This window comes from Chlorocebus sabaeus, chromosome 29 (genome assembly GCF_047675955.1).
Source record: "Chlorocebus sabaeus isolate Y175 chromosome 29, mChlSab1.0.hap1, whole genome shotgun sequence".
Lineage (NCBI taxonomy): Eukaryota > Metazoa > Chordata > Mammalia > Primates > Cercopithecidae > Chlorocebus > Chlorocebus sabaeus.
Window position 1 is genome coordinate 16129012 of NC_132932.1, and position 136629 is coordinate 16265640.

Here is a 136629-nt window from a genome sequence, read left to right on the forward strand (position 1 = left end):
TTTTTTTAGTAGAGACGGGGTTTCACCGTGTTAGCCAGGATGGTCTCGATCTCTTGACCTCGTGATCTGCCCGTCTCAGCCTCCCAAAGTGCTGGGATTACAGGCTTGAGCCACCGCGCCCGGCCGGAAAGATTTCTTGAGGCCAAGAGTTTGACAGCAACCTGGGCAACATAGCAAGACCCTGTCTCTACAAAAAACTAAAAAAATTAGCCAGGTGTGATGGTGCACACCTGTCATCCCAGCTACTCAGAGGGCTGAAGTGGGAGGGTGGCTTGAGCCCAGTAGTTCCGGTCTACAGTGAGCTGTGATTGCACCACTACACCCAGCCTTACAGAAAAAAAAAAAAAAAAAAAAGGACATGTACGTGGGAAATTGTGACGACACTGTGTTTTTACATCAGATGATGTCAGTGAAGAGCATTCAACTGTGTTGGGGACTAGAGGAAAGCTCAAGGTGGCCGGGAAAGTGGAGGGGGGCATTCGGGTGGAGCAGGGCTAAATGGAAAGAAGGGATGAAGAAATAAAAATAAGTGGTGAACAAAGGGGAATAAACGGAGAGGCTGAGAACAGAAATGGCAGCTCAGTGCTGGAGGCACATGCACTATCACCTTGCTAACATTTGATATCAAAGAAAGACAAAGTCCAAATATAAAGTCGGGAGTGTGTAACTGTCACACACACTCCTTTTTACCACCACTGGGGCTTGATCAAGAACGGGGAGAGGTAGCAGATACATTCATGAAGTCTGACTCAGTAGAATTTTTCTAGGCTTTCTCCCCTTTAAAGAGACCATTATCAGCTCCCCTTTAAAAAGATCATTATTAGTTCTTTCTTTATCCTTCTTCTTAGGCTGAGATAGGTGAGAAGGCAGCCATGAAAATAAATGTCCAAATGACCATGATGGGCAGCGCTCTGGAAAGGGACTCATCAGGTAAAAAGTGAATACATCCAGGCTGGGCGCGGTGGCACACGCCTGTAATCCCAGCACTTTGGGAGGCCGAGGCAGGCGAAATCACATGAGGTCAGGAGTTCAAGACCAGCCTGGCCAACACAGTGAAACCCCTTCTCTTTTAAAAATACAAAAAAATTAGCCGGGTATGGTGGCAGGAGCCTGTAGTCCCAGCTACTCGGGAGGCTGAGCCAGGAGAATCACTTGAACCCTGGAGGTGGAGGTTGCAATGAGCCAAGATCGTGCCAGTGCACCCCAGCCCAGGTGACAGAGCGAGACTCTGTCTCAAAAAAAAAAAAAAGAAAGAAAGAAAAGAAATACATCCAGGCTAGGTGCAAGGGCTCACTCCTGTTATCTCAGCACTTTGGGAGGCTGAGGTGAGAGGATTGCTTCAGCCCAAGAGTTCAAGACCAGCCTGGGCAACATCGTGAAACCCTATGTAAAAAAAATACAAAATCACCTAATTGTTAAAAAAAGTTCGCCAGGTGTGTGGTGGTGCATGCCTGTAGTCTCAGCTACTTAAGAGGCTGAGGTGGGAGGATCACTTCCGCCCCAGAGGTCGAGGCTCCAGTGAGCCGGGATCATACCACTGCACTCTAGCCTGGGTGACAGAGTGAAACCCTATCTCAAAAGAAAAGAAGAAAAGAACATAAATACATCCAGAAGTATTATTGCTCTTCCTGGGACATCAGGGCCACCAGTGCTGCCTGTACCTCTTCTGCCTGGGATGGGGGCAGCCGACAGTCCTGAATGAGGGCCACAGCTGCTGCCTCTGTCAGGTTGCTAAAGTCCTGGGATGTTTTGACAGGGAGGTGCCCAGCCAGCTCACAGAGGGCAACGTTGAAAGCCTCACCATCCTTTATCCCAAAGCAGGACTTCCGGGCCCACAGAATTACTCGGACCCCTGTGAGGGCTGAGGAAAGTGATGTCTTTCCTGGTGGAGCTCCCCGGGTCACAAACAAGTTATGTGCAATCTCACGGTCAGCCAGGTAATCAGTGGCCCGACATACCCTGCATATCAAGGACTCCAAGTCCAGCCCTGGCCCACGAGTGTAAAAGAGGAAGCCTGGAGCTGGGAGGCCCTGGAGCAGATGCAAATGGCCTCCAGGGTCCAGGGGCTCGCTTGGCGCCTGCTCCACGGGCAGTCTGTGGGCCAGGTAATAGCCATGTAGGTGGAGGTGGTTCACCGAGGCCAAGCCTCCCAGGCTGTTGAAGCCCACACGGAAGCCTGGATGTAAGCTCAGCAGTACAGCCTCAATCCCCGCCCTCAGTGCACCCGGCAGCAGGCGCTGGGGGAGCCCGCGGGCAGGCTCAGGCACCAGCAGCACGTGGCCCCACTCCAAGGGGCTGACGTTGATCACCACAAGGATGTCCTCTTGCAGGAGAGTCCCAGGGAGATCAGGCTCCCGGTGCAAACGGAAGAGGACTTCTCCGGGCTGGATCTTGTTGAAGTTGAACTGTTCAGGGTCAAATGCCTGCCTCACGCTCTTGATGGTCTGTGGGCGCCTCCTCTGCACACCACGCTCCACATTCAGCTGAGCCACGAAACCCACCGCACCAGGGAGGATTTGTGTCTGTAGCTCCCGTAGGCGGTAGCGAAACAGCCCCAGCTCCACCCGCTGCTTCCAGGCAGAGCAGAGTGCAGCATCAAACGGAGACTGTGGCAGAGCTTCCAGGATGCCAGGTGCATTCCTTGGCCACTGAATCCCTTCTGCCATGAGATCCTTCTGCCCATAAACAAAGTCAGGAATGGCTTGCCGGTCCCAGTCCTCATGGTTTGGAGGTAGCAAATAGGAAGTTTCGTTTGAATCATGTGGAAGAGCCATAGAGCTGACCTAAAATAATCATAAAAGGTGAAAAACACATGATGGTAACCCACTTCTAGACATTTTAATTTTATTTATTTATTTATTTATTTATTTATTTATTTATTTATTTTGAGATGGAATCTCACTCTGTCACCCAGGCTGGAGTGCAGTGGCAGTGATCTCGGTTCACTGTAACCTCCGCTTCCCGGGTTCAAGCGGTTCTCCTGCCTCAGCCTCCTGGGCAGCTGGGGTTACAGGCAGGCACCACCATACCTGGGTAATTTTTGTATTTTTAGTAGAGATGGTGTTTCACCATGTTGGCCATGCTGGTCTTGAACTTCTGACCTCGAGTGATCCCTTCGCCTTGGCCTCCCGAAGTGCTGGGATTATAGGCATGAGCCACCATGCCCAGATATTTGTTTTTTATTTTTTTGAGACAGTGTCTCACTCTGTCCAGGCTAGAGGGCAGTGGCGCGATCTTGGCTCATTGTAACCTCCACCTCCCGGGTTCAAGTGATTCTCGTGCCTCAGCCTCCCGAGGAGCTGGAATTACAGGTACCCGCCACCAGGCCCAGCTAATTTTTGTATTTTTAGTAGAGGCAGGGTTTCACTACACTGGCCAGGCTGGTCTTGAAATCCTGACCTCAGATGACCCTCCCCTCTCGGCCTCCCAAAGTGCTGGCATTACAGGCCTGAGCCACCGCGCCTGGCCTATTTATTTACTTATCACTCTGTCACCCAGGCTGGAGTGCAATGGCGCTATCTTGGCTCACTGCAAACTCTACCTCCCAGGTTCAAGCGATTCTCCAGCCTCAGCCTCCCAAGTAGCTGGGATTACAGGAATCTGCCACCATGGCCAGCTAATTTTGTATTTTTGATAGAAACAGGGTTTCACCATGTTGGTCTGGCTGGTCTTGAACTCCTGACCTCAGGTGATCCACCAGCCTCGGCCTCCCAAAGTGTTGGGATTACAGGCGTAAGCCACCGTGCCCAGCCACGGCCTATTTTATTTTGAAACAGGTTCTCACTCTGTCACCCAGGCAGGAGTGCAGTGGTGCAAACACGTCTCCCTGAAGCCTTGACCTCCCAGCCTCAAGGGATTCTTTTACCTCAGCATTCCAAGTATGTGGAACTACAGGCATGTGCCACCGGGCACTGCCGAGATTGTGCCATTGCACTCCAGCCTGGACGGTAAGAGTAAAACTCTGTCTCAAAAAAAAATATATATATATATAGACAGATAGATAAATATGGTTTGGCTGTGTCTCCACCCAAATCTCACCTTGTGGTTCCTATAATCCCCACTTGTTGTGGGAGGGGCCCAGTGGAAAGTAATTGAATCATGGGGGCGGTCACCTCCATGCTGTTCTCATGATAGTGAGTTCTCATGAGATCTGATGGTTTTACAAGGGGCTTTACCTCCCTCTTTGCTCTGCACGTCTCCTTGCCGCTGCCATGTGAAGAAGGATGCGTTTGCTTCCCCTTCTGTCATGACTGTAAGTTTCCTGAGGCCTGTCCACCCTTGCAGAACTGTGAGTCAATAAAACCTCTTTCCTTTATAAATTACCTAGTCTCGGGTATTTCTTCATAGCAGCGTGAGAACAGACTAATACACACACACACACACAGACACACACACATTTTATGTCTCATATATATAAACTATTTTTTTCTTTCTAAAAATTACATATATTGAGTAAATTTTTAATGGAGAAAAAATAAAGATAAACCATAACCCTTTGTTACAATACCTAAGGAAAAATCATAATTTTTGTTTAGCTTCATTTTCATACATAGACGGATCTTGACTTTTAAACCAATCTTCAACTGTTGTTTATATAGGTTGTAGCTAGTTTCATTCTATTATACACAATGTGGCAATGAACATCCTATACACTCACACACTCATCATTGAACATGTCACGTTTTTATTTTCCTTTAAAATAAAATCCTGATATACCACTGGGTCAGAGTAGGTCCATGGCTCAGGTTTTGGTTTTGTTTTGTTTTATTTTTGGTAGAGACAGGGACTTGCTATGCTGTTCAGGCGGTCTCAAACTCCCATGGCTCAGGTTTTTAATACACACCATCAAACTGCCCTCCAGAAAATCATAGCTGAGTTCCAATGCATGAGAGTGCTCAGGGTTTCAAAGATGACAACTTCTTTTTTTTTTTTTTTTTTTTTTTTGAGGCGGAGTCTCGCTCTGTGGCCCAGGCTGGAGTGCAGTGGCCAGATCTCAGCTCACTGCAAGCTCCGCCTCCCGGATTTATGCCATTCTCCTGCCTCAGCCTCCCGAGTAGCTGGGACTACAGGCGCCCGCCACCTCGCCCAGCTAGTTTTTTGTATTTTTTAGTAGAGACGGGGTTTCACTGTGTTAGCCAGGATGGTCTCGATCTCCTGACCTCGTGATCCGCCCGAAGATGACAACTTCTTTTGTGGGAAAAGCTTTTCCATGTTCCATAGTGATTCCAACTGGTCATGCATAGAAACATTTGGGTGAGGATGGCACCAATGTGTGTGTAAGTACCCAGGGCCAACCCTTCAAGGGGGAAATTAGTGCCTGTCTTCATCTTCCCCTGGCTGCCTGGAGCCCTGGACCCAGCATTGTCAGGGAGAGGGGTCTGCCACTGGCCCAGGTAGGATGTCAAAAGGAGGCATTACCTTAGCAAGGTCACTTCAGTCCAAGTTTGGGTTCCTTCAGCTCTGCTGGTCCAGAAACTTCATGTTAATAAAACAGAAAGGAAACAGAAAACACATAAAAAATTACATATCAAAAGTCAAGCTAAGTTTAATGGGTACTGAGGCTTAGTTTGCAAGATGAAAACATTCTGGAGATTTGCTGCACAACATCGTGAATGTGCTTAATGCTACTATACACTTAGAAATGGTTAAGATGGTAAATTTTTTTTTTTTTTTTTTTAAAGACAGAATCTCACTCTGTCAGCCAGGCTGTAGTGCAGTGGCATGATCTTGGCTCACTGCAACCTCCACCACCTGGGTTCAAGTGATTTTCATGCCTTGGCCTCCTGAGTAGCTGGGACTACAGGTGTGTGCCACCACGCCCAGCTAATTTTTGTATTTTTAGGAAAGACTAGGTTTCACCAGGCTGGTCTCAAACTCCTGACCTCAGGTGATCCACCCACCTCGGCCTCCCAGAGTGCTGGGATTATAGGTGTGAGCCACCGCGCCTGGCCAAAAATGTTTAAAAGTGAAGCTAATCCTTTCAGCTGGAGCTGCAAAGTAAAAGACAAAAAAAAAAAAAAAAAAAAAAAAAAGTGAAGCTAAGCATAATTTTGATGATAAAATGTAGTATCTTATTCTCACCTTACTGCAATGTCTGCCTCCCAGGCTCAAGCAATCTATCCACCTTAGCCTCCCAAGCAGCTGGGACCACAGGCATGACTAATATAGTATCTATTAAAGGAGAATCTTATCTAACAGGTGAAAAAATTTAAAATGAGATAATAAAAATAAAACAAAACCAAAACAAGGAGAAAAAAAAAAGATAATCTTAGACATTTTTTCAAATAAGATATAAAGATGACCAACAAGCACATTTGGGATGTTTAACATCATTAATAAGGAAAGGCAAATCAAAATCACAATGAGGGGCTGGGTGCGGTGGCTTACACCTGTAATCCCTAGACCAGCACTTTGGGAGGCTGACGTGGGTGAATCACGAGGTCAAGATATCGAGACCATCCTGGCCAACATGGTGAAACCCTGTCTCTACTAAAAATACAAAAATCAGCTGGGCGTGATGGGTGCACACCTGTAGTCCCAGCTACTTGGCAGGCTGAGGCAGGAGAATCACTTGAACCTGGGAGGTAGAGGTTGTGGTGAACTGAGATTGTGCCACTGCATTCCAGCCTGGTGACAGAGTGAGACTCCATCTCAAAAAAAACAAAAAAGGAAAAAAAGAAAATTACAATGAAGTCCGGGCACGGTGGCTCACGCCTGTAATCCCAGCACTTTGGGAGGCCAAGGTGGGGGATCACGAGGTCAGGAGTTCAAGACCAGCCTGGCCAATGTGGTGAAACCTCGTCTCTACTAAAAATACAAAAAAATTAACCAGGTGTGGTAGTGGGCGCCTGTAATCTCAGCTACTCATGAGGCTGAGGCAGGAGAATCGCTTGAACCCAAGAGGCGGAAGTTGCAGTGAGCTGAGATCGCACCACTGCACTCCAGCCTAGTGACACAGTGAGACTCTGTCTCAAAAAAATAAATAAAATAAAAAATAGAAGTATATCAGCAGTTCGGTTTTATCACTGTACCAAGAGTTGATCAGGTACAGGACGGACAATATGCTAACCAGATTCACCAAGGACTACCAGATGATTCAGACTGTGCATTTAATAATTTACCATGAGAGGCCGGGCGCAGTGGCTCATGCCTGTAATCCCAGCACTTTGGGAGGCTGAGGGAGGCGGATCGCGAGATCAGGAGATCGAGACCATCCTGGCCAACATGGTGAAACCCCAGCTCTATTAAAAAAAATACAAAAATTAGCTGGGTGGTGCACTTCTGTAATCCCAGCTACTCGGGGGGCTGAGGCAGGAGAATTGCTTGAACCCGGGAGGCGGAGGTTGCAGTGAGCCGAGATCATACCACTGCACTCCAGCCTGGTGAGAGTGAGACTCTATCTGAAAAATAATAATAATTTACAATGAGAAATGTGCCAAATGGCACAAAAGGTTCTTGCTGGCTGGTCAGTGTACAAAATGAATCAGGAAGCAAAATGAAAACCAGAAGGTTGTTCCATGAAGGATTCAGAGTCAAGTGAAGTGGCTGAGAGATCTAGATCATAGCTAGTCACCAGGCACAAAACTGACTCTCATGTCTTCACTATAAAGAGATACTTATGGCCGGGCACAGTGGCTCACGCCTGTAATCCCAGCACTCTGGGAGGCCAAGACAGGCGGATCACCTGAGGTTGGGAGTTTGAGACCAGCCTGACGAACATGGAGAAACCCCATCTCTACTAAAAATACAAAAGTAGCCAGGTGTGGTGGCGCATGCCTGTAATCCCAGCTATTCAGAAGGCTGAGGCAGGAGAATTTCTTGAACCTGGGAGGCAGAGGTTGCGGTGAGCCAAGATCATGCCATTGCACTCCAGCCTGGGCAACAAGAGTGAAACTCTGTCTCAAAAAAAGAGAGAGAGAGAGAGAGAGAGAGAGAGAGAGAGAGATACTTACTACCATGCAGTCCAGGTATTCGCCTTGGCTTGTAAGAGGCAAACAAGGTCTATTTAGTACAGGAGACGTAATGACAGCTTCCTGCTTTTTGCCTAAGCTTTTACTAACAGAAGACTAACTCTTTCTTGGACAGAAAGAGTCTGCTATTAAGAGAAAAATGATCAGCTTGGGATGAGTCTATACCCTAGGTTTTTTTTTTTTTTTTGAGTCTCACCCTGTTGCCCAGGCTGGACTGCAGTGGCACAATCTCTACTCACTGCAGCCTCCAGCTCCCAGGTTCAACCACGCCTGGTTAATTTTTGTATTTTTAGTAGAGACGGGGTATTGCCATGTTGGCCATGCTGGTCTTGAACTCCTGGCCTCAAGTGATCAGCCTGTTTCAGCCTCCCAAAGTGCTGAGATTACAGGCATGAGCCACCACGCCTGGCCTTGAATATTTCTACAGTGACGGAATGTACATATTAATACAGTGGGTCTTATTAAACACATGCTGCCAAGGAGAAGCAATGGGTATTCTTCAAGTGTAAAGTAGATTCCTAGGCAGTCTAGGGAGTCAGGAAAGGCTTCCCTGAGGATAAGATGGAAGAGGGACTGAGGGCCCAACGTGGCTGAAACACAGAGAGCCAATAGGAGCAAGTCCAGTTACAGAGGGCCAGGATTTGGGTTTTTAACCATTTAATGATTATAAACTGAGATTAACATGCTCAGATTTAGACTTTACAAAGATCAGCAAGTATAATGGACTGGAAGGATCAAGAATTAATCCCAGCCTGACCAACAACCTCCACTTCCTCCTCCCAGCAGTTTGGAATCCTTACCTTTTGCAGTAGTATACGTTCATTCATTTATTATGCATTCGATAATATTTACTGAAAGCCTACTATGTGCCAAACTTGTTCTAGAGGTTAAGAGGGGACAAGAGCAAACGGGTCAGCAGCCTAGGGGTGAGATGGGGTCAAAAGGACAGCAGGTCAGCTGGAATGAAGACAAGAGCAGTGGAGCGCCTTTAAAGGTGCCTTGGACTGGACCGATCACCTTCTAAATGCCTGAGCCCGGAAAAATCACTAAAACCCTTTGGACTTACGTATTTCCTCCATCTTTGTAAAATGGGAACCTACCTTGCAAGGGATGTTGCAACAATGGAAGAAAACTATGCACAGTGCTTCACATCCAGTGTGTCCTCAGTAAATAGCCTAAGAATGAAGCAAGGTTATGGTTACTTCTGGAAGAGGTGGCTTGGGGGCTGCGACAGGTGCAGCGATTGCCTGATGATAACATCTAGAAAAGCCCTTGCTGGGCAGAGGGGCAGCCGACGACCTCGGCCACTCAGCGAGTCTCCAGGTTTCCCGGAAACGCTAGCTCCAGTGACTTCTCAGACGCTCCTACGGGACCGCACCCAGGGCTGCCGCCGCCACCACCTACTGCAGCCGAAGCGGATGGACCTCGCGACTTTCCCTGCAGCCGGTGCCGGGGCCACAGCGAGGTCACGACTCCCGTGACGCATACGCAGCCAGCACGCACGCGCGCGGCGTGGCCCGCCCCCGCCCACCCCGGAGGCGGGGCCGTGAGTCCTGGGCTCCGCCCCGGAGCGTCGGGCCCCTCCCCGGGCCCCGCCTCCCGCTCGCCAGGGACCTGTCGGAACCGGCGGCTCGCCTGCCAAACCCGGCTGGGAACGCCTGGGCGCTTTTAGGACGGGGCGGGCCCGGGGGTGGTGGCCCCAGGAGCGGTTGCCGCGGGGACCGGGCAGTGACGCGGCCCAAGGGCGGAAGTGAGAAAGTTGTCTGCGTCTCGAGGCGAGTTGGCGGAGCTGTGCGCGCGGCGGGGAGATGGGGGGCTCGGGCAGTCGCCTGTCCAAGGAGCTGCTGGCCGAGTACCAGGTGCGCGGGACGCCTGGCCCTAGGGAGCTCGTGTGCGGGCCTGTTCCCCGGAGCCGGGTCCGGAGCGGGCTGCGGGGCGGCCGCGGCCTCCCAGCGGTCCGCTAATGCCAGCTCTCGCTTTGCCTTCCAGGACTTGACGTTCCTGACGAAGCAGGAGATCCTCCTGTAAGTGCTGCCTTGAACCCCGCCTCCGACCCCGGGATCCTCTAGAGACAGCTTCGGGGGCGCCGTCCCGAGGGAGGGGCGGGGGCTTGGCCTGAGGTCTGCAGAGGACCGGGAACTGGAGGCCAGGAGACCCAGCCCGGGCTGCGCCCTTCTCCCGGCACGCCCTCCCCGCCCTCGCCTGAGGCCCCAGCGTGGCACCGCGGAGCCACCTCACAGCCTCCAGGAAAAGTTAGGCTCTCTGACCCTGAGCTCCACTAGCTTCAGCACTGCCGAACTTCCTGCCCCAGTCCGGCAGGGGCCGATCTTGCCCGGTGGCTAAACCACAGAAGCCTTGGGGAGCCTGGCTCTTTCTCCCAACTTTACCTGAATAATACAGTAACCATTATCGCTTTCTGAGCACTCACCATGTGCCAGGGACTGTGCTACATTGTTGCCTGCATTACCTAATTTAATCTTTAGGAGAGAGGTATTGGACAATGAAACAGGTTCAGAAAGGTTTGATAACTGCTTAAGACAACACTCTGAGTAAATGGATTTGAACTTGGGCTGGAAGCCCTTTTGCCAGATTTTATGCAGGCCAGGGCACTTTGAGTGAGGAGGTGCCTGGGCTTCCTGCGGCAAAGATAATCTCATGGGAAGGAGGCAGAGGCCGAGGAGGAGGACAGTTCAGGGTGGCTGCTAAAAAGGAGGCTTTGAGGGCAAGAGATCCCTGGAGTGATGGTGAGAATGAGATTTTTGGTTTTGCTCTTTTCTCCGTTTTTGTTTTTTTTTTCTCTCTCTCTTTTTTGAGACAGAGTCTCGCTCTGTCATCCAGGCTGGAGTGCTGGGGCACGATCTCGGCTCACTGCAGCCTCTGCCTCTTTGTTCAAGTGATTCTCCTGCCTCAGCCTCCTGAGTAGCTGGGATTACAGGCAACGGCCACCATGCCCAGCTAATTTTTGTATTTTTAGTAGAGAAGGGGTTTCACCATGTTGCTCAGACTGGTCTCAGACTCCTGACCTCAAATGCTCCACCCGCCTTGGACTCCCAAAGTGCTGGGGTTACAGGTGTGAGCCACCGTGCCTGGCCAGTTCTTTAGGGCCAACTTCTGGCCTTTTCCCCAACTCTTCATCCCTCAGGGATCTCTAGAATCAGTGCCCAGCACATAGTAGATGCTCAGTAAATACTCATCGCAAGAAAAGACTCCTAGGCTGTACTGCCTTGTGACATGTCCTTTTGCTTACTGTTGCCTGATGACTCGGAAGTTCTGCGCATGTGGTTTTAGCTGCTCACCTGGTTGATAATGAGCAGCAGGCAAGGAGTGGGAATGAACACACAGGGAAACCAATCGCTGAGAACACCGACAGTTCCCCTCTCTCTACCAGAGCCCACAGGCGGTTTTGTGAGCTGCTTCCCCAGGAGCAGCGGAGCGTGGAGGAGTCACTTCTGGCACAAGTGCCCTTCGAGCAGATTCTCAGCCTTCCAGAGCTCAAGGTGCAAGCGCTTCCCCCTTTGACACCTCTCCCACCACTCCCTCCCTGCTAGACCCCCCTGACTCCATCTGCCACTAGCTTTGAGATCATGGGGTCACTGGACCCCATTCTGGTCATTTTTCTGCTTAGTTCTAATTTTCTGGGGACAAGGACTTGACCAAAATCACCTGGCAGAATTATCTAGAATGGTGCTTTTCAAATGGGGATTCTAGAACATAATCTTGGAAGTTCAGAGAAGTTTTATCCCTTAAAAGGAGTTGAGTTACCTCATTAAAGTTTGAGGAACCCTGTTCTAGAGGCTGATTGCCACTCCGTGGGGCTGCTGCAAAATATCTGTGCAAAGGGCCTGGCCCAGTGCCTGTAACACAATAGTTGTTCAATTAAATATTTGTGTTTTAAAATAACCAGCCCATCTCGTTCCCTTTGTTTAGGATGACTTCTTCCCTCTCTGCCCACACTTATGTTGTATGTGACCTGCCTTTGGGTTAAACACTTGACTCCCAGGAAGCCATATCAGTCCTTTCCCTAACTGGGTCAGTTTGCTTTCCTGTGCCCCCACTGCCCTTCATGTTGGCCCCAAAGCACTGATCGTTCATGCCCATGAGCCTGAGCTCACTGGTGCCGGTCCTGTGACCTGCTCTCTCAAGTTTCTGGTAGGGTTTAATGAGTGTGTGACCTGGGCCACATCCTGTGGCATTTGTTCTCCTAGGCCAACCCCTTCAAGGAGCGAATCTGCAGGGTCTTCTCCACCTCCCCAACCAGAGACAGCCTTAGCTTTGAGGACTTCCTGGACCTCCTCAGTGTGTTCAGTGACACAGCCACGCCGGACATCAAGTCCCATTATGCCTTCCGCATCTTCGGTGAGAACCAGGAGCAGCCCGGCAGGACACCACCCCTTCCCACATGGGCTTTGTGGTGGCCCTGCTTGGGAAATGGCGTGCTTGTGGAACCTCAGAGCCCCTCCCAACCGTGTCTTTTGGCTTCCTGTGTCTGTTCTCTAGACTTTGATGATGATGGAACCTTGAACAGAGAAGACCTGAGCCGGCTGGTGAACTGCCTCACAGGAGAGGGCGAGGACACACGGCTTAGTGCATCTGAGATGAAGCAGCTCATCGACAACGTGAGCAGCTGAACAGGCCCTGCCCCAGCTGGGCCTGGGAGTGGGAGGGAGGGGTTGGGGCTCTGGCCTGAAACTCTCCCTTTCCCAGATCCTGGAGGAGTCTGACATTGACAGGGATGGAACCATCAACCTCTCTGAGTTCCAGCACGTCATCTCCCGTTCTCCAGACTTTGCCAGGTATGACAGTGGTGCCCCTGCATTCTGGGTACCTGCAGGTCCCAATTTGCTGCCTCTGGGCCTAGGACATTGCTACAGGAGGTGGTGCCAGGGTGAGAGAAAGCCCCAGTCCACACACACAGGGCCGGCTAAGCTGGCAGTCTCTCCCCGGGCAGGGGCAGCCCTCCTTGTCAAGGCCTCTCCCCTTCCCACTGCCATTGTCATTGCTCTGTTTGTACTAATTAGTAATAAAGGTTTAGAAGCTCTGACCCTTTGTGGGGGTTCGGAAAGCTCCCTCTGGATGTCTCAGGGAGTTCTTCCAGAGTGGGCTGACACACGGGACACAGTTCGTTCCAAAGAAGGGTCTAAAGGGAGAAGGGGGGTCAAGTTTGGGTTTAGTCCCTACCCTCCTCTTCCAGCAGAAAACCCACCCCTTTTCCCTTGTTCAGCTCCTTTAAGATTGTCCTGTGACAGCAGCCCCAGCGTGTGTCCTGGCACCCTGTCCAAGAACCTTTCTACTGCTGAGCTGTGGCCAAGATCAAGCCTGTGTTGCCAGCGTAGACCACGCTGGCCCAGCCTGGAGCTGGCACTGTGCAGCCTCACCCCAGGCAGGGGTAGCCCTCCTTGTCAGGGCCTCTCCTCACTACCATTGTCATTGCTCCGTTTGTGTTTGTACTAATCAGTAATAAAGGTTTAGAAGTTTGACCCTGTGTGTGATATGAGATACATGGTGTGAGGAAGGACTGGACTTCTCTTCTAGGAGCCTTCGATCATCCTAGGAATAAGCAGCATATCGAGCAGGGGCCAGTGGGAAGTCAAGCCACACCCGTGCTGGCTGTCCCCGTGGGAGGGTGTGAGGATGAAGGGGCAGCAGGAGGGGTGGTGCTCTCCTGTATCCTGATTGGGGTGGTGGTTAGATGAGTCTCTGCAGGTGTCAAGATGTAAAGAACCGTACATCAATAAAGTCTATTTTACTACACGATTTGAAAAATTAAAAACTTTAACAAAGGGCCCCCATCCCATCCCATCCCAACCCTTGTGTCCCTACCCTTGCTAAACTGAATTGGGGATGCAGAATAAAGGGGTTGAGGTAAATGCAATGAACCCCCTGCCTCTGCCTATCAGTGGCTTAAGTTCCCCACCTCAGAGCCGCCCCACAGGGAGATGTTGCTGGCCAGGTTAGGCTGACTCTGGCTCACTAGACCCTGCACAGAGAAGGTTCAGAACCCCTCAGAACTCAGAGAACTAGACCAACCTCCAAAAGCAACTATCCTTGAAGAGGAAGAGCCAGGATTAAACAATAATTCTTCAGACGTTATTAAAAAATGACATAAAGTGCATCTTATTAAAAAACATATAAAAACCACATAAATTCAGGGCCCCTGTGCTGGGCAGTGTTGATATCCCTTAAGAGTGGAGGAAGGTGAGGGATGGAGGGTGAATTGGGGACTGGGGAGAGGACCAGGGCACAGTTAGTTCCTTGTGTTTGAGTTCAAAAATGGAGAGGGTGGATGTGGTGGGAAGGGACACACGGGTTCTCACGCTAAGATGGAGGAAGGCAGGCAACAGTCTCTTCCTTGAATTCTGAGGGAAAGGCGTACATTGTCACTAAGCCTCTCCTGAGCTCACGCTGTCCTCTCATGTGGCCACAGCCTGATACAGGCTGGAAAGGTCCAGGAGTTGGGTCTGAGCCCAGGACCTGGTGAGGGCCGCAGTGCCAACCTAGCCCTCTGGTCCCTGAGGTGGTAGGATGATGGCAGCAACAACTACATCCTCGGCCGGCTGGCGAGGCAGAACGCACGGAGCCCAAGCTGGTTCTGAATCTGCAGTGAGACAGGGCAGCCAGTGGCAGCAGGATAAGGCGGAAGGTGAAGAGGCCAGTTGGTGAGGGTTTCCAACTCTGTCTCAACCACTTTGGACGCATCCCCAGCACCCCTGGGAACTGGAGCGGCCATGTGCGCATGCTGTCTCTTTCCTCTCTAGTTTCACATTTTGAATTGTTTTTTAAACAAAGGGCTCAGTTTACATAAGGAGCACTGTTTCACCAACCTAGGCAGGCCCCCATATTTGACCAGGACCTCTGGGGCCATGGCTGTTTGGGTGTCTGGGTAGTAGGAGCCTCGCTACTTGACTGGAGAGCAGCAGGCCCGCTGGCTCCAAGGCTCCCAAGGGCTGGGCACCACGGTTGTGTTCCGCGAACAGCAGAGTGGAGGAGAGGTCCAGTTGACCCTCTCCGAGCATTCACAGCCCCTGAAGCCAGGGCAGCGTCCTCTAGAAGTCGGCTCTCACACCACAGAGTCACGGATCTCTGAGCCAAGGCGGACTCGGGGCCGGGGGCACACCGGGGATACCTCCACGAAGCTGTCTTGGATGCTGAGTGGCCTCTTCTCTGACTCGGTGAAGACTCGGGCCCCCGGGGGGCTGTCTGACAGGGCCTGGTACCCTCGGTGATCAAGTGGGGTGCTAGGGGGGCCTAGGCCGTTGAGTGGGCGGGTCTCAGGGGGCAGCACCACAGGGCAGGTCTTAGGGTGCACGCTGGCACATTCCCCTTGCTTCAGGAAGACTTTCATGCTGTTCCGGTGCCGGTAGAGCAAGAATAAAACTGGGAACAGCACGGCTAGCACAAAGAGTGTGCACATCACCAGGAACTCCTTCCAGTAGGACTTGTCTGCACCCCAGCTGGCCTGGCCACCAGCTGGTGCACTCACACGCGATGTGCTGATGATGACGGGTACACTGCCACCCTGATCTGTTTGGTCTGCCACCCCGTCCTCTACCACCTCTGGGCAGTAGCTGGCTACCAGCTGCTGGAAGCCCTCCTCTAGCGACCAGCACTGGAACTCCCCCAGCTGTTGGGTGCCCACCAGCAGCAGGTCCCCAGTGGGTAGCACATGGCAGGAAGCCGAGGCATTGATAGGGGCTCCGTTGTGCAGCCAGAGTCGAGTCGCCAGGTTGGAGAGGAGTGGGCAGGCCAAAGTGTTCACTGTGTTGGGCTGGAATTGGACTTGCTCACATGGCTTCTCACCTGCAGGCAGAAAAGGCATGGGGTAGGGAGGTGCCAGTGTCCACAGTAGCTCCAAGCTCCCCTGCCTCCCTCTGGGCTATGCCCCTGGTGCCATGATGGGCAACTCTGGGGACCCCAGGACTAAGTCTTCCTGGGGACCTGCTTACAGGGGTAGAGGGCAAGGATGTGAGGAAAGGCATTTACAACATCTGTGCCTGGGGGAGCCTTCCAAGAAGACTTGTCCCCACCTCTCTCCTCTACCTTTTGAGGGGACACCTCACCTGTTGGTTCAAAAGACAGGGACACAACCGAAGAGACGCTGCAAAGGTCCTTGGCATTGGCTCCCTCGATGTCCTGGATCCATGGCCTGAGGACCAGAGAGAATTCTGGGATTGGCCAGGAAGTCTGCTAAGCCCGCATTCCCTCACCCCTCACTGCAGACTTGGGCCTGGGTAAGGGCCTTTCCTGAGCTGATTCCCCACCCACAGGAGTCAGCATCTCCTCTGTCTACACATTATTTCAAGTCAAAGCTAAGATAACACTTCCCTTAATTACATAAACAGTATGTAGGCCGGGCGCGGTGGCTCACGCCTGTAATCCCAGCACTTTGGGAGGCCGAGGCGGGCGGATCACAAGGTCAGGAGATCGAGACCATGGTGAAACCCCGTCTCTACTAAAAAATAGAAAAAAATTAGCCAGGCGCAGTGGCGGGCGCCTGTAGTCCCAGCTACTCGGGAGGCTGAGGTAGGAGAATGGCGTGAACTCGGGAGGCGGAGCTTGCAGTGAGCCGAGATTGCGCCACTGCACTCCAGCCTGGGCGACAGAGCGAGACTCCGTCTCAAAAATAAATAAATAAAATAAAAACAGTATGTAACCTCAGTGGCTGGGAACGGTGGCTCACACCTGTAATCCCAGCACCTTGGGAGGCCAAGACTGGTAGATCGTTTGAGCCCAGGAATTCAAGACAACCTGGGCAACATGGCGAGACCCCATCTCTACAAAAAACAGAAAAATTAGCCAGGCATGGTGACGCACGCCTGTGGTTCCACCTACTTGGGAGGCTGAGGTTGGAGGATCGCTTGAGCCCAGGAAGTCAAGGCTGCAGTGAGCTGTAATCATACCACTACACTCCAGCCTGGGCAACACAGAGAGACCCTGTCTCAAAAAATAATAATAAAAAATAGTATGTACCCTCAGAAAAATATTGGAAGGACAGCTGGGATCTGTATGTATAAATCTCTCTCTTTTTTTCTTTTTTTTAATTAAAAATTTTTTTGATGTGTTCTCATCTTTTTTTAAAAACAATGCACATGCATTTATCTGTGTAATAAAAAATAAAGGACAGTAATTCTGGATACACTCAGGAGACAGATAACTCAACCAGGCATGAAAGATGAAAACACTACAAAAATCACAGCATCTACCAGCCAGTGATCATGACAATTAACATTCTGGGGTGTCCCTCCTGGCATACGCACCAAAACTCACTTGGTTTTTGTAAAAACTGACACCAGGTGTATCCATATGTGAAGCAAGAACACTACAAACAGGAGAGTTCCCAATGTTATATAAAATATATGAATGTTTGGCCAGACACGGTGGCTCATGGCTGTAATCCTGGCACTTTGGGAGCCCAAGGTGGGTGGATCATTTGAGGTCAGGAGCTCGAGACCAGCCTGGCCAACATGATGAAACCCTGCCTCCACTAAAAACACAAAAATTAGCCAGGTGTAGTGGCAGGCGCCTGTAATCCCAGCTACTTGGGAGGCTGAGGCTGGAGAATCACTTGAACCCAGCGGCAGAGGATGCAGTGAACTGAGATTGCGACACTGCACTCCAGTTTGGGCAACAGAGCAAGACTCTGTCTCAAAAAAAAAAAAAAGAAATGAAATGAAGTAAAATAAAATAAAATAAAACAAAATAAAAGGATTTTTGTTTTCTATACACACATGTAGTAAAATCTGAGAGGATAATATATCAAAATCTCCCTGTGATTCTCTCTAGGTGGTGGGATAAGAGGTAGTTTTTGTTTGTGTTCATCCCTATTTTCTAAATGAACATTTTATAACCCAAATAGGTTATTCTGAAACCAATTTTTACTGGGTTTGTTAACGGACTGTTTCATAGCCCTACTATTACTAAAGCACGTTCACATGCTAATCCACATTTTTTTCCGCAAGGCTTTTCAAAGTTGTGGTACTTCATACATAACCAAATCATGTCCTCATTTCACAGGTAGCCAAGACAAACACATAACTTCTTGTCTGAATTGCACTTGAGAGGAAGCAGGAGAGCTAATTAATAATTATGCTGAGACAGTGGACATAAATAAGGCCATGTGGCAGTCCCGAGGAGGGCCCAGGATGGTGCTCTGAAGCCACCTGTGCAGTGCTGGACAGATGGGAAGGGGCCTTTGGGAATGCTCACCTGGTGGCCAGCTCAGGCTGGTAGAGACTGACGTGCTTGCAGCTGGAGCCGCTCCAAGCACAGTAGGGGTCCCGGGCGAGGAGGCAGTCCCCACAGCTCCGGTACAGGCTGCAGTTGGCCATAGGCACCTGGACTACGCCCGAGTGCGAGGCCGCATACAGCAGCCCCTGCACAGCCAGACACGGGGATGAGAAGCGGGCACGGGCAGCCAGGGCCATTGCTCATGGCCACCCAGCTTGTATGCCTCCCAGAGCCACCCCCAAGAGGCCTGCTATGTAACCGGCGACCCCACTTTCTAATAGCTCATGACTGGATCCTGTATCTTTCCATCCTGCTGAGGCAAAGGAGGAGAAGCTGGGTGGGGACTGCTTGGTGCTCATGGAGGGCACCCCCCCAAGCACCCTGCCAGGATTCCTCCTTGGCCTGCTCACCCTGTGGGTGTCCAGGAGCAGATTCTGCACAGGCTGTCCCGATGAGAAGATCTGCAGCTCCTCAATGATGTGCACCCGGGGGCCCACGCTTACCGCCTTGTGTAGCCGGCCGTCACCTGGGGTGTGGACAGGACTCAGGCCCAGGGTGGACCCCACCGCCCATGACCCACCGGTCACGTGCACCCCTTCCCCTGAGCCTGCTGGGCTGCAGACACTTACCAGTGCCCAGGAAGAGGACATCGTAGGCGTGGTGCAGGCCAGGGACGCGGTGTACAGCCACGCGCTGGTAGCGAGCCTGGGGCTGCAGCAGCAGCATGTGGCTTCGGACCTGCCCGTCCATCAGGAAGTGGTCCTTGAGGAAGTTCAGCACACGGTCTGGGAGCTGCAGGGATGAGTTGATCTTCCTTTCCCGGGCACTGTTGGTGATGCACTAAAGGAGAAAGCAGCAGCATGAGGCCAGCCACACCTGGGGGCAGCAGGCAGGATGGGGGCCCTGGTTCCCAGTGGACAGTAGCAGTGTCTGTCCCCCGGCCCGGAGCCAGGGTACATCCCTGGCAGTGCTCTACAGAGCCGGCGTGCACGTCTGAGGGAGCAAGGACAAAGCCCAGGGTACGGGGAAACCGAGTGCTTGGAGGACTTCCTTGCTGTGCCTCCTCCCCACCTACCTCACATGCCCAGGGGCCTCAAGAACCAGGACCACACTCCCTGCTCCTCCGCACCCTTCACCAGTGCTCTCAGGAAGCCCTGGCTGGGCAGAGCACCCCAGCACAGTCGGCAGTTCCTTCCTGCCCCACCTGGGGCTTCCTGAAATTCTGAGAGGTGCTCCACACCATCTGTCAGGGGCTCCAGCAGGACCCAGCTCCAGCTGCCCACAGTAACAACGGCTCGCTGACACATCCTCTTTTGGTTTCCCTCCCTCCTCCTCTCAACCTTCTTATTCCTTCATGCTGCTTCCTGGCATCACTTCCCTAATAAACTATTTGGCACATCTATCCTTGTCTCAAGGTCTGCTTTCAGGGTAGCCCATTAGGCTAGAAGGGAGGAAGAAAGCACTATTTCCCCACAGCTTGCCCATTCAGTCACTTGATAATTAAATAAGCAGCTTGCAGCTGAGTAAGGGAGAGGACCAAGTGAAGAGATGATTGTAGCAGCCCGCAGCAAGCGCCCTGATGGGGACACACTTGTATCCTGAAACAGAACTGAAGACATTCTAACATTCATAGTTACCTCTAACCCAGTAGACAAAGCAGGCCTGGGCCTATGTCCCATATTAAACATGAGAAAAGAGATTCAGAGAAGCCAAGTGATCTGCCCGAGGCTAGGCAGCCTTGGTTCCAGCATGGTGTGGGGACCCACATCTTCCTAGCACCCCTTCTGGGTACAGGGAGCCAGTACCCACCGCTCCAGGCCGGGGTGTGGGCACCGGGTGGGTCACGGTGTACCACTGCTGCGTCTCACGGTTCACCTCCTTGTAGAGGCCACTGAAGACCCTCTGCACGTCCTTCATGGTGAAGACACAAACGGCAGAGCCTTCTGTAGTTCCCCTGTGCCTGCAGAGGAAATAATCAGATTAACCCAGGAGCCCTGGGGGCCCCAGCCCCAGCCACCCTTCACCCTTCCATCTCCAGCGTCTGGGGACCCTACCACTGGGAAGTGAAGACTCCATAGAAAAGGGTGTCACGCCAGTCCTGGGGACTGGGGCTCAGGGTGAAGACGTCCTGCAGCACATTGAACGGGAAGCCATCGTCGGGCCGTGAGCACAGCAGTTGGGCCTTGAGGAAGGAGGTCCAGCGCTGCTGCAGCACCCGCTCTCCACCCTCATCACCCTGGAGGGAGAGGCGGAAGGGCTGGGCTTAGGCACACGCTGAGCCATGACAGGGATGCATGGCACAGGACTGCTTTGATGGACCCACCCCAGACACCAGGACTAAAGGGCAGGAGAAGGCCAGGACCAACTTCCATCTAAAGTCAGAAGACCTGGAGGCAGTGTACATGTCCATCAGGAAGATGGTCCTTAACGTGACCAAGCAGAGCCTTCCTAAATATGGAAAGGAGGCTGCGATTCACTGCTGAGCAAACAAGGAAGCCAAAGGACCCCAATACAGCCTAATGCCATGTTCATGAGTGAGTTAATAATATAAGCACAAGGTCGGGACTATACTTATATTATTAATGCCTGTAATCCCAGCACTTTGGGAGGCCAAGGTGGGTGGATCACTTGAGCTCAGGAGTTTGAGACCCTGTCTCTGCTAAAAAATACAAAAAAATTAGCTGAGCATGGTGGTGCATGCTGGTAGTCCCAGCTACATGAGGCACTGAGGTGAGAGGATTGCTTGAGACTGGGCAGCGGAGGTTGCAGTGAAATCTCACCACTGCATGCCAGACTGGGTGACAAAGTGAGACCCTGTCTCAAAAAGGAAAAAATAAATAAAAATAAATGAATAAATACACAGTTACACATATGCCAAAAAAAAAAAGAAAAAAAGATGAGGAGAGGGCATTCTAAAATGTTAACAGTGACTCCTTCTTGTGCTGGGGTGGTAGGGTGACAACACTAATAGTTCACATTTAGTCACTGCCCGCCACATTTCTAAGAGCTTTACGTGGATTAATTAAATTAATTCACATAACAACTCTGAGGTCAGTGTTATTATTCCTGTTTAACAGGCAAGGAAACTGTTCACCGAGGGGGTGAGGACTTGCCCAAGATCCTAGGCCACCAGGGTTTGAACCTGGGCAGCTGGCTTCTGGGGTCTGTGCCCTCCAGCTGATGCTACAGTGCCTCTTCATCTTGTAAGCAACTTTTGTGTGTGCAGTTCTCTATTTTCACTTTTTTTTTTTTTTTTTTTTGGAGACAGTCTTGCTTTGTCACCCAGGCTGGAGTGCAATGGCACAATCTCGGCTCACTGCAACCTCCACCTCCCGGGTTCAAGGGATTCTCTTGCCACAGCCTCCCGAGTAGCTGGGATTACAGACATGTGCCACCACACCCAGTTAACTTTTGTATTATTAGTAGAGATGGAGTTTAACCATGTTGGCCAGGCTGGTCTCAAACTCCTGACCTCAGGTGATCCACCCACATCGGCCTCCCAAAGTGCTGGGATTACAGGTGTGAGCCACCACGCCCAGCTATTTTCACATTTTTTAAGTAAAAAAAAAAAAAATAGCTGGGTGCAGTGGCTCATGCCTATAATCCCAGCACTTTGGGAAGCCGAAGTGGGTGGATCATTTGAGCCCAGGAGTTTGAGATCAGCCTGGGCAACATGGTAAAATCCCATCTCTACAAAAAATACAAAAATTAGCTGGGTGTGTGGGCGCACACCTGTAGTCTCAGCTACTCGGGAGGCTGAGGTAGCAGAATTGCTTGAGCCCAGGAGGTCGAGGCTGCAGTGAACCGTGATTGTGCCACTGCAAAGGTCCTGTCTAAAAAGAAAAAAAAAAAAAAAAGTAGTAAGATATTTTAATTTAAAAGGTGAGAGAGAAAAGCTGCTAGCCAAGCTGTACCCCCTGGGGGACGGGAAAGGCCATGCATGGATGTGGGTGATCTTGCAGCTGTGGAGCCTTTGAGGTCCCTAGGGTGGCCACCCTGTCGCCTCATTCCCCTCACCTTGCAGATGCGGGCAATGCGGGACACGATGGTGTTCTCAAAGAACTCAAATTCCTGGCCAGTCTCGCTGAAGAAAAAGTAGATCTTGTCATCATCGCCTTGCAAGCTGCCCAGGCTCTCAGGAATGTAGGCTGAGGCCACAAAAGCTGGGTCTGTAGGGACCGGGTCAGGAGCTCAGAGTCAGCCCAGAAATCCTGGAGACAGGCCCTGCTGGGGGAAAGGGCCCCCTTCTAGGGCCCAGTGAACAGGATCCCTGCCCTCTGCGTGGTGGCAAGAGGACTTCACCTTGCAGCCAGTTGAGGGAGCTCTCAGTCTTGGTGGGGCGAAGGCTTTGGCTCCGGGAGATGGCCGGGTCATTCCCTTGGAAGCTGCTGACTGTTCCAGTGTAGAGCTCGCCATCTGCCAAGAAAACATTCCCATGGGAACGGGCTCTTCAGCACGGCCCCTTCTCCCTGCTCAGGACCCAGAGTGACCCCAGCACTGCCCGTTTTGCCTGTGGTGGGCAGAGAAGGAAGCTGGAACTTGGAAAAACCAAACCCAAGGCAAGCCCGTGGCCATTCTGTGCCCTTGGAAATAAGCATAGCGTGAACCCAGCCTGTCCAGAGCTAGCCCTCTGGCCCTGCGTGCCCCCACATGGAACTTCAATGAACCCATCCTGCCCCCAACACTCACCAACCACCAGGGCCGTGGACTTGAAATTCGGGTCGAAGGGACAACGGCCCTTGCCATCTTCCAGGAGGACATTCCCCTTCTCGTCCCTTGCCAGGGTGAAGTTCTCCACGTTCTGCAGGAGGGTGGACACATGGGCTCAGGGGCACTCCAGGGAATGAGCAGCGGGCTTGGTGAGAAAGCGAGAGGTGTGCAGGAGAAAGCAACTCTACAGGCAGGTGAGGTGTGCGGGACAGAAGGGGTCAGGTGTCAGGGAGGCTGTCCTGCTCCCCCAGGACACGGGGCCGAAGGGTTTGAACCCGGATAGTCGGCTTCCAGAGAGGCCTCACCAGACACAGTCACAGTGCCGCACTGTCTCACAGTGACCCGATGTGGACACGTTATCAGACCCACCTGGCGGAGGAGGTGAGGCTTAGAAAATGATGTGAGCCTGGCAGGGCATGGTGGCTCACGCCTGTAATCCCAGCACTTTGGGAGGCCCAGGCAGGCAGATCACGAGGTCAGCAGATCAAGACCATCCTGGCTAACATTGTGAAACCCCATCTCTACTAAAAAACAGAAAAAAGTAGCCAGGCATGGTGGCGGGCACCTGTAGTCCCAGCTACTCAGGAGGCTGAGGCAGGAGAATGGCGTGAACCCAGGAGGCGGAGCTTGCAGGGAGCCGAGATCGCGCCACTGCACTCCAGCCTGGACGACGGAGCAAGACTCCATCTCAAAAAAAAAAAAAAAAGAAAAAGAAAATGATGTGAGCCTGGAAGGGGCAGCAATGTGATTCAAACCCAGGCATGTCTGACCCCAAAGCTGGGCTGCAACCCACAGCATCAAATGCCACCCTCTGCTAGGGGTGTGTGCTGAGGAGGGGGTGTACAAGATAAGACAAGAGAATCAAGCAAAGGAGAGGGAGAGATGCTGGAAGAAGCAGGAGAGGGCAGCAAGGCCTGGGTGGGACAGGATCTTCATGGGTGAGTGACTGCACGCCTCCCTGCACAGGGAGACATGGCTGTCAGGGCTGAGCTTTGTGCCAGGGTGTGGGGCCTCAGGGCTCTTGGAGACCAGCGGTACCCAGAAACCTCCCTCTGGGCCCTGCCTTTCACCAGGGGTCCATGCTAAAGAACAGGATCCCTGAGGCAGAAAGAGGGGCAGTTCCCAGGCCAGCCTCAGGGCTAAGGACAGGGCACTCACGATGTAGGTGCACATGGGGCTGAAGGCTGCTGTGCCACAGGTGAACAGGTGACTGCTGCTGAGTGGCAGGAGGATCTTGATGTAGTTTTGACAGTCGCGCTGGGGGAAGGAGCGAGGGGATATCAGTCCCATGCCCAAGCATGCCACCAGGTGGCACCACTGAGCCCTCCCTACCACACGCAGGCCCGGCCTCTGCTCCCAGCACTGGGGATGGGGCACTCAAGTCCAGGAACAAAGAACCCACGGGTTTTCTGGGGCACAGTGGAGCATGCAGAGTGTGTGCTGCAGGGAGTCCCGCGGCTCAGCTAGTTTTGTGACTGGCAAACTTTCCTTCGGCCTAGGGCTGAGGGCACAGAATCCTACCCCCTTGAATTGTACTGGCCCCCAGGAACGTCCTCTTCAGAAGCCATAGGCTTCTGAAAGCCTTGAAAACTACAGGCCCCTCCCAACCAGGCGGGAAGCTGACGAAGCCACAGCCCAGAACAGGAGGAATGCTCAGCCCTGAATCCTGAACCCCAGATTCATGCATCACCTTCAATGGGGTGTCTAACTGGCACCTGCAACCAAGCTTCTGGCCCTCCCTAAAACACATGCTTCCCCCTGAGATCTTGCCACTTTCATTAATTCTGTCTTTTCAGTCACTGAGGCCCTAACCCCAATCAGCCTTGACACTTCTTGTTGGTCATACCCCATAATTTCCCACCCAGAAATCCTGGTGGCTCCATCTTCAAAATGCATCTGGAATCTGAGCATTTCTCACTGGTCTGAGTCACCACCATCACTCGCTCCTCACTGCTCTCCCTCCTCCTGTCCTTCCCCATGGAGGCTACTCTACCACAGTAGCCAGAATGACCCTCTTAGTACACAGGTGAGACCAGTCACATCTCTGCTCAGCCCTCCCCTGGCCTCCCAATTACCTCCCTCAGAGTGAAATCAAAAGTCCTGCCCCTCCTCCAGATATGCCACAGTCAGCTCCTTACCCTCTCCTGATCTTGGCTCAAATGTCACTTTTTTAACGAAATGTAACCTGACCACCTTATTCCATCCTACCCACCGCCAATAACATTTGTAAACTGACTACTTTTTCTTTTTCTTTCTTTTTTCTTTTTTTGAAACACAGTCTCACTCTGTCACCCAGGCTGGAGTGCAGTGGTGTGATCTCGGCTCACTGCAACCTCTGCCTCCCAGGTTCAAGCAATTCTCCTGCTTCAGCCTCCCAGGTAGCTGGGGCTACAGGTGCCCGCCACCATGCCTGGCTAATGTTTTTTGTATTTTTAGTAGAGATAGGGTTTCACTATGTTGGCCAGGCTGGTCTCGAACTCCTGAGACCACTCAGGAGACCATGAGGTGGAGACGTTGTGATCCACCTGCCTCGGCCTCCCAAAGTGCTGGGATTACAGGTGTGAGCCACTGCACCAAGCCTGCTTTTTCACAATTAAATCTCCAGTACCTACAAGTACATGGACACAGAGTGGGTGCTTAATCAATGTTAGCTGAATAACAGAATGGCAGCCAGGATTTGAACCTGTGTCTTGATCCCAAGTCCAGCACTCTTTTGCCCTCACCTTACCCAGCACCTGCTGCACTTAGGAGCAGGAGCAGGAGGCCTCTAGGGATGATGATGAGTCCTCCAGGAGAACCTGGGTTGAACCAGATTTCATCCTGTGCTTTGGCCAAAACCACATCAGAATCTGTCAGATGTGCTACATCAGGAATCATTTGCAGAGGGACACAACTCTCAACCTACCCAATCCCTGTTCATGCTGGAAGCTGACTTGTTAGTCCTTGTGTCTATGAGCCAGGTGCCTTACACCTATTAGCTTCCTGAATCCTCACTGTAAGCCCAGTGAGACCGGATCATTATCCCCATTTTACAGGTGGGCCCATTAAGACTCAGAGAGGTGAATCTACTTGTCAAAGGTTGTAGAGATGTTTAAGTGTAGTGCTGGGATTCAAACCCAGGCCTGGCCATCTCAGAAGCTTAAGCCCTTTCCACCCTACCTGGCTGTATCTGCTCCCACCTCCCGCCTCTGGCCTGGATGGAAGACTACCACCCTCCATCCCTCCTGCAGCTCAGCTCCCTTCCAGGTGCGGGCTCACCTGTGGGTCCTTGCCCTTGAAGCTGCACTGCTGTTTCTTCTCTGCGTCTGCACTCCAGAGCAGCTAGGGAATGAGAAAGGGGAAGGTAGTGGACAAAATGGAGGGTTTGCTGAGCCTCCCTCCTCTCCCATCGGCATCATCCTCAGACCCAGAAGGTCAAGCTTCCAGTCCATCTTCCCTCCGCGGTCCTCTGCCCAGCCTAGCCAGCTCCAGGCAACATCTCTCACCTCCTGGTACTCCCCGCCTGGCAGGAAGCTGAGGTTGCTATTGAGTGCAAAGAGGGCCTCTCGAGCACCCACGTACAGGGTCCTGCCATCCCTGCTCAGCAGAAGGGCCGTGTAGTTGGAGATGTTTTCGGCTTCGAATCTAAGGAATGGCCGCTCTTCAGAGCCTGGGGAGAGGAAGATGGATATTATCTGGGGCCACCCCTCCCACGGGAAGCCTCTTAACACCAACCTCTAGATGGACTGGTTTAAAGGAAGGTAATCAGCAAGACAAAGGGTAGCAAGGGGCTGCGGGCAGGGGGATCAGGTTTGATGGGCGAGCACCATTCCTGGACTCTCAAACATTGCATGAGAAACAATGCAGAGATGTATGTATGAGAATACTTACTACGGCACCCTTCACATTAATAAAAAACTGGAGACCTGAGTCAGTCCAACCAGAGGGGACTTTGCCAAAATCAATTATGATGCCCCAATCCAACTGAATACTACACAGTTGGGGGGGAAAAAAAAGGATGTATTAGAAGCTCCAGAAAAACAAGCAAGAAAGGCATGGTCAAAATATCAAGCAAACTAAAATATAAAGTGATGAGTTTTGAGCACATAATAGAATATTAAGAAAGGAAAATACATTTAACACTTTCCTTTGAGTAACATTAGACCCAAAGAGAAGAAAATGTAAGTGGGTCTTGCAGCGAATGTGATTTGCATTGACAGAGTAATGCAAATGTTGAGCACTGGTTTTTTTTTTGAGATGAAGTCTCCCTCTGTCACCCAGGCCGGAGCGCAGTGGTATGATCTTGGCTCACTGCAACCTCCACCTCCCAGGTTCAAGCGATTCTCCCACCTCAGCCTCCCCAGTAGCTGGGATTACAGGCATGCACCATCACACTCAGCTAATTTTTGTATTTTTAGTAGACATGGGGTTTCAGCATGTTGGTCAGGCAGGTCTCGAACTCCTGAACTCAAGTGATCTGCCCACGTCAGCCTCCCAAAAAAGCAGTGGTCTTTAACTTTGAGACTGATGGTTATTACACAGAATGGGAGTGTTTTCAATTTTGACCTCAGAAACCAGAACTGACGACAGACAGACATCATAATATGGCAGCAGGGTTGTCACAAGCTGCTGCCAATGGCTAATGGAATAATAAATACAGGCCAAGAGTACTGTATTATATTGCAAAGGTAACCAAATAAAGGAAGTGAATACAGCACGGTGACAGAATATGTTGCAGGGAGGAAGGGAAGGGAGATGTGAGGGAAAGTCAGGAAGTCAAATAAACCAAGAAATAGTGGTATAAGTATTTTACTTAAAAATGTGGAGGAAAAGGGCCGGGCGCGGTGGCTCACGCTTATAATCCCAGCACTTTGGGACACTGAGGCAGGTGGATCACCTGAGGTCGGGAGTTTGAGACGAGCCTGACCAACATGGAGCCCGTCTCTACTAAAAATATAAAATTAGCAAGGCGTGGTAGTACATGCCTGTAGTCCCAGCTACTCAGGAGGCTGAGGCAGGAGAATCGCTTGAACCTGGGATGCAGAAGTTGGGGTGAGCCGAGATTGCGCCATTGCACTCCAGCCTAGACAACAAGAGTGAAACTCCATCTCAAAAAGAAAAAAAAAAAAAATGGAGGAAATAATGGTAGAACAAGAACCCTAAGAACCCTAAATGATTAAAAGTCCCTTTTAAATTGGCCTGGGGCGGGGGAGGACACATGTTTTTGCTTATTATAATAAGCCTTTCTATACTATATATATATATTAAAAATATATATATATACGTGCATGTATCCTTGATGTATCCTTGATAAAAAATTTTATTTAGTTTTTGAGACTGAGTCTCACTCTGTTACCCAGGCTGGAGTGCAGTGGCATGATCTCAGCTCACTGCAAACTCTGCCTTCCAGGTTCAAGCAATTCTCCTGCCCCAGCCTCCCAAGTAGCTGGGATTGCAGCCATGTGCCACTACGCCTGGCTAATTTTGTATTTTTAGTAGAGACAGGGTTTTGCCATGTTGGCCAGGCTGGTCTTGAACTCCCGGCTTCAAGCAATCCGCCCACCTTAGCCTCCCAAAATGCTGGGATTACAGGTGTGGGCCACTGCGCCCAGATCTTGGTACACATTTTAAATATCTTTTGTTTTTGCAGAATAACAACAAGGAAAGAGACAAATTATCTACCACTAAGTGAAAATTAAGGTTATATTTATAGTATATATGGTCAAATTCTATTTTTTGTGGGAAAAATATAAGCATAGGAAAAAAATCCAGAAGGATGTATCACAAAATACTAAACCATGGGCTCCCTGGGAGAACTATAGGTAGCATTCTTTTCCTTTTTATCATTTTTAGATTCTATAATAAGCAGGTTATCCTTATATGATGTGAAATATGTAAATCAGAGAAGAACAAAAAAAAAAAGAAACACACATACTTATCCACCAGGGTACTGTTTATGCTTTGGGTAACTAATGGGTTTGGAGAGAAATTATTTTTAAAATTCTAAGCAGCTGATGAGAACAGAAAAACAAGTAAAGAGCAGCACCCTGACCAACCTCAGGCACGTTGTAGCTGACCAGTGGGTTATGACCACACAAACAGAAGCTGAGGAAGCAAAAAGTGCAACATGCCCAACCAAGCAGCTGTGAAGATGACTTCATGTGTGTTTACCTGTGGAGTGTTTTTACATACCCCCAGCCTGGTTCCACAAAGGGTGAGGAGACATGAAGAAAAGAAAGTAGTGAAATATAAACATTAAAATCAGGAGCAGAGAAAACCCAAATCTGAAGAAAAACATCTCAACCAGCAAGGAAGTAAAATTTCACATAAGTAGGTCATTGAGTCTGCACACAGCTGGTAGAGAAGGGCTGCGCCTTTAGTGCTGGGCCTCCTGGTGGCCAAAGAAAAATGGGAAATGAAGCTACTCCATCCTCAATGTCCATAAGGGGGCACACATAGCAGATGTTTGCGGGAAGCTCAGCCTTTTTTGTTTTTTTTGATTCGGAGTTTTGCTGTTGTTGCCCAGGCTGGAGTGCAGTGGCACGATCTTGACTCACCGCAACCTCCGCCTCCCAGGTTCAAGTGATTCTCCTGCCTCAGCCTCCCAAGTAGCTGGGATTACAGGCATGCGTCACCATGCCCGGCAAATTTTGTATTTTTAGTAGAGACGGGGTTTCTCCATGTTGGTCAGGCTAGTCTCGAACTCCTGACCTCAGGTGATCCGCCTGCCTCGGCCTCCCAAATTGCTGGAATTACAGGCATGAGCCACCATGCCCAGCAGCTCAGCCTCTTTTTTTTTTTGAGATGGAGTTTCGTTCTTGTTGCCCAGGCTGGAGTGCAATGGTGTAACCTGCACCTCTCAGGTTCAAGCGATTCTTCTGCCTCAGGCTCCCAAGGAGCTGGGATTACAGGTGCCCACCACCATGCCTGGCTAATTTTTAGTAAAGACAGGGTTTCACCATGTTGGCCAGGCTGGTCTCATGATTTCAGGTGATCTGCCCGCCTTAGCCTCCCAAAATGCTAGGATTATGGGTGTGAGCCACTGCGCCCAGCTGAAGCTCAGCTTTACACCTGGCAGCAAATGAGGAAGGAAGCCCTCGGGTGGGGGTGACACTAGTCAACAGGAAGACGGGGGTCAGGTGGCTGAGCCACCGCACCCGGCCCTCAAGTAGGCGCTTCTGTCAGGCAGCAGAGACATCATCTCACTGAGCTGTACATTCTCATACATGTCACAGGAGGAATGAGACATATAAAGATCACAGGAGTCTCATGAGGAGTGAGACCAGGACAAACAGACACTGTGGCCCCTCCTCATCTTTTGGATTTTTCCAGTTACCTGGAAACGAGGGCTGGTTCAGATAAGCTGGTTGCCCATGCTTATCTACCTGCAGAAGAGCCACCTGGGCGGGCCCTGTAAGTCTGGGCAGCAGACCGCCCTTGGAATCTGTCCAGACACAGAAATGCCAAGGATCAGAGATAAGCCTCAGTCCCAGGTGGCAGCTCAACCCATTTACAACTGGGAGAAGGGGTGGAAACCTGCCTCGGGCACTATAGACAGAGTGCAGCCCTACAGACCAGCCAGCCCCTGGTTCAGCCCAGGCCTCCAGCCCTCCAGCCATGCAGGGAGTAGAGTGAATGGAATGACAAAGGGACAGAAAGTGGAATGTGCCTTGGAGAGGCGGGTGAAGGGCCCCTTAACCAGGCTTTCTCCTTCTGGGGCTTCCCTTCCATACTTGCCCTCCTCTCTCTGCCCTGAGACTCAGACTGAAAGCCATGGTGTGCAGAGTAGAGTTAGAGACCTGGGTTCAAAGTCATCCTCCACCACTTACTAGCTGTGTGCCACCAGGACACGCCACTTAACCTCTCAAAGCCCCATTTTCCTTATCTGTAAAATGGGGAAAATAATAACACTTTGCCTCATGGGGTTGTTATTAGAAAAAATTAGATTACGTATGTAAATAATAATATACGTAATAACCCACATTTACTGAGACAGCTTTGCTCAAAACAACGTTGCATATGGTTCGCAGCGTGGCATGGTGTCTGGCACACGACCAACACTCAATGAGTAACTCAAAAACAAAATCCAAAAACCCCGCAGGAAAATCCAGCCTGGTGAGAGCTGCCAGAGGGGCAGGGCTCCTTGGGGGAGCTGGGCCTCCCTCATCCAGCGGGTTCACGAACTTAGCCTGGGAGATTCTAACTTAGGCACACACCTGGTCATATGAGGGTCTCAAGGCCAAAGCCAGAGAGCATCAGCTCAGAAACAGAGACCTGTGTGGCACAGGCTCATGTTGTGGGTGCGAGCTGGTATGTGCTCAGTGAGTGGTGTTACTGTCTAAGGGCCCAGGTGCTTGGGTCACCTCCAGAGTGACTGCAGACATCTGTGCAGGGCCCTGCCTAAGCTTGCCTGTGGGGTGTGTGTGTGTGTGTGTACACGGTACCGCAGGGCTTGTCCACGCTTGCGCACTCACTCCTAGGTGCTCTTTGTGCAGGGGTGATGAGAAGGGGGTGTTTCTGCACTTTACTTCCTGCGAGGGACTGGTGCACCTTGGGGTCAGTCTTAGCTTTTATGCTCTCCGTTGTGCCAAAGAGCGTCTCGCTCGCAGTCCTGGGCTGCCTATGCTGCTTGGACATCCTCCAAATCCATCTATCCAGTGGGTTAGTCCAGTATGAAGAAAGCAGGACATGCCAAGGCTGCAGCCAGTTTTCCCGCTCAAGATGAACCCTCTCCCTCCACCCCGACAGGCTTCAGCCAGGGGCTTCTCCAGGGTCAATGCATCCCACTAGGCAGATCATCCTTCAAGAAGGCAGAATGGGGCTGGTCTGGGGCTGCCGTGTCCCTCCCTGGAGGGAGACAGCATATGGAGTGGGCACATAAGACCTGCAGGGTCCCCACTCCCCACCCCAGGAAGTGGGGCTCTGAGTAGGAAGTGATGTGGGAATACTCAGCCCCTAGCCCCATGTAAGGGTCGTCCTTCCCTGTGACTCAGCCGGAAGCCTGGAGCTCTCTGGGGTTAGACAGGAATAGGGCTCAGCACCATCCCCACCCTGGGCAGTCCCCACCCCAGGCCAGCCAGCGAGTTGTAGCAGCGCTGTGACTCAGAGCCCCACCCCACCTTTCTCTCTACTGTGGCTCCGGGCACGGCAGCAAGACGCTGACCTGGCCCTAACATCCCACCCGCTACAGGCCCCAGCATGATCAGGCCAGAAAACACCAGTTTCCCTGTGGAGTCGCTGGGGAAGGGGCCTCCAATGCAAGGAGGCAGCCAGTGGCCTCCCCCACTCTCAGAGAGGGGTCTGGGTGGGACAAGTCCCCAGAGAGCCTCCTGAAAGACTGTTATAGCCCTTCGTCCCCAGGGATGTCACAACTTAAGTCACCAGAACCTTGGACCCACTTATCCCAGCAGCAGCCCCACCTCCAGGGCAGGAGTGCTGACGGGGCGCAGTCAGCAGGAAACTGGGACACACAGCCAACCTGGGTGCACTTCCTTCCTCCACACGGCCCGGCCGGTGCTGGGCAGGGCAGCCACCTCTTCCTCATGGAGCGTGGAGGAGGGGGCCACATTCTGCTGACACCAGCCCAGTGCCAGAGTCAAGTCCCTCGTTGGGGATGTTGTGTGCCAAGGGTCCTCCCATGGACTGAGGTCACCAGGAAAGTGGCAACGAGGGCAAGGCAACCCGGCCTCACAGCATCTGTGCTCCTGGGGCATGTCCTGGAAAGCCACTGCTACAGCTCCAAGTGGGCAGACCAAGAGCCTCTGCCGGAACCTCCAGGCAGTCCCAGCCCCGACCTAGGGCCTGTGCCACGGCTGCACACACCACTGCTGTCACCTTAGGAGCCTGCCTGCTGCCTGCCTGCTCACAGGCCTACCCAGGGCCAGCTCGATCTCTGCTCAGGGGCTGGCTCCCCACTAACAACTCCGCTCCTAGGGCCTCTGCCCTGGGTCTGCCTTCCTGCCTTTATAGATGTCTCCACTTCTTCTAAGGAAATCGGGGTCATCAGGCATAAACAACCTCAACTTCCCGCCCCCATCTCCTCAGAGACCAAATCCTATGTGACCAACTCTACCTCTCAGAAAGCAGTTTTGTTCCAATGTCCATTCTAGAAACTTTTGTGCCTCCCTCCACCTGCCTTAGACAAGCTCCCAAAGAGAACAGCCATCCCATGCCATCTCTGCCTCTCACTTTCCACTCACGCCTCCACAGAAGTTGGGCCTCAGCCAGCCCCACGCTCAGCAGGGACAGCCCTGCCAAGAGCCCAGGGATCGCCTTGCTGCCAGACCCCAGACACGGGTGATGCCGCCCCATCCTCTAGGTGTCTGTGCCCCCAGTCCCAAGCATCACCCCATGTCTCCCTCACACACCTTCTGGGTCTCCAGCCCTCAAAGAGCTAAAGTATGTAAGCACCTCCTCAGCCCTTTAAATGGATTAAGTCGTGCCATCCTCACAAGGCTGCTGTGGTTTATTACCTCCGTTTCAGGTGTGAGTCAGCCCTGGGAGGAGTGGTGGGGATGCCATTTGACCCTGGGCCACCTGGCTGCAGAGTCTGTGTCGCTGACCACCCTCCCACCTCAGGCTTTGCTCCTGAATGTTCTTACTCTCTGGGTCCGTCCGCTCTTGGCCCTGCTCCTTTTACTCCGTTCAAGCTCCTGGGTCCATGCTCATCACGTCGATGATGCGGATGCTGGTGATCCCCAAATCTCTTCATCCAAGTGCAGATCCTTCTCTAATACACCAGACCCCACAGCGCAGGAGGGCCTCTGTGGGTGCTTCCCACCACCTCACTGCCCCGTTCCAGTCCCACTCCCTGGCTTGGGATTTTGTGTCTGTGTGTGGCACCACTCACCTGGGTGTCTAACCATCCTTCTCCCTCTCCCTCCTAAGTCCAGTCTATAATCAAATCCTGCCAATTTTCTCTCAATATTTTCCAAGTCCATTCCCCTTACCATCCCCACTACCACAGTCCTGAGCCGGGCACCATCCTCTCTCACCCAGGCCACCACCACAGCAGCCTCCCAACCAGCCTCCCACCTCCAGGCCAGCTGCTATCCTGCAGCCAGAGGGCTCTCTGGGAGCCATCACTGTTCTGCCTAAAAATTTCAATAGCGCCCCGTCGTCTGAGCTCCTAACTTGCCAGCCTTTGCCACCCACCCACCTCCTGGTTCAACCAAGTCACATGGAACTGCAAGTCAAGGGCCCATTTCTCATCTCCAGTCTGTTCAGGAAGTCCCCTCCGCCCAGAAGGCTTTCCTTTTGACTAACTCACACTCATCCTTTGAGACTCAGCTCAGTTCCACCTCCTCTAGGAGGCCTTCCTGAATCCCCAGCTAGGCAAGGGCCCTTCTCCGTATGCCCATCATTTCCTGTTCACATGTCTTGCAGGCCACTGGTGACACTGTCTGATGATGGCAATGTTTGATGTTTGATGATGATGATGATGATGGTCTGATGGTCTATCTGTGCTCTTTCTTTCTTCTTTCTTAAGACAGTCTTGCTCTGTCGCCCAGGCTGGATTGCAATGGCATGATCTTGGCTCAGTGCAACCTCTGCCTCCTGGGTTCAAGCAATTCTTCCGCCTCAGACTCAGCCTCAGCCTCCCGAATAGCCGGAATTACAGGCACCCACCATCATGCCTGGCTAATTTTTGTTTGTTTTTTATTTTATTTTATTTTTTTTAGTAGAGATGTAATCCCAAAGTGTTGGGATTACAGGCATGAGCCACCATGCCCGGCCTTTGCGCTCTCTCTTCCACCAAGTTGAGAGCACCTTCAAGATCAAGACCATGTCTTATTCATGTTTGCATCAACTGGTCAGGCGGGCTCCCAGCAGTTGTTCCATAAACATTTGTTGACTGAACAAATGAATGACACAGTCCCAGTCAGAATGCTCCAGCCCAGAGAGGGGCCCCAGATAAAAACGGGGGAATGTGGAGGTCCTGAAGCTTCATACTCACAAAATTGTGTCTGAGAAGCACTGCTTCCACTCTGACCCCTCCCAAAAGCACTGAACACATAGAAGTATAACAGCTGACAGGAGTTCGACTTAGGAGTTTCCTAAGTTTTAAATATTAGCAACTAATTAAAATTTTTCTCTCTTTTTTTTTTTTGAGACGGAGTTTTGCTCTTGTAGCCCAGGCTGGAGTAAAATGGCACAATCTCGGCTCACTGCAACCTCTGTCTCCCAGGTTCAAGCAATTCTCCTCCCTTAGCCTCCTGAGTAGCTGGGATTACAGGTGCCTGCCACTATGCCCAGCTAATTTTTCTATTTTTAGTAGAGATGGGGTTTCACCATGTTGGCCAGGCTGGTCTCGAACTCCTGACCTCAGGTGATCCACCCGCCTCAGCCTCCCAAAGTGCTGGGATTACAGGCGTGAGTTACCGTTACCGCACCTGGCCTAATTAAAATTTTTCTAAAGAGCTTGGAAGTCAAACAAAATATATCCCCAGGCTGGCTGTGGCCCACTACCCCTCAGTCTGCAAACTTCTGTCTGAGACGTGTGCCCCAGTCTCCTGTGTGCCACATTCCTGACCAAGTCTGCCAGCTCTGCCTATTTCCAACCATGGCCATGCCATGCCATGCCACCAGGGTTCTCGGCTGGATCCCTTGCCCCGTCTAGACTAACCTCAACAGATTTCTTTACCAGATGGAAATATATAACCTGCAATTATTCAAGGGCTGAGGTGGGTCATCTCGCTGCTTTTGTACGATTCACAGTGAAGCAGGAGGCAGCTGTTCTAATGGAAAGAATGTGGTTGCTGAATCGAGAACTGTGGCCCAAGGCTTGGTCCCAAACTCTTCTATAGCTGCATGACCTTGGTAATGAGTTAGCTTCACTGAGCTTTGGTTTCCTCATCTGCATGAGATAAAGCAATACACTTCCATATCCAACAGCAGTGCCTGGCACACAGTGTGTGCACCGCAATGGCTGCTTTTCTTCGCTCTTCCTGTTGGCCCCCTTCCTAGAGGATGGGCCAAAAGGTGCCAAAAAAAGAGGACACAAAGGCTAATTTGGCTTCTCTTTAGGAGTATGATAAAATGACGGCTTCTGTCTCCTACCTACCATCCCACTGAAACTCCCTCACCACAGGCCCCCCACCTCTCTGAAGCCTGTTAGACTACAGGATGGGCTTCCAGATGGATCCAGGAGTGCAGAATAGAGCTTCCATGCACAACAGGTCAGATCACAGGCCTGAGCGGCAGAACTCTAGCAGTTGGACAAAACACTCCACCTCTGTGTATCACTCTGTAGTCACTCTACTCTTCTGTGACTATCTCTGCCACAGAGCAGGAGCCAGCCCCTAGTGTTCCAGTGTTCAGTGCCCAGAAGAGGGTCGATGGTGAGCTAACAAGTATAGACCCAGTGTGGGCACCAGGCTTTTTTTTTTTTTTTTTTTGTAAGTCAAAGATGTTTTCTTCATTTCTTCCATTTGAAGTGCTCTCCGATGACATCCATGGCCTGAGACTCCTTGCCACAGTCCTTAACTACTATACAACTGCAACCAACCACTTTATGGGGTTTCCCCTCTCTGTCAATTTGACAGAGGCCTACCCATTCCCCCCTTTTTTTGTTGTCATCAACCTTAATTAGGTTGATTTGGTGCTCAGTACAAAGGGCCTCCGCCAACTTGACATACACAGTCTCATCACAGTTGGATGCAAGCACACAAAGATGGGCTTCGCGGTTGTCTAAGGCTTTGGCAGCTTCGCAAATTCCATGTGCTAGGCCATTGTGGATGAGGCTGTCTTTAGCACCTTTTGTAAAGCAGTATTAATGTCCATTACACCTCCAGCAGCACTGCCTTCCTCGGCCATGGCAGTGGGTTACGGGTGAAGCAGAATCGTGAATGCACCCGAGCCTGAGCCTCCGTCTCTGCACAACTTGGTGGCAGCAGGGAAAGAGCCACCAGGCTTTTAATTATCTTATCTTACAGACAGGATAGCTGTCCTGCTCCCAGCACACGGAGGACAGAATGTAAAGAGGAGGGGCAGGGAGACCAGCTGGGGAAAAACATAGAGAATTCAGTCCAAGGGAGCAGATTTCCCAAAAAGCTAATCTGAGGGAAGGCGGGCCTCGACCACAGGAGTCTCACGTTGTGTTGTTCCTCTTCCCCCTGATCCCCAGGGAGGGCCACATCATAGGCCCCCTGAGTCCTGTGCCAGCCTGAGCACCCATGGGGGTGGAGTGAGAGGCAACAGGCTCTAAGAAGATAAAGGAAGGAGTGATTGATGACATGACCCAAGTCTAGCCTTTTCTCCAGGCCTTGTGCCACCCTCTGTCTCTTGCCTAGAGGATGAACATGCTGGTATATCCAGATGTGCCCCAAAAGTTGTGCAAGTTTACAGCTTTCCTGGGTTGGCAAATAGGTATTTCAACACCAGCTGGATGTGGGTTGTGCAGAAGGCAGAGCAGAACCAGTGAGGGGCAGGTAGGGAGAGGCATGGTCCAGCCCCATGCAGAAGAGGTTCTTCAGGCAAAGGAGGACTTTGAAAAGGCTGAATCAGGAGCACTTAATAACTGGGCTATAATTAAGCAGGACCCCTGATAATGACCTCCAGTCAGTCCTTGGGGGCCTTGCTGTGTCTTTTCTACCAGGGCAGGCGCTAAGCCCGACAGGCTTGGCACCTAGCAGAGGGACTGCATACCACCAGTGTGCACCAAAATGGATGCAAATAACCTCACCAAGCAAGGCTGGCAGGGGATTTCTAGCACAACAGAGCAGAAGCTACCTTTTTACCATGGAAGCAGCACGTGCCAGGCACCACGCCAAACACTTTACATACATTATTTCATGTAATCCTCTCAGAACACTGTGAAGATGGCCATTACTCCTATCTTGCTAATGTGAAAATGGGCCTGGAGAAGGCTGGGAGCTTGCCCCAGGTTGTGCAGTTAGTAAGGGTGGCAAGCTACTTTATAAAGCCAGGCTCTGAGCATCCACAGTTAGAGTGCCTTCCACTTGCCTCTGCAGAACCAGAGAGATGCCGGCCCATAGGACAGAGCTGGAGACAAAGGTTCATGTCCAGTTGAGACCATGTCAAGGAGGGAAGCCAGTAAGCGGGGTGAGGGCTCAACAAGCGACCAGCATCAAGGCTTCCCAGGGCAGCCTTGACCCTGGCTGCCTCCTCGAGGGCCAGAGGGCAAGCAGCTGATTTGTGCCAAATGCCCCATTCTCTCTGCTCAATGGGGTTTTGTTGACTGCAGTTTGCAGGCCTACAGATTTCTGTCCAATCTGCTTCAGAAATACTGCATTCAGAGCTTTCCCGCCTGGCACTTCTGGGGCAGGAGGGAATTAATAACTCCCTTTAAGGCTGGGCATGGTGGCTCATGCCTGTAATCCCAACACTTTGGGAGGCCAAGATGGTCGGATCACCTAAGGTCAGGAGTTCGAGACCAGCCTGGCAACATGGTGAAATTCCATAGCTACAAAAATACAAAAATTAGCTAGGCATGGTGGCAGGCACCTGTAGTCTCAGTTGCTCAAGAAGCTGAGGCAGGAGAATCACTTGAACCTTGGAGGTAGAGGCTGCAGTGAGCCAAGATGGCGCCACTGCACTCCAGCTTGGGAGACAGAGTGAAACTCCATTTCAAAATAATAATAATAATAATAATTCCCTTTAAGTGTCCAAATAAGGTGGCCCAATAAGACTTTGGAGGACCATGGGAGCGGGTGTGTTTTGTTTCTCCCCACATGGCCAGGCTGGGAAGCATGGGTGCCATTGCTTCTACTCAGCACCACTCCTGCTCCTGACCGAGGCTTTGGTCATGGAGCTCTACATGGTAGTTCCAACACAAGAGAACCCAAATTCCACACACTTCTTTGAAGCATTCCTTTCAGAGACTTCCAGCTGACTGTGGGGCCCGTAGTGGCTGTCTCCCCATCCTCCTCCCACTACTGGCCACTGGGCGAGGCCACAAATTGGCCCCCTGCATCTTAAGCACCCCAGGAATGTGCGGTTCATCAACAATAATTAGGGTTCCCTATGAAGGACCCCAGATGCAGGGCAAGCTGGACGCTCCACTTCAAGGGGTTTTGTTTTAAACCACAGACATAGCCCCACTGTCCCTAGGCATCTGGGTCCTTATGGGGTGTGGGTGGGAATTCAGTAGAGGAGTGAGTGGCAGGAGGAAAGGGAGGTGTGTAATCTCCAGTTCCATGACCCTTTTTCCTAAGATGCATGTGAGGGAGGGCACTAGGGCCCTGGACCCGGCGTCCGATGGTCACCACGAGCCTGCCCAGGATGGGCACACTGCCAGGAACATCTAATGAGCCCCCTGGGATGAGGCAGGAAACCGCCTTAGGCCACACTCAAGGGTGAGCCTGTTCAGTTACCAGGGCATTCCCCTCCCGGACCCCCAGCCAGTCCTAGGACCTGCACATAGGTAAGAGTGGGAGGTGGGTATGAGGGCCAGGAGGAAGCCCAGAGAGGGGGCACTCCAGGGTATAGTGGCAACTCAGTCGAGTCTAGATACGTGCTCCCAAGTTCAGGTAGCTGGGTGCCGCTACACTATTTCAGGGCTTTGGTGGGACTGGAAAAATGGGCCACTCTGGGCAGACCTACCCCCAAGAACATAGCAGAAGGGGTCTTTTGCTCCAGGATTCCCAGGTAGGAGAGCTGGTGGACTGCATTTCAGGTCCTCTCAGCCCTCAGCTGGGCACCTTGGTACAATGCACAAAATGCAAGCCCGCCTACAGCAGCCCTGACAGGTGAATGCTGGCGTGTGACAGAAGTCTGAGAACAGTCACAGGCTTGTAGAAGTGGGCCAGGTCCTGCAGCTGCATGGGTAATAATAACCAAGTATTCTAGCTGCTCCTCAGGAAGCAGGTCCCCTCAATTCCCCTACTGCTCTCCAGTTTTGCCTTCTAGCTACCCTGTCACTGTACCATCCAGTTCCAGAGTTGGACATGAAACCTACTGTCTTTTGACATGGTCCCATGAGCTAGCCCAGCTTTCCCAAGGACATAAGTGGAGTCCATTGGAGCATCTGCCCCCATCTCACCTTGCCTTCTCCCCAAAATGAGAGGGTCTGAGGGCAAAGGGAGTTGTGGCCACAACAGAAGTAGCAACACAGCAGGCCTGGGGCTGGTTACACCTGTTCATCCTGACTTCACAAGCTGAAGCACCCAAGGGGCTACAGTCAAACTAACACCCCAACCCTGTCCTAACCCCAGGCAGAATCACCCCAGATCTGGGTGGGATGTACAGGAATAAACTCTGAGCTTAATAACACTCATTCAGCGGTTCCTGTACCAGGCCCTGTCCCAACGACTTTTCAAACACGAGCTGATTTAATCCTCACTACCTTGAGGTAGGTTCTATTATTATACCTGTTTTACAGATGAAGAAATCAAGACCCAGAAACTTTAAGCAGCCTGCTCAAGGTCACACGGTTACTAAGTGGCTGAGGTAGCATTTGAACGCAGGTCATCTGCAATATTTCAGACGGGGGTTCAGATAAGGTTACTTGAAGCCACTAGGGCCCTGCCTTAATTTAAGTGCTGATTCTACTATTTCCTTTTGTAAATAGGATGCTTTCAGGGGTGGGGACGCTGTGAGGAGATGGAAGTCTGGGACAGTTTCAGTCTGTAACCTTTAATTTATACATGCTTTATTCCAATTCAGACAATATGACAACCAACAAGTTAAAGGGCTTGCGGATACAACATCTGTTGGGAACTTATAAACTTCATATCCGAGTAACACACCTTGCAAGGCACCTATGACTCTGCCTATTTTGCAGATGAGGAAAGTGGGGTACTGGGAGCAGAAGGCACTTACTTGCCCAGTGGAAGAAATGGGCTTGGGATCCAGGACCCTCTGAATCCAAAGCCCAAGTGCCCCAAGAAGAGCTGGAGAAGCAACCGGATGGAAGGGAAAAGGAGAGGGAAGGGCACAGGGGTGAAACAGGAGGTGGCCACAGAAGCAGATGTGAACACCAGGAAAGGAACCCAGACAACCAGGATGCTACTCGCAGGTCACTCTGAGGAGGGGTCGCTCCCAGGACTTGGGAATGTCAGCGCCCAGAGCTGCCCCTATCCGCAGTCTGGTTGCTCCCAGGGCCTGGAGGTCTCTCCATGCTGGGGCTTGGGGCTGCACTGGCAAGCCAGGGATGGAGGGGCGGAGAGGGAGGATCGGGCGCCCGCCCGCCCCACCACAGCTCCCGGCCCTGCTGCGACTTGCTGGGAATACCAGAACCCCAGTGTTTATAGGACTGCAAGCACTGGCCTCCCTCTACCCCGAGCCGCCATCGGGGGCGGCACCGCGGTCGGCTCTGGTCAGCATCAAAGACAAGTAGATGGGCAGGCGGACCCCGCCGAAAGTGCATCCTCCTAAGGGAACTAGCGGGGACGACAGAGCGGGCTAGACCCCACCCCTACCCAGAAAGAAAACTGAAGAAAGGGGCCCGCAGCCCCACAGCTTCCCTCTCCTCTCCCTCCCTGAGCTTTGAAAAAAGGTGTCCTAATGGACCCCGTGCCTCCGACAGGTCCCCTCCCTGGTCCTTTGTCACAGTCACCTCCGCACGAGGCACGTCCCCGGCAGCCCTCCTTCCCCCGGCCCGCGCCCCCGGGTCCCCGGCACTCACCCAGCGGCAAGCTGATCCGGGGGTTGAGCGCCCAGGTCGGAGGTGGCGGCTGCAGCAGAAGCAGCAGCAGCAGGAGCAGCAGCGGTGGCCGAGGCGGCAGCGCGCCCCATGGGGCGGCGAGCCAGCTCCTCTGGCCCATCGCGGCGCGCAGCACTCGAAGAGCAGGAGCGACGGTGTTCCGCTGCTCGGGTTCAGGTGGCTCGGCCGGACTCCCGGGCGGCAGCTCCGCCCCGCGGTCCGCCCCCGAGTCGCCCCGGGGGCTCCCGCCTTCAGACCTGGGGGGCGGGAGGTGAGAAACAGTTTCACGTGGGCCCTGGCGAACGCAGCCCCTCCGCAGGGCACCGCAGTACTCCCGCCAGCGCCGGCCTGGCAGCCTCGGCTTGGGCAGAGCTCGCCCGCAAGCGGCGGAGGGCGGGGCCGAAGGAGGAAGTCGGCGGTGAGCCCGGCCGGCCCGCCCCTTCCCCCTTCCCCTTTCCACCTTCACCAGCGCTGGCAGCGCGATGGGAGGCAGCAGCTCCGGGCGCGGCCGCAGGGGGTCAAGCCAGCGATCAGTAGCCCCGGCGGTCGCCCGCGTGCGGAGACGCTGACAAAAGCCGACCCCCAGCTCCCCGCCCCCACTGCTCAGACCCTCCCACCGCCGCCCAGGCCCCGGCCCCTTCCGGCTCCTCTGGGACCCTCTGCTAGTGGCGTTGGTTTGGGGACACGCTGCGTCCCCACTATGCGCCTAGGGAGTTGGGGGGCGGCTGGTGATTAGACCTTGGTCTCCCCCCTTTAGGCGCCCCCTCCCCTCTTGCTCCTGGCCCCCTTGTTCCTGCGACCAAATGAACTCAGCCGAGTTCGTGCTGACACCGGGGCTAGCAGCTTGAGAGTCCAATTTTTGCACAGGTCAGTCCACTGCAAGTCATGGCTGGGCATTCACTACAAGCTCAGCACTTGGTCCAGGCACCCTGCGGGCTTGTCCACTTACTATTCTGTCCACGCGAAGCCCTCGGGTGGGGGAAGGGCAAGATTAGCTTAAGTGGGATAATAGGATTTAATGTACTGCTAAGGAGGTAAGACCTTCACAACCTGCACGTGGCGCGGCAGGGGAAGGGAATCCCTAAGACTGGAGTGGAAGCCCAGAGGCACCCACCCCTAATTCTCCTGGCTTCTAACATCACGGGTGGAGCTCAGCTCTGCTGAGACCAGGGGTTTCCAACTGCAGCCTGGACCATTAGCAGATTCTGAAATCAATTTAGTGGATCCCAACAGCATTAAGAAACAAAGAAAACATAGAAACTATCTAAGCAGTAATCTCAAAGGATAAGTAATTTTGGGAAAGCTACTTCAACTTTTCCTAAGTGTGCACAGGATTACAGAAAAATGTAGTAGTTCCTCCTGTAGTTAGAGTCCAAAAGAGTGAAAGCCTCTGCTAGTTACTTCCATGGCAGTAGAGACCATCTCTCCATAAATGTGCTGCAATTGCAGGAAAGCTCCTCTTCACCCCCAGCCAAAATCAGCCTCCTCAGAGCACCTCTTTTCCTCTCCTCCCCACTTCCAGGGTCTGCCACATCTGCTCCCACAACAGGAATGCTGTCAAGAGGGTGGGCACAGCACCCACATGGTCCCAGGTCTCCTTTCTTATAGCTAAGCTTCCTCATGCTCCATGATTTCTGTACCTCCATCACCCTTCTGTGGACATGGTGCAGGCTAGCAGCATCCCTTTTAAAGGGGCTCCCAGCACTGGACACATAATTCCACATGGGATGTGGACAGCAGCAAGCACCCACAGTGCTACTATTTGCCCAGGTTTGGATGCTTTACTCTAAATGGGGTCAATCCACCTACAACCAGTGATACCCAAACTCCTATCTGCAGCCTAGTCCAGCCCTGCTCAGCCAAATTGGCCCCAACCTTTTTTTTTTTTTTTTTTTTTTGAGACAGAGTCTTGCTCTGTCGCCCAGGCTGGAGTGCAATGGTGCAGTCTCCACTCACTGCAACCTCTGCCTCCTGGGTTCAAGCGATTCTCCTGTCTCAGCCTCCTGAATAGCTGCGATTACAGGTTTATGCCACCACGCCCAGCTAATTTTTTGTATTTTTAGTAGAGACAGGGTTTCACAATGTTGGCCAGGCTGGTCTTGAATCCTGACCTTGGGATCTGCCTGCCTTGGCCTCCCAAAATGCTGGGATTTCAGGCGTGAGCCACCACGCCTGACCCGGCCTCAAGATTTCTACTTAGCTGTCTAAAAAGCATCTCAAGCCCAACATGTCCCAAACTAAGCTCCTGATCTCTCCCCCTTCTCATGTGCTCCACCTACAGCCTTCCCCATCTCATTTAATGGCAATTCCACCTTTAAGTTGCTCAGGCCAAAACCCTCAGCTCCTCTCATTCTCTCACTCCTCACATCCAATCCATTACCAAATCTAAAATCTGACCACTTCCCCGCTCCTTAGGGCCCAGGCACCACCCTCTTTCTCGGGGTTACTGGGAGGGCCTCCTAACTGTTCTCCCTGTTTCCTCCTTGGTTCCCCTACAATTTGTTCTTCACACAGCAGCTGGAGTGAGTCTTTAAAACACAAGCCAGGCCAGGCATGGTGGCTCATGCCTGTAATCCCAGCACTTTGGCAGGCCGAGGCAGGCAGATTACTTGAGGTCAGGAGTTCAAGACCATCCTGGCCAACATGGTGAAACCCCATCTCTACTAAGAACACAAAAATTAGCTGGGCATGGTGGTGTGTGCCTGTAATCCCAGCTACTCGGGAGGCTGAGGCAGGAGAATTGCTTGAACTGGGACCTGGGAGGCGGAGGTTGCAGTGAGCTGAGATTGTGCCACTGCACTCCAGCCTGGGCTACAGAGCGAGACTCCATCTCAAACAAAACAAAACAAAACAAAACAAGCCAGGTCAGGGCTTTCCTCTGCTCAAAACCCTCCAAGGGTTTCCCCATCTCATTCAGGATGACTTTACTTGCAATGGTCTGCAAAGCCCTCCATGTCATCCTCACCACCAGTACCACTGCATCCTCTACTACTTTTCCCCTCATTCATCCACACTAGGTACATGTATAGTAGCCTGAACACAGCAGGGCCTTTGATCTGGCTGCTCCCTCACCTGGCACACTCTCCCCCTAGATAACCACAGGACTGAGTCCCTTGCTTCCTTTTGCTCATTTATCACCTTGAAGAATCTGAACTTCCTCCTAATATGCCCCTTATCTCCTTAAAAATACCTTGAGATATTTTTTCAGTGCACTCATCACTGAATAACATACGATATATTATGGTTTTTCTTTATTGTCTGACATCCCATCTCCCCCAGAATGCTGACTGGGAGGACAGAGATTTTTGCTTATTTGGTTTGTTAAGTAATGTTATCTGAAGCCTCTAGAATAGTGCTTGGCACATGGTAAGTAGGACTTCAATAAGTATTCGCTGAATGAATGAATGCATGCAACTTGTGTCACAAAACACTGCTGACTCATGGCAGCTGACAACCAGAACTATTTTTTTTTTTTTTTTTTTTTTTTTTTTTTTTTTTTTGAGACGGAATCTCACTCTGTCGCCCAGGCTGGAGTGCAGTGGCCGGATCTCAGCTCACTGCAAGCTCCGCCTTCCGGGTTCCGGCCATTCTCCTGCCTCAGCCTCCCGAGTAGCTGGGACTACAGGCGCCCGCCACCTCGCCCGGCTAGATTTTTGTATTTTTTAGTAGAGACGGGGTTTCACCGTATTAGCCAGGATGGTCTTGATCTCCTGACCTCGTGATCCGCCCGTCTCGGCCTCCCAAAGTGCTGGGATTACAGGCTTGAGCCACCGCGCCCGGCCCAGAACTATTTTTTTATATCAACTTTGGTCCAATAAAGAGTTTTACCAGCCAGGCACGGTGGCTCACGTCTGTAATCCCAGCACTCTGGGAGCCAAGGCGGGTGGATCACTAGGTCAGGAGATCGAGACCATGGTGAAACCCTGTCTCTACTAAAAATACAAAAAAAAATTAGCCGGGCGTGGTGGCGGGTGCCTATAGTCCCAGCTACTCAGGAGGCTGAGGCAGGAGAATGGCATGAACCCAGGAGGCGGAGCTTGCAGTGAGCCGAGATCGCGCCACTGCACTCCAGCCTGGGCAACAGAGCAAGACTCTGTCTCAAAAAATAAATAAATAATAGGTTCTGGCTCAGATGTCATCCCACTGAAGTCATGTTGAAAACTGATTCTATTATCATACATTGGCTTCCCCTCCCAGTTTGGAGTCATCTGTAAACATGATACCATTCCTTATGCCTTTATTCAAGCTATTGATAAAAATATTGGGTGAGCAGGGCTGGGAGTGGTGGCTAACACCTGTAATCCCAGCACTTTGGGAGGCCGAGGCGGGCGGATCACGAGGTCAGGAGATCGAGACCATTTTGGCTAACACGGTGAAACCCCGTCTCTATTAAAAATACAAAAAAATTAGCCAGGTGTGGTGGTGGGCACCTGTAGTCCCAGCTACCCAAGAGGCTGAGGCAGGAGAATCTCTTGAACTTGAGAGGCGGAGGTTGCAGTGAGCCGAGATCATGCCACTGCACTTCAGCCTGACTGACAGTGAGACTGTCTCAAAAAATTTTTTTAAAAATGTAGAAGAAATGGTGATGGAATTAGAAAATCTAGATTCAAGTAAGAATCATCAGTGGATGGGAAATCATTGGGTGGAAGATTGTTAGGAAACTATATGTTAACAAAGTGTCCCACAGATGACTTACTAATTACCAAAGGGAACATTTATCTCTAAGGGAGAGATCGTGCAGCCACAATCTTAACCAAGTAGACAAAAGTAGCAGCACAGTAATGGGACTATTTGACGTAATTTACCTTCTGATATGATGCAATAAGAAGTACAAAACAGGCTGGGCCCAGCAGCTCACGCCTGGAATCCTAGCACTTTGGGATGCCGAGGTGGGCAGATTGCCTGAGCTCAGGGGTTCAGGACCAACCTGGGCAATACAGCAAAACTCCGTCTCTACAAAAATTAGCCAGGTATGGTGGTGCATGCCTGTAGTCCCAGCTACTTCAGAGGGTGAGGCAGGAGGACTGCTTGAACCTGGGAGGTCAAGGCTGCCGTGAGCTGAGATCACGCCACTGCTCTCCAGCCTGGGTGACAAAGTGAGACCCTATCTCAAAAAAAGAAAAAAAAGAAAAAAAAAAAAACAAGTACAAAACATCATCAATTTTTGCAACATTCTGCAAATGTAACCCAGATCTAATAATGTTTTAACCCAGATCTAATAACGAAGACACAATCAGACACATCCAGCATGAGTAGTATTCTACGAGACAACTAGCCTGGACTCTTCAGAAAGGGCAATCTAGTGAGTGGCAAAACAGACAGGGGTGGGGCTGTTTTAGGTTAAGGGACTAAAAAGCCATAATCAAATGCAGCGAGGCGACGTGGCTGACACCTGTAATCCCAGCACTTCGGGAGGCCAAGGCAGGTGGATCGCTTGAGCCCAGAAGTTCAAGACCATCCTGGGCAACATGGTGAAACTGGTCTCTACAAAAAATACAAAATTACTCAGGCATGGTGGTGTGCACCTGTTGTCCCAGCTACTCAAAAGGTTGAGGTGGGAGAACACCTAAGCCCAAGAGGTCAAAACTGCAGGGAGCCATGATGGTGCTGCTGCACTCCAGCCTAAGGGACAGAATGAGACCCTGTCTAAAAAAATAAACAAAATCAATAGCAATGTGTGAACCTTGATTGAATGTTGAAAAAGAAAAAGAAAAAAAAAAAGCCATGGAGCAATTGGGGAAATTTTAATATGGACTGTGTATTAGATGATATTATGGCATTCTTCATCTTTTTAGGTATGATAATGGTATTTCTCAGATGTGATTAAGTCCTGGTCTTTCAGAAACACCTGCTGAAGCTTTACAGGTGAAATGTCATGATGCCTACAATTTACTTTCAAATGATTCAGCAAAAACAAATGTGCATATATATGTATGTGTGTGTACTAGAGAGAAAGAACATGAATGTGACTGGCAAAAACTGGTCAATACAGGTGAAGAGTTATTAGGTGTTTTCGTATTAATCTTTCCATTTAAACATTTGAGTGATTTAAAAAAAAAATGGGTGACAGCCAGGCACAGTGGCTCACGCCTATAATCCCAGCACTTTGGGAGGCTGAAAATAAGTAAACAAATAAATAAATGGGTGAGACAGAGTCACAAACAGAGCCCAATGGCACACCACTAGAGACCTCCATCAAGGTTAAAACAGATCAGTTATTTTTTTTTTTTTTTGAGATGGTGTTTCTCTCTTGTTGCCCAGGCTGGAGTGCAATGGCATGATATCAGTTCACTGCAACCTCTGCCTCGTGGGTTCAAGCGATTCTCCTGCCTCAGCCTCCCAAGTAGCTGGGATTACAGGCGTGCACCACCACACCCAGCTAATTTTGTATTTTTAGTAGAGACGAGGTTTCACCATGTTGGTCACAGCTGGTCTAGAACTTTTGACCTCAGGTGATCCACCTGCCTTGGCCTCCCAAAGTACTGGGATTACAGGTGTGAGCCACCGCACCTGGCCTGATCAGTATCTTTTATAGGCTGAACAACTAGCTATGTGTCCTCCTAACTGCACTGTTCAGTCCACATTTCTCCATATTATCCATAAGACTATTATGGTCCGAAAGCAGTGGCTCATGCCTGTAATCCCAGCACTTTAGGAGGCTGAGATGGGCAGATCACCTGAGGTCAGGAAATCGAGACCAGCCTGGCCAACATGGTGAAACCCTGTCTCTACTAAAAATACAAACATTAGCCAGGCGTGGTGGTGAGCACCTGTAATCCCAGCTACCCGGGAGGCTGAGGCAGGAGAATCGCTTGAACCTGGGAGGCAGAGGTTGTAGTAAGCCAAGATCCTGCCACTGTGCTCCAGCCTGGGCACAAGAGGGAAACAAAGAAAAGAGAATATTATGAACAAAATTGCAAGAAATCTTGTCAAAGTCAAGGTGCTAGCTACAACATTTCCTTCTTCTACCTTCTGTCTATTGCACTTACCTAGAACAACACCTGATGTGTGGCCACATGCTCAATCACTCACTATTTGTTGAGTGCCTGAATCTCCATATCAAGCAGATCCTAAAATGGCGGCAGGGCTGCTTTGCCCTGGTGTCTTGGCAACACATAAGTTGTGTGACTGCTGTGCGCATCTCAGAGGAGAGGAGACAGGGGCTGATGCGGCCTCACTAAGCGGATAATTATATCCTGCTCAAATGCTTCCAGTATGTCTTATGTCAACTGGGCAGCAAGCCCTTTGAAGGCAGTGACAGGACTTCCGTCTTCCAAACCCCCGCTGCCTTGCATGGCACTCTAGTAGGAACTCCACAGGGCTGACAAAATGAGGATCCCAACTGTCAGCCTGGAGAAGAGCCCTCAAATCCACACCCTCAGCGCGGCAGCCTTGGTCTTCGCGGGCTCCCCTTTCTTCCGTTAGTGTGCTGATGTGTTCTCCCCAGACTAGAAACCACAGGAGGACACTGACAGAGAAAAATCTCCTGTGAGCTGACTTCCTGCGAGCGGGAGCGGTTCCCAAGCCAACGATGTGTCTCCTGTTCCCCTTTGCCACTCTTGGATGTTGGCGAGTCTTTCTCGGCCAGAATGCCAGTGTTTATAAAGAGCTCAGGAGGCAGCTTGGAAAGGGAGTACCAAAATAAGAGACGAAAAGAAAAGCACTGCTTCCTCTGTGCCCCGGCCAGCAATATGAAGTCATCATCAAGGCTAGCCCCTTCTTCATACACGCTCTGGCACCTCCTCCCCATGGACCTTCCTCCTTTTTCTCTCTTTCATACACACAGACATACACACATAAGGACAGAAGCACAAGAATGAGAGATAAACTGTGCACAGGAATCCATTATAAAGAGGCCCAAACGAGGCCAGGCATGGTGGCTCACACCTGTAATCTCAGCACTATGGGAGGCTGAGGTGGGAGGATCACAAGGTCAGGCGTTCGAGACCAGCCTGGCCAACATGGCAAAACCCCATCTCTACTAAAAATACAAAAATTAGCCGGGCTTGGTGGCATGAGGCTGTAATCCCTGTTACTCGGGAGGCTGAGGCGGGAGAATTGCTTGAACCCAGGAGGCGGAGGTTGCAGTGAGCTGAGATCGTGCCACTGCACTCCAGCCTCAGTGACGAGAGCAAGACTCTGTCTCAAAAAAAAAAAAAAAAAAAAAAAAAAAGCTACAAGGGAAAGAAAATAAAGGGAAGCATGGCTAAAAGTATAAAGCAAATGAACACATGTCCTTGCTGCTTCTCTACCCTGCCCAGTACAAAGGGAACAGACGCAGGGCAAGTGCCAGCAGTGTCCAGGCTACATTTGGCCTCCCCAGTGATCAATACCCATTAATCATCCATGGGTACAGCCTCTGCCCAGCTGCATGCAGGCCATGTCCTTGGACACGGATGGCCCCTGCCAGGTGGCTCCTGGCCAGGTCTGCCTGCTCTAATTCCCACCCAGGGGAACCTAGATCTCTGGCTTCCACAGTTCTACTCTGGGAGTCATTACTTTGTTTGCTGACTGTGGGGGAGGGGCCTCCTGCCAAGCCCAGTGGAGCTTGAACCCAAAGGTCCCACCCGCCCCCTCCTGGGGTAGCACTCAAGCTCCTCCCCATTCTCGGGTGCAGGCTGGGAATGGGGAGGAGCTTGGCAGGCTGCCCAGCAAGGCCTCGCAGACATACACTGGCTGCAGCCCAGCTCTCTAGGCCTTGGCCCCCCACCACCACCCCTTGTAGCCCTGAGCCCTCCTCTTATGCCAACTTGCAGCTGCAGCTCTCCACCCTGCCCTGGCTGGGCACACTGCTGGTGTCTTCTCCCCAGGGGCTGGGCAACAGCTCAGCTGCAGCATCAATACATGTTGAAGAGGAAGCGACACCAGCTGGCACACCCTGTGTATACTTTCAAATCAGCCAATGGCTGCCAAGTCCTCAGGGCTGGGAGCTTCCTTGGGCCAGCGCCTTCTGCAGCAGAGGGCATCCACCCCGGGTCAACACTTATACTGCCTTCAAAACTCAATGGCAGCTTTTACCCAGGGTCTGGCAACAAATGTAAATAAATGGCTTCATCTCCATTCCCCAAACCATTTTCCCCGCTACTGGCCTCTTGTTTTTCTTGCTCCTGGAGGTGGTAGAATCTAGTGGTTAAGCATACAGGTTTTTTTGTCAGAAGAATTCAGCACCTTCCGTATTTTGTGGACTTTTAGCAAACCACACAATCACTCTGAACCTCAGCTTCTTCATCTAAGACGGAGTGCTATGAGCAGCACTTCATGGGTGGCTGGAGAGAGTACATATAAAGCCACGGGCAGCACTGGCATGTAGTGAATGCTCAGTGAACAAGGCCATGCCTGCTACGTTATTGGTTCACTTCCCCATCTGAAAGTTGCCCCATGGTGTCAACAACTCTGAAATATCTTAGGTGCCCATCTCTGAGGACCCCCTTCTGGGTACTCCCTCAAGTTCAGCCACCTCCTGAAAAGCTGGTGCGGAGGCTGCAACTCTCATGGGCAGAAAGAACCGGCCTGCCCAGCCCAAGTCCCAGGTGCGCCCGCTGTGGTGAGGAGCCCGACACCCAGCACCACCCCCACTGGGGCCTGTTGGGGCTTGAGCTGGCCACTCCCTGGGAGGAGATCCCCCCGCCCCACAGGGCTGTGGGGCAATCAGCAGGGCTCAACCTGTCCCTGCCCTGACAGGGTAGAACATGAAGTTGCCACTGTCACTCCTCTACTCCCCAATACGAGTTCAGGAGCTGCTGTCTGCCTCTGCCTTTGCACCCACTCGCCTGTCCAGGGGAGACTAGACTGGCAACATAGGAAGACCCGGTCTCTACAAAAAATAAATGAAAAATTAGCCAGGTCTGGTGGTGTGCTCCTGTGGTATCAGCTACTTGGAAGGCTGAGGTGTAAGGATCACTTCAGCCTGAGATGTAGAGGCTGCAATGAGTCATGATGGCACCTCCAGCTTCGGAGACAGAGCAAGACACTGACACACACACACAGAGCAAGACACTGACACACACACAAAGCAAGACACTGACACATACACACACACAGAGCAAGACACTGACACACACACAGAGCAAGACACTGACACACACACAGAGCAACACACACACACACAGAGCAAGACACTGACTCACACACACAGAGCAACACACACACACACACAGAGCAACACACACACACACAGAGCAACACACACACACACAGAGCAACACACACACAGAGCAAGACACTGACACACACACAGAGCAACACACACACACACAGAGCAAGACACTGACTCACACACACAGAGCAACACACACACACACACAGAGCAACACACACACACACAGAGCAACACACACACACACAGAGCAACACACACACAGAGCAAGACACTGACACACACACACAGAGCAAGACACTGACACACACACACACAGAGCAAGACACTGACACACACACACACACAGAGCAACACACACACAGAGCAAGACACTGACACACACACACAGAGCAAGACACTGACACACACACACACAGAGCAAGACACTGACACACACACACACACAGAGCAACACACACACACACAGAGCAAGACACTGACACACACACACAGAGCAACACACACACACACACACAGAGCAAGACACTGACACACACACACAGAGCAAGACACTGACACATACACACACAGAGCAACACACACACACACAGAGCAAGACACTGACACACACACACACAGAGCAAGACACTGGACACACACACAGAACACACACTCACACACACAAACACATATCCTGGTTCCAAAGATCCCATGAAGTCAGGAATCTACCTCTCCATTTGCTATGGAGTTATTCCCTCTAAAATCCCAGTCTGAGCCCCAGACCCCTAGCTATTACCCTGTGAGGGGAAAGAAGAACAGGACAGGGCCCTCCCTCCACCTCAGGAAACCAACCTTCCTTCCCAAAGGCCCAAGGCTCTCCCCTCTGCCTCTTCCTTCCCAGGGAGGAGGAGCTCTCTGACCCTGGAGTTTCCCCATCACCTCAGGTCACCTGGTGGCTGCCACTGTTACTCCCAGACAGAGTCTTGCTCTTGGTTCTGATGCTGATCCCAGAGAGTAGGCAGGAACAGGTATGCCTAGCAGGGTGGCGGAGATGCACAGACAGGTTGCCACGGATTTCCTAAGGCTCTGTAGGCTGTACTCTCACCCTGCTTTGCCAGGGTGGAGGTTCTGAGGAATGCACCACCTGTGGCAGTGTGCCCACTTGCCACCCTAAAGCAGTGGTATTAGGAGACAACATGCACAGAAAACTGATGTGAGGGTGGCACCAAAGATCCGTGCCTGGACAGGAATCTCACACGGCAGCCACCCCGGAGCACCATTTATGCACTGTGAATGAGGGTCTGGCTGGTGGGCACCACACCAGGGACTCTGGAGCCCACAAGGTTCTGAGTGAGCCCAGCTTGGCCCTAGCAGGAGAGTAGGCTCTAAGGGGACCCACCCATGGAGCCACAAGGGCTTATCTCTAGCCATCTCATCTTTTGGTTTCCACAAACCCCTTGAAAGACAGCTGACCCTGCTTGCTCCTCCCAGCCACCTCTTCTATGAATGCTGCCTGAGTTCTTTCACTACAGCCTGTGAGCAGGGCAGCAGAGCAGGGAGCCCCTTCACCACAAGGGTGGGCTTCAGGGAGCTGTGAACCCCAAGAATGAGATGCCATTTCAGGAGAGAGGGAATCAGAGCTTTCGTTTAATTTCAAAAGCTCTTTGCTACCAGCCCCCACTCTCCCCCGAAAAAAGTGAAAAACCATTTCTCTTTTTTTTTTTTTTTTTTTTTTTTGAGACGGAGTCTTGCTTTGTCGCCCAGGCTGGAGTGCAGTGGCCGGATCTCAGCTCACTGCAAGCTCCGCCTCCCGGGTTTACGCCATTCTCCTGCCTCAGCCTCCCGAGTAGCTGGGACTACAGGCGCCCGCCACCTCGCCCGGCTAGTTTTTTTTTTTGTATTTTTTGGTAGAGACGGGGTTTCACCGAGTTAGCTAGGATGGTCTCGATCTCCTGACCTCGTGATCCGCCCGTCTCAGCCTCCCAAAGTGCTGGGATTACAGGCTTGAGCCACCGCGCCCGGCGAAAAACCATTTCTCTAAGGTGTGTTAGTCTGCAGACACAGGGAACTTTCAAAATTAGCCTTTGTCAGAAAAAAAAAATTATACCTCAGTTTGCAATAGTTATATAACCTTGACACGAAATATTTGGCAAATTCTTTCCACCTACATCAAAATTGTCATTTATATAGCTAATTAATATTTATTGAGCACCTACTATAAGTAAGGACTGTACCAAACTTTTACATTCAATCAGTTAGTTAATTCTCACAACAGGGTGAGATATGAGTTATTATTGTATTCCCATTTCAGAAGTGAGAAATTGGGGCACAGAGAGGTTCCAGAACTTACTAAGGTCACACAAGTGATAAGTCAGGACTAGGACCACAACCCAGATCTGCTGACTCCAGAACCCATATAGATATTCAACCTATAGTCAGAATTTCAACCACATTTTGTCTCAAGTTATAGCCATCCACCTCTTCTGATAATATAAGCCAATGTCTGTCCTTCCTTCTTTCCTTCCCTCCCTCCTTCCTACCTTTGCTTCCTTCCTTCATTCCTCTCCTCTCCCTTCCTTCCCTTGCTCACTTCCTCCTTTACCTTCCTTCCCCCTCCCTTCCTTCTTTCATTCATGCAACACATATTTCCTGTGCATTTGCTGCCTTCTAAGCATTGCTCAAGGTTAAGGAAACTGACAAGGCTGCTGCCTTCACAGAGCTTAGTTTATCAGGATCCTTTAAACTGTTATTTCAGAGAATAACCATTCTGATCTACATTTTATTTATTTATTTATTTATTTATTTATTTATTTATTTATTTATTTATTTATTTTGAGACGGAGTCTTGTTCTGTTGCCCAGGCTGGAGTGCAGTGATGCAATCTCAGCTCACTGCAGCCTCCACCTCCCGGGTTCCAGCAATTCTCCTGCTTCAGCCTCCTGGGTAGCTGGGATTACGGACACATGCCACCACGCCTGGCTAATTTTTGTATTTTTAGTAGAGACAGGGTTTTACCATGTTGGCCAGGCTGGTCTTGAACCCCTGACCTCAGGTGATCTACCCGCCTTGACCTCCCAAAATGCTAGGATTACAGGCATGAGCCACCTCGGCTGGCTATTTTATTATTTATTTTATTTTATTTATTTTATTTTATTTTGAGACAGTGTCTCACTCTGTTGCCCAAGCTGGAATGCAGTGGCAGGATGATGGCTCACTACAACCTCAACCTCCCTTGGCTCACCTTCTACCTTAGCGCCTAACGGATAGCTGACACTACAGCCGTGGGCCACCATGCTCGGCTAATTTTTGTATTTTTTGTACAGACCGAGTTTCACCATGTTGCCCAGGCTGGTCTTGAACTACTTCTGGACTCAAGTGATCTACCCACCTTGGCCTCCCAAAGTGCTGGGATTGTAGGTATGCGCCACCATGCCTGGCCCACGTTTCTTTTTCTTTTTTTTTTTTTTTTGAGATGGAGTCTCATTCTGTCGCCCAGGCTGGAGTGCAATGGCATGATCTCAGCTCACTGCAACCTCCGCCTTCCGGGTTCAAGTGATTCTCTTGCCTCAGCCTCCTGAGTAGCTGGGATTACAGGCATGCACCACCATGCCCGGCTAATTAGTAGAGACAAGATTTCACCACGTTGATCAGGCTGGTCTCGATCTCCTGACCTTGTGATCTGCCTGCCTTGGCCTCCCAAAGTGCTAGGATTACAGGCGTGGTCCACTGCATCCGGCCCCCACATTTCTTTAGACACTTTCACTCCCTTATCCTTTGTTTCCAACAAAGGTAGTGGCCAGGGCCAATTTGGCAGAGTTCTAGAAGTGCTCCCAGGCTGCACAGGCTAGAATCCTGCTGTTTTCAACTAATTTCCACAGTTGCTCCTGTGAGTTCCCTCTGCACTCTGCTCATATTCCTATTAGGACCTCATTATGCTGCAGTGAACTACTCATTTACACATCACATCCCTCTCTTCCCTTCTCTTCTACAAGCTCCTTGAATGCAGGGACAAGGCCTGCCTAACTCAGGTTTTTCATCTCCAGCCCCAGGACAGAATATGGAAATAGCAGGTACCCAGCAAATGTTTTCTGCTCTAGCTGACTGTCTCAAATCGTTTCCAAAGGATCCATTCAAGTTTTCCTTCCTGGATCTTTCCCCCCACTTTTCTGTTACCCTTTCAAAGGAAACAGCACCACACTGATAGAGGCAGGACTAGAGTCCCACCTCCCTGCTTTAGGGAAGCTAAACAGTTTTCTTGCTTAGCTCCAGGCTCACCAGCTTTGCTGGCATCAGAAGAGATGGTATTTTGGAGAGTGGCTGAATGCTTGGCTCCTAGGGACTTATATTGGACCATCCCGTCCAATGTAGTCAGATACTACATTAAAGCAGGAGCCTCAAGGCACAAGACCCACGAAGCAGGAAGAGAGACTCAGCTCTCCCCAAGGCACAAGCCTCCATTTCCCATCTTTAGTTCAACTGTTGCCAATGTCCCCAACCCTTATTTATTTTAATTTTTAATTTTCATTTAATTTTATTTTTTTGTTTGTTTGTTTTTTGAGATGGAGTTTTACTCTTGTTGCCCAGGCTGGAATGCAATCGCAATCTCAGCTGGCTCACGGCAACCTCCGCCTCCCAGGTTCAAGCGATTCTCCTGCCTCAGCCTCCCAAGTAGCTGCGATTACAGGCATGCACCACCACGCCCGGCTAATTTTGTATTTTTAGTAGGGATGGGGTTTCTCCATGTTGGTCAGGCTGGTCTCGAACTCCTGACCTCAGGTGATCCACCTGCCTTGGCCTCCCAAAGTGCTGGGATTACAGGCATGAGCCACCACGCCCAGCCTTATTTTATTTATTTATTTATTGAAACAGAGTCTTGCTCTGTCACCCAGACCGGAGAGCAGTGGCACAATCTCAGGTCACTGCAACCCCCACCTCCCAGGTTCAAGCCATTCTCCTGCCTCAGCCTCCTGAGTAGCTGGAATTACAGGCACACGACACCACACCCGGCTAATTTTTGTATTTTTACTAGAGATGAGGTTTTACCATGTTGACCTGGCTTGTTTCAGACTCCTGAGCTCAGGTGATCCACCCACCTCGACCTCCAAAAGTGCTGGGATTACAGGTGTGAGCCACCATGCCTGGCCAATGTCCCCATATTTAGATTGCCTGTCACCAACAGTTTGAGCCCCAGGTGCAAGGAGACATATCCCAGATTTTCCTGAGCTTCAGAAAGCATAATCTCCAAAAAGGCCAGGCGTGGTGGCTCAAGCCTATAAACCAGGGACTTTGGGAGGCCAAAGTGGGCGCATCACCTGAGCTCAGGAGTTGGAGACCAGCTTAGCCAACATGGTGAAACCCTGTCTCTATTAAAAATACAAAAATTAGCTGGGCATGGTGGTGCATGCCTGTAGTTCCAGCTACTTGGGAGGCTGAGGCAGGAGAATCACTTGAGCCCGGGAGGTGGAGGTTGCAGTGAGCCAAGATCCCACCACTGCACTCCAGCCTGGGGGATAGAGCAAGACCATGTCTCAAAAAAAAAAAAGTATAATCACCAAAAGAAATGGCCATGACCTGAGTTCAAATTCTGACCTTCCCACTAACTCATTGTCATCTTGGGAAGCGATTTAATCTCTCTGGGTTCAGTTTTCCTTATGAAAATGAGGAGGGTTGGGCCAAGGTGATTGCTAAATCTTTTCCAGTTCTAAGGCATTGTGGGAAAAAAACTTTTTAAAACTTTGTTTGCTTCCCACACAAAATTTTAAGGCATTTCAACCTTTAGAAGAACTGTTTAACTCAAATAACATACTCATATTACAGATGAGGAAATGTGGGCAGAGGTTTGATGACCTTCCCGAGGTGACCCAGGGGTCCTGCGCCTTTTTGATAGACCAGAGTAACTCCCGAGTAGTCGCAACAGCAGCTTCATGCCCTGAACCCCAACTTCCTTCTTCTAGCCTTGTATCCACCACCTTGGTGCTCAGTGACAAGAAAGAAGCCCTGACAAAGGGCCTAACTCGGAGGTCATACCCACTACCATTCCGTAGGGACCCAGGCCTTTTCCGAATTCCAAATGACTTCCCCCCAGGGCCAGGTCCCGGATTTAGGAGTAGGGGTGGTGCACTGGCGCGATGTGAACGCTGCTCAAAGGCCCCCGGTGGCCAAGAGAACATGGGCCCAGCCTCCTGCGCTGCCATGGTAACAGGCTCCCCCGGCGGCGGCCGCCAGTGCCCATCAGAGCGTGCAGGTGGCGCCCTCTGGGGAGAGGGGCCGGGCGGGAGGTGCGGGTGCAGGGGTGGGGGCGGCGGCTGCGCGGGGGTTTCCGCCTGGTCCGCCACCTCCCAGGCCGCGGCTCCCACCTCGCCGGGCACCCCCCGCGCCTACCTGTAGTGAGTCAGGGCCAGCGCACGGTCATCACCCCCCGCGGGGCCGCTCTTCCCACAGTGTCCACTGACTCGTCCCCCTTGCCAGGCCAGCCCAGCGCCGTCCCTGGGGACCCAGAGTCTCGGGCGCACAGCCTCGGTGCGGCGCGGCGTCCCAGGAAATGCTGGGCCCCCGCCAAGCCCCGCCCCGTCCCGCCCCTGTTTACGGGAATTGTCCGCAGGGCGCCTCCGGGACTTCCCAGATGCGCGGGTCGTGCCCCCTGCCCCACCACCGCCACCGGCCCCGGCCCCTGGCCATTTGCAGCAACGCTGGACTCGATGCCACGACCACCCTGGCCTGTCGGGTCCCCCTCGCCACGACCGCTTGTCGGCCCAAGTTAGCCGTGGAGCCCAAGGGACTGTGCGGTCCTTCACCTTGGGAGACTCGGCCTCGCTGGACCTGGGCCACAGGGGGCGGCCTCACTAGCTGGAGTCTGGGCTGGCCCGGGTTGAAATCCTAGATCCACTCTCACCTAACTGGCTGTGTTACCTAGGACGAGTTCCTTAACCTCTCTGAGCCTTGAGTTTTTCATCTATAAAGTGGGCATCAGAACACGAGAGACCTCACAAGGTTGTGGTGGGAAATGCAATGGTGGAGGCACACACCTGCGCATGGTCGGCTCTCAAGAATGGTAGTATTGTTTACAGAAGGAGGCAAGTGAGAGGAGGGCAGAGCCACACTCTGTGAAACCACACGTCTCCACCCGAGATAAATGCTGCTCACTGCTCCCTTACCATGCAGTGGGCGGGCGTGCTCAGAGAGTAAATCGAAACGGAGATCCGCAGGAGGGGTGAAAGATAGGGTTATAAATATCCCGCATTTATCAAGTGACCTTGGCTCCTCCCTCTCCAGCTCTTGCATCCTGGTGCTCCTATCTTCCAGGAAAGCAACAGCAGCTTTCAGGGCGGTTACTGAAACAACCAGTTCTGGACTTGTAAGTGGCTGAGCTGGCCTGAGCTGGCTGGTCAAGGGACTGCAGAAACCAGAGGCCAAGTGGCAGCCCGTTCCAAGGCCGGGCGGGCCTGGCCTAAGTGTACATTGTCCTTCTGCAGCCTTTCCTCTCCGGGAATTGCTGCCTAGCTCCTCCAGAAAAAGAAAAAAGTGATTACTTTTGTTACCTCTCTATAAAAGTAAACACATATTTAGTACAAGAAAGTTAGACAACAGAAAAACACAATTAAAAATAATATCACTCATAATTTCATTTTACCTACACATCAGCATCGGCCGTTCATTTTTTTTTTTTTTTTCCGAGAGTCTTGCTCTGTCACCCAGGCTGGAGTGCAGTGGCTCTATCTCAGTTCACTGCAACCTCTGCCTCTTGGGTTCAAGCAATTCTCCTGCCTCAGCCTCCCAAGTAGCTGGGATTACAGGCGTCTGCCACCACGCCCGGCTAATTTTTGTATTTTTAATAGAGACGGGGTTTCACAATATTGGCCAGGCTGGTCTTGAACTCCTGACCTCGTGATCCGTCTGCCTCGGCCTCCCAAAGTGCTGGGATTACAGGTGTGAGTCACCACATCCGGCTGGCAGCATTAATATTTTTAAAAACTTTTTAAAAATTGAGATTGATTTGCATGTAGTAAACTGCACAAGTCTTAGGTGTACTGGTGTTAATATTTTGGTGAATATCTTCCTGTGTGTTTCCTATGCATAAGTATACACTTACATCTCTTAGAAAAAAGATGATTCAGTACATACTTTTTTCTAACTTTTACTTAAGACAGCATTATTTTACGTTTTTCTTTTCTTTTTTTTTTTTTTTTGAGATAGAGTCTTGCTCTTGTTGCACAGGCTAGAGTGCAGTGGTGCGATTTCCGCTCACTGTAACCTCTGCCTCCCAGATTCAAGCGATTCTCCTGCCTCAGTCTCTCAAGTAGGTGGGATTACAGGTACCCACCACCACACCCAGATAATTTTTGTATTTTTAGTAGGGATGGAGTTTCACCATGTTGGCCAGGCTGGTCTCGAAGTTCTGACCTCAAGTGATCTGCCTGCCTTGGCCTCCCAAAGTGCTGGGATTACAGATGTGAGCCACAGCACCCAGCCTATATCACATTTTTCTATAACATTAAAAATTCTTGCTCACGCCTGTAATCTCAGCTCTTTAGGAGGCCGAGGTGGGCTGATCACAAGGTCAGGAGTTCGAGACCAACTTGGACCAACTCCGTCTCTACTAAAAATACATGGGGTATTTAGTAGAGATGGGGTAAAGCCCCATCTCTACTAAAAATACAAAAATTAGCCGGGCATGGTGGTGCCCGCCTGTAATCCCAGCTACTCAGGAGACTGAAGCAGGAGAATCGCTTGAACCCAGGAAGCAGAGGTTACGGTGAGCTGAGATCACACCACTGCACTCCAGCCTGGGCAACAGAGTGAGACTCCATCTCAAAACAAACAAACAAACAAACAAACAAACAAATAAATAAATAAAAGAATTCTTGCATACTTTCATTTTTATGTATTCTATCACACGAATGTAGCATACATGTTTAATCAAGTGGATATTTAAGTTGTTTCTAATTGTTTATTATCTTAAGTAATGTTGAGATAAGCATCCCTGTCAATAAATGTTTATGCACTTCCTGAATTATTTCCTTTTGCCCTTTTTATTCTGCCTTCCTCCTTATAGTCATCCAATTAGTAGCAATATGTACTGTGTTTATAACTAAGGCCGTGAACTTGTGCAAACGACTTTTAAAATCCTCTCAATCCTCTTATTAGCTCTGCCTTTCAAACAGTGCTGGGGTGGGGACACTCCTTGCTAAGGATATGGAAAGCACAGCTAAATTAGAGGTCTTGCCTAAGGTCACCCAGCCCCTGCAAGCTGTGCCTTGCAAGAGGCTATGTTAAAAATCAGCACTTCTTTCTCCATAACACCCTCTAGAAAAAAATATTAAAATTATTAAAAACAGATTTAATAAAAATTAAAATCAGCACTTCCAATTTTCCAGCACAGAGAGCACCTTGGGCGCATCACTGCTCAGAAGAGCACCTGGAAACTAGGACTCCCCCGTGGGGCCTCAGAGCTCCGCAGGGATTCGGCTACTGGTCCCCAGACCAGAAGAGTACTTTCCACTGCCGACTCCGGCGCCTTCTCCCTCCTCCCTTTTCCTGATCCTTCTCCTCCTCCAACTTCCTCCAGTCTTCTGTTGAATAAAGGGAAAAATCTTTAATGTTGTTGAAATAAAGCCCTGTCTTTAATGTTATTGATCCCACCTTCTCCCATCTCCTCCCCCGACCCCCAATACACATACCCTTTCCTCTCTGCAGGACCTCAGGTGCAGAGACGTTTGAGTTAATACCTTTTCGGTTCACAGCACATTATTATCATTTGTCTGCACAGGGACCCTTGATTAATGTAGCTGTTTGTTTCCTTTTATCGTCATTCCTCCTCCCGCTCCCTCTCCCGATAGAAAACCATTAAAGTGTTTAATATACATGTTATTGTTCTTACACGTTCTTTAAAATGTGTAATTTTAGAATTAGATACATGTTTTTGTTAACTTTTTTTGTTTTTTGAAATGGAGTCTGGCTCTGTCGTCAGACTGGGGTGCAGGGGCATGATCTTGGCTCACTGCAACCTCTGCCTCCTGGGTTCAAACGATTCTCCTGCCTCAGCCTCTCAAGTAGCTGGTACTACAGGGACCCGCCACCTTGTCTGGCTAATTTTTCTTGAATTTTTAGTAGAGACGGCGTTTCACCATGTTGGCCAGGATGGTCTTGATCTCCTGACGTTGTGATCTGCCTGCCTCGGCTTCCCAATGTGCTGGGATTACAGGCCTGAGCCACCACTCCTGGCCTGTTAACTTTTTAATTTTGAAATAATTATAGATTCACAGGAAGTTGCAAAAATAGTACATAGTGTCCCATGAACACTTAACCAGCTTTCCCCAGTGATGAACTTATATAATTGTAGCAGAATAGCAAAATCGAGAAATTGACATTGGTCAATGCTGTAAATAGACTGCAGACCTTATCGTTCAGTGTTTGCATGCACTTATTTGTGCATGGACATACATATGTGTGTATAGTTTTACGTAATTTGAATCCATGAATGCATTTGTGTACCAACCACCACCATCAAGAACTGTTCCATCCCCGTGGGGTAATCCTTCATGGTACCTCTTTATAGTCACACTCCTGTCACTGTTCCCTCACAACCATTAATCTCTTCTCCATCTGTATAGTTTTTTTTTTTTTTTTTGAGACGGAGACTTGCTCTGTCGCCCGGGCTGGAGTGCAGTGGCTGGATCTCAGCTCACTGCAAGCTCTGCCTCCCGGGTTTACGCCATTCTCCTGCCTCAGCCTCTCGAGTAGCCGGGACTACAGGTGCCCGCCTAATTTTTTGTATTTTTTTAGTAGAGACGGGGTTTCACCGTGTTAGCCAGGATGGTCTCGATCTCCTGACCTCGTGATCCGCCCGTCTCGGCCTCCCAAAGTGCTGGGATTACAGGCTTGAGCCACCGCGCCCGGCCTCCATCTGTATAGTTTTGTTATTTCAAGAATGTTATGTAAATATAGTGCATAATCTTTTGAGATTGGGTTTTTCCTTTTTCTTTTTTTTCTTTTTTTTTTTTTTTTTTTGAGACAGGGTCTTGTTCTGTCGCCCAGGCTGGAGTGCAGAGGCCTGATCTTGGCTCCCTGCAACCTCCGTCTCCCAGGTTCAAGCGATTCTCCTGTCTCAACCTCCCAAGTAGCTGGGATTACAGGCACGCACCACCAGGCCCAGCTAATTTTTGTATTTTTAGTAGAGAAGGGGTTTCATCATGTTGGTCAGGCTGGTCTTGAACTCCTGACTTCGTGATCCGCCCACCTCGGCTTCCCAAAGTGCTGGGATTACAGGCGTGAGCCACCGCGCCCGGCCTCCTTTTTCTTTAAAAAAATTTTTTTTAAGACAATGTCTCTCTCTGTCATTCAGCCTAGAGTGCAGAGATTGGCTTTTTTCAATAATCACAATGCCTTTGAGATATATCCAAGTCATCGTGTGTATCAACAGTTCTTTCCTTTTTATTACTGAGTAGTATCCCATGGAATGCATGTACTAGAGTTTATTTATTTATTTATTTATTTATTTATTTTTATTTATTTATTTTTTGAGACGGAGTCTTGCTCTGTCGTCCAGGCTGGAGTGCAGTGGCCGGATCTCAGCTCACTGCAAGCTCCGCTTCCCGGGCTCACGCCATTCTCCTGCCTCAGCCTCCTGAGTAGCTGGGACTACAGACGCCCGCCACCTCGCCCGGCTAGTTTTTTTTTTTTTTTTTTTTGAGACGGAGTCTTGCTCTGTAGCCCGGGCTGGACTGCAGTGGCCGGATCTCAGCTCACTGCAAGCTCTGCCTCCCGGGTTTACGCCATTCTCCTGCCTCAACCTCCGGAGTAGCTGGGACTACAGGCGCCCGCCACCTCGCCCGGCTAGTTTTTTTTTGTATTTTTAGTAGAGACGGGGTTTCACCGTGTTAGCCAGGATGGTCTCGATCTCCTGACCTCGTGATCCGCCCGTCTCGGCCTCCCAAAGTGCTGGGATTACAGGCTTGAGCCACCGCGCCCGGCCAGTTTTTTGTATTTTTAGTGGAGACGGGGTTTCACCGTGTTGGCCACAGCTGGTCTCAAACTCCCGACCTCAGGTGATCTACCCACACTGGCCTCCCAAAGTGCTGGGATTACAGGCGTGAGACTACCTCATTGACTCATTGACTTTTTTCTCTACATTACTGTTTACAAGAAATGCAGTTATTTTACGTGTTTAGACACAACAAAACAGTGCTCTTTAACATATGCAAGTACAATGGCTATAGGTGCAAATACATTTTGCAGTAATACGCAAAGTCTAAATCTGAAGCCCTTTCTGAATTGGGAACCTAGGTAAATGGGCCCTCCTTGGTACTTAACAGGCTTCATCCACTTCCAAGCCACTCCCTGCAAGCCCCCCACCGCCCTGTCCCCTCCTAGCCATCTTCCCACCAAAGTAATGGTTCTCTACCCTGGCTGTGCATTGGAATTGCTTGGAGGAGCTGGTCAATTCTGCACATCATTTCAATCAGATTATCTGGGAGTGAATCCAGGTATCAGTCTGTTTGTTTGTTTGTTTGTTTGTTTGACGGAGTTTCACTCCGTCACCCAGGCTGGAGTGCAATGGCACAATCTTGGCTCACTGCAACCTCTACCTCCTGGGTTCAAGTGATTCTCCTGCCTCAGCCTCCCGAGTAGCTGGGACTCAGGCATGTGCCACCATGCCCAGCTAATTTTTATATTTTTAGTAGAGACAGGGTTTCACCATGTTGACCAGGGTGGCCTCGATCTCCTGACCTCAGGTAATCTGCTCACCTTGACCCCCAAAGTGATGGAATTACAGGCATGAGCCACCGCACCCAACCAACATCAATATTTATTTATTTGATTTTTTGAGATGGATTCTGGCACTATTGCCCAGGCTAGAATGCAGTGCTGCAATCTCGGCTCACTGCAGCTTCTGCCTCCCGGGTTCAAGTGATATTCATGCCTCAGCCTCCAGAATAGCTGAGATTACCAGTGCCCACCGACATGCCCAGCTAATTTTTGTATTTTTTGTAGAGACGGGGTTTCATCACGTTAGCTAGGCTGGTGTCGAACTTCTGACCTCAAGTGATCACCCTGCTTCAGTCTCCTAAAGTGCTGGAATTATGGGCATGAACCACTGCGCCCAGTCAAACACTTGTAAATTTTTTAATGCTATAGGTGATTCTAACCAGTAGCAGAGGTTGGGGGTTGGGAAGCTGGTCCTACAGAAACTGCCCCTCCTCCTATCTACCCTTCCACTGTAGTTTGTCTCCCACTCCTTCCCTCTCAACTGGTTTACTTCTAAAGACTTTTTTTTTTTTTTTTTTTTTAGATGGAGTCTCGCTCTGTCACTCAGGCTGGAGTGCAGTGGCACCCCCATCTCAGCTCACTGCAACCTCCGCCTCCCAGATTCAAAGGCCTAAAGACTTTTCAACATCATCAAGTCTTTCCCACTTACGGAAAAAAAAAAAAAAAAAAATTGCAAATACTCACAAATATTTCTTGACTTTCACATCCTGCTCCAAGCTCCTTCCCACCCCAGGGTTCTTAGCTAGACTGCTCTCCTCCGATGGGAGGCCAAAGTGGGTGGATCACCTGAGGTCGGGAGTTTGACACCAGCCTGGCCAACACAGTGAAACCCTGTCTCTAATAAAAATACAAAAATTAGCCGGGTGTGGTGGCAAGCGCCTGTAATCCCAGCTACTCGGGAAACTGAGGTAGGAGAATCGCTTGAACCCCGGAGGCAGAGGTTGCAGTGAGCTGAGATAGTGCCACTGCACTCCAGCCTGGGCACCAAGAGTGAGATTCTGTCTCAAAAAAATAAAAATAAAAAATAAAAAAATAAAAATAAAAAGCACGTTTAGAAACTGTAGGTCTGGGGTGGGGCTGAAGATTCTTCATTTTAACACATTTCAATATGAGGGCGATGCTGTGCCCTATGAGGGCGATGCTGTGCACTATCTTCAAGCAGTAAAGATTTAAGTCTCTGTTCAAAAGGTTCCTTGGGAAAGCATCCCCGACTTTCCTACATTAAGGTCTCCTTCATAGCACTTAAGGCTTTTTTGACATTTGTGCTCGTGCTCCCAGTTTACTCTTCCATAAAATGGGAATTCTGGCTGGGCACGGTGGCTCACGTCTGTAATCCTAGCACTTTGGGAGGCCGAGGCAGACAGATTGCCTGAGTTTAGGAGTTCAAGACCAGCCTGGGTAACAGGGTGAAACCCCGTCTCTACTAAGATACAAAAAATTAGCTGGGCGTGGCAGCGTGTGCCTGTAGACCTAGCTACTTGGGAGGCTGAGGCAGGAGAATTGCTTGAACCAGGGAGGTGGAGGTTGCGGTGAGCCAAGATCGAACCACTGCACTACAGCCTGGGTGACAGAGTGAGACTGTCCCCCCCCCCCAAAAAAAAGGCATTCCACGAAGGCATGGGACATGTCTGTCTAAGATTGCTCACTGTCATGTCACCAGTGTCTCACATAGCGTCTGGCACATAGGAGGTGCCCTAAAACATTTGCAGGATAAAGTACATTGCTCACTACCGCAGAGAAGTAGTCCCTGATCTAGTGGGCCAAACTCTTGTCCTCAGTAGAGCCTCTGCTCAGGGCAGAGGGAGCTGCCTCCTTTCAGACCCTCCCCTTCCTCCAGGACCTCCATCTCACCCACCCCCTCCCCCTCACTCCCCCGGCAGCTGCAGCCTCCAGTCCCAGAAACAGGGGATCCGAAAAAATTACACAGGAGGTCTCTGCGCTCAATGTCTCTTCCCTGCTCCCAGGCATGATCTACCTCCCCAGCCAACAAAACAGGACAAACAGGCCGGGCACAGTGGCTCACGCTTGTAATCCCAGCACTTTGGGAGGCCGAGGCGGGCAGATCACAAGGTTTGGAGATTGAGACCATCCTGATCAACATGGTGAAACCCCGTATCTACTAAAAATACAGAAATTAACTGGGCATGGTGGCGCGTGCCTGTAGTCCCAGCTACTCAGGAGGCTGAGGCAGGAGAATCGCTTGAACTTGGGAGGTTGCAGTGAGCCGAGATTAAGCCACTGCATTCAAGCATGGCGACAGAGCGAGACCCTGTCCCAAAAACAACCAACCAACCAAACAAACAAACAAAAAGACAGACAAACCTTTCTAGTTCCCTGGAAATTGACCTCTTCTTTTTATTGTTAAGGGTTTTGTAGGAAGGGTTAAACCGTTTACAGAAAGTGAGAAGCCTCCCTCCAGCCCTCCCTGACAACTCTTGAGATGCTCTGCAAAAGGTCAGATGTTTCCAGAAACTCAACAGACAGCCAGTGTCTGTTTAAATGGAAAGACAACAAGTTCCCGGCAGGCAGCCAGCTTTCATGGGCAGTTCTTGCCTGGTTCTGCAGGCACCCGGCCAGATGCCCAACCATAGAGCACCCCCACCCTCACCCTCTTTGTGGCCATGGAGCAGGCTGGAGTTGTCCGAACCCAGCCTGAAATCCCGCAGGCCAGGGAATTATCGGCCCCATCCGATAAATGGGGCACATACACCAACTGTTCGGGAATGTAGACCTGCCAGGAGTGATGGGGGAGGGGAAAAACTTCCTGCGGACACTGAATATTTCAGCTGGAAGGGACTGTATCCTGACCCTGTTGTTTTAGAGATGAGGCTCAGAAAAGGGTACCTCTGGTGTAGTTGAGAAAATACTTAACCAGAATCAGGAAACCTGGGTTCAAAATCCAGCCCTGGGGCCGGGCACGGTGGCTCACACCTATAATCTCAGCCCTTTGGGAGGCCAAGAAGGGCGGATCACCTGAAGTCAGGAGTACGAGACCAGCCTGGCCAACATGGTGAAACACTGTCTTTACTAAAAATACAAAAATTAGCGGGGCATGGTGGTGGGCACCTGTAATCCCAGCTGCTCGGGAGGGTGAGGCAGGAGAATCGCTTGAACCCGGGAAGTGGAGGTTTCAGTGAGCCGAGATCACGCCACTGCACTCCAGCCTGGGCGACAGAATGAGACTCCATCTCAAAAAACCAAAACAAGTCCGGGCGCGGTGGCTCATGCCTGTAATCCCAGCACTTTGGGAGGCCGAGGTGGGCGAATCACCTGAGGTCAGGAGTTCGAGACCAGTCTGGCCAACATGGTGAAACCCTGTCTCTACTTAAAAAAAAAAAAAAAAAAAAAAAAAAAAAAGAGAGGAAAAAAAAAAGAAAACCGGGTATGGTTGCCGGCACCTGTAATACCAGCTACTTGGGAGGCTGAGTCAGGAGAACCGCTTGAACCCGCGAGGCAGAGGTTGCTGTGAGCTGAGATCGCGCCATTGCACTCCAGCCTGGGGGACAGGAGCAAGACTTCATCTCAAAAAAAAAAAAAAAAAAGAAAGAGAAAGAAAAAAAAAAAATCCAGCTCTGGCACTAAGAACTGTGGGATCTTGAGCACAGCATGGGTCCTCTCTGCACATCGGTTATCTATCTGTAAAAAGTGGATGCAAATATCTCCCTGCCAGGTGAGGTCACACGAAGCACAAAACAAGGCCTCCTGATCCCAGCCTCAAGTCCAGTCACCTCTGCCCACAGATTACCTTGAGCATCGATATTATAGAAAATAAGAAGTGGCTGAAGCTGGGCGTGGTGGCTCACACCAGTAATCCCAACACCTTGGGAGGGCAAAGGGGAGGATGGTTTAAGTCCAGGAATTCAAGAGCAGCCTGGGCAACATCTCTACAAAAAAATTTAAAAATTAGCTGGGCATGGTGGCACATCCCAGCTACTCAGGAGGCTGAGGTGGGAGGATGGCTCGAGCCTGCGAGGTTGAGGTGGCAGTTCACCACTGCTGCCATTGCACCACTGCACTCCAGCCTGGGCAACAAAGCAAGACCCTGTCTCAAAAAAAAAAAAGTGGCTGAAGACATATTTAAACAATCTTTGTCTTTTATTACTTAATCATGTTCTTTGTAGAAAAATTAGAAAATTCTGACAAGGAGCGGTGGCTCAGGCCTGTGGACCTGACACTTTGGGAGGCTGAGATGGATGGACCATTTGATCCCAGGAGTTCAAGACCAGCCTGGGTGACATGGTGAAACTCTTTTTCTACAAAAAATTACAAAAATTAGCTGGGCGTGGTGACGCACACCTGTAGTCCCAGCTATTCAGGAGGCTAAGGTGAGAGTATCATCCGAGCCCAGAGAGGTTGAGAGTGCAGTGAGCTGTGATTGGAGCACTGTACTCCAGCCTGGGTGACACAGTGAGACCCCATCTCAAAAAAAAAAAAAAAAAAAAAAAAAAAAAAAAATTAAAAAAAGAAAAGAAAATTCTGATAAGCACAAAGAGAAATAAATTTATGTTCCCATCCCCTAGAGTTAATAACTGCTAAAATTCTGGTGTTTATCCTTTCGTAGTTTCAAGGTGTGTATTTATAAACTTTTTTTGAAAATGGATCATAGGATACATGTGCTTTTACATTCCTGTTGCTCTTATTTATTTATTCATTTTTTGCCTAACCCTGCCATGAACTAGCTCTTTTTGGTTCTATTTAACATTTCAATGGATAATTTACACCCATAATATCTACCTGTAGTTAGATAGATAAGTAAAGCTTTCTATAGTTTGTCTAATCTCCTCTAGCTAGATATTTAGGTTTTCAATATTTACATTATTATGAGCAAGATAAACCCATCTTTATTCACTTCTTTTATTTTCTTAGAATAAATTATGCTCTGTGGACTGCTGGATCAAAGGGTCTGTGTATGTGTATGTGTGTGTATATACAGGTCTCATTCTGTCACTCAGCCAGGAGTGGAGTGGCGCGATCTCTACTCACTGCAACTTCTGCCTCCTGGGTTCAAGCAATCGTCCCACCTCATCCTCCCGAGTAGATGGTAATGCAGGTGCTTGCCACCCTGCCAGGCTAATTTTTGTATTTTTTGTAGAGATGAGATTTCATCATGTTGCCCACTTTGGTCTCGAATTCCTGGGCTCCAGCAATCCTCCCACCTCGGCCTTCCATAGTGCTGGGATTATAGGTGTGAGCCACAGCCCAGCCAATATGTACACATATATATTTTTTTAATTTAAATTTTTGTCTTTTTTTTTTACACATACATTTTTAAAGAGACAAAGTCTTGCTATGTTGCCCAGATAGACTCAAACTCCTAGGCTTAAGTGATCCTCCCACCTAAGTCTCCCAAATGGCTGGGACTACAGGTGGTGCCTGGCTTGGATCTCCATATTTTTTAAAGGCTTCTGATACACTGTCAGACTGTTCTTGAGAAATGTTGTGAAAACTGTTATTTCTTAAAACAACATATTTCAACATATTTCTATATGAAGACTTGTCCTTTCTTCTTTCTTTGCTTCTTCTTCTTTTTTTTTTTTTTTTTTGAGAAAGGGTCTGGCTATGTTGTCCAGGCTGGAGTGCCATGGTGTGATCATGGCTCATTGCTCACTGCAGCCTCAACTTCCTGGACTCAAGTGATCCTCCCACCTCAGCCTCCTGAGTAGCTGGGACTATAGGTGTGTGTCACCAGGTCTGGATAATTTATTTTATTTATTTAATTAGTTTATTTATTTTTCTTTCTGAAGATTCCAAAAGTATAATTTTTATTTTTTGTAGAGATGGGGGTCTTGCCACGTGGCCCAGGTTGGTCTCCAATTCTTGCCCCAAAGTTATCCTCCTGCCTTGGCCTCCCATAGTGCTGGGATTCCAGGTATAAGCCACTGTTCCTGGCCAGTCCTTCTTTACCTGGAAAGCTGCTCTCTTCAACATGACACTCAGCTTTGGGAAACCCGAGGGTGTAGGAAAGAGAGCCCAGATAAGCTGAACGGGTACTGGTCCATGGACAGAGAGCAGGGTTGAGCAGGGGTTTTTTTTGTTTTGTTTTTATTTTTTGTACCTGACTCACTCCTCCATGTCCCCAGTCATTAAGACGCCATTAAGGCACTGTAGCTCACACCTTAATCCCAGCACTGGGAGGCCGAGGCAGGTGGATCACGAGGTCAGGAGATCAAGACCATCCTGACCAACATGGTGAAACCCTGTCTCTACTAAAACTACAAAAATTAGCTCGGCATGGTGGTGCACTCCTGTAATCCCAGCTACTCGGGAGGCTGAGGCAGGAGAATTGCTTGAACCCGGGAGGCGGAGGTTGCAGTGAGCCGAAATCACACCCACTGCACTCCAGCCTGGTGACAGAGCAAGACTCTGTCTCAAAAAAACAAAACAAAACAAAGCAAAACAGATCAGACCTGGTTAGTAGCCAGTAAGATGTCCATGTCCCTTTCTCCCACCCCACATCACAACAAGGGCTACAGAATATAAGAGAAACTGGTCCAGATATTGACCTGGAAAACTCTGATGGATGGATTTTTTGTTGTTGCGTATGTTTTTGCATATCCTACCCCCAGGCCTCTAAACAGTCACTTTCAAAAGCTCTTCATTTCCAAGTTGGACATCACTATTACAACTTTTGTAAGCACCTGTTTATTAAGGGCTTCATTTACACCATCACATTTAATCCCCACATGCACCCAGGAAGAAGGTACAGAAAATAAAACTGAGTTTTGGAAAGATTAAGGAACTTATCTCAGGGGACACGACTGGTAAATAACCTATTTGAGATTCCAATCTAGGTCTGACTCCAAAACTTGTATTATACATATGTGTGTGTGTGTGTGTGTGTGTGTGTGTGTATTTTTGTTTTTTGTTTTTTAAGAGAGTCTTCCTCTGTCACCCAGGCTGGAGTGCAGTGGTGTGATCTCGGCTCACTACAACCTCCACCTCTCAAGTTCAGGCTATTCTCGTGCCTCAGCCTCCCAAGTAGCTGGGACTATAGGCACATGCCACCATACCCAGCTATTGTTTGTATTTTTATTTAATTAATTAATTTATTTTTTGAGATGGAGTTTCGCTTTCATTGCCCAGGCTGGAGTACAACGGTGTGATCTCAGCTCTCTGCAACCTCCGCCTCCTGGGTTCAAGTGATTTTTCTGCCCCAGCCTCCCGTGTAGCTAAGATTACAGGCATGTGCCACCATGCCTAGCTAATTTTTGTATTTTTACTAGAGACAGGGTTTCACCATATTAGTTAGGCTGGTCTCGAACTCTTGACCTCAGGTGATCCACCCGCCCTGGCCTCCCAAACTGCTGGGATTACATGCATGAGCCATTGTGCCCGGCTATTTTTCTATTTTTTTTTTAAATAGAGATGGGGGTCTCACTCTGTTGCCTAGGCTGGTATATTTTTATTTTATTTTATTTTTTATAAGACTAAGTCTTGCTCTGTTGCCCAAGCTGGAGTGCAGTGGCACAATCTTGGCTCACTGTAACCTCCATTTCCCAGGTTTAAGTGATTCTCATGCCTCTGCCTCCTGAATAGCTGGAATTACAGGTGCTCACCACTATGCCCAGCTAATTTTTGTATTTTTAGTAGAGATGGGGTTTCACCATGTTGGCCAGACTAGTCTCAAACTCCTGACCTCAGGTGATCCACCCACCTTGGCCTCCCAAAGTGCTAGGATTACAGGCATGAGCCACTGTGCCTTGCCAGATATATTTTAAAATTATTGTAAAACTATTAATGTATGTCGAAACTATATACAGGCAAACTTCGTTTTATTGCTCTTTGAAGATATTGCAGTTGGTATATACTGCATTTTTTTATAAATTGAAGGTTTGTGGCGAGGTCAAGGAAGTCTATGAGCACAGCTTCTCCAACAGCATGTGTTCACTTAGTGTCTGTGTCACATTTTGCTGATTCTTTCAACATTTCAAACTTTTTCATTATTAATATATCTGTTATGGTGATCTGTGATTGGTGATCTTTGATGTTACTATTTAATTGTTTTGGGGTACCATGAACCAGTCCCATATAAGATGGCAAACTTAATTGATAAACTTTTTTCTTTTTTTTCTTTTTGAGGTGGAGTTTCGCTCTTGTTGCTCAGGCTGGAGCGCAGTGGTGTGATCTTGGCTCACTGCAACCTCCGCCTCTGGGGTTCAAGCGATTCTCCTGCCTCAGTCTCCATAGTAGCTTGGATTACAGGAGTGCGCCACCACGCCTGGGTAATTTTTGTGTTATTAGTAGAGATGGGGTTTTACCATGTTGGCCAGGTGGGTCTCGAACTCCTGACCTCAGGTGATCCACCTGCCTCGGCCTCCCAAAGTGCTGGGATTACAGGCATGAGCCACCGTGCCCAGCCACAACTGATATACGTTTTGCTTGTTTTGACTGCTCCATCAAATGGCCATCAATGGGTCATTCTCCCTCCCTTCTTTCTCCCTCTTCTGGAGCCTCCCTATTCCCTGAGACACAAAGATGTTGCAATTAGGCCAATTAATAACCCTATAATGGCCTCTAAGTCCTCTAAGTGTTCACATAAAAGCAAGAGTTCCACATCTCTAGCTACAAAGGATTAAGCTTAGTGAGGAAGGCATGTTGAAAGCCAAAACAGGCTGAAAAACTACCCTTCTTGAGCCAATTAGCCAAGTTCCGAAGACAAAGGAAAATTAAAGGCACTACTACAGTGAACACACAAACAATAAGTAGGCAAAACAGGCTGGGCATGGTGGCTTGCACTTGTAAGCCCAGCAGTTTGTGGTGTCCGCAGATTGCTTGAGCCCAGGAGTTCGAGACCAGCCTGGCCAACATGGTCAAACCCTGTGTCTACCAGAAATATAAAAGTTAACGCCGGGCGCGGTGGCTCAAGCCTGTAATCCCAGCACTTTGGGAGGCCGAGACGGGCGGATCACGAGGTCAGGAGATCGAGACCATCCTGGCTAACACGGTGAAACCCCGTCTATACTAAAAACACAAAAAACTAGCCGGGCGAGGTGGCGGGCGCCTGTAGTCCCCGCTACTCGGGAGGCTGAGGCAGGAGAATGGCGTAAACCCGGGAGGCGGAGCTTGCAGTGAGCTGAGATCCGGCCACTGCACTCCAGCCCGGGCGACAGAGCAAGACTCCGTCTCAAAAAAAAAAAAAAAAAAAAAAAAAAGTTAGCAAGGTATGGTGGTGCACACCTGTGGTCCCAGCTACTTGGGAGGCTGAGGTAGGAGAATCACTTGAGCCTAGTAGGTCAAGGCTGCAGTGAGTTATGACTGTGCCACTGCATTCCCATCTGGGCAACAGGGTGGAACCCTGTCTCAAAAAAGTTTTTAAATTTTTTTAAAAATTAAAAAAGCATATCCTTTTTTTTTTTTTTTTTTTTCCCCACACAGAGTCTGGCTCTGTCACCCAGGCTGGAGCGCAATAATGGCACGATCTCAGCTGACTGCAACCTCTACCTCCTGGGTTCAAGCGATTCTCCTGCCCCAGCCTCCCAAGTAGCTGGGATTATAGGCACCCGCCACCATGCCTGGCTAATATTTCCGTGATATCTGCATATATTTTAGAGATAATATGATGGCTCACTTAATAGACTACAGGATAGTATGAACATAACTTTTATTTTTTTATTTTTTATTTTTTTTTTGAGACGGAGTGTCGCTCTGTCGCCCGGGCTGGAGTGCAGTGGCCGGATCTCAGCTCACTGCAAGCTCCGCCTCCCGGGTTTACGCCATTCTCCTGCCTCAGCCTCTCGAGTAGCCGGGACTACAGGCGCCCGCCACCTTGCCCGGCTAGTTTTTTGTATTTTTTAGTAGAGACAGGGTTTCACCATGTTAGCCAGAATGGTCTTGATCTCTTGACCTCGTGATCCGTCAGTCTCGGCCTCCCAAAGTGCTGGGATTACAGGCTTGAGCCACTGCGCCTGGCGAACATAACTTTTATACACACTGGGAAACCAAAAAATTTCATGTTCCTTCTCTACGGCAGTGGTCTGGAACTGAACCTGCAATATTTCCAAGGTATGGCTATATATCAAAGAGGCCTGGAGGGATTCAGTAGCAGTGTGTTAACTCCCCTCTGGGAAGGAGGGTGGTTTGGGATGGGGTGGTAGACATTCCCAAGGTGAATCAATATTTCAAGCTCTCTTCCTGTGTCCATGGGAAGGTTATACTTTCACACTGTCTTGAAGTTAGGTGTATCCTTGTGATTTGCTTGTGAAATGTGAGGAAAAGTGTCAAGTGTCCCTTCCAGGGGAGGCATTTGAGATCCAGTGTTGGTTCTCATGCTTTCTTCCTCTATAATGGTGAACTGTAAAGTTTCATGTTGGGATGGTGGCATCATATGTTGGTGGTGCTGTGACTATGGTGCTGACTACAATGAGCTGAATCTCTGAGTCCATGTTAGGAATAAAGTATGGGCAAGAAATACATCTTTGTTGTTTTAAGCCATTGACATTTTTAGAGATGTTTGTTACCACAGCATAGCCTAGCCTGTCCTGACTGATGCAAGGGGTGATGAGAGAGTTTCGTGTCTTCTGCTAGCCTTTTCTGTATGTTTATCCTTTTACAATGAGAAAATGCCATTTATAAGTTTTAAAAATAAAAATAATATGCCTGTCATGGTGGCTCATACCTGTAATCCCAGCACTTTGGAAGGCTGAGGTGGGAGGATCTCTTGATCCCAGCAGTTTGAGAACAGTCTAAGCAACATGGTGAAACCCCCAAAATAAGCTGTGCGTGGTAGCATGTGTCTGTAGTCCCAGCTACTTGGGAGGCTGAGATGGGAGAATCACCTGATCCTGGGAGGTCGAGGCTGCAGTGAGCCGAGATTGTGCCAGTGTATTCCAGCTTGTGTGATAGAGTGAGCAAGATAATTTAAAAAATAATAATAATAGACATGCACACAAATGGGAGCACAGTATATACACTGCTATGCAATGTTCCTCTTATTCTTAAAACTGACCCTTTGTTTTTGTTTTTGGTTTTTGGGTTTTTTTAGGGACCGGATCTTGCTCTGTCACCCAGGCTGGAGTACAGTGGTGTGATCATAGCTCACTGCAGCCTGGAACTCCTGGGCTCAATGATCCTTCTGCCTCAGCCTCCCAAAGTGTTAGGATTACAGGTGTGAGCCACCATGCCTGGCCAAACTGACCCTTTCTATGTCAACTTACACAGCTCTACCTCATTCTTTTAAATAGCTGCATGGTAATCTGTTCTCTGTATATACCACAATGTATTTTACACACCACACACACACACACACACACTTTTTTAGAGAAAGAGTCTTGCTAAGTTGCGCAGTCTGGAGTGCAGTGGCTATTCACAGAACCATCCTGCTGCTGATCAGCACCAGAGTTTTGACCTGCTCTGTTTTGAACCTGGGCTGGTTCACCTCTCCTTAGAAAACCTGATGGTCCCCTAGCTCCCAGGAGGTTACCATATTGATGCCCAACTTAGTGCGGACACACTATAAGCATAGAGCACAACAGCTCAGAACTCCTGGACTCAAGTGATCCTTCCACCTAAAACTCCTGAGTAGCTGATTACCAGGTGCCCACCACTACAATGAATCATAATGGATCACTATTGACAGATGTATAGGTTATTCACATATAGATTATTCACATCCGGTTATTCACAAAACAAATGCTCTAAATCACAGCTAGACTACAGCTGACTATTGCAAAATTTATGGGAGAGTGCTGATATTTATTTTCCCTCTTTTGGTTCATTCTGGCAGTTTACAGCCTGATCTTAGCACTCAGGTAGGGTTGTGCAAACCTCCTGTGGATGGATGACTAAGCCAGGGATGCTTGCACCCTTTCCGGGATCTATGGATGAGGAGGCTTGTAAGTGCCTGCAGGCGTGCATGCGTGAAGGCTGGGGGGCGGGCCAGAAGAGCAGGGCCGGAAGCACGTACACATTGCAACTCTCGGCTGACTGACCCTGACTCATGAGTTCAGGCAGAGAAGTTAACGGCCTGGAAACTCCAGAGCGCTGAACGAGGTCTGACTCACTGTCAATTATCCAGAAACGAGTCATATCACTCCTTGGTTCTCCTCCAGAGCCACCACACAATCTTTGGGAAGGGCCTGTGACATGAATCATTAGGATCCTGAGAAAGATGAGAGTTGTTTAAAAAGACTGCCAAGAGGTTTATAGTTTCTGTGTCATTCACTGAAAGATGTCTACTTAGTCCTCATTACCTTAATATTTTGAATGCCCCCCAAGTAAAGGATCCATTCATGAGTGACACAGATTCCACCTGCATCCCCGGAGTGATATGACTGAAAACATTAGACATATGTATCAGGACTTATTCCCATTCTTTTATTTCTATTCAGTGGCCTTCCGTCCTTCCTATTTCATAAGATAGGGTCTCACTATGTTGCCCAGGCTAGAGTGTGGTGGCTATTTACATACATAATCATGGCTTACTGCAGCCTCCAGTCCCTGGCCTCAAGTGATCCTCCTGCCGTAGCCTCCTGTGTTGTTGGGACTACAGGCTCATGTCACCATGCTTTGCCTGTTCACTAGCTTTTTTCAATTATTTTTCAAAATGAAAATAGCTTTATTGGCTGGTTGTGGTGGCTTATGCCTGTAATCCCAGCACTTTGGGAGGCCGAGGCAGGTGGATCACCTGAGGTCACGAGTTCAAGACCAGCCTGACCAACATGGTGAAACCCTGTTTCTACTAAAAGTACAAAAAAATTAGCCGGTCATGGTGGCACACACCTGTAATCCCAGCTACTCAGGAGGCTGAGGCAGGAGAACCACTTGAACCTGGGAGGTCGAGGTTGCACTCCAGCCTGGGCAATGAGAGCAAAACTCCATCTCAAAAAACAAACAAACAAACAAAAAAGGCTGATTATAAAGAAAAGTCTTGCCCATTACAAAATAAAATTTCAGATAAGTATATAAAAGGGAGTGAAAAATTACCCATAAGGTGATTTCCAGAGATGCTGCTATTAGCATTTTGGAGCACATCCTTCCAGACTTTCTTTGTGTGTCTGCACACAACGGAGACACATATTTGCCAAGTTACCAATAAGTATAGATTTCTGCCCTCATTTGGAGGAGCTGCCCCCTATTCCATCACAAGGGTGCCTCTCGTCTCCTCCCTGTCATGCTGCAGATCTAACAGAAGGCCATGGCAAGCACTTAATAAGCTTTTTTTTTTTTTTTTTTTTTTTTGAGATAGGGTCTGTCTCTGTTGCCCAGGCTGGAGTGCAGTGATGTTACTTTAGCTCACTGCAGCCTTGACCTCCCAGGCTCAAATCGTCCTCCCACCTCAGCCTCCCAAGTAGCTGGGAGCTACATGCCACCATAGTGCTAATTTTTGTTTGTTTTTTTGAGACAGAGTCTTGGCCTATTGCCCAGGCTGAAGTGCAGTGGCATGATCTCGGCTCACTGCAACCTCTACCTACCAGGTTCAAGTGATTCTCCTGCCTCAGCCTCCTGAGTAGCTGGGATCACAGGTGTACACCACCATGCCTGGCTAATTTTTGTATTTTTGGTAGAGATGGGGTTTTGCCATGTTGCCTAGGCTGGTTCAAACTCCTGGGCTCAAGCAGTCCTCTTGCTTTGGCCTCTCAAAGTGCTGCGATTACAGGCATGAGCCAGCATGGCTGGCCTCCTGGCCGATAACCTTTTTTTTTTTTTTTTAAATTGAGATGGAGTCTTACTCTGTCACCCAGGCTGGAGTGCAATGGCGCAATCTCGGCTCACTGCAACCTTCACCTCCTGGGTTCAAGTGATTCTTCTGCCTCAGCTTTCCAAGTAGCTGGGATTACAGGCATGTGCTACCACACCTGGCTAATTTTTGTATTTTTAGTAGAGACGGGGTTTCAGCATGTTGGCCAGGCTTGTCTTGAACTCCTGACCTCAGGTGATCCACTTTCCTCGACCTCCCAAAATGCTGGGATTATAGGCGTGAGCCACTGCGCCTGGCCCAGATAAGCTTTTAATGAGCCTAATAAAGGCATCTAAAGATGGCGTTATTATTTTAACAATTTAGCCGTGAAGAACTCCATCTTCCATGAAACTGGAAGTGAATTTACAAGCATATGGTCATGGCGGGAGGAACATTGTGCTTGGAGTTAGACCAGCTGAGTTCTAGACTTCCCTTTGCCGTTTTCCTATGTGGGCAAGTCCCTTCACGTCTCTGAACCTCATCTGCAGTTGAATACATGTGAAACCGGCTGTTAAATGCCATGTGCTATGTACTCCGTAGAGGCATTACTGGGATTCTGTGGCAGAATAGGGCAGACACTTTGATTTCTCAGTCTAGGAAGAAGGCAAGAATTTTAGTTTCCCTGGAAGAGACCTAAAGGTAAGTCTCATCAGATATATCCAAGAGTCCTAGAAAAATTTAGAGCTCAAAAGCATTTCAGAGATCAGAATAGTACCCCCTCATTGCAGTAATTCTAAACATGTGTACATGGATAACATGACCTAATGGAGAAATGCGATTGATATGTGGATCTTCGGCATTCTGTGTCTGGCTGGAGGTCCTGGAGCTTCCTAAGACAAATAGTTCTCTTCCTGGTTCTGCACCAAATGAGGGATATGACCTTAGGCAAGTTCCTGTAAGCCTCTGGACACGTCGATTTTCTCATTTATGAAATGGAGTTTATGATCCTGCTCTACCTGTCTCACAGAGTTATTGGGAGGTGCAAATGAGGCACCACATGTGAAAGTATTTTGGAAATGGACAGTGTTTTTCACACTCACAAAGCTGCCTCATTGTGGTGCCAGGCCACTGCCCCAGAGCACAGAGAAATGATGGGCACAGGCAGCCCAGACCCTACTTCAAGGTGGGTCTTACAGAATGGGAAGCCTACAGACAGTCCCTGAGTGCCTACTGTGCCAGGCACTGCTCTGGGCACTTCTGGGGAGATAAAGGGAGAAAGGACAGACAGGTTCCCTGTCTTCACGGAGCTTAACTTCTGGTGGAGGGAGGTAGACAATAAAAAGGGAGACACGGCAGGTGTGATGGCTCACACCTGTAATCCCAGCACTTTGGGAGGCTGAGGCAGGCAGATCACGAGGTCAGGAGTTCGAGACCAGCCTGACCAACATAGTGAAACCCCATCTGTACTAAAAAATACAAAAAGTTAGCCAGGCATGGTGGCGGGCACCTGCAATCCCAGCTACTCGGGAGGCTGAGGCTGGAGAATTGCGTGAACCTGGGAGATGGAGGTTACAGTGAGCCAAGATTGCGCCATTGCACTCCAGCCCAGGTGACTGACAATACGAGACTCTGTCTCAAAAAAAAAAAAAAGAAAAGAAAAAGAAAAGAAAAAAAAAGGAGATAAATACAGACAGGATAATTTCAGAGAGTGGTATGCTCTGGATATAAAACTGGATGATGTTGGTTGAGAGGGACAAGGCAGGCGTGACAGAAGAAGGCTGCTCTAAGGAGGTCACACCTGAGCACAAGACCTGAGTGATAAAGACAGCAATGGAAAGACCTGGAGCTCAAAGTGTTTCAGGACAAAGGGACAGCGAGTGCAAAAGCCCTAAGGCAGGAACAAAGTCCTATTCAAGGAACTTAAAGAAGCCTGGTGACTGGGAGCTACAGCAGAAGTTGGAAGGGAGCAGGCCAGGGCTTGCGGCAGGTTTTGAGGACAGGCGACACATAGTCTAGTTTGTGTTATGCAAAGATCACACTCTGCTGGGTTTGAAGTTTCATTTCCTAGGCTGAGGTGCAGTGGCTCACGCCTGTAATTTCAACACTTTGGGAGGCCAAAGTGGGTGGATCACCTGAGGTCAGGAGTTCAAGACCAGCCTGGCCAACGTGGTGAACCCCCATCTCTACTAAAAATACAAAAGTTAGCCAGGTGTGGTGGTATCTGCCTGTAATCCCAGCTACTTGGGAGGCTGAGGCAGGAGAATCGCTTGAACCTAGAAGGCAGAGGTTGCAATGAGCTGAGATCGTTCCATTGCACTTTAGCTTGGGCGACAGAGACTCCATCTGAAAAAGAAAAAAGTTTCATCTCCTATAGGCGGTGTTGGGGACAGCAATGAATTTTAAGGGCTTGCAAGGGCTTTTTGCACAAACCAGCACAACTTCCTGAACCTTCATAGTAGAAAATTGAGACAGAGAGAGAGTTGGCTTGTCTAAGGTCACTTCAGTGCTCCATCCTGGGTTGGCATTCAAACCCAGGTCTCGGACTCCAGGTGCCGCCTCTACACCCAAGACTACCCCTCTAGGAGAGGTTGGGAGGCGGTTCACTGAGGCCACACTGTGAAATGAGGACCCAGAATAGGTCTCTCTCAGTGTCCCAGAGTTTCCTGGTTCAGTCAGTGAGATCCCAGCACTGGGTTCCAGAAAGGAAGTACATTGCCCATGATGGACCCTGTTTGGTGTCACCAGGCTTATTCCTCAGCCCTCAGTTGGCAGGGACAGGGAGGAGGGGTCAGCTCTATGAACCCAGACAGCCAAGAGCAACCCGATCCAGCAGGAAGCTGGCCTCCAGCCAGACAAAGCATCGACAGGCACCTGGAGCCTTTGTTCCCTTTATTCCTGTTGCAAACTTTCCCAGCACCTGCATTGAGCCTCAGGAGCACCTGGGCCACGAAGAGGCTCCCACGGGATCTGTTTCTCCTGCAACAGGGAGTGGCCAACTCCTGACCAGAGGGAGGTCTCGTGATAAAATTATAATGATAACAACAATAGCATCCACTTACGGAGCTCACTACGGGCCAGGTGTGTCATTCCATTTAACTCCCACAACAAACCCAGAGGCATGGACTATTATTATTCCCATTTCACAGATTAGGAAGTGCAAGCACAGAGAGGTAAGGTGACTGAAGTGAAAATACTATGGGCTTGGAATCAGCAGATCCCAGCCCTGTTTGCCTCTGTGACCTTGGGCAAGACATGTAAACTTCATAGAACCTGTCGCCTGATTCTGACCTCAGAAGACTGCAGTGCGGATTGAATGACTGGATGTAAGCAAAACTTCTGGCACCAGGATCTGGATCCACAGGTCTTGTCTTCAGCCCTCCCTCCCACCATAGTTCTGTGACCTTGGGCTTGTTACTACCACTGAGCGTCAGTGTCCTCAAGTAAACAGGTATAACAGTATTACCTAATAAGGCTGATGAAGGCCTGCAGCTCTTTGGAGAGGAATACTTCTTTAGAGATGACTGTGCTCCTAAGACCATCCGAAGAAGATGCCGTTTTACGTATTGCCCTCTGCTTTCTACCAAAATAAACAAAGAAACACAAATAGAAAAACCGGTCTTAGAGCCATTTCCCACTTGAGACAAAAAGCCAATATTACTCATACAGCTGGGCTCAGAAGATTTTCTCAGAAGGAAAACCAGAAGTGACTGCTCAAGTCATAATATGGCTACCAGGATTCTATTTCCATACCTTCAGACAGAACAAATGACCCCACCCGCAGCAGTGGTGACAAGAGGACAAGATGGACTGTTGTAGGCTCCTGTAAAGTCTAGGGAAAGGCCCGCGTGGTGGCTCACGCCTGTAATCCCAGCACTTTGGGAGGCCGAGGTGGGTGGATCACTTGAGGTCAGGAGTTTGAGACCAGCCTGGCCAACATACCGAAACCCCGTCTCTACTAAAAATATAAATTAGTGAGGTGTGGTGATACATGCCTGTAATCCCAGCTACTCAGGAGGCTGAGGCAGGAGAATCGCTTGAACCTGGGAGGTGGAGGTTGCTGTGAGCCAAGACTGTGTGACCGTACTCCAGCCTGGGCAACAGAGTGAGATGCCGTCTCAAAAAAAACAAAAAAACCAAACAAACAATAAATAAAATAGACCTGGTTTAGTGGCTCATGCCTGTAATCCCAGCACTTTGGGAGGCCAAGGTGGGCAGATTGCTTGAGCTCAGGAGTTCGAGACCAGCCTGGGTAATATAGTGAGACCCCTCCCACCCCGTCCCTACAAAAAATTTAAAAAATTAGCCAGGCATGGTGGCACACACCTGTAGTTCCAGCTACTTGGGAGGCTGAGGTAGAAGGATCACTTGAGCCTGTGAGGTTGAGGCTGCAGTAAGCTATAATTGTGCCACTGCACTCCAGCCTGGGCAGCAGGGTGAGACTTGTCTCAAAAAGAAAAAAAAAGTAATTGGAGGAGAAAATCCTATTCTTCTTGGATTGCTAAACTGGTAGGATGTGAATCCTGACCAGCTGACAGCCATTTTCTGGGTGGCAAAAGGCTTTCTGCAGTAGTAGGGGATGAAGACATCAATGAGAGAAGCCAGTGGCAGAGTGTCCAGACGTTGTAGTCCCAGACCCCTATGGTTCCTGCTGCCCCTCCCATGGTGTGGTTCAATGAACCAATACATTCCTTTCTGTTCCTGGCAAATCCAGAGCCCTGCCTAATCCAGCCACCCAGCACTGAGTAGTAATAAATTCAAGAGTTCAGTAGGAGAAATGTCATGGGCAGGACTGGAAGTGAAAGTTTTGGGCAATAGGGCTATGAAGTCAGAGATGGACAAGACTGCCTCACTCATTCTGTCAATATTTTTGAGCACCTGCTTGTACCAGGCACCTGTTAGTCACTTAGAATATAACAGTGAATGAGAAGGACCTGGTCCCTTTTCTCACTCTGGAGTAATCAGAGGGGGAATCCTGGAGTTGGTGAGGCATGAGGAGGTCACTGAAAGATGGTAAAATCTGGCCAGGCAGAGAGGAACGAGAAGAATTTTCCACAAATAGAAAAACATGAATAAAGATTGGAAGGCATAAAACTGTAGTGCCTATGGGCGGGGCGCGGCGGCTCATGCCTATAATCCCAGCACTTTGGGAGGCCGAAGCAGGTGGATCACTTGAGGTCAGGAGTTCAAAACCAGTCCAGCAAACATGGTGAATCCCCATCTGTACTAAAAATACAAAAATTAGCCTTGGCATGGTGGTGCGTGCCTGTAGTCCCAGCTACTTGAGAGGCTGAGGCAGAAGAGCCAGAGAGGTGGAGACTGCAATGAGCGGAGATCACACCACTGCACCCCAGCCTGGGCAACAGAGTGAGACTCTGTTAAACAAACAAACAAACAAAAACTATCGTGTCTATGAAGTCACAGACAAGGTCCTGTATTTCCACAGTGTCTGGCTACCATACGCGCTCTATTAGTGTTTGCTGTGTGTCGAAGTAAGTGCAAAAATGAATCAATGAAGCAAAGTTTAAGTCATTTTTGGGAAGAGCAGGTCATTCAGCTGCGCTGGAGATGAGGTCCTTTTGGAAAAGGTAATGCGGAGGGAGGGAGATTGAAGCCAGACTGCAGATGACCTTGCTGAAAAGCATGGTCTTTGCCTTGACCACACCACACAATCCCAACGCTGGCAGGGCTGGGAGCAGCTGGCCAGGCAGAGTGGCTCCCACAGGCTCTGTGTGCTCCCATCTGTGTTGTGGCTGCCACGCCCATGCTCTCCAACCTCACCAGCCAGGCTCCACCCAGCACCCTAACCAGCACCACGGCCACCCAAGGTCATGCCCCAGACACCACCCGCCCTGCTGGCTCCTGGGCAAAGCTGCCAGCACAGCACTCCTGCTCAGTCTGTAATTTAAATGTGACCTCCTCTTCAGCCTAGAGCACTCGTGGCTTTCTACACCGCAGAGATACACTCTGCTGCGGGGGAGTTGCTAGCACAGGAGAAGAGATCTGGAGTCTCCTGGAACTCCTGGACCTTGGCCAAGAGGGCATTCCTCCCAGCTCCACTAGGCTGAGGCTGGACACAGCCGGGGCCCCCATCGTTGATTCCTTAGCCTAGGACTAGGGAGACCATGCCCCCTCGTGGCCAGGAGCCATGCAGCACGTTGGCCTTTTTGGAGAATTTGCACCTTTGCTTGCTTGCTTGCTTTATTTATTTATTTATTTAAACAAAATACATTTCTGAAAAGTCAAGAATATCAATAAGTCATTTAAGTTATACAGGTTGATATCTCAAAGAATCTCATAGTAAAGAATTTTTGAAAAAGCTGTTTTGGGCAGGGTGCAGTGGCTCACGCCTGTAATCCCAACATTTTGGCAGGCTGAGGCGAGTGGATCACGAGGTTAGGAGTTCAAGACCAACCTGGCCAAGATGGTGAAATCCCCGTCTTCACTAAAAATACAAAAATTAGCCAGGCGCGGTGGCAGCTGCCTGTAATCCCAGCTACTCGGGAAACTGAGGCAAGAGAATTGCTTGAAGCCGGGTAGCAGTGGTTGCAGTGAGCCGAAATCATGCTACTGCAATCCAGCCTGGGTGATAGAGTGAGACTCCGTCTCAAAAAGAAAGAAAAAGAAAAAGCTGTTTTGGATTTGCCAAAACCAGAGCAAATGTTTCTGACTCTAATTTATTTTATTTTTATTTATTTATTTTTTGAGACAAAGTTTCACTCTTGTGGCCCAGGCTGGAGTGCAATGGCACGATCTCGGCTCACTGCAATCTCTGCCTCCCAAGTTCAAGCAATTCTCCTATCTCAGTGTCCCCAGTAGCTACGACTACAGGCGTGCACACACCTGGCTAATTTTTGTATTTTTAGTAGAGACGGGGTTTCACCATGTTGGCCAGGCTGGTCTCAAATTCCTGTCCTCTGGTGATTTTCTCGCCTAGACTTCCCAAAGTGGTGGGATTATAGGCATGAGCCACCATGTCCGGCTTCTAATTTCTGTCTTCTCTTTTCCTCTTCTCTTCTCTTCTCCTTTTGCCTCCCTCCTTCCCTCCCTTTCTCCCTCCTACCCTCCCTCTTTTCCTCCCTTCCTCCCTCCGTCCCTTCCTCTCTTCCTCCCTTCCTCCCTTCCTTCCTTTCTTCCTTTTTGAGTTTTGCTCTGTCACCCAGACCTGAGTGCAATGGGCACAATTTTGGCTCACTGTAACCTCCACCTCCCGGGTTCAAGCGATTCTTCTGCCTCAGCCTTCCAAGTAGCTGGGACTACAGGCGTATGCCACCATGCCAGGCTAATTTTTGTATTTTTAGTAGAGACGGGGTTTCACTATGTTGGCCAGGCTGGTCTTGAACTCCTGACCTTGTGATCCGCCCACCTCAGCCTCCCAAAGTTCTTGGATTACAGGCATGAGCCACTGCGCCCAGCCTGGCCTAATTTCTTTCAACACTTAACTGTGAAGTTGGGAGGATGGGATGCCTGAAAATTGTTTTAATTATTTGCCAGCTCTGGCGGGGCGTGGTGGCTCATCCCTGTAATCCCAGCACTTTTGGGAGGCCAAGGAGGGTGGATCACCTGAGGTGAGGAGTTTGAGACTAGCCTGGCTAACATGGTGAAACCCCGTCTCTACCAAAAATACAAAAATTAGCCAGGAGTGTTGGTGTGGCCTGTAGTCCCAGCTACTCCAGAGCCTGAGGCAGGAGAATTGCTTGCTCGAACCCAGGAGACGGAGGTTGCAGTGAGCTAAGATTGTGCCACTGCACTCCAGCCTGGGTGACAGAGTGAGAATCCATCTCACAAAATAAATAAATAAATAAATAAATAAATAAATAAATAAATAATTTGCCAGCTTCGTGAAGAATCTTCCCAGCTAAATATGTTCTGTGAGGTTGCGGAACATGCCTTCTGCTTTTTTCCCCTTATTCTAAGAGCCCTATGAGGGCAAGTAGATCCCTAGTCCATAGAATGAACTGCAAAGGTAGAGGGCTCCTCTCTCCATGTTCCTGAGAACATGAGAGAGGCTTGGAAACAAAGCCTTTCACCTCTACATTGTTTACAGTGGGGGCAAACTTCTGAGTGTCTGTGACATGAACTCATTTACAAGCATTTTTGTCCACATTACGTAATGCCCTGTGTTTGGTGCCAGTTATTGGTGGTGGTTGTGGAGGAGGAGGACGATGATTCAAGAAAACTAGATCCTGATCTCAGAGGCCTCTATCCACTTTAGACACAACATACACATATGACACAACTTGCAAACAATTCCAAAACAGCAGCACAGGGTAAATGAAACATACATGTGCTGAGAGCCAGTAATCAGCGTGGGAGTAAGGCTGATGGCAGGGCGTTTGCTGGAAACATGGTTTGAGGGGAGTCTGGAAGAATGCCAGGCCCACCGACGGAGGCGTCTGGGGGACTGGATTGATGTTAAATAGGAAGCCAGCATCTACTCATCTCTGGAGATACAACCATTACGTCCCCCAAGGCACTGTGGCCCACCAGGCACTTACTGTCACTGGTTTGCCTTTGCAAAGGTTCCGCAGTCCTCTCCACCTTCTTGCTCTCACCATTTGGCTGCCACAAATAGAAACCACTGCTAGGGATACCTGGCCCACCTGCACACCTCTTTCAACTCCTGTAGACTTCAGACTGTACCGGGAAGCATCAGAGTACACCTCACTGGCATAACTGCTTATGCCCTGGTCCTACCCCTGCCTCTATCTTCCAAGGGAGAAACCAAGTCCTTTGGATCCCCAGAGCCACAAGAGTCCCCAACTCATGAAGCCGGGCATGCTGCTCATTCTCTGCAGAGAACACTTGAGCAGAGTTGGTGCAGGCCCTACTCATTGATGGGGCTGTGGCCAACTACAGGTGACAGCTGTCCACTCTGACTGTGACTGCCCTGGAAGCTTGTCCTGGTCGCGAGGTTCAGTATAGAGGGCATGGATTATGAAACGCAATACCTGAAGCAGTGTAGCTTGAGGGCAGGAGGCAACTATTTTTAACCACCTCTCAGGCCAGGAAGGTCATTAGTGAGGAATGTTGCATGAGGGAGATTGAAGGATTCCATTGGGCCTGTCCAGTCGTTACTTGTAAATTTTCAAAACACAAACAGAAGGCCAGTTGATTCATTTACAGTGGAAAATGCAATTGGCACACAATCTGGAAATACTCAAAGGACCTATAAAGCTGTTCAGTGAATAAGAAACTCAACTAAAGACAATCAGATGGACCAAACAGCTAAAGACATCAGGTCAAGAAAGCCCAAGGCAGCCATGTTACCATGCCAAGTTCCAACTCCTTAGAATCATTCATCCCTACATCTGGATTCCTCAGGACTTTTAAACACTCAGGATGCAGCACCCTCCCATGGCCATGAGGACTGAATATAGCCCTGGGCAGTTGCCCACCCACTGCCTCTAGAATGGCTCACCGCCAATTCTCTGGGAGAGATTCTGCTGTCAGTGATGATCTCAGCTTTTGGACTCGTACCTGTTTGGATTTGGCTAGTCACTGGATGACCCATTTAGATTCTCTAATCTGGCTTCTGAACAGAGCAACGAAGGCCAGGTAGGGTAGTTCATGCCTGTAATCCCAGTGCTCTGGGGGACCAAGGCAAGAGCATCATTTGAGATCAGGAGTTCGAGGCCTAGGCAACATGGCGAGATCCTGTCTCTACCAAAAAAAAAAAAAAAATTAACCAGGCATAATGGTACATGCCTGTAATCCCTGTGGATTAGGAGGCCAAGGTGGGAGGATTGTTTGAGCCCAGGCATTCAAGACCAGCCTGGGCACACAATTAGACTCTGTGTCTACAAAAAATTTAAAATTAGTCAGGTGTGATGGTGCCTATAGTCCCAGTGATCAGGAGGGTGAAGTGGAAGGATCCCCTGAACCCAGAAGCTGAGGCTACAGTGAGCAGTTACCATGCCGCTGCATTCCAACCTGGGCAACAGGGCGAACAGAGCCTTTTGACATGGACTTAGAAACCTGCCTCACCTTGGCCTCAGTCCACTGATTTGGGGGCTATCATTTGACCTGACCGTTCTAGTATCTACTCCGTATTTCTCTATCTTGGCTGCAAACAATAATAAGTCTGTTAGGAGATCTGCTGAATCTAGGATCTCTGTGCCTCACATCCCAAGCTGAGGTTGGTCTGGGGCTGCAGTTGACCCATTCTAGCTCCCATGAATTGTCACATCCTTTTCTATGGGATCCTGAGTCACCCCTTTAAACTCGCTTAGCCCTCTGCCCCAATGTTTGAAGTTTCTGTTGCCTTCCTTTCAGGAAAGGGAATGGCATTTTGACCCTCTCCAATCTTCCAGCGCATCTTCCATTGTCATTTTTCAAAGACCAGTGGCAGGGACTCAGCATCCCGTTTCTCAGTAGCCTGGGATAGAATTAGTCTGGGCCAAAGGACCTAAACTTATTTTGAGTAGCCAGGCACTTGTTTACAAACTCTTCAGCCCATCTTGGACCAGCTAAGAGCTACCTCTGTCCCTGGCAAAGCTCATGCACACAGTTCCCTCCCAGGTCTGAAAGGCAGAGACTGCCCCGCCCCCCACACTGGCCACAGGTCCCACCTTCCATTTCAGCCTCTGCCAGAAATCCCCCTGACCCATCTGCTGTCTGTCCCCTGCAGCTCCTAGCAGCAGGCCTGCCCTTTCTGAACAGAACCAAAAGTTCCTTTCAATTGTCCTCTCTGGCAGCATTCTATTACAGTTGTTTATTCCTTCCATTACAAAAAGTAGCACAAGCTCATGAAAGAAAATGTAGAAAATCCAGCTAGGTAGCAAGATAAAGGGAGGAAAAACAACTTCCTGCCCCATTACCTAAGAACAGGCACAGTTAACATTGCAGTACTATAGGGAAGCTATCCTAACAAGTCTCCTGTATCTTTTTTTCTTTTTCTTTTTTTTTGAGACGGAGTCTTGCTCTTGTCGCCCACGCTGGAGGGCAATGGCACGATCTCGGCTCACTGCATCCTCCGCCTCCTGGGTTCAAGCGATTCTCCTGCCTCAGCCTCCAGAGTAGTTGGGATTACAGGCGCCTGCCACCACTCCAGCTAATTTTTGTATTTTTAGTAGAGATGGGGTTTCGCCATTTTGACCAGGCTGATCTCAAACTCCTGACCTTATGATCCGACCCCCTCGGCCTCCCAAAGTGCTGGAATTATAGGCATGAGCCACCGCGCCTGGCCAGGTCTCCTGTATCTTTACATGCCTTCTTTTAAAATTTCCTTTTAGGCCAGGCACGGTGGCTCACGCCTGTAATCCCAGCACTTTGGGAGGTCGAGGAGGGTGGATCATGAGGTCAGGAGATCGAGATCATTCTGGCTAACACAGTGAAGCCCCATCTCTACTAAAAATACAAAAAATTAGCTGGGCATGGTGGCACACGCCTGTAGTCCAAGCTACTCTGAGGCTGAGGCAGGAGAAAGGTGTGAACCCAGGAGGTGGAGCTTGCAGTGAGCCGAGATCACACCACTGCACTCCAGCCCAGGTGACAGAGCGAGACTCTGTCACAAAAAAAAAAAAAAAAAATTCTTTTAAATCTGAGCTCTAATTATTAGCATTTTGTATACCCTTTGACAAAAGAATTCCACTTCTACAGAATCACTGTGAATGTGCACAAAGATTTGATCCACCAGCAACCCAGGCACAAGGGATCTGTTCTCCAGGGCACCAGCAGGAACAGGTGTAGCTGCAGGACAAGGATGTTACTGGAAGCAGTTTAGACAAACCCAGAAAAGGTCCCTCACTATCATAGCAGTGTTCTTTGGGGGAGAAGGTAGAAATGAGGAATGAAGGGTATATTTTTGCTTTACTTTATATACTTAAAAAAAAAAAAAAAAAAGCCAGGGCCAGGTGCAGTGGCTCATGCCTGTAATCCCAGCACATTGGGAGGCCAAGGTGGGAGGCTTGCTTGAGCTCAGGAGCTGAAGACCAGCCTGGGAAACATAGTGAGACTCTGCCACTACAAAAAATTTTTAAAAATTAGGTAGGCATGGTGCATGGTGGTGCACACCTGTAGTCCAGGTACTTGCAGGCTGAGGCCAAAGGATTGTCTGAGCCCAGGAGGTTAAGGCTTCCATGAGCTGCGATTGTGCCACTGCACTACAGCCTGGGTGGCAGAGTAGGTCTTGTCTCAAAACAAAAATAACAATAAAAAATAAATATAAATAAATAAAAGCAACAAACAAACAAATAAGAAAAACAATGATTTTTGCAGAGATTCTTATCTTAGTTTTTCCATTTCTGATGTTTCCATATTTTCTATAGGGAGCATATGTTGCTTTTGTAATCACTGAAATGTAAGATAGTGGTATGGACTAAATTATGTTCATCAAGAAGTTCTAGCTTCATAGGTATTTGTAGGTAAAGTCTTTAAAGAGGTAATTAAGTTAAAATGAGGTCCTTAGGGTGGGCCCTAATCCAGTAGGACTGCTGTCCTTAGAAGAAGAGAAGATTAGGTAGGGCCAGGTGCGGTGGCTCATGCCTGTAATCCCAGCACTTTGGGAGGCTGAGGTGGGCAGATCACTTGAGGTCAGGAGTTGAGACCAGACTGACCAACCTGGTGAAATCCCGTCTCTACTATACAAAATTAGCCAGGTGTAGTGGCGCATGGCTGTAATCCCAGCTACTTGGGAGGCTAAGGCAGGAGAACCGCTTAAACCCAGGAGGCGGAGGTTGCAGTGTGCTGAGATTGTGCCATTGCACTCCAGCCTATGCAAAAAGAGCAAAACTGTGCCTCAAAAAAATAAAAGAGAAGAGAAGATTAGGACACAGACATGCAAGAGGGAAAAGTGCGAGAACATAGGGAGAAAATGGCCATCTGCAAGCCAAAGAGAGAGACCTCAGAATAAATCAGCCCTGCAGAAACCTTGATTGTGGACTTCTGGACTCTAGAATTGTAAGAAGCTAAATGTCTATGATTTAAGCCACCCAGTCTGTGGTACTTTGTTATGGCAGCCTACCAAATTTGTTTGCAAATTACATTGCAAACAAATGCAATGGCCAGGAGTTTGAGACCAGCCTGGCTAATATGGTGAAACGCCTGCCTCGGCCTCCCAAAGTGCTGGGATTACAGGTGTGAGCCACTGCTCCTGGCTATCGATCACTTTTTTGTGCGTGGCTAGAATCTGAGCCTCAGCCTGTAGTTCAGGGACCAAGCAGAGGATCCCACAAAGCAAAGAGTGAGGTGTCTCCCCTGCAAGCTGCCACCACCGCAGTCACACCAACAGGCTCAGAAAGCCCTAAGAGCAGTTCTCAGTGAGGAGTGGTGCCGAGTGGAAAGCATACATCCCCTGTTGGTGGCAGTGGGGAAGAGAAAGGCCAGAGTCAGGGAAGTGGTGGCTCTTGGCCAGAAGAATATTCCAAAGAGCAGATGGCAGAACGTTCCATGTGGTGGCCTCTTGGGGCCCACCATATACCCAGGTATTGTTCTGACCCTGCTGTGGGTTTCAGACCCCTTTGGAAATCCAATGAAAATAAGGAACCACTCCCTAGAAAGACACACACACACACACACTCTCACACAGATTTTGCACACTAATTCAGGGAGTTTGTGTCCTCCTTGAGCCAACATTCAGGCACCCTAATTTCAAACCTCTGCTCTAGTGAAAACTGTAAAAAAAGCAGTTTATGGAACTGTTCGACCTGGCTCCTGCCAGTGCAAAAACTGTTCACTGAGCAGGAAACAAGACGGGACTGAAAGGTAAACAGTCAGATGTAAACAAAGAGAAAGCCAGGAACTTTTACACAAACATTCCCGCAAAGTAGGAGGCTGCAGCCTCCATGTGGCTCTGAACACAGCTTTCCTGATAGCAGAGACTGAATGAGGCACAGAACATCTGTTTTGCATAATGTGCTCATTGCAGAGGCAGTCAACAGAACCTGTGGCCCCAGAAATGTTTCCCCTTGAGCTGAAGCTTCTCAGAGAATGGAAAGAGAGGTGGAACCACGTTCCGGTGTAGATGAAACTGGCCAATATGATAAGAAAATGAAATTGCGAACATGTATGAGTAAGCCGCAGGGTTTTGTGTGGCCATCCTCAGGGACTCTTGTGTGCAGTGACGACGTGGTAGGCTTTGGGAGTTCTCTGGGCTCACTCTTACACTCTCTGAACACCAGACTGTAAGTAGTAGAGAAGTAAGGGCTCTTGCCTATATATTGGATTATTGCTTTCTTTTTCTTTTTCTTTTTTTTTTTTTGAGATGGAGTCTTGCTCTGTCGCCCAGGCCGGAGTGCAGTGGCGCAATCTTGGCTCGCTGCAACCTCCGCCTCCAGGGATCAAGAGGTTCTCCTGCCTCAGCCTCCGGAGTAGCTGGGACTACAGGCAAGCACCACCACACCTGGCTAATTTTTATATTTTTAGTAGAGACAGGGTTTCATCATGTTGGTCAGGCTGGTCTTGATCTCCTGACCTCGTGATCTGCCCACCTCAGCCTCCCAAAGTGCTGGGACCACAGGCGTGAGCTGCTGGGTTTTTTTTTTTTTTTTTTTTTTTTTTTGAGACAGAGTCTCGTTGTGTGGCCCAGGTTGGAATGCAGTGGTGCAATCTCGGCTCACCGCAATCTCTGCCTCCCTGGTTCAAGTGATTCTCCTGCCTTCGCTTCCCAAGTAGCTGGGATTACAGGCATGTGCCAGCACACTGGCTATTTTTTTTTTTTTTTGTATTTTTAGTAGAGACAGGGTTTCACCATGTTGGTCAGGCTGGTCTTGAACTCCTGACTTCAGGCAATCCACCTGCCTTGGCCTCCCAAAGTACTGGGATTACAGGCATGAGCCACCGTGTCCAGCCTTACATTGGATTATTGGAAAAAATAATTTACAAGAATGTGGCCCAGTTACAGTGGCCCATAATCATGCCTGTAATCCCAGAACCTTGGAGGCCGAGGCAGGAGGATTGCTTGAGCCCAGGAATTTGAGATCAGACTGGGCAAAAAAAAAAGAATGTTCACTGTAGGCCTATTTATACCAGTGAAAAATTGCTCCAAATAGCAGAGGGCTTAAATAAATTATGGTGGACTGTTTGTGTGTGGGTTTTTGTTTGTTTGTTGTGGGGCAGGTTCTTGCTCTGTTGCCCAGACTGGAGCACAGTGGCGCAACCATGGCTCACTGCGGCCTTGAACTCCTGGCATCAAGTGATCCTCCTGCCTCAGCTTCTGGGGTAGCTAGGACTATGGATGTGTACCACCGCATGATGTGAGCCATCATGCCTAGTCAGTGCATTATTTGATAGACTTAACCATCTAAAATGACAGTGCAGAACATCATGCAGACAGACGTCTTCTTCCCTCCCCTGGTCTCAAGCCACAGGGTCATTTTTTCTTTGATCTTTTCAAAGTCACCCTTCTTAAGCATGAGATGTGGGTGGCCATGTCCAGCCTCTCCCTCCCCGGTGCTTTATTTATTTTTTTAGAGACAGAATCTTGCTGTGTCATGCAGGCTGGAGTGCAGTGTGTGATCATGGCTCACTGCAGCTCAAGAGATCTTCCTGCCTCGGCCTCCTAAAGCATTGGGGTTACAGGCATGAGACACCGTGCCTGGCCTCCCTGAAGATATGAGGTGATGTGGTTGCTGTCTCCCAAGTTTTCACTCCATATAAGTTCAAATCCCATCTGTGGCACCTACTGGGCAAGATCCTTTAGTCTCTCTTACCTTCAGTTTCTCCTCTGTGAAACAGCATAACAAGCAGCTTTTTTTTTTTTTTTTTTTTTCCTGAGACAGAGTCTCACTCTGTTGCCCAGGCTGGAGTGCAGTGGTGTGATCTCGGTTCACTGCAATCTCTGCCTCCTGGGTTCAAGCAATTCTCCTGCCTGAACTTCCTGAGTAGATGGGATTACAGGCATGTGCCACCATGCCAGGCTAATTTTTGTATTTTTAGTAGAGATGGGGTTTCACCATATTGGCCAGGCTGGTCTTGAACTCCTGACCTCAAGTGGTCTGCCTGCCTTAGCCTCCCAAAGTGCCGGGATTACAGGTGTGAGCCACTGCGCCCAGCTGCAAGTAGCTTTTTGATGACCTCCTATGGGAGATGAGATTTGTGAAGCTGACAGCATAGCACAGTTGTTAGGACACCAGACTGTGGACCCTCCATTGGCTGACCTTGGTGGCTCAGATTCCAGCTCAGCCATTTTCTTTCTGGGTGGCAATGGGCAAAGTGCTGAAGCACTTTCTGTGTAAATTTTCTCATTTATAAAATGAGGATAACAAAAGCATGGTTGTGAGGACTAACACATCTAAAGCACTTAGCCGCATCCGATAGGGTAGTCGGGATCAGCCACAGTACCTACTGAGCACTTGAAATGTGGCTTGTCTCTCCCAGCTACTCGGGAGGCTGAGGCAAGAATTCCTTGAACCTGGGAGGCGAAGGTTGCAGTGAGCTGAGATCGCGACAGTGCGAGACTCCATCTCAAAAAAAAAAAAAAGAAAGAAAGAAAGAAAGAAAGAAATGTGGTTTGTCTAAACTGAGATGTGCCCTGCATGGTGCTAACGCCTGTAATCCCAACACTTTGGGAGGCTGAGTGGGGAGGCCAGGCACAGTGGCTCACACCTGTAATCCCAACACTTTGAGAAACTGAGGCAGGAGGATCGCTTGAGCCCAGGAGTTTGCGACCAGCCTGGGCAACATGGTGAGACCCTGTCTCTAAAAAAAAAAAAAATTAAAAATTAGCCTGGTGTGGTGGCATGTGCCTGTAGTCCCAGCTACTCCGGAGGCTGAGGCAGGAGGATCGCTTGAGTTTGGAAGGTCAAAGCTGCAGTGAACCATGATTGTGCCACTGCACTCCAGCCAGGGTGACAGAGCGAGACCCTGTCTCAAAAAGAACAAAACAAACAAACAAAAAAACCCTGAAATGTGATGTATGCATAAATTCACATCGGATTTTGAAGACTTCATACAAAAAAAGCCAAGTGCAATAGCTCATATCTGTAATCCCAGCACTTTGGGAGGCTGAGGTGGGTGGATTGTTTGAGACCAGCCTGGGCAACATCGTGAAACCCCAACTTTACAAAAAAATACAAAACATTATCAGGGCGTGGTGGTATGTGCCTATAGTCCCAACTACTCGGGAGGCTGAGGTGGAAGGATCACCTGAGCCCAGGGGAGGTCAAGGCTGTAGTGAGTTGTGATCATGCCACTGCACTCCAGCCTAGGCAACAGAGTGAGACCGTGTCTCAAAAAAAAAAAAAAAAAACCAAGAAAAAGTAAAATAACTCACTAATTGTTGATTATATTGGGTTAAATAGAATGTATTATTTGTTTTCTTGTTTTTGAGATGGAGTCTCACTCTGTTGCCCAGGCTGGAGCATAGTGGCACCATCTTGGCTCACTGCAACCTCTGCCTCGCGGGTTCAAGCGGTTCTTCTGCCTCAGCCTCCTGAGTAGCTGGAATTACAGGCACATGCCATCACACCTGGCTAATTTTTGTATTTTTAGTAGAGACAGGGTTTCCCCATATTGGCCAGGCTGGTCTTGAACTTCTGACCTCAAGTGATCTGCCTGCCTCAGCCTCCCAAACTGCTGGGAGGACAAGAGTGAGCCACCACACCCAGTCTAAATAGAATATATTATTACAAATAATTTCACCAGTGGGTTTTTTGTTTTTACTCTTAAAAATGCAGCTACTAGAGTCTTTAAAACTATGCTCTTTTCTGCCATGGTGCAAAGTAAATTAGTAAATTAAAAAACAACTACTAAGCCAGGCACAGTGGCTCATGCCTGCAATCTCAGCAGTTTGGGAGGCTAAGGCAGATCACCCAAGGTCAGGAGTTCGAGACCAGCCTGACCAACATGGTGAAACCCCATCTCTACTAAAAATACAAAAGTTAGCCAGGAATGGTGGTGCGTGCCTGTAATCTCAGCTACTCCTGAGGCTGAGGTAGGAGAATTGCTTGAACCCGGGACACGGAGGTTGTAGTGAGCCAAGATCTTACCACTGCACTGCAGCCTAGATAACAGAGCGAGACTCCATCTAAAAAACAAAACAAAAGGCCGGACACGGTGGCTCACGCCTGTAATCCTAGCACTTTGGGAGGCCGAGGTGGGCAGATCACCTGAGGTTGGGAGTTCGAGACCAGCCTGACCAACATGGAGAAACCCCATCTCTACTAAAAATACAAAATTAGCTGGGCATGGTGGCGCATGCCTGTAATCCCAGCTACTCAGGAGGTTCAGGCAGGAGAATTGCTTGAACCCAGGAGGCACAGATTGCAGTGAACCGAGATCATACCACTGCACTCCAGCCTGGGCAACAGAGTGAGACTCTATCTCAGAAAAAAAAAAAAAAAAAAAAAAAAAGCTGCTGAGGCAAGGGAATCACTTGAACCCGGGAAGCGGAGGCTGCGGTGAGCCAAAATCATGCTATTGCACTCCAGCCTGGGCAATTGGAGTGAAACTCCGTCTCAAAAAAAACCCAAAACCAAACAACAACAACAACAAACTACCTAGGTAGCTTGCATTATGTGTTTATTGGACAGCAGCTGCTTAGAACAAGCCTGGTGTGGAGTCAGTCAGTGTAATTGAAAGCTGCTGTCAGTGTTCAGTGCCTGACATATGGTAAGTGCTTATTGAACAGCAATTTTTTGGTTTTTGTTTTGTTTTGAAATGGAGTCTAGTTCTGTCACCCAGGCTGGAGTGCGGTGGTGCGATCTCAGCTCACTGCAACCTCCGCCTCCCAGGTTCAAGTGATTCTCATGCCTCAGCCTCCTGAGTAGCTGGGATTACAGGTGCACCCCACCATGCCTGGCTGATTTTTTTGTATTTTTAGTAGAGGCCGGGTTTCACCATGTTGGCCAGGCTGGTCTCAAACTACTGAGCTCAGGCAATCTGCCTGCCTCAAACTCCCAAAGTGCTAGGATTATGAGCATGAGTCACCATGCCTGGCCTGTGTTTTTCTTTTTTTTTTGTGACAGGGTCTCACTTTGTCATCCAGGCTGAATGAGTGTAGTGGTATGATGTCAGCTCACTGCAGCCTAGATGTCCTGGGCTCACACAGTCCTCTCACCTCAGCCTTCTGAATGGCTCTGACTATAGGCGTACACCACCATGCCCTGCTAATTTTTTTTAATTTTTTTTTTAGAGACAGAGTCTTGCTATGTTGCCCCAGCTGGTCGCGAACTCTTGGGTGCAAGCCATCCTCCTGCCTCAGCTACCCAAAGTGTTGGGATTACAGGTGAGAGCCACCATGCCTGGCCTTGAATGGCAGTTTTGAAGACTTTTCTCCATCCCCTCTCTTGCCTCTCTGCCTTGGCAATCTAACCTGGAAAGCATTGTGTGTTTCCTTCCCGGCTTGTTCTATTCACTGGCAGTGAGAGCCCTGTCTTTCCTTTTATCCTCCCAACTCCCAGTGCCTCTCCAGGGGTGCCCAGCCCCCCAGTGAATTTCCATGCTAGTGGGACTTTCTGGCTGTCCAGTTTCCCATCACCTCCCCTCTCCCACCAGCTCTGGGCCCAAGCACCTCTGTGTTCCCCCGGAGTCCACCCACCAGGGGTGTGGTGATCACTCTTGCCATTGTCACTCTCGGGTTTTCTCCTTAGGCCCTGCACTTCTGAGGCTTGATCTGCGATGCTGGGAGAGATGGGACGCTGCCAGAAGGGGCTACTGGCAGGCTGCCAAGAGGCTGCCCACAGAGGCCTTTGCCCTGACAAATTCACCCCTGGGGCCCTGAGTCTGCCCTCAGCCTGGCAGCTGGTAGAGAGGAGATCCAGGTCCCAGCTGTGGACTCAGACGAATCAATTGCTCGGGAGGCCAATATATACACCAGATGGTAAGTTTTCCATGCATTTAGCAGGGTGAGACCAGTTTTTGTTTAGGAAAATATCTTGATCAGCCACTTTTGTTGAGGAAGAGGAGGTGCTAAGGACATGGTTGAAGGGAGATGTTTAAACACAGGAGGAATCAAACGGCTTTACAGAGAACGTTAACCGGAACTTGGGGGTGAGGGACCCCAAAAGAGAAGAAGAGACGGAAGGATGGTCATAGAAATGAAGGAGGGAGGACGGGGGCAGAAAACAAAATGGCAAGGTCAGAGCCTGGGGGGTATGTGTCCAGTGAGAATTTCACAGTGGGGGGGACACCAAAGGGCTTTTTTTTTTTGATACTCTTGTTGCCCAGGCTGGAGTGCAATGGCGTGATCTCGGCTCACTGCAACCTCCGCCTCTGGGTTCAAGTGATTCTCCTACCTCAGCCCCCCCCGAGTAGCTGGGACTACAGGCACACGCCACCACGCCTGGCTGATTTTTTTATTTTTAGTAGAGACGGGGTTTCACCATGTTGGCCAGACTGGTCTCAAACTCTTGACCTTGTGTTCCTCCTGCCTCAGACTCCCAAAGTGCTGGGATTACAGGCGTGAGCCACTACACCCGGACTCAAAGGACTTTTATGAACAGGATCTGTACTATTCTTTTTGAAATGGTTTGTTTTCCTACTAAGTACATCCCTCTGTTGCCCAAGCCTTCAATAAAAGCTGTATCTCATGTGACAAGAAAGCATAGAAAGGTCAGGCATGGTGGCTCACATCTGTAATCCCAGCACTTTCACTTTGGGAGGCTGAGGTGGGCGGATGACCTGAGGTCAGGAGTTTGAGACCAGCCTGGCCAACATGGTGAAACCCCATCTCCATTAAAAATACAAAAAAGCCAGGCGCGGTGGCTCATGCCTGTAATCCCAGCGCTTTGGGAGGCCGAGGTGGGTGGATCAGGAGGTCAAAAGTTCGAGACCAGCCTGACCAACCTGGTGAAACCCCGTCTCTACTAGAAATACAAAAATTAGCTGGGTATGGTGGCAGGTGCCTGTAGTCCCAGCTACTCGGGAGGCTGAGGCAGGAGAATCGCTTGAACCCGGGAGGTGGAGGTTACAGTGAGCTGAGATCACTTCACTGCACTCCAGCCTGGGTGACAGAACAAGACTCTGTCTCATTTAAAAAAAAAAAAAAAAGAAGAAAGAGAGAAAGAAAAGGAAAATGAAAGAAAAAAAAAAGAAAGCATAGAAAGAGGGCTTTTTTTTTTTTTCCTAGGATGGGCACAGAGCAGAGGGACGTCACCAGGAAGTGACAGGCAGGGACTCAGGAGGTCAACACTGCAGGCCAGGGGCCAGGGGGACTGGAAAGCCCTCTAGAACCCTGGAAGCAGTGGGGAGGATGTCAGGGGCCCGACTGCCATGGGATAGGAGTAGGAGGAGATTCAATTTAGAGCTCAAAGGCTAAGGCCACCCAAGCTGTGCAACTGGGCCCAGCCTGGGCAGCTGTCATGCTCGGGCATTTTGTCCCTACCTGACCTTACCTCATGGCCAGACCAGCGTAAAAAACAGGCCTGCGAGGAGGGCTTAGCAGGACTGTGTCTTGCCAAGGAGTAATCTGGGGCTGCACATAAGGATTGGCCCTGGCTGTGGTGTGATAAAGGACTGGCCTCAACCAGGAGCTCCCCCTACTGTTCCTCCCCAGGTAGACACTGCCACCTTCTGGCTCTTCCTCAGCTGGCTGCTGGCACCCGCCTCCTCCACACCTCCTTCAAGACAGGCTTTCTCCCGACCAAGAAACAGAATTGTGGAGGTTTCCTTTACCTGCTTACAATCCTGTCTTTCTGGGCTCCCATAAGGTCACTTGAATTAGAATCTAGGTGATCCCAACCTTTAAAAATAACTTTAAAAAACAATCTTTTGAGAGTACCTCTTAAGTCTTCTCATTTTTTTAAAAAAAAGGGTAACAAGGGTAACTATGGGAGGTGATGAATGTGTTCATTAATTTGATTGTGATAATCATTTCACGTGTCCATATACCAAATCATCACGTTGTATGCTTTTAATATATATAATTTTACTTGTCAATTGTATCTCAACAAAGCAGAAAAATCCACCCCAGGCTTTTGGTCTCCTCCCACTGATGGCTTCCCACAACTGTCACTGCCTCATTTTTCAGTTGATTGGGGGCAGGGCCCCACTGTAGGGTGTCACTGTCACTGGTATGAAGGCATTTGAGGCTACAGACACTGTTCCTGGTCGTTCCCCTTTGGTTTTTGTTGGCTTGTTTGCTGGTTCGTGGGGTGTTTTTCTTTTTGTCTTTTTTTTTTTTTTTTTTGAGACAGAGTCTTGCTCTGTCGCCCAGGCTGGAGTTCAGTGGCCAGATCTCGACTCACTGCAAGCTCCGCCTCCCAGGTTTACGCCATTCTCCTGCCTCAGCCTCCCGAGTAGCTGGGACTACAGACGCCCGCCACCTCGCCCGGCTAGTTTTTTTGTATTTTTTAAGTAGAGATGGGGTTTCACTGTGTTAGCCAGGATGGTCTCGATCTCCTGACCTCATGATCCACCCGTCTCGGCCTCCCAAAGTGCTGGGATTACAGGCTTGAGCCACCGCGCCTGGCCGTCTTTTTTTTTTCTTTTTGAGATGGAGTCTTGCTCTGTCACCCAGGCTGGAGTGCAGTGGTGTGATCTCGGCTCACTGCAACCTCTGCCTCCTGGGTTCAAACGATTCTCCTGCCTCAGTCTCCTGAGTAGCTGGGATTACAGGCACCCATCACCATACCCGGCTAATTTTTGTATTTTTAGTAGAGACTGAGTTTCACCGTGTTGGCCAGACTGGTCTCAAACTCTTGACCTCGTGATCTGCCCACCTTGGCCTCCCAAAGTGCTGGGATTACAGGTGTGTGCCACCGCACCTGGCAGGTGGGGTGTTTTTTGCTGGGACTCCCCAGGCCTCTCCACCACTGTGCTCTGCTGCAGGCAGGTTTGCTGGGATTCCTGTAACCAGTTTCTTGAGTTTATCAAGGGGTTTGTCTCCCTCCACAGCAACAGTTTGTTAATTTTCTCTCTCTCCTTACCTGAATGCGGGGATGTGTTCTCTCTCTCCTTACCTGAAGGCAGGGAAATGCCTTCCTGCCTTTCCGCCTGAGAATCACTCTAGCCTGGCCAAAAGACCAAAAGTTTGTTTTGGTCTTTCCAAGTCAGTGCTGAAACCCAAGCTTTCTCCACCAAAGGGAGTCCCAGCTCTTCACCTCCCAAATCGTCCCATTCCCAAGTCCCAAACAGGGAAGAGAGCTCAGGCGACTATGGAGATTGGAGTCTTGCCTTAGACCCCAAGGACCAGGCCCTTGTCCAGGGAAGCCCTTGGTCCTTGTGGAATCTGCAGGGGTGGGGGTGGGGAGGCTGCTGGAGAGACCTCCAGGTGACGTTCCCGAGACAGTGGAAACTCACATGGCCCAGCTGTTCATCCTCCATGGGTTCCACTTCCCACCCATCCCTGGCTTGCAGATCCTCTTACCACGGCATGTTTCCTTCCCTCCCCTCCACAGAGTTGGCTGACTCATTAGGCACTTCCCACAATCCAGTTCCTTCATCCCCCCGCCGCCCCTGCCACAAGCTTCCTGCTGGAGTCTGGAGGACCTCAAAGATGTCCAAGGAGGCCAGCCCTTGGGAGGCCGAGGACTTCACAGCCCGAGGGGAGAGCAAGTCATCCAGCCGCTGAGACCCACTCAGACCACGAACAGGGCAGGTGCTCAGAGGGCTCGCCCTCTCGTCCACCCCAAACTGGCTGTTGGACATTCTAGTGTTGACCCAGAGAAAGAAGCTGAGGCAAAATCAATATACAGGGTTAATTTGGGCCAAGAGTGAGGACAGCCATTAGGGACACACTTCAAGTTGCCTTGGGGTGTGCTCTGTGTTCAGCTTTTGTTACAAGCAGACCTTTAAAGGCAAAAGGGGACGGCCGGGCGCGGTGGCTCACACCTGTAATCCCAGCACTTTGGGAGGCCGAGACGGGTGGATCACAAGGTCAGGAGATCGAGACCATCCTGGCTAACACTGTGAAACCCCGTCTCTACTAAAAATACAAAACATTAGCCGGGTGCGGTTGCAGGCATCTGTAGTCCAAGCTACACAGGAGGCTGAGGCAGGAGAATGGCGTGAACCTGGGAGGCGGAGCTTGCAGTGAGTGGAGATCACACCACTGCACTCCAGCCTGGGCGGCAGAGCAAGACTCCGTCTCAAAAAAAAAAAAAAAAAAGGCTAAAGGGTTGACAAGGAGTGGGTGATTCAACAATGTTCTTAGTAGTTTGCAGGAATAACATTGGCTTGTGATTGGCAATGCATTATTGAGCTATGGGGTATGAGTTACGGTGTCTGGAATATGGCATTTTATGGCTACGTGATATCAGTCTAGAGCCCACATAGCAAGTGGCTTCAAGAGGTAATTATTTAGCTTGGTGGTTGGGGGTGGGGTGAGATGTGACTGCTGTCATTTGCTGTTGCATTTCTTTTTTGGGACAGAGTCTCACTCTGTTGCCCAGGCTGGAGTGCAGTGGTGCAATCTTGGCTCAAGCGATTCTCCTGCCTCAGCCTCCTGAGTAGTTGGGATTACAGGTGTGTGCACCACTACACCCAGCTAATTTTTTTTTTTTTTTTTTTTTTTTTTTTTGAGACAGAGTCTTGCTCTGTCACCCAAGCTGGAGTGCAGTGGTACGATCTCGGCTCATTGCAACCTCTGCCTCCTGGGTTCAAGTGATTTTCCTGCCTCAGCCTCCTGAGTAGCTGGGATTACACATGCACACCACCATGCATGGCTAATTTTTTGTATTTTTACTAGAGATGGGGTTTCGCCATGTTGGTCAGGCTGGTCTTGAACTCCTGACCTTGTGATCTGCCCACCTGGGGCTCCCAAAATGCTGGGATTACAGGTGTGAGCCACTGCACCCAACCCGCTGTCACATTTCAATGCCTCTCTGGGCCTGATAACGAAAGGAGGACTTGCATTCTTCTTTTTTTTATTTTCAGATGGAGTCTCATTCTGTCACCCAGGCTGGAGTGCAATGGCATGATCTCGGCTCACTGCAACCTCTGCCTCCTGGGTTCAAGCCATTCTTCTGCCTCAGCCTCCCGAGTAGCTGGGATTACAGGCACCCGCCACCATGCCTGGCTAATTTTGTGTATTTTTAGTAGAGACGGGGTTTCACTATGTTGGCCAGGCTGGTCTCAAACTCCTGACCTTGTGATCCACCTGCCTCGGCCTCCCAAAGTGCTGGTATTACAGGCATGAGCCATCACGCCCGGCCTGGGACTTGCATTCTTCAGATAAAGTTTTTTATTGTTGTTGTTTTGTTTTTGAGATGGGATCTCACTCTGTTGCCCAAGCTGGAGTGCAGTGGCATGATCTCGACTCACTGCAGTCTCAAACTCCTGGGCTCAAGTGATCCTCCTACCTCAGTCTTCTGAGTAGCTAGGACTACTGGTGTGCACCATGCCAGTTAATTTTTTATTTATTGTAGAGATGGGGTCTCGTTATGTCACCTAAGCTGGTCTCAAACCCCTAGGCTCAAGTGATTCTCCTGCCTCAGCCTCCCAAAGTTTTGGGACTACAGGCGTGAGTCACCACACCTAGCTAACACAACACTTCTCATGCCAAATATTTGGGCTTTTTTTCTCCATACACCAAGTAATTCTGCAGCAGACACCAGTTGGGATTCCTATAATTCAATTCAGTTTTGACATGGTCTACCTGGAGATACAGAGGGTGAGCTCTGGAAGGGTCCTGAGCACAGGAGGGTTGGGAATAGGCCCCCAAAATCTGGCTGTAAACTGGCCCCAAAACTGGCCATAAATAAAATCTGCAGCACTGTGACATGTTCATGATGGCCATGACGCCCACGCTGGAAGGTTGTGGGTTTACCGGAATGAGGGGGAGGAACACCTGGCCCGCACAGAGCAGAAAACCGCTTAAAGGTGTTCCTAAACCACAAACAACAGCATGAGCAATCTCTGCCTTAAGGACATGCTCCTGCTGCAGATAACTAGCCAGAGCCCATCCCTTTGTTTCAGCCCATCTCTTTGTTTCCCATAAGGAATACTTTTAATCTATAATCTATAGAAATAATGTTTATCACTGGCTTGCTGTCAATAAATACGTGGGCAAATCTCTGTTCGGGGCTCTCAGCTCTGAGGGCTGTAAGACCCCTGATTTTCTGTGTGTGTGTCTTTAATTCCTCTAACGCCACTGGGTTAGGGTCTCCCCGGCTGAGCTGGTCTCAGCACAGGAGTTTCCATCTCTGTGGAGTTGGGGTGCACCACCCTCCCAGCGCATGGAAGTCTTCTTGTTCACCCACCTGGAAGCTCTCTGAACACTGTCCTTTTGGGTTTTGTGGGTGATTCCTAGTCATGACTGATTACATCATTGGCCATACCAAATATGTTTATCTTTTTTTTTTTTTTTTGAGACAGGGTCTGGCCCTGTTGCTCAAGCTGGAGTATAGTGGTGCGATCTCTGCTCACTGCAACCTCCACCTCCCCGGGTCAAGTGATTCTAGTGCTTCAGCCTCTTGAGTAGCTGGGACTACAGGTGTGTGCCAGTACGCCCGGCTAATTTTTTTTTGTTTTGTTAGTAGAGGTGTGTTTTTGCCATGTTGCTCAGGCTGGTCTAGAACTCCTGAGCTCAGGCAATCCACCTGCCTCAGCCTCCCAAAGTGCTAGGATTATAGGCGTGAGCCACCGTGCCCAGCCATCCTGTTTTATTTTCTTCTTGCATGTATCCTTTTCTGAAGCTTGAGCTCCGGGGCCCCTTCACTTGCACAGGCCCCTTCCGAGGGTCCCTACCTAATTCTGTATGACTTTCTTAAAAAGGACTCCCTTGTCCAGCCAATCCTACCAAAAGCTTCAGACTCCATAAAGTCTAAATCCATGTGTACCTAGAGCAGAGGACCAGGCTGCAATTAGTACATCCTGTGCCTGCCTCTGGCAGAAAGACAAACTCAGCATTTCTCCTGCCAGGCCACTTCTACAGGCTGTTGCTCTCCCCACCTCTTCAGGCCTGAGTGCCGAGAGGCAGCCTGGCCCAAGAGTCTTTGTGACTGCCCTGCTAACAGTGCCCTGGATTGGCAGGGAGGGGGTGTCAAAACTCCAAGAGCTGCCGTGTGTACTTCTCTTTTCTGGATACCTTCCACCTTGACTCTGTCAAACAGACATAAACATTCTCAGTCAGCAACCACCCCACTCTAAACTACTCAGAAAAGAGGTTGAAAAACCAATAAGACTTCTGCAGAATCTCTTCCCTTTCCAATCTGCAAAGCTAACCCTTACCTCTATCCCCTACCCCACCTCTTACCAGCCTGGGCAAATACAGTCAGCCCTCTGTATCTGTGGGTGCCGTATCTGTCACACATGTCCGTGTGAAGAGAGTCCACCAACAGGCTTTGTGTGAGCAACAAGGCTGTTTATTTCACCTGGGTGCAGGCGGGCTGAGTCCAAAAAAGGAGTCAGCAAAGGGTGGTGGGATTATCATTAGTTCTTATAGGTTTGGGATAGATAGGCATACAAAGTACCTTCTTAAGGGCGGGGGAGAACATATTATATCAGTTAGGGTGGCACAGGAACAAATCACAATGGTGCAATGTCATCAGTGAAGGCTATTTTCACTTCTTTTTTGGATCTTCAGTTGCTTCAGGCCATCTGGATGTATAAGTGCCGGTCACAGGGGATATGACAGCTTAGCTTGGGCTCAGAGACCTGACATTCCTGTCTTCTTATATTAATAAGAAAAACAAAACAACATAGTGGTGAAGTGTTGGGGTGGCAAACATTTTTTTTTGCGGTGGTATAGAGAGACAATGGGCGATGTTTCTCAGGGCTGCTTTGAGTGGGATTAGGGGCGGCGTGGGATCCTAGAGTGGGAGATATTAAATTGAAGGAGGATTTTGGGGTGAGGGGTGATATTGTGGGGTTGTTAGAAGGGGCATTTGTCGTATAGAATGATTGGTGATGGCCTGGATGTGGTTTTTTATGAATTGAGAAACTAAACGGAAGGCACAAGGTCCGAATAAGAGAAGGAGAAAAACAGGTATTAAAGGACTAAGGATTGGGAGGACCCACGACATCCAATTAGAGAGTGCCCAAGGGGGTTCAGAATAATTGTTTGGTTGGTTGGCAAGTTTTGGGGATCTATCCTTGAGTTTTTTTATGTTATCATACCAGGCCAGATTGATTCAGGTAAAAAAAAACACTGTTTATTTAAAAATACATGGAGTCTTTTTTTTTTTTTCTTTTTAAAGCAGTGAGTAAGTCAAGGCCTCAGCAATGATTTAGGAGAAAAGAGAAATGCAAAGCCAGCAATTGTTTGTTAAAGAAGGATTAGAAACGGCTAGGAGAGAGTGACTGAGATTGATAGTGTGGTGGAGATAGCTGGGGAGAGGTAGAGGGTGGCATAAGAACAGGAATGAGAATAACAGTGAGTATAAAAGTAAAGAATAGGACTTCATCAGGGTAAAAGTATTAGAGTGTACCCTGTCAGCAAAGATTATCCACTTTAAGAGAGACTTAAGGGTGGGGGTTTGAGGTAAAACCAGGAGATATCAGTTACGATGGTTTGAAGGAAAAGTGTAAACCGGCAGTGTAAACAAGGGCAGGGTATTTACCAGCAGGGTATTTACCAGTAGTTGAGTATTTACTCCTAGTATGACTAGACATAAGATAGTAGGGATGACAAGTTTTTGCAGTGCAGTTCAAGTTGGGCTGGTGTCTGGAATGAGACTGAGGCCTAATAAAAAGGACTGTCCATACAGGAGCTTAAATGGGCTGTACTAGCATCCTGAGGACAGGCTCTAATTCTGAGAAGAGCAAGAGGTAAAAGTACTGTCCAGTCCTTTCTAAGTTGGAGGCTGAGCTTGGTGAGGTGTGTCTTTAAAAGACTATTAGTCCGTTTTACCTTTCCTGAAGATTGAGGACAGTAAGGGGTATGAAGGTTTTACTGAATACCAAGAGCCTGAGAAACTGCTTGGTGATTTGACTAATAAAGGCCGGTCCGTTATCAGACTGTATAGAGGTGGGAAGGCTAAACCGAGGAATTAAGTCTGACAGAAGGGAAGAAATGACTGTGGTGGCCTTCTGAGACCCTGTGGGAAAGGACCCTACCTATCCATACCTATCTTGTCTACCCAGACCAAGAAGTATTTTACTTTCCTGACTCAGGGCATGTGAGTAAAGTCAGTTTGCCAGTCCTGGGCAGGGGCAGATTCCCGAGCTTGATGTGTAGGAAAGGGAGGAGGCCTGAACAATCCCTGAGGAGTAGTAGAATAGCAGATGGAACACTGAGAAGTGATTTCCTTAAGGATAGATTTTCACGATGGAAAGGAAATGAGAGGTTCTAAGAGGCGGGCTAGCGGCTTGTAATCTACATGGAAGAGGTTATGAAATGACGACAGAATAGAATGGGCCTGTGAGACTGGAAGGAGATATTTTCCTTGGTCCAAGAACCATTTGCCTTGTGTGGGGAGAGATTGACAGGTGGAAGTTTCAGTGGGAGAGTAGGTGGGAGTGACCAATGAGAAGGAGAAAAACTGGCCATGAGGGACAAAAGTTGGAACACTAGCTGCTTCTTTAGCTATCTTATCAGCATAAGTGTTGCCCTGAGCAATGGGATCTGATGCCTTATGATGGCTCTTGCAGTGAATGGCTCCAGCTTCCTTTGGAAGTAAAGCGGCCTTGAGAAGAGTTTTTATTAAAGAGGCATTAATGATTCCTTGCGTAGTGAGGAAACCTTTTTCAGTCCATACAACAGCATGATGGTGCAGGATATGGAAAGCATATTTAGAGTCAGTATAAATATTGACGTGTAGTCCCTTTGCAAGAGTGAGGGCTCAAGTTAAGGCAATGAGTTCGGCTTGCTGAGAGGTAGTGGAGGAAGGCAGCATGGTAGCCTCAATGATAGATGTGGAAGACACTATAGCATAGCCTGCCTTTGCTGGTGAGTGGCAATTAGGCCTGGTGGAACTGTCATCGATAAACCAAGTATGATCAGGGTGAGGAACAGGAAAAAAGGAAATATGGGGAAATGGAGTGAATGTCAGGTGGATCAGAGAGATACATTCATGGGGGTCAGGTGTGGTATCAGGAATAATGTGGGGGCTAGCCTAAAACAGTAAGGTCAAGTCGTTTGGACAGAAAGGCTACAGGGCACAGTCCCGGCTCTTGTGTAAGAATTCCGATTGCACAGCCCCGCACTTTGGCTGTGTATAATGAAAATGGGTTGGGATAAGTGAGGGAAAGCTAGTGTGGGAGCAGATTTTAGGGCTGTTTTTAAGAAATGGAAAGAGAAGTGGGGAAAGGATTTAGGGTCTATGGGGTCAGCTAGGTTTTCTTTTGTGAGTTTATATAATGGTTTTATTAGGATGGCAAAACCAGGTATTTAAAGGTGAAAGTATTTAACCATGCCCAGGAAGGAAAGGAGTTGTTGTTTTGTAGAAGGGGTTAGGGTTTGGAAGATTAGTCAGACACAATTAGCAGGGAGAGCAGGTGTGTTTTCATGAAGAATTATGCCAAGATAGATAACGGATGAGGAAGAAATTTGGGCTTGACTGAAGTAATGGGGGCTGTGCGTGAAGCCTTGCGGCAGTACAGCCCAGGTAGTTTGCTGAGCCTGATGGGTGTCAGGGTCAGTCCAAGTGAAAGTGAAGAGAGGCTGGGATGAAGGGTGCACAGGAATAGTAAAGAAAGCATGTTTTGAGATCCAGAACAGAATAATGGCTTGTGGAGGGAGGTATTGAGGATAGGAGAGTATATGGGTTTGGCAGCATGGGGTGGATAGGCAAGACAATTTGGCTGATAAGGTGCAGATCCTGAACTAACTTGTAAGACTTGTCCGATTTTTGAACAGGTAAAATGGGGGAATTGTAAGGAGAGTTTATAGGCTTTAAAAGGCCGTGCTGTAACAGGTGAGTGATAACAGGCTTTAATCCTTTTAAAGCATGCTGTGGGATGGGATATTTGTGTTGAGCAGGGTAAGGATGATCTGGTTTTAATGGGATGGTAAGGGGTGAATGATCAGTGGTCAAGGATGGAGTAGAGGTGTCCTACACTTGTGGGTTAAGGTGGGGAGATACAAGGGGAGGATGCGAAGGAGGCTTTCAACTGGGGAAAAGGGTGGCAATGAGGTATGGCTGTAGCCTAGGAATAGGCAGGGAAGCAGATAATTTAGTTAAAATGTCTTGACCTAGTAAGGGAGCTGGGCAGGTGAGGATAACTAAAAAGGAGTGCATAAAAGAATGTTGTCCAAGTTGACATCAGAGTGGGGGAGTTTTAAGGGGTTTTGAAGCCTGGTCGTCAGTACCCACAACAGTTATGGAGGCAGGGGAAACAGGTCCTTGAAAAGAAGGCAATGTGGGGTGGGTAGCCTCTGTACTGATTAAGAAGGGGATGGACTTACCCTCCACTGTAAGAGTTACCCAAAGAATCTGTGATGATCCAGGAGGCTTCCGAGGCAATTGAGCAGCGTCAGTCTTCAGCCGCTAAGCCAAGATCTGGGAAGGAGTCAGTCAGAGAGCCTTGGGCCAGATCTTTTGGGGCTCTAAGAGTGGCTGCCGGGTAAGCTGGGCAGTCTGATTTCCAGCGGGTCCCTGCACAGATGGGACATGGCTTGGGAGGAATCCCGGGCTGTGGGCATTCCTTGGCCCAGTGGCCAGATTTCTGGCACTTGAAGCAAGGTCCTGATGGAGAAGGTCCTGTAGGAATGCTTGACTGCTGTGGCTTAGGCATGTATGGCTTAGGCATTTTGAAGTTCTTGTGTGCTGGAGATGTGGCTAGGGTTTCTCTCACACTTGGGGCAAGGACTTGCAGCTCAGAAATATGTCGCTACTTGGCTGCCTCTACTCTATTATTGTACACCTTTAAGATGAGGTTAATTAAGTCCTGTTGTGGGGTTTGAGGGCCATAATCTAATTTTTGGAGCTTTATTTAATGTTGGGAGTGGATTGGGTAATAAAATGCATATTGAGAATAAGACAGCTTTCTGACCTTTCAAGGTCTAGGGCTGTAAAGCATCTCAGGGTTGCTGCCAAATGAGCCGTGAACTGGGCTGGGTTTTTATATTTGATGAAAAAGAGCCTAAACGCTAACTGATTTAGGAGAGGTTGGATAAAGAAAAAGGAGCATTAACTTTGACTATGCCTTTAGCTCCAGCCACCTCTTTAAGAGGAAATTGTTGAGCAGGTGGGGGAGGGCTAGTTGCGGAACAAAACTGTAAGCCGGACAGGGTGTGAGGAGGGGAGGTGATAGAAGGATTACAGGGTGGGGGAGCGGAGGCTGAGGAAGAATTGGAGCCTGATTCAGCCTGGCAGGGAGCGACCTGAGGAGGACCAGTATGGGGAGGAGGGGAGAGGTCAAATGGGTCAGTAGAAAAGGAAGATTGAAAAGACTCAGTGACACTTGGGGTTGGGACTGAGGGGACAGGCGGGAGGAAAAGAAGGATTTGGGACAAGTAGCATTGGAAACAGAGGCTAGGAAGGGACTGATGTGTAAAAGAATGCCTGGACGTTAGGCATCTCAGACCATTTGCCCATTTTACGACAAGAATTACCTAGACCTTGTAGGATGGAAAAATCGAAAGTGCCATTTTCTGGCTATTTGGAACCATTGTTGAGTTTGTATTGGGGTTAAGAGGCATTGCAGAAGAAAATAAGGGGTTTAGGTTTTAGGTCAGGTGTGAGTTGAAGAGGTTTTAAGTTCTTGCCAGGCTGAGGGAAAAGAAGAGGAATGGAGGGTGGAAGGTTGCCCATAGTGAAGTAGGCAAGCCCAGAGAAAAGAGAGGGTAGAGACATGGAGAGAAGGGGTGGGGGGTACTTGCCCCCCAGGAAAGTGGTGCTTGCCACTAAGGGTGAAGGATCAAGGCAGGCTTCCCCGTGGTGATCAGACACCTCTGAAACGTGGGTGAATAATCAAGCAGACATCCCCGCAGTGATTAAACATTAAGGGAAAACTGTCTTCCCGAGTCCGTGACTGGTGTCAGAGTTTTGGGGTCACGGATAAAATGTGTCTCCTCTGTCTCTACTAGAAAAGGAAAGGAGCTGAAATTAAGGGAAGGGAGAGATTGAGGGATGGCGCCAAGATTGAAAGGAAAAAGAGGCTGAGGGATAGTGAGAGAGGTTGGAGAAAAGAGTAAAAAGAGGCTGCTTACCCGATTTAAAATTGGTGAGATGTTCCTTGGGCTGGTTGGTCTGAGGACCCAAAGTCATAGGTGGATCTCTCTCACGGAGCAAAGAGCAGGATTGATCTCCCAAAGGAAGTCCCCCAATCCGAGTCACAGCACCAAATGTCATGTGCGTCCCCGTGAAGAGAGTCCACCAACAGGCTTTGTGTGACCAATAAAGCTGTTTATTTCACCTGGGTGCAGGCGGGCTGAGTCCAAAAAAGGAGTCAGCAAAGGGTGGTGGGATTATCATTAGTTCTTATAGGTTTGGGATAGGTGTACAAAGTATATTCTTAAGGGCAGGGGAGAATATTTCAAAGTACCTTCTTAAGGGAGGGGGAGAATATATCGTATCAGGGTGGAGCAGGGACAAATCACAATGGTGGAATGTCATCAGTTAAGGCTATTTTCACTTCTTTTTTGGATCTTCAGTTGCTTCAGGCCATCTGGATGTATACATGCAGGTCACAGGGGATATGATGGCTTCACTTGGACTCAGAGGCCTGACAGTATCTGTGGGTGCTGTATCTGTGGATTCTGTATCCATGGACTCAACCAAGCACAGAACAAACATATTTGAAGGGTCATGCATGGTGGCTCACACCTGTGATGTCAGCACTTTGGGAAGCTGAGGCAGAAGGATCACATAAGGCCTGGAGTTTGAGACCAGCTTGGGCAACATAGCAAGACCCCATTTCTACCACAAAAAAAAAAAAAAAAAGAAAGAAAGCCAGGCATGGTGGTGCATTCCTATAGTCTCAAGGGAGGCTGAGGTAAGAGAATTGCTGGAGCTCAGGAGTTTAAGGCTGCAGTGAACTATTGTTGGTGCCACTGCACTCCAGTCTGGGTGACAGAGTGAGACCCCGTTTCCAGAAAAAAAAAATTGGAAAAAATTGAAAAAAACATTGTGCCTGTACTGAACATGTACCTTTTTCCTTGTCATCATCTCCCAAACAATACAATGTAACAATTATTTACATAGCATTTAGATTGTATTAGGTATTATGTGTAAAATCTAGAGATTTAAAGTATATGGGAGGATGTGGGTAAATTATATGCAAATACTAAGCCTTTTTATATCAGGGACTTGAACATGTATGGATTTCAGCACCCAAGGAAGGTCCTGGAACCAATCCCCCACAGATACTGAGGGCTGAAGCACCGTGTTTAGCACACAAGCTTTAACTGTCCCACTGCCTGGCCCTTGGCAGGCCTGACTAGTTGATCACAGAACTCTTTCCAGGTGGGCTCCTATGCAACCACTACTGATAGATCAGAATGGAAACCTATTTCCCTCCTAATGAAACTCAGATCTAAATTATTGAACAGGCAAATCTTTTTCAAGGGAAAAGGACCAATGCTTGCAATAAATTCCATCTATGTTGACTACAGGGAGGTCAATTCTAAGAATGTATTTTCTTTTTTTGTTTTTCGAGACAGTCTTGCATTATCGCCCAGGCTGGACCACAATGGTGTGATCTCTGCTCACTGCAACCTCCGCCTCCCAGGTTCAAGCCATTCTCCTGCCTCAGCCTCCCATGTAGCTGGGATTATAGGTGTCCGCCACCATGCCCGGCTAATTTTTTGTGTTTTTAGTAGAGACAGGGTTTCACTATGTTGGCCAGGCTGGTCTCAAACTCCTGACCTTGTGATCTGCCCGCCTCAGCCTCCCAAAGTGCTGGGATTACAAGTGTGAGCCACCACACCTGGCCTCTAGGAATGTATTTTCTATTTGGGGAAATACATACAATAAGGGGAAGCCTCAGGAGATCTTGTGGTACATCCTGTGACAAAATGGGATAATCACTAACCTGGAACTGGAAGTCCTGCTCTGTTCTGGGCAAAATGAATAACTTCCTTATTCTGCATGGGGGATTACTACACATGTTAAGTGATCTTGAGAAAGTGAGTGGGCACCGGGCGTGGTGGCTCATGCCTGTAATCCCAGCACTTTGGGAGGCCGAGGCGGGCGAATCACAAAGTCAGGTGATTGAGACTGTCCTGGCTAACACGGTGAAACCCCGTCTCTACTACAAATACAGAAAATTAGCCAGGCATGGTGGCACGAGCCTGTAGTCCCAGCTACGTGGGAGGCTGAGGCAAGAGAATGACGTGAACCTGGGAGGCGGAGCTTGCAGTGAGCTGAGCTTGCACCACTGCACTCCAGCCTGGGTGACAGAGCAAGACGCCATCTAAAAAAATAAATAAATAAATAAATAAAATAAAAGAAAGTGAGTGGATTAGTGAGGGTTCTCTAGAGGGACAGAACAGGATAGATGTATATATGAAAGAGAGTTTTTTTTTTTTTTATTACTTTTTATTTTTCTGAGACTGAATCTCACTCTATCACCTAGGCTGGAGTGCAATGGCGCAGTCTCAGCTCACTGAAACCTCCATCTCCTGGGTTCAAGTGATTCTCCCACCTCAGCCTCCCAAATAGCTGGGATTACAGGCACCCGCCATCATGCCTGGCTAATTCCTGTATTTCTGTAGAGACAGGGTTTCACCATGTTGGCCAGCCTGGTCTTGAACCCCTGACCTCAGGTGATCTGCCTGCCTCAGCTTCCCAAAGTGCTGGGATTACAGGCATGAGCCACCGTGCGCGGTTGAAAGGGACTTTATTAAGGAGAATCGACTCACACCATCACTAGGTGAAGTCCCATGATAGGCTGCAAGCTGAGGAGCAAAGAAGCCAGTAGAGGCGCAGTCCCCAGAACTGCAAAAGTAGGGAAGCTGACAGCGCAGCCTTCAGTCTGTGGCCAAAGGCTGGAGAGCACCTGGGAAACCACTGTGTTGTCCAAGAGTCGAAAGGGCTGAAGAAACCGATGATGTTTGAGGGCAGGAAGCATGCACCACGGGAGAAAGATGAAGGCTGGAAGACTCTGCATGTCAGCTCCTTCAGTGCCTTCCACCTACTTTATTCTTGCTGCGCTAGCAGCCCATTGGAGGGTGCCCACCCAGATCAAGGGTGGGTCTGCCTCTCCCAGTCCAATGACTCAAATGTTAATCTCTGGCAGCGTCCTCACAGACATACCCATAAACAATACTTCGCATCCTTCAATCCAATCAAATTAACACTTATATTAACCATCACAGTGAGGGTGATAAAGCACCATTCACAACAAAAGGAAGAAAGAAATCCAGAGATATCCTCATGGGCTTTTTTTTTTTTTTTTTTTTTTTTTTTTTTGAGACAGAGTCTCACTTTGTCACCCAAGATGGAGTACAGTGGTGCAATCACTGCTCACTGTAGCCTTTACCTCCCTGGGCTCAAGGTGATTCTCCCACCTCAGCCTCCCAAGTAGCTGGGACTACAGGCGTGCACCACCACACCCAGCTAGTTTTTATCTTTTGTACAGATGGGGTTTCACCATGTTGCCCAGGCTGGTCTCGAACTCCTGGGTTCAAGTAATCCTCTCACCTTAGCCTTCCAAAGTGCTGGGATGACTGGTGTGAGCCACTGCACCCAGCGTTTTTAAAATTTATTTATTTTATTTTATTTTATTTTTTTAGAGGCAGGGTCTCACTATGTTGCCCAGGCTGGAGTGTAGTGGCTATTCATTGGCAGAATCCCACTACTGATCAGCACAGGAGTTTTGACCTGCTCCATTTCTGACCTGGGTCGGTTCACCCCTCTTTAAGCAACCTGGTGGTCCCCTGCTCCTGGGAGGTCACCATATTAATGCTGAACATAGTGTGGACACCTGGTTGGCATAGTGCACTGCAGCCCAGAACCCCTGGGCTCAAGCCATCCTCCTGCTTGAGCTAGGACTACAGGTGTGCACCATTGTGCCCAGCCTCATGGGGTTTTAAATGGGGGGCCATGGTGAACTGTTCCCAGAACCTGGAGCAAGAGTGTCCCTCTCTGGTGGCAAAAGCAGTAAAAAAGGGGACAATGGACAAGCTTATGGGCTGCAGACAGAACCCATAACCAGCATCTGCTAAGTCTAGTCTCGGCTGCTGAGGCGCTGACACCTGCAGAGATGGTCCCACTGCACCTGTACAGATGGTCTCTGACTTCCAATGCTTCCATTCCAGATTTTTCAACTTTGTGATTGGTTTATTAGGATGTAGCCCCAACTTAAGTCAAAGAACTCCTTATGACTTACGATGGGGTTATGGTTTCTCCTGAAGGTGTAATGCTTTCACACCATCACATAGTCGAAACATCTGAAATCAAACCATTATCAGTCAGGGGACCGTCTGCTGTGCTGCCTACAATAAATGTATTTTCCACATACAATGGGTTTATGGGGCTGTAGCCCCTTGTGAATCGAGGCGCATCTGTATCACTTCCTATTTCAGTTGTTTCTCTTGGCAACCCCTTCTCTTGTCCTCTCAGACTGGCTGTTATACGCCTCCTCCACTATCCTCAGTCCCCCAACTACTTTGCCAGCGGGTGAGGAGGCTGTAGCGGGGAAGGCAGGAGACCCAATAGGTGGGTGGAGGAAAGGCAGGGAGGTCGCCATCCCTCACCCTCTGCCTCCTCCTTTGAGAAAATACAGGCCGTCAGGCAGGAGCCATCCAGCTCCCACCAAACCGGGAGGGGAGGGGAGTACAGTGTTCTCTGGTTTGGGACTGGGATCCCCCCACATCTGTGGTGTCAGCCATCACTGTCCTCTTGCTGGCATCTTCAGCCTCCCCTCTGCTAGCTCCCTTTCCTCAGCATAGAAATTTGCTAAGGGCATTCCCAGCTTAAAACAAAACTAAACTAAAACTAAGGTGGTGTGCCTTAGTTTAGTTTTTTAAAGAACAGTTTTGGCAGGGCGCGGTGGCTCACGCCTGTAATCCCAACACTGGGAGGCTGAGGCAGGTGGATCGCTTGAGGTCAGGAGTTCGAGACCAGCCTGGCCAACACAGTGAAACCCTGTCTCTACTAATACAAAAAATAGCCAGGCATGGTGGCATGTGCCTGTAATCCCAGCTACTCAGGAGGCTGAGGTACAAGAATTGCTTGAACCTGGGAGGTGGAGGTTGCAGTGAGCTGAGATGGTGCCATTGCATGCCAGCCTGGGCGACAGAGTGAAACTGTGTTTATGTTTGTTTGTTTGTTTTTGAGACACAATCTTGCTCTGTCGCCAGGCTGGAGTGCAGTGGCGGGATCTCAGCTCACTGCAACCTCCGCCTCCTAGGTTCAAGCAATTCCCCTGCCTCAGTTTCCCGAGTAGCTGGTACTATAGGCATGTGCCACCACTCCCAGCTAATTTTTTTTTTTTTGTATTTTAGTAGAGACGGGGTTTCACCATGTTGGCCAGGGTAGTCTTGATCTCCTGACCTAGTGATCTGCCCGCCTTGGCCTCCCAAAGTGCTGGGATTATAGGTGTGAGCCACCGCGCCCTGCCGAAACTGTGTTTTTTAAAAAACAAAAACAAAAGCAAGAACAAAAAACAAAAACTGAAACCCAAATCCCGAAAGCCCTCCTTCCACCTAGTGTCTCTCTCCCTCTTTCTCCTTCTTGGAAGGGAAGTCTACACTGGGTGGTCCCACTTGGCAACCTCCCTGCCTTTCCTCCACCCACCTATTGGGTCTCCTGCCTTCCCCGCTACAGCCTCCTCACTCACTGGCAAAGAAATGAAGAAACAGACCCTGCCCGGGTCACTGATGGCCTCTTGATTGCCAGATCCCTGGGACACCTTCTGGTGCTCGTTTACTTGTCCACTTTGTAGCTTCCCCCTACAGTCACCCCCTGGACACCTCTTTCCTGGGACATCTCGCACTTTGCGGGACAGCTCCTTCTCTGTCTCCTCTTAGGGGCTCTTAGGTCCTCGTGTCCTCTAGGGTCTTGTCAACGATCCCTCCTCATAGCACACTCTCTCCTTGAGCAAACTTATCAGACTCATGGCTTCTACTACTGCCTCTGTGTTGAGAATGTTTAGTAATAAGCAACATGTCAAACATGCAAAATAATCACGTATGAACCAAGGATACCATGTAAAGGAAGACAGGTGAGGGAGAAAGAAAAAACACTGATAGTCCGGGCGCAGTGGCTCCTGCCCGTAATCCCAGTACTTTGGAGTCTGAGGTGGGCGGATCACAAGGTCAGGAGTTTGAGACCAGCCTGGCCAACATGGCGAAACCCCATCTCCACTAAAAATAATAATAATAAAAATAGCTGGGTGTGGTGGCGTGTGCCTGTAATCCCAACCAGTTAGGAGGCTGAGGCAGGAGAACCGCTTGGACTTGGGAGGCAGAGATTGCAGTGAGCCAAGATGGTAACACTGTACCCCAGCCTGGGCAACAAGAGTGAAAACTCCATCTAAAAAAAAAAACAAACAAACAAAAAAAAAACGTGCCAGGCACAGTGGCTCATGCCTATAATCCCAATACTTTGAGAGGCTGAGGTAGGTGGATCACCTGAGGTTGAGGTCAGGAGTTTGAGACCAGCCTGGCCAACATGGTGAAACTCTGTCTCTACTAAAAATACAAAAATTAGCTGGGCATGGTAGTGGGTGCCTGTAATTCCAGCTACTTGAGAGGCTGAGGCGGGAGAATCACTTGAATCTGGGAGGCGGAGGTTGCAGTGAGCCAAGATTGCACCATTGCACTCCAGCCTGGGCGACAAGAGCAAAACTCCATCTCAAACAAAAAAAAAAAAAGAAAAAACACTGATAAAACACTTGAGTTCCCCAGACAGTCCTTCTATATGACTGTGAGCAAGTTAACATACCACCCAAATCCTGGACTTCTCATCTACGGAACTGGGATAAAAATAGTACCTATTTCATAGGGTTGTTATGAGGATTAAGTAGGATAATTCTAGAGCAAGCACCCCATGCGTGAAGTTGCCAACATTATTTATGACTGTCTCTGTTGTCACTTGCAGGGGTAGAGAAGCGATGGGCAGGAGTGAGATTAAACTACGAAATGGTAGTTTGGATTCAGGTTTTCAAACACACGAGGGCAGTGGACTTCTAGGGTCTGTTTGCCCAGGCATTCTTAATTCGAGAAGGCAGGTATCACTGGGCTGTGAGCCTAGGAGCAGGCAGCCCCTTCCTAAGGCTGCTGCTCTCTTTCTAGCCATCTGGATGACCTTGCGAGCACCTGACGGGGTGCATTCGGCAAGTGGCTGGCCAGCGAGTGGCTGGCCAGGATGCCCTACGTGCAAGTCCCAGCATTCCTGAAATAGCCACCCTGTAGTAGGGGGAGGTGCTGGTAGATGAGAATGTTAAATAGCTTGGAGCCTGGAAGGGAAAAGGTCACCTCTGGGGCTGTGTCCTTGGGGAGGGGGACACAATTGCCAGAGGAAGGAGTCCCTAAGAAGGATATTGAAGCTGCCCTGAGCACTTGTGCAGTTGCCGGGTCCTGGGTTATACTCCACAGGATCCAAAAGGGCACGTGGGGTGGCTGGAGTGGTGTCTGGAGCCAGCTTGTACAGGCTCATGAGAGCCCAATTGTTAAATTCTCAATAATTTTGCAAGCCAGTGTTACACACAGTCATTATTAAAAATTAAGTTATATAAACTTATGATTATATTAAAAGACTCAAACTCATCACTTTCTAATTATTTTACTATATTTTACTAGTATCTGTGCATTTGAGGACATTTATGTCTGTTGCATCTATATGATGGAAATATCATAGATGGAAATACACAACTCTGTTCAGTGATGCCGTGCCATGGTGGAAATATTTACACTACTGAAATCAGCAAATGCTACAAGTTAGTACACATACACACACATACACCCTACTGGAGCCAGTTGTTAAACATTTGCCAGCACCTCATTGGACAAACTGATTTCTTTCTTTTTTCCCCACGAGATGGCATCTTGCTCTGTCACCCAGGCTGGAGGGCAGCGGCGCCGTCTTGGCTCACTGCAACCTCTGCCTCCTAGGTTCAAGGAATTCTCCTGCCTTAGCCTACCAAGTAGCTGGGATTACAGGCACATGCCACCACCCCTACCTAATTTTTGTATTTTTTTTTTTTTTTTTTTTTTTTTTTTTTTTTTTTTTTTTTTTGGAGACGGAGTCTCGCTCTGTCGCCCAGGCTAGAGTGCAGTGGCCGGATCTCAGCTCACTGCAAGCTCCGCCTCCCGGGTTCACGCCATTCTCCTGCCTCAGCCTCCCAAGTAGCTGGGACTACAGGCGCCCGCCACCACGCCCGGCTAGTTTTTTGTATTTTTTTTTTAGTAGAGACGAGGTTTCACCGTGTTAGCCAGGATGGTCTACGATCTCCTGACCTCGTGATCCGCCCGTCTCGGCCTCCCAAAGTGCTGGGATTACAGGCTTGAGCCACCGCGCCCGGCCTAATTTTTGTATTTTTTAATAGAGATGGGGTTTCGCCATGTTAGCCAGGCTGGTCTTGAGCTCATGACCTCATGTAATCCACCAACCTTGGCCTCCCAGTGTTGGGATTACAGGCATGAGACACTGCGCCCGGCCCAAACAAACCGATTTCTAGGAAGTTTGTTGTTAGCCATTTCCTGTGTTTCAGTATTAGCCATCTGCCCCAGATAAACAGGGCCTGAGTTCCACTGCAGTTTTTTGGTTCTCCCTAATCCAATATCTGAGTGAGCTACCTTACACATCCAAATCTCACTAGTCCTACCCTGGCCAGAGACAAGAATGATGGTGGCCATCATTCATCACTTATCACATGTTGCGTCCATGTTCAGCGGAGTTTTTTGTTTTGTTTTGTTTTTTTTTTGTTTTTTTGAGACACAGTTATATTCTGCCGCTCAGGCTGGACTGGACTGCAGTGGTGTGATCTTGGCTCACTGCAACCTCCACCTCCCAAGTCCAAGCGATTTTCCTGCCTCAACCTCCCTAGTAGCTGGGATTATAGGCACATGGCACCATGTCAGGCTAATTTTTGTATTTTTAGTAGAGAAGAGGTTTCACCACATTGGCCAGGCTGGTCTTGAACTGCTGAGCTCAAGTGATCCACCCTCCTTGGTCTCCCAAAGTGCTGGGATTATAGGCATGAGCCACCACACCCGGCCAGCTGAGTATTATTTATTTATTATTATTACTTTTTGAGACAGAGTTTCGCTCTTGTTGCCCAGGCTGGAGTGCAATGGTGCTATCTCAGCTCACTGCAGTCTCCGCCTCCTGGGTTCAAGCAATTCTTCTGCCTCAGCCTCCTGAGTAGCTGGGATTACAGGTGTGCACCACTACACTTGGCTAATTTTTGTATTTGTAGTAGAGACGGGGTTTCACCATGTTGGCCATGCTGGTCTCGAGCTACTGACCTCAGGTGATCTATCCACCTTGGCCTCCCAAAGTGCTGGGATTATAGGGATGAGCCACCACACCCAGCCAGCTGAGTATATTTTAACCAGCACATCACCATGAGGTTGGTACTAAGCTGTTACTCTGCCTGTTTTACAGATGATGATAAAGTGAGCCACAGAGAAATCTGGAAACTCTCCCAAGGCAACCAGCTAGGACAAGGTTGGAGGCCTCACTTAACCACTAGCTCTACTGATAAACAATAGTCTGATCATCTGATAAGGGCATTTAATTAAGTGGTTCAATTGCCACTCTTTCATGCTGCCAACCCTGACTTCAGCTTTCAAACACCACAGGGCATGGTTTCATGTAGTTTTATTGTTCTTACTCACAGACAATAAAACTTTGGACTCTCAAAATGTGGTCTATCCTAGGTCTTTAGGAGACTTTTATGAGTAAATAAGACTGTTCTAGAGTTAATGATCCACTATTTCAGTTGATGTAGGGCTTCTAAATCAATTAGGGGTTGAGATCCAACTATAAAACTGACTGGGCCGGGCGCGGTGGCTCAAGCCTGTAATCCCAGCACTTTGGGAGGCCGAGACGGGTGGATCACGAGGTCAGGAGATCGAGACCATCCTGGATAACATGATGAAACCCATATCTACTAAAAAAAAAAAAAAAAAAAAAACTAGCCGGGCGTGGTGGCGGGCGCCTGTAGTCCCGGCTACTCGGGAGGCTGAGGCAGGAGAATGGCGTAAACCCGGGAGGCGGAGCTTGCAGTGACCTGAGATCCGGCCACTGCACTCCAGCCTGGGTGACAGAGCGAGACTCCGTCTCAAAAAAAAAAGAAACTGACTGAGTTCAAGACCTGGCCATCTTCCATAAGAGCTAAAGAGAGTAAAATTCTTGTCAAAAGTTACATAGTTCAGCCAGGCGCGGTGGCTCATGCCTGTAATCCCAGTACTTTTGGAGGCTGAGGCGTGCAGATCACCTGAGGTCAGGAGTTCGAGACCAGACTGACCAACATGGAGAAACCCCGTCTCTCCTAAAAATACAGAATTAGCCAAGCGTGGTGGTGCATGCCTGTAATCCCGGCTACTTGGGAGGCTGAGGCAGGAGAGCATCGCTTGAACCTGGGAGGCGGAGGTTGTGGTGAGCCAAGATTGCACCATTGCACTCCAGCCTGGGAGGCAACAAGAGTGAAACTCTGTCTCAAAAAAAAAAAAAAAAAAAAGGTAAAAGTTACATAGTTCGTAAGCGATGAGGACAGACTATTAACCTGACTGATTCCAGAGCCCCTGCTCCAGGGAGAGGCAGATGATGGACTATTAGACTTCTATTAAAAGAAAAAAAAACCTTGGGAGAAATGATAGTCAAAGGGTACAAATCCTCAATTAGACAGGAGGATAAGTTTTTTCTTTTTTTTTTTTTGAGATATATTGCACAGCATGGTGAATATAGTAAATAATAATGTGCTATACATTTCGAAGTCACTAAGTGTAAATTTCAAATGTTCTCACTATAAAAATTATAAGCATTTGAGGTAACAGATATGTTAATTAGCTTGATTTAATTTTTCTACATTGTATTCATAAATCATAACATACTTTAGTTTTTGTTTTTTGTTTTTAAGAGATGTGGGTTTCACAGTATTGCCCAGGCTGGTCTTGAATTCCTGAACTCAAGTAATCCTCCCACCTTGGCCTCCCAAAGTGTTGAAATTACTGGAGCTCAACCCATAACATCACTTTGTAACCCACAAGCATATACAATGGCAATTTGCCAATTTACAATTTAAAAATATCTTGTAGAAGAATATTTAATGGCAGAGAAAAATGCCCTAAAGTATTAAGTAACAAATGAAGACTAAAAAAAATAGCTATTTTATCAATTCTTGAGAACACATTGTTTTTCACATTTAAACATACCTGAAATCAGGGTGAATAAAAATCAGTTCTAGATGGATTATAGGTATCATTGTAAAAGTTTTTAAAAAGTCCAAAGCTTCTGTACTTTAGGAAGATATTATAGGAGTTTTTTGTTTGTTTGTTTTGAGACAGAGTCTCGTTCTGTCATCCAGGCTGGAGTGCAATGGCGCAATCTTGGCTCACTGCAACCTCCACCTCCTGGGTTCACGCCATTCTCCTGCCTCAGCCTCCTGAGTAGCTGGGACTACAGGCACCTGCCACCACGCCTGGCTAATTTTTTGTGTTTTTAGTAGAGATAGGGTTTCACTGTGTTAGTGAGGATGGTCTCATGATCTCGTGATCCGCCCTTCTCAGCCTCCCAAAGTGTTGGGATTACAGGTGTGAGCCACCGCGCCTGGCCTATAGGAGTTTTGAAAAAGGCATCAGTCTTCTAGAAGATACTGTAGGAGAATACCTTCACAGTCTTGGGATAGGAAAAGATTTATTACATAGGACATAGAAATAATAAACATAAAAGATATGTTGGCTGAGCATGGTGGCTCACACCTGTAATCACAGCACTTTGGGAGGCCAAGACAGGTGGATCACCTGAGGTCAGGAGTTTGAGGCCAGCCTGGCCAACAGGGTGAAATCCTGTCTCTACTAAAAATACAAAAATTAGCTGGGTGTGGTGACAAATGCCTGCAATCGCAGCTATTCAGGAGGCTGAGGCAGGAGAATCACTTGAACCCAGGAGGCAGAGGTTTCAGTGAGCTGAGATCATGCCACTGCGCTCCAGCCTAGGCGACAGAGCAAGACTCTGTCTCAAAAAACAAACAAACAAAAACAAAAGATATGTTGACCTAGAGGAAGAAAGCGAGGGAAAATCATTTATAAAAATAGAGAGTTTATTTGGGCCAAGTTGAGGACTGTAACCCAGGAGCACAGATTCAAGTTGCCCTGAATAAATGCTCCAATTAGCAGTCGTTACAGATGGGTTTTTAAAGGAAAAAAGGGGAAGCCGTCCCTAAATGGTCTACCAAGAATTTACATTAAAATTTACATAAGCTATTGATTGGCTAGCCACTGATTTTTTTGTATCAGGAATTCCAGGACATGAAGATAACAGAAAAAGAAAAAGAAAAAAAAAAAAAAAAAAAGCAAAAATGCTTTTAAACAGTTGCCCCAGGCATGAATGTGGGAGGGCATGGGGAGCTGTGACTGAAGTCCCATACTCAAGTCTCTCTGGGCCTGATCAATTTCGTATACCTCACATAGACTGTTCTGAGCTATTTTTCTTTTCTCAGGTCAATAAGTTGGACTACATTAAAATTAAGAGTTTTTGTGCATCGAAAGATGTGTTAAAATATAAAGCAAGCCACTGAGTAAGAGGACATTTGCAACACATACATCCAAAAAGGAGACTCAACTGGGCACAGTGGCTCACGCCTGTAATCCCAATACTTTGGGAGGCTGAGGCAGAGGGGTCACTTGAGGTTAGGAGTTTGAGACCAGCCTGACCGACATGGTGAAACCCCATCTCTACTAAAAAAACAAACAAACAAAAAACCAAAATTAGCTGGGCATGGTTGCGTGAGCCTGTAATTCCAACTACTTGGGAGGCTGAGGCAGGAGAATTACTTGAACCTCAGAGATGGAGGTTGCAGTGAGCTGAGATTGTGCCACTGTACTCCAGCCTGGGTGACAGAGCAAGACTCTGTCTCAAAAAAAAAAAATAAATAAATAAGGAGACTCATATCAATATGTATATCAAGGCTGGGTGTGGTGGCTCAGGCCTGTAATCCCAGCACTTTGGGAGGCCGAGGCAGGCGGATTACCTGAGGTCAGGAGTTCAAAACCAGCCTGGCCAACATGGCAAAACCCTGTCTCTATTAAAAATACAAAAACTAGCTGGGTGTGGTGGTGCACATCTGTAATCCCAGCTACTGGGGAGGTTGAGGCAAGAGAATTGCTTGAACCTGGGAGACGGAGGTTGCAGTGAGCCGAGATCCCACCACTGCACTTCAGCCTGGGTAACACAGTGAGACTCCGTCTAAAAAAAAAAAAAAAAGAAAAGAAAAACATGCATATCGAACTCCTACAAAAGCAATTTAAAAATCACACTGAGCCCAGGCGCGGTGGCTCAAGCCTGTAATCCCAGCACTTTGGGAGGCTGAGACGGGCGGATCACGAGGTCAGGAGAACGAGACCATCCTGGCTAATACGGTGAAACCCCGTCTCTACTAAAAAATACAAAAACCTAGCCTGGCGAGGTGGCGGGCGCCTGTAGTCCCAGCTACTCGGGAGGCTGAGGCAGGAGAATGGCGTAAGCCTGGGAGGCAGAGTTTGCAGTGAGCTGAGATCCGGCCACTGCGCTCCAGCCTGGGCGACAGAGCGAGACTCCGTCTCAAAAAAAAAAAAAAAAAAAAAAAAATCACACTGAGCTCCCACTATACCCACCAGAATAACTAAAGCTGAAAAGAATTACAATGCTAACTGTTATCGATGCTGTAGAGAAACTGAAATTCTCATACTTTGCTGGTAGAATATAAATTAGACAATCAATTTGAAAAATTGGCAGTATCTATTAAAGCTAAACACTTTATATATGTATGTGTATGGCCTATGACCCAGTAATTCACTCCTAAGTATTATCCCACAGAATTTTCTATATATGTACAGAAGATAAGTGTAAGAATGTTCATAGAAGCATCATTAGTAATAGCCCCAAACTGTAAACACCTGATATTCATCAATAGTAGAATGCAAATAGTAGAAAAAAATTATGGCAGGTTCATAAAATGCAATTTTAGGTAGCAACGGAATTAGTGAATTACAGCTACATGCAAAAATATGAATGAATTTTATGATGTAATGTGGAGAAAAAGACACAACAGAGTATATACTTTATGATTTTATTTACATAAAAATAAAAATGAGAAAAATCAATCATTTTAGTAGAAGTTAGGATAGTAGTAGTGACCTTTGGGGAACTTGGAAAAATAACGTCTAAGAGAGCACTTAAGGACAGTTTCTGGGGTGCTGGTAATGTTATGTTTTCTCTTCTTTTCTTTTTTTTTTTTTTTGAGACAGAGTCTTGCTCTGTCACCCAGGCTGGAGTACAGAGGCGCAATCTTGGCTCACTGCAACCTCTGCCTCCCAGGTTCAAGCGATTCTCCTGTCTCAGCCTTTAGGGCCTCACCTCTTAATACCATCTCATTGGCCATTAATTTATTTTTTATTAATTTATTTTTTTTGAGATGGAGTCTCGCTCTGTTGACCAGGCTAGAGTACAGTGGCATGATCTCGGCTCACTGCAACCTCTGCCTCCCAGGTTCAAGCGATTCTCCTGCCTCAGCCTCCAGAGTACCTGCAATTACAGGCGTGTGCCATGACGCCTGGCTAATTTTTTTTGTACTTTTAGTACAAATGGGATTTTGCCATGTTAACCTGGCTGGTCTTGAATTCCTGACCTCAAGTTATCTGCCTGCCTCGGCCTCCCAAAGTGCTGGGATTACAGGCATGAGCCATCACACCTGGCCCAGCCATTAAATTTTAACACATGAATTCTGAGACATTTAGACCTTAGCGGTGAGAGTAAAATAAAACAGGTTGAAACAGAAAAGCTTAATTACTCACAGGCTTTTGTTAAAAGATCTGTCGAATGACACCTTTTGGTTATTAGGAAATTGAACCCAGGAGGCAGGAGTGAAATTCAAGACACAATGCTGAGTAAAGAAACTGGCGTGACTGGGTGCGGTGGCTCACACCTGTAATCCCAGCACTTTTGGGAAGGTGAGGTGGGAAGATCCCTTAGAGCCCAGGAGTTCAAGACCAGCCTGGGCAACATAGGAAGACCCCTGTCTCTATTAAAAAAAAAAAAGAAAGGTGCAAACATGTTTATAAATCTACTTGAAAAAAAAAATGAGGAGGCTTACAATGCCCACTGGAACTAAAATATTACGGACTAATAACATGAAAGATGAGAGAATTGGAGAGAAATAATCTAAGTTTCTCATATTTTTAAGAAGGATAAATAAAATGAGTTTTAAACTTTGTAAAGTCAAGAATTTAATTTCTCCTCCTTCCTTTCCCTCTTTTCTTTCTTTTCTTTTCTTTTCTCCTCCCTCCCTCCCTCCCTCCCTTCCTTCCTTCCTTCCTTCCCTCCCTCCCTCTCTCCTTCTTTCTTTCTTTCTCTCTCTCTTTTCTCTCTCTCTCTTTCTTTTTCTTTATTTCTTTCTGATACAGGGTCTTGCTCTGCCACCCAGGCTAGAGTGCAGTGGTGTGATCATGGCTTACTGCTGCCTTGACCTTCAGAGCTCAAGGGATCTCCCTGCCTCAGTCTCCTGAGTAGCTACAGGTGTGTGCCATCACATCTGGCTAATTGTTTTTTCAATTTTGGTAGAGATAGGGTCTTGCTATGTTGCCCAGGCTGGTCTCAAACTCCTGGCCTCAAGTGATCCTCCTACCTCAGCTTCCCAAAGTGCTGAGATTATAGATGTAGGTTCCCAAGTCTGAATTTAAACTAAACAGGTAGAAATAGAACATATCATTTCCATACCAGTAAGGGAGGTAGACGAGAATAAAGAAATCTTGGCTGATCCTATAGAAAGCTTAAAAGGATGTGAAAAGAAGCAAAAGAAGGCCAGGCATGGTAACATGGGTGTATAGTCCCGACTACTTGGGAGCCTGAGGTGGGAGGATCCCTTGACCTAGAAGCTTGAAGTTGCAGTGAGCTATGGTCACACCACTACACTCCAACCTGGCCAACAGAGTGAGACCTTGTCTCTAAAATAAATAAATAAATAGATAAGCAAAAGAAAACCATGGCAAATAGAAAGTGCAAATAAAGAGATAGAAATGTAAAAAATATTCAGCAATCTCCATAAATGTGAACAGTGTAAATATGTTTATAAAAGACAGAGACTTTCAGCTGGTCATGGTAGCTCACACCTGTAATCCCAGCACTTTGGGAGGCCAAGGTGGGCAGATCGTGAGGTCAGGAGTTTGAGACCAGCCTGGCCAACATGGTGAAACCCCATCTCTACCAAAAATACAAAAATTAGCTGGGTGTGGTGGTTCATACCTGTAATCCCAGCTACTGGGGAGGCTGAGGCAGGAGAATCACTTGAACCTGGGAGGCGGAGGTTGCAGTGAGCCAAGTTTGTGCCACTGCACTCCAGCCTGGGCAACAGAGCAAGACTCTGTATCAAAGATTAAAAAAAAAAAGAGAGAGACTTTCAAAATATGTTACAAAACCAAAACTCAGCTATGTGTGGATAAACATAAACTATGCAACAGAAAAAATTAAAAGTAAAAGGCATGAAAAAAGTTGTGTCAGGTAAATACCAACCAAAGTAAAGCTGGTGTAGTGATATACAATAGTTCAAAATAAATCTGAAGGCAAAAAGCAAGATTGGAGTATAAAGAGAATCATTATTTAATGACAAAAGGAGTAATTTACTAGAAAAATATAACAGGTATGAGCATAACACTTAAGAAAACTTCAAAATACATATAGCACGAATTGATGGAATTATCAAGAGAAACGAACACATCCACAATCACACTGGGCAGCCTTAACACCTCTCTTAGAAACAAATAGCTTATAAAAACTTATAAGAACATAGATTTCAGTGATGCTACTTGGGAGGCTGAGGTGGAAGGATTGCTTGAGCCCAGGAGGTCAAGGCTGCAATGAGCTGTGATCATATCACTGCACTCTAATGCTTCTCCCCATGCAAAAAAAAAAAAAAAAAAAAAATCAGAAAAGATTGGGTGTAGTGGCTCACACCTGTAATCCTAACACTTTAGGAGGCTGAAGTGGGAGGATTGCTTGAGTCCAGGAGTTCAAGACCAGCCTGGCCAACATAGCAAGTGCTTGTCTCTGCTAAAAACAAAACAAATCATCATCAACAACAACAACAAAAAGAATACCTAGGGCCGGACACGGTGGCTCACGCCTGTAATCCCAGCACTTTGGGAGGCCGAGGTGGGCAGATCACCTGAGGTCAGGAGTTCAAGACTAGCCTGGCCAAAATAGCCAAATCTCATCTCTACTAAAAATACAAAAATTAGCCGGGCATGGTGGCGCATGCCTGTAATCCTAGCTACTCAGAGGCTTAGGCAGGAGAATCACTTTAACCTGGGAGGCGGAGGTTGCAGTGAGCCAAGATCGCACGACTGCACTCTACCCTGGGCGACAGAGCAAGACTCCCGTCTCAGAAAAAATAATAATAATAAAATAAAATAAAAAACAAATAAAAGAAGACCTAGAACTGGGTGTGGTGGTATGAACCTGTAATTCCAGCCATTTGGGAGGCTGAGGCAGGAAGATTAATTGAGCCCAGGAATTCAAGTCCAGCCTGGGCAACATAGCAAGGCTCTAGCTCTTAAAACACAAAGTTCAGGTGCAGTGGCTCACGCCTGTAATCCCAGCACTTTGGGAGGCTGAGGTGGGAGGATCGCCTGGGTCCAGGTGGTCAAGGCTGCAGTGAGCCGAGATCATGCCACCACACTCTAGCCTGGGTGATAGAGTGAGACCCTGTGTCAAACAACAAAACAAAAACACCTGGAACTTGCACATTAGACCACACATTGGACCACTAAAGAAGAGTCAATACATGTTAAAGAGGACATATTATAAACTAACAAAGACTTCCCTTTGGCCAAAACTTCAGTCAGCCTCCTCTGAGTCCTCCGCCTCCATAGGCCTGACCTCGGGTTCTCTCTCTATCTTTGTAGAATCCAGTTTGAGCAAATGACCTGCTAAGTCAGTTTAGCAAAATCTAGGCCAGGCACTGTGGCTTGTGCCTGTAATCCTAGCACTTTGGGAGGCCAAGGTGGGTGGATCAGCCTGGGCAACATGGCAAAAACCCATTTCTACAAAAAATACAAAAAAATTAGGACGAATGCCTGTGGTCTCAGCTACTCAGAGGCTGAGGCAGGAGGATCGCCTGAGCCCAGGTGGTCGAGGCTGCAGCGAGCCGAGAACGTGCCACTGCACTCCAGCCTGGGTGATAGAGTGAGACTTTGTCTCAAAAAGAGAAAGAAAGAAAGAAGGAAAGAAAGAAAGACAGGCCAGCCTCAACCTTGGTATCTGACCCCCCTTGATATCTTATCACCCTGGCCTGCCTTCAGCAATAATGCTATCAGTCAGTTTAGCCAGAACAGAAGCGCTTTTATCCTCAATGTTTCTTTGTATTAGTTTTCCATCCACTGACACCCAACCCCCCACTCCTTGGTTATAGATCCCCACTTGTCCTTGTTGGAGTTGAAATTGAGTTCACTCTCTCCCCCACTACAAGACCCCATTACAGAGGTCCCTATACCTATCACCATAGCTCACCTTGGGTAAAACCTGCCTTGCCATCTTTAACAAGTGTCATGAATCATTTTTTCTTTAGCAAGACCTAGTGCAATAAAATATAAAATCACTATCAAAAAGAGAGCTCCTAAGTCCTACGTGTTTGTAATTTAAAAATATGCTTACATTAATTATTGGGACAATTTGGGAAACTTAATATGGACTATATATTATACAGTATATTAAATAAAAATTATAGGAGCCCATTATTTTGGACAAAGTTCCTGCGCTAACAGACCAGATTGAAAATCAAAATGGAGTCACCCATGCTACAGTTCCATTTTCACCACACCCATACTAAGCTGTTGGTTGACCTTTGAAGAAATCAGAAGGAAGGGACAGTGGATTTCCCAAACAGACCAGTTGAAATCTTTAATTGATACAATAAAGTCCTTACACAAGAAAGTAGCCTAAAATAATCTGCTGTTAACTAATCAGTTATTTTTTATTTTGTTCTGTCTTCCTTTCCCTGCCTTACAAGAAACAGTAATTTGATTTTATTTTAATGAATTTATTTATTTGGAGATGGAGTCTTGCTCTGTCACCCAGGCTGTAGTGCAATGGTGCAATGGCAGTTCACTGCAACCTCCACCTTCCAGGTTCAAGCGATTCTCTTGTGTTAGTTCAAGATTCACTTGAACCTGAGAGGCGGAGGTTGCAGTGAGCTGAGTTCGCACCACTGTAATCCAGCCTGGGCGAGATTCAGTCTAAAAAAGAAAAGAAAAAGAAGAAAATCTACAAATAAATGAACTGCACAGTCCAAACCTGTGTTGTTCAAGGCTCAACTGTAATGCACTCTTTGTTCTTTGTTTCTGCTTTCTTCAGCCCTTCTCTGTCTATAGGGCCAATCTCCATGGCCAGGTGTGGTGGCTCATGCCTGTAATTCCAGCACTTTGGGAGACTGAGACAGGAGGATTGCCTAAACTCAGGACTTCAAGACCAGCCTGGGCAACAACGTAAGACCTCATCTCTACCAAGAAAAAAAAAACCAACTAGGTATGACGGTACTGCATGCCTGTAGTCCCAGCTACTGGGGAGTACTGAGGAGGCTAAGGTGGGAGGATCATTTTAGCCCAGGAGATCGAGGTTTCAGTGAGCTGTGATTGTGTCACTGCACTCCAGCCTGAGTGACAGACACCCTGTCTTAAAACAACAACAAAAAAAGCCAACCTTCTCTGCTCAGCTTATTATAGCACTTTTAGTCTATTTTATGGAATAAAGTGTTGCCTGATTCTAGAATCACACATAAAGGCAATTGAGATCTTTATTATAAATTTATTGTAATTTTGTCTTTTGACATGTATAAATATTAAATATCTTGTGTATGATCATGTGGCCTCCACTTTTGTTGAGATGCAATTACTCTGTTCTAGTATAATTATTCTCAAATGTTTTTATTTCAGTGCTACCACCCAACAGGTTCTTCTTCCTTGCCGCACAGAAAAAGCCAGTATGTTGAAACAGAAGGTGCTGCAGTAGAGAAAGAGTTTAATAATCATAGGGTGCTGAGCAAGGAGGACCGGAGATGTTCTTCAAATCCATCTCATCAAGAAATCAGAGGCAAGGGTTTTTAAGGACAATTTGACAGTCAGGGGACAACTAGGGAATTAGTGCTGCTGATTGGCTGGGGATGAAATAATAGGAATGTTTAAACTGTCTTGGTGTGCTGAGTCAGTTTCTGGGTGGGGTCACAGGACTAGTGGAGTCAGCCCCTTGGTGTGGGTCATGGGTCTGGGTGAAGTCATTTGGTCTGCCAGAATGCAAAAGTGTGAGAAATATCTCACACCAGCCTTAGGTTTACAATAGTGATGTTATCTATAGGAACAACTAGCGAAGTTACAAATCTTGTGACCTCCAGCAGTTACTTACAAATCTATATGACCTCTGAGCAGTAAGCAATTATAGAAAAGCAAGTATGCCTACAGTTTAGCATAATTCAGACGCCACCCATGGTTCTAAACTCGAGGTCTTTCATTAGCTTTACAAAGGCAATTTCAGTTCCAAACATGATGGGGGTTAGTTTTGGGAAAGGATTATCATCATCCTCATCCTTCTTTTCTTTTCTTTCTTTTCTCTCTCTCTCCTTTTTTTTTTTTTTTTTTTTTTTTTTTTTTTTTTTTTTTTTGTAGAAACAGGGTCTCACTCTGTTGCCCAGGCTGGTCTCAAACCCCTGGCCTCAAGTGATCCTCCAGCCTCAGCCTCCCAAAGTGCTTAGATTACAGGCATGAGTCACTGCACCAGGCTAATCCTTGCTTTAAGGTTAAACTATAAACAAAATTCTTCCCATAGTTAGCTTGGCCTATGCCCAGGAATGAGTAAGGGCAGTTAGCTTGTGAGGTTAGAAGCAAGATTAAGTCAGTTTGTATTTCTCTCACCGTTATAAGTTTTGCAGAGGTGGTTTTATTGGCATCCTTTTACATACACTGCTTTTGAGGATTCCAAAGAGCTTTTGCATTTATGGGTTATATATAACCATATTTACTGAGCTAAAAGTTAAAATTGAATATGTTTTAGAAATATTTATTTAGGCTGGGCGCGGTGGCTCACGCCTGTAATCCCAGAACTTTGGGAGGCTGAGGCGGGCGGATCACAAGGTCAGGAGATCAAGACCATCCTGGCCAACATGGTGAAACCCTGTCTTTACTAAAAATATAAAAATTAGCAGGGCGTGGTGGGACACGCCTGTAGTCCCAGCTACTCGGGAGGCTGAGGTAGGAGAATTGCTTGAATCCGGGAGGCAGAGGTTGCAGTGAGTCGAGATCGCGCCATTGCACTCCAGCCCGGCAACAGAGGGAGACTCCGTCTCAAAACAAACAAACAAACAAAAAAAGAAATATTTGTTTATTTAAAAATAACTAGTTTCCAAAAAAACTTCATGAGAAGAATTGCATTGTTTACATTTTTGCAATTCTCTCAATATCTGACTAACGAAAGTAGCTGGATTCTCATAGCTGCTTCTGCATTCATATTGCTGTTATGTTGTTTGGGTTGAAGTATATGAAGAAAACCCAGCCTCACACAGCTGTGAAAGGAAGCAGGGGGAGAATTTTCATAGTTTTTTCAGATATTGAGGATACAACCGTCCCTTGGTATCCATAGAGGATTCATCCAGAACTTCCTGTGGATACCAAAATCTCAGGATGCTCAAGTCCCTGATATAAAATAGTGTAGTACTTACATACAACCAACAAATATCTGTATGTATACTTTATTTATTTATTTATTTATTTAGAGATGGAGTCTTGCTTTGTCACCCAGGCTGGAGTGCAGTGGCAGGATCTCAGCTCACTGCAACCTCCGCCTCCTGGGTTCAAGTGATTCTCCCGCCTCAGCCTCCCAAGGAGCTGGAATTACAGGCACCCGCCATCACGCCTGGCTAATTTTTGTATTTTTGTAGAGATGGGGTTTCACCATGTTGGCCAGGCTGGTGTTAAACTCCTGACCTCAGGTGATCCGCCCACCTCGGCCTCCCAAAGTGCTGAGATTACAGGCATCAGCCACCTCACCCAGCCCTGTCTGTATACTTTAAATTATCTCTAGATTATTTATAATATGTAATACAATGTAAATAGCCGTATAGTTGTTATACTATATTGTTTAGGAAAAATGACAAGGAAAAAGAGTCTGTACATGTTCAATACAGAAGCAATATTTTGTCTGAATATTCTTCATGCATGGTTAGTTGAATCCATGGATGCAGACCCCTTTGGTTACAGAGAACTGACTGCACTCATTTTCTGTAACAAAATGCATGAGTGATAGTTTCTTAAAAGTTACTTGCAAGGTAGAATTTGAAATAATGAGTATTTTGTACTGTATTACATTTAAATCCTTTGTTTTTTTTTTTTTTTTTTTTTTTTGAGACAGTGTCTCACTCTGTTGCCCAGGCTGGAGTGCAGTGGTATGATCTTGGCTCACTGCAACCTCTGCCTCCCAGGCTCAGGTAATCCTCCCACCTCCCGAGTAGCTGGAATTACAGGCATGTGCTACTGAGACTGGCTGTGTCTGTTTGTTTTTAAAATAAACAATATATATCTCAATTGTTTTTTTCTGGTTATGAAAGTAATAGATGCTTGTTACATGATATTCAAACCCCACAGAACTGTATAAAGTAGAAATTGAGAGTCCTGTGTAATCCCACCCCTCCCTCATACTCTTTGGTTTAAGTGTCTTCAATTTTTCATGTATGTGTGTGTGTGTGTGTGTGTGTACATATGGTTATTTCTCTGCAATTTTCTCCCTTAATTTATTATATCATGTAACTTTTTTTTTTTTTTGAGACAGGGTCTCATTCTCTCACTCTGTCACCCAGGCTGTAGTGCAATGGTGCGATCTCAGCTCACTACTACCTCTGCCTCCGAGTTCAAGTGATCCTCTCACCTCAGTCTCCCGAGTAGCTGGGACCACAGGTGCATTCCACCATGCCCAGCTAATTTCTGTATTTTTTGTAGAGATTAGGTTTCACCATTTTGCCCAGGCTGGTCTCAAACTCCTGGACTCAAGCAATCTACCCTCCTCGGCCTCCCAAAGTGCTGGGATTACAGGTGTGAGCCACCACACCTGGCACACAGAACATCTTTTGATGTCAGCAAACATCGACCTACCTCATTTTTAATTTTTTTTGATGTATTCCTTATCTTTTATTCCATTCTTTTAATTAATTAATTTATTTTTATTTTTTGTTATTTTTATTATTTTTTGAGACAGAGTTTCATTCTTCTGCCCAGGTTGGAGTACAGTGGTGCAATCTTGGCTCACTGCAACCTCTGCCTCCCGGGTTCAAGCGATTCTCCTGCCTCAGCCTCCCGAGTGGCTGAGATTACAGTTGCCTGCCACCACACCCAGCTAATTTTTGTACTTTTAGTAGAGAGAGGGTTTCGCCATGTTGGCCAGGCTGGTCACGAACTCCTGACCTCAGGTGATCCACCTGTCTCAGCCTCTCAAAGTGCTGGGATTACATGCATAAGCCACCGCACCCGGTCCATTCTTTTTATTTTTTTATGTTAAATTAAATTAAAATTTTTTTTTTCAGAGATGGGATCTTGCTGTGTTGCCCAGGCTGCTCTCAAACACCTGGCCTCAACCAATCCTCCCACCTTGGCCTCCCAAAGTGCTGGGATTTCAGGTGTGAGCCACCATGCCTGGCCTCATTCTATGTCTCAAATCCAATACCCTCACCCGTTGTCCAACACTTCATAAACATACCACAAATCAGGCCGGGCGCGGTGGCTCAAGCCTGTAATCCCAGCACTTTGGGAGGCCGAGACGGGCGGATCACAAGGTCAGGAGATCGAGACCAGCCTGACTAACACGGTGAAACCCCGTCTCTACTAAAAAAATACAAAAAACTAGCCGGGCGAGGTGGTGGGCGCCTGTAGTCCCAGCTACTCGGGAGGCTGAGGCAGGAGAATGGCGTAGACCCGGGAAGCGGAGCTTGCAGTGAGCTGAGATCCGGCCACTGCACTCCAGCCTGGGTGACAGAGCAAGACTCCGTCTCAAAAAAAAAAAACAAAAAAAAAAAACATACCACAAATCAAAATCTCACAAGGATAACTATTTAAAAATCATTTTACTTTCTTCTTTCCTTGCTCAAAAGGAATGCCCTGCACCATTAGATTATTGTTAATGCCTTTTGAAAAAAAGTACAGAAAATAATTAATACTTTGTTTTTTATTAATAGTACATTTTCAGATTTACAGACTAATTGAGCAAAATAATACATAGAGTTCCATATACCCATCCTACTACCCTAGCCCATCCTTCATAGTCTCTCCTATTAATATTTTACCCGTGTTATACTTATTATGATTGATGAAAAAATACTGATATATATTATTATTAACTGTAGTCCATAGTTAACATTAAGGTTCATTGTGTTGTACAGTTCTAGGGGTTTTGACAATGTAATAACACGTAACCACCATTACATTTCCTTTCCCTTCCCCTTTTCCTTCCTTCCTTCCTTCCTTCCTTCCTTCCTTCCTTCCTTCCTTCCTTCCTTCCTTCCTTCCTTCCTTCCTTCCTTCCTTCCTTCCTTCCTTCCCTCCCTCCCTCCCTCCCTCTCCCCTCTCTCTCTCTTTCATTCTTTTCTTCTTCTTCTTTGAGACAGGGCCTTATTTTGTCACCTATGCTGGAGGGTGGTGACACAAATATGGCTGCAGTGTCAACCTCCTGGCCTTAAACAATCCTCCTTCTTGACCTCCTTTAATGCTGGGATTACAGGCATGAACCATCATGCCTGGCCAATTCACTGTTTTGAAATATCTGTTGACACATTCATTTCCCATGTTTCTCAGTGGACTGAGGTCCTCTCAGGAAAGGAACATGCCCTCTTGTCCATCCCTGGGTTAGGACTGGCATGTCACAGGGGCTCAGTAAACTGGTGCCACGTAGGCCAGGTGCAGTGGCTCACACCTGTAATCTCAGCACTTTGGGAGGCCAAGGCGGGTGGATCATTTGAGGTCAGGAGTTCGAGAACAGCCTGGCCAACGTGGCTAAATCCCATAAAAAAAAAAAAATCACAAAAAATTAGCCAGGAGGCCGGGCGCGGTGGCTCAAGCCTGTAATCCCAGCACTTTGGGAGGCTGAGACGGGCGGATCACGAGGTCAGGAGATCGAGACCATCCTGGCTAACCCGGTGAAACCCCGTCTCTACTAAAAAATACAAAAAACTAGCCGGGCGAGGTGGCGGGCGCCTGTAGTCCCAGTTACTCGGGAGGCTGAGGCAGGAGAATGGCGTAAACCCGGGAGGCGGAGCTTGCAGTGAGCTGAGATCCGGCCACTGCGCTCCAGCCTGGGCGACAGAGCGAGACTCCGTCTCAAAAAAAAAAAAAAAAAAAAAAAAAAAAAAAAAAAAAATTAGCCAGGCATAGTGGCGCATGCTTGTAATCCCAGCTACTCAGGAGGCTGAGACAGGAGAATTGGTTGAACCTGGGAGGTGGAGGTTGCAGTGAGCCGAGAGCACGCCATTGCACTCCAGCCTGGGTGACAGAGCAAGACTCTGTCTCAAAACAAAACAAAACCACCAACAACAATAAAAACTGGTGCATTATAGATATGAATGATCTGATAATATTGACACCACTAGCAGCAGATCCCCTCAATGTGTGGCAGGTACCATTCTAAGCACTTTTTCTGCGTGAGTTCATTTAATTCTCAGAATTACCCTAGGAGTAGGTGCTGTTATTATCCACATTTTGCAGATGAGGCAACTGAGGCTCAGAGAGGTTAACTACTGACTTGCCCAGGCAATGAGACCTTGAATCATACAAATTATCTCTGCAAATTGGATGAAATCTGTATACTCTAGGAATCTG

The 136629-nt window shown here is 48.6% G+C and overlaps 3 protein-coding genes and 2 pseudogenes across 6 annotated transcripts; 1 reads left to right on the top strand and 4 right to left on the bottom strand.

Annotated features, from left to right (window-relative positions):
- Positions 1 to 372: 372 nt before the first annotated feature.
- Positions 373 to 9458, bottom strand: GDPGP1 (GDP-D-glucose phosphorylase 1). 2 transcript variants are annotated; one of them, XM_073013008.1, is made up of 4 exons: positions 9071 to 9458; positions 7122 to 7241; positions 5419 to 5475; positions 373 to 2783 (listed from the first exon to the last, which is right to left on the bottom strand). In XM_073013008.1, exon 4 carries the CDS (start codon positions 2772 to 2774, stop codon positions 1617 to 1619), a length of 1158 nt encoding a protein of 385 aa, XP_072869109.1. In that variant the 5' UTR covers positions 2775 to 2783; positions 5419 to 5475; positions 7122 to 7241; positions 9071 to 9458; the 3' UTR covers positions 373 to 1616. The 2 variants fall into 2 exon arrangements, with proteins under 2 accessions (XP_072869109.1, XP_007988598.3); XM_007990407.3 differs by lacking the exon at positions 7122 to 7241.
- A 99-nt stretch (positions 9459 to 9557) lies between these two features.
- On the top strand, positions 9558 to 13447 carry CIB1 (calcium and integrin binding 1). Its single transcript, XM_007990400.3, has 7 exons — positions 9558 to 9829; positions 9960 to 9994; positions 11359 to 11467; positions 12176 to 12326; positions 12468 to 12586; positions 12675 to 12763; positions 13192 to 13447. Exons 1-7 carry the CDS (start codon positions 9779 to 9781, stop codon positions 13211 to 13213), a joined length of 576 nt encoding a protein of 191 aa, XP_007988591.1. The 5' UTR covers positions 9558 to 9778; the 3' UTR covers positions 13214 to 13447.
- Positions 13448 to 14057: 610 nt separating this feature from the next.
- Positions 14058 to 14832, bottom strand: LOC103231166 (uncharacterized; annotated as a pseudogene).
- Positions 14058 to 58108, bottom strand: SEMA4B (semaphorin 4B). Of its 3 annotated transcripts, none has more exons than XM_073013010.1 (15): positions 57947 to 58108; positions 41470 to 41744; positions 26390 to 26553; positions 26163 to 26225; positions 24063 to 24161; positions 22884 to 22995; positions 22497 to 22610; positions 22212 to 22363; positions 20249 to 20430; positions 20004 to 20154; positions 18824 to 19034; positions 18605 to 18720; positions 18174 to 18340; positions 16028 to 16113; positions 14058 to 15767 (listed from the first exon to the last, which is right to left on the bottom strand). In XM_073013010.1, exons 2-15 carry the CDS (start codon positions 41606 to 41608, stop codon positions 15028 to 15030), a joined length of 2496 nt encoding a protein of 831 aa, XP_072869111.1. In that variant the 5' UTR covers positions 41609 to 41744; positions 57947 to 58108; the 3' UTR covers positions 14058 to 15027. The 3 variants fall into 3 exon arrangements, with proteins under 3 accessions (XP_072869111.1, XP_072869113.1, XP_072869112.1); XM_073013012.1 differs by having other exon boundaries at positions 14058 to 15762; positions 16023 to 16113; XM_073013011.1 differs by lacking the exon at positions 57947 to 58108 and adding an exon at positions 46293 to 46574 and having other exon boundaries at positions 14058 to 15762; positions 16023 to 16113.
- Positions 36199 to 36794, bottom strand: LOC140710681 (small ribosomal subunit protein eS12-like; annotated as a pseudogene).
- Positions 58109 to 136629: the final 78521 nt, after the last annotated feature.

Coding starts and splice junctions, on each gene's coding strand:
- GDPGP1 (XM_007990407.3), bottom strand. CDS start 2,774: ATGGCTCTTCCACATGATTCAAACGAAACTTCCTATTTGCTACCTCCA.
- CIB1 (XM_007990400.3), top strand. CDS start 9,779: ATGGGGGGCTCGGGCAGTCGCCTGTCCAAGGAGCTGCTGGCCGAGTAC. Junction 11,468..12,175: donor TCAGCCTTCCAGAGCTCAAG/GTGCAAGCGCTT, acceptor TTGTTCTCCTAG/GCCAACCCCTTCAAGGAGCG. Junction 12,327..12,467: donor TTATGCCTTCCGCATCTTCG/GTGAGAACCAGG, acceptor TCTGTTCTCTAG/ACTTTGATGATGATGGAACC.
- SEMA4B (XM_073013011.1), bottom strand. CDS start 46,471: ATGCACCACCATACCTGGCTAATTTTTGTAGAGACGGAGTTTTGCTGT. Junction 22,611..22,883: donor GTCCACGGCCCTGGTGGTTG/GTGAGTGTTGGG, acceptor TTTTCTTGGCAG/ATGGCGAGCTCTACACTGGA. Junction 18,721..18,823: donor TGTCCTCTTCCTGGGCACTG/GTAAGTGTCTGC, acceptor TCCACACCCCAG/GTGACGGCCGGCTACACAAG.